The sequence below is a fragment of the Rhinolophus sinicus genome, linkage group LG01 (genome assembly GCF_036562045.2).
Source record: "Rhinolophus sinicus isolate RSC01 linkage group LG01, ASM3656204v1, whole genome shotgun sequence".
NCBI lineage: Eukaryota > Metazoa > Chordata > Mammalia > Chiroptera > Rhinolophidae > Rhinolophus > Rhinolophus sinicus.
The window spans coordinates 34,236,210-34,380,388 of NC_133751.1; the positions used below are offsets into that span (position 1 = coordinate 34,236,210).

Genomic DNA, 144,179 nt, shown 5'->3' on the forward strand with positions numbered 1-144,179 from the left:
GGAGAGAATAAGGGAAAAAGCAGTTTCTTTTCACAACCTCTGTGTTAAACACAGCTGTGCAGTCTTAATTCCCCTTCCAGGAAGGACTTGTTGCCTGCTGCCTGTGAAAAGTGCAGTCAGCCTACAGTCTGCAGGACCAAATCCCTCAGGGTCTGCCTCACCTGTGGAGAACTGACTAGCCTGAGGTGAAGCCATGTCTGGTGACTGAAAAAGGCACGAGTATAAAGGCCCAACACTTTTGACCCAATCTAGGACAACTTGGTGGGTCCTAATTTTCTCTCAGCTCCCTGCCAGGTTGCCTGGGGTTTGTCCTGTTTGCATCCATGTCAGACTCTTTTAATGCCTGATCCTATTTCTTCCCCCACCCCTACTTCCTTTCACACGTGCTTATTTTTAATAAACAGCTTGTAGTTCATACTTCATCCTTATATGTGTGTGGGGACAGAGCCCCAGAGAGCAGTTTCCAGGCTCTCAGCCTCGCGTGATGGGGTGCTGACTTGGGTAGTAGATGGCCATTGGCTGTGGCTAGTTGGCCGTCAGCTATAGCCAGTTAGACAATTGGCCCCTGATATAGCTGCCGCGCCTGTGCTAGTTGGGGAGTTGAGGGGAGTCGAGGAAGTCAAAGAGAGAGTCTGTTGGTTGGCAGAAAGCAGACAGCAGGTCGCACATCATGTGAATCCAGCCTCCAGTGAGACTATAGTGGTATGACTCCCCTACCTATGGCTCCTTGGGTGTTCCTTTTTGGCCTAGCCATATCCTGCGTTCTTATGTGGGGAGCGGGACCAGATGCCCCGCAGACCGCACCACACAACAATGTGTTTCCAGAGAACGCAAACTGCAAAATCACCATTCAGTGCCAATAGGAGTGAGCGCATTATGGTGCAAAATGGATTAGTATTAGAGACAGAGTTGCTTCTCCATATTTCTAAAACACTTGTCATGTGGGGTGTCGTGTGGGGGACCCTGCTCACTGCATCATTTGTCGTGCAGGGTGCCAGGCGGGGTCTCTGGTCCCGCTCCCCACATAACACAGGATATGGTGAGGCCAAAAAGGAACACCCACGGAGCCATAGGTAGGGGAGTCATACCACTACATTCTCTCTGGCGGCACTATACTCTCACTGGAGGCTAGACCCACAGTTCGCAAACTGCTATCCACGCTTGCCAGCCCAGCCACCATCTTCTTGCTAGCCCCCATTTTTCTGCTAGCCTAGCCACAGCAGTTATATTAGTGGCCAATGGCTCACTGGTTACAGCTGACGGCCAACTAGCCACAGTTGATGGCCATTTACTACCTGAGCCAGCACCTGTCTATGTGAGGCCGAGAGCCTGGAAACTGCTTTCTGGGGCTCTGTCCCCACATGGGGTCCCTGGTCCCGTTCTCCACTTAACGCAGGATATGGTGAGGCCAAAAAGGAACACCCACAGAGTCATAGATAGGGGAAACATACCTCTATATTCTCGCTGGCGGCTGGGTTGGAGACACAAGAATTAGGAGCACACGATCTGCAATCTGCCGTCAGCTTCTCTACCAACCGACCCCACTTGCTAACTGCTATGCGCCCTTGCTATCTTAGCCACGGCAGTTATATCAGTGGCTAATGGCTAACTGGTAACAGCTGATGGCCAACCAGTTACAGCTGATGGCCATCTAGTACCCGGGCCGCCACCTTTTTATGTGAGGCCGAAAACCTGGAAACTGCTCTCTGGGACTCCTTCCGCACAATACTTTTTTTAAGGGACTTAAGTTTCATGAAACCCCTGTTTCTTCACAGGTTCAGGTGATGATCGAATGAGATAAATATAAACTGTAAGATGTGGTATAATCTTGACCAATATGAATACTCTAATTTACACAGTGGGAGGAGTGGGACAGTGTTTACTTTCCAATATTTCAAGTCATATTTTGCATTATGTTCTATGTTGGGTTGTTCGAAATAGTTGATTTATTGGGAGAAAAATCTATCTAGTCACAAGCAATTTAGCAATTGGGAAGCTAAAAACCATAGTGAGTAAGAAAATTATAGGCAGTCAGGAAAATTGGCCGTGGTGGAGGGGAATTAAGGCAGTGGAGGGGAAGTAAGGCGGAGACCATAACAAAGCTAAAGGAAGTAACTTTAATGACTGAATAATAGATTCAGGATGCTGGACTTTCAAGAATAAGCCAGAGTAATTGGCTCAGGTGTAGGGGGATGGGGAAAAAAGGGCTTCCGGCTTGTAACAAAGCCAATCAGCTTGCGACGCCGCCAAGACTAACTGCCCAGGTACAGGTAAGGGAACCAGTCGACTTCCTGAGCCCACCAAGACTGGATGCCCAGGTATGGAAGACCAATCAGCTTTGAGTCAGAGCTATTATAGTTGCCAATACAGCACAGCCCACGGGGCATTTTGCTCAATCCCCTTTCTCCACAGGTCTCCGCTGAGAGCTGTTTTTCGCTTGTGCTTTTACGCTTTTGCGATAAAAACTGCTCCTACTTAAACCTCGCTTGCCTCTCTGGATTCTCCATTTCCATTCTTCGGTAGTGGCGGGATCCCATTCCGAAGAAAATACATCAGGGGACGTAAGGTAAGGTAAGCTAAGCACTTCACGGCTTCCGCTGCCGCTTCTGCTACCACTTGCCTGGCCAGGTTTTCTCTTATTTTAGGGCTCTCTCTCAAAAAATTGGGCCTCTGTCAGCCATTTAAATGAGGTTAGCGCAGCTGCCGACCTACAAGCCTGGGAGGACAGGTGTTCCGGAAATGGAGGCTGTTGATCCCCCGTCGGCATTGGAATATCAGTGGCCTGCCCCCCCGGCTTCTCTATTACGAAGGATGACTGGAAGGATGACAGTAGGGGCAAAGGAGTCAGCAGTTAGGCTCCCTCCCCGGCCATCCAGCAGCACTGACTCAACCACCCACCGGTTACATAAGAGGGAGTGTTGCGCAGGCACCATCCATCCTGAAGATGTAACTGTTTATACACTTATACAAGCACCTTGGCTGTGCACCACTATTGTCTCTGTACTGTACAAAAGGTCTTGCCGTTTTATGAGGCTGGCTGCTGACTGCTGACTGCCGGGAGAACTGCTGGTTGTACCCTGACGAGGCTGGCTATGTCCACCTACGAGTCTGGCTGTGTCCAGAAAGCTTGTGAATAAAAAGTATGCCGACTCTGCCTTCAGCTCCATGAATCTTCTTCCAGCTCCCAGAATCGAGGACACCTTATCCCGGGGCCACAACCCACTCGGACACAACAATGACATCCTTGGCACACATCTGGCGGTGGCTTCCACAGAGGTAATTGCAGGGCCCTGGCCGTTGCAACTCTGCAGCGGGTCCCAAAGGCCTCGGTGGTTGCGCCAGTCCAACCACCCATAGTGGGTGCTTTGGACTGACTCTTCCAACATTATCACACTTTCCCTAGCTTTCCCTATCCTCAACACCTGTGAGGCATGGGTCCGGGGTCTTTCCCATTTGACCTCCTCACCCACCCGGCATCTTGATCTCTGCAACACCTAAGGTAAGAAAATGGACCTTTGGGCCGGCCTGGTGGCTCAGGCAGTTAGAGCTCCATGCTCCTAACTCTGAACGCTGCCGGTTGGATTCCCACATGGGCCAGTGGGCTCTCAACCACAAGGTTGCCAGTTCGATTCCTCAACTCCTGCAAGCGATGATGGGTTCCCCCACCTGCAACTAAGATTGAACAGGGCACCTTGAGCTGAGCTGCCACTGAGCTGCCCCTGAGCTTCCGGATGGTTGGAGCGTATCCTCTCAACCACAAGGTTGCAGGTTTGACTCCCGCAAGGGATGGTGGGCTGCGCCCCCTGCAACTAGCAGTGGCAACTGGACCTGGAGCTGAGCTGCACCCTCCACAACTAAGACTGAAAGGACAACAACTTGAAGCTGAACGGCACCCTCCACAACTAAGATTGAAAGGACAACAACTTGACTTGGAAAAAAGTCCTGGAAGTACACACTGTTCCCCAATAAAGTCCTGTTCCCCTTCCCCAATAAAATCTTTAAGAAAAAGAAAATGGACCTTTGTTTTTATAGAACTTCCTTAGTCACCACAGATCACCTGTATAGGCACCTGACAGAATTCCTTATAAAATCTTACTGGATCTCCTCATTGTTCTCAAACGCCGATGGCGCTGTTCTGAGTTCCTCATTCACCACTTCTGTTGTTTTATTCCCTGACCCACTGCTGCTGTTACACTAGCTCTTGCCTAGCAACCCACATACATCTGGGCCTCCATCCCTGGGGAGCCTGAATATTTCGCTGCTTTTCTCTCACACCTCTGTTTTTGCAGGGTCATCAGAACCACATCCCTTATCCCTGATTCCCTGTACCTTACAGAACTCCTTCTTTGAGGCCTTCTGGGGTATTTACAATCTTCCTTAGCCCCCATCAGGGCTGGGACTCTTTAAAATCTGTATCCCTCAGGCAGGTTCCCTCCCTCCAGGTTTTAGCCATGTACTCCCTCATCTACACTCTTTTCAAACGGAGTTGCTTCCATATAGCCCGCACCATCAATTTCCGGGAGGCTCAGAGTAGGGCCCTTTATCCCTCCACTGTAGGATGGCTCATTGTTTGCGACATGTTATACAGGTTCCCTATCACAGGGGTAGGCAGCAGCAGGCAGGCACTCGGGGTCCGGTCCAGATTGCCCAGGTAAGCATGACTAATCCTGGCCATCCGGACCCTTCAGTCTAACTCTTGGTCATGCAGCAAGTTTGATCACAGGGGAGGTCTAAGGTATGCCTTAGACAGAATAGTGGGAGAAAAGAGCTACAAAGGGATGCCTTTTCTTCTTCTCCCTCACAGAATGGGCAATCAGCCCTCAACCGCCTACCCCACCTCCAAATGCATTCTGAAGCATTGGGATAAGTTTGACCCCCAGACCCTGAAGAAATGGTGCATGATATTCTTTTGTTCAGAAGCATGGCCCCAGTACAATTTAGAAGTTGGGGAAACCTGGCCTCCTGAGGGAAGTATCAACTACAATACTATTATACAATTAGATCTGTTCTGCAGGTGGGAAGTCAAATGGTCTGAGATACCCTATGTTCAGGTTTTGCTTGCTTTAAGAGAGAACCCTGACCTTTGTAAGACCTGTAAAGTAGACCCAGCCCTATTAGCCGTAATTTCTTGCCCAACTCCTAAGGATAATCTTCTGTCTAAAGAACAGGTGCCACCTGAGGAGACAACTCCTGAGAGGGATCCCCCCTAAGGAAATTACCCCCAATGATAATACACCAATGTCGGAAACTAAACCCTCTATCCCAGTCGCCCGACTCCCTTTCTCTCTTGCCTCCCATATCTGGGACTTTCTGGCAAAAGGACGCACAACTATAGGCCCAACTTGCTCCCCCTGCAGGAAATGCCAGGGGAATTCGGCCCAGTCAGAGTCCAGGTTCCTTTCTCCCTACAAGATCTAAAACAAATAAAAGGAGACCTAGAAAAATTTTCAGATGACCTGGACAAATACATAGAGGCCTTCCAAAACCTAACTAAGGTCTTTGAACTTTCATGGAAGGACACCATATTAATCTTTAACCAGATGCTTACCAGTTCTGAGAGACAAGTGGCCCTACAAGCCACTGAGTGATTCGGGAATGGTCCATTTTTAGTATACCACGATGAAAAGACAAGACAAGACCCTATCAGGAAAGCCTTCCCCACAGGGAAACATGCAGTGCCTACCAATGACCCCCAATGGGACCCCGATATGGCCATGGAAAACTGGCAGAGGAAACACTTTCTGGCGTATGTCTTGGTGGGATTGCAGAAGACGCGGGCTAAGCCCCTCAGTTATTCCAAACTCTCTACCATCAGTCAGCAGTCAGACGAAAACCCCTCTGCTTTTCAAGAGAGACTTAGGGAAGCTCTAATCAAACACACCTCCATCAGACCAGACACTCTAGAAGGAGACATAATCCTTAGAGACAAATCTGTAACCCAAGCTACCCCAGACATTCACAAGAAACTACAGAAGTTAGCTATAGGGCCTGAAGACACCATAGAAAAATTGCGTAAAATAGCCAATACCGTGTTCTATAATTGAGATCAAGAGGAGACCCAGGACAAAGAAAGAAAGAGTAGAAGGAAAACAGAGATGCTGTGGCAGCTCTTCAGGCCACCGTCCCATGACAGACTCAGGAGAATTCTAATTGTTATCAATGTGGACGGTCCAGGCACTAGAAAAAGGCCGTCCTCAGAGGTTGGGGGCAGCCCTGGACATGACCCCTCTGTGAAGGAGACCACTGGAAATCAGAATGTCCTTGGAGGTCTCAACCTATGAGAATAGTCGTGTACAGCTTGGCCCCCACATGAGACTGAAACAGTCCGGGGTTTTTAACCATGGCTCCCACGCCCCAGTTGCCCATAGGGACCCCCGAACCTTGGGTACTCTTAGAAATAGAGGGAAAGCTTGTTGACTTTCTTCACGATATGGGAGCCACCTTCTCCATTTTCCTCTCCAACCCAGGGACCCTCAAACAACTATGTAACTACTCGCAGACTAACTGGAAGACCAGTCACCAAATACTTCTCACAACCTATGGGATGTTTGTGGGGTGACTTACTGTTCTCACACCCTTTCTTTATCATGCCAGAAAGTCCCACTCCTCTGCTGGGATGAGACCTCATGACAAAACTAGGAACAGTAGTCCTTCTGGCCCCTGGACAAATTCCCAACTGCCTCCCAGTAATAGAGACAGACATTGACCCTGAGCTCTGGGCCAAGTCTGGAAGAGTCGGCCATGCCCTAATGGCTACTCCAATCCCTGTTTACCTCAAGAACCCCCATACGCTCTTGTCTGCAAGAGACAATACCCTTTAAAACCTGAGACTCGACGAAGATTAATTTCAATTATCAATAACCTTAAAAAGACGGGGCTCCTTAGGACATGTAACAGCCCTTGTAACACCCCCATTCTGAGTCCAAAAACCTAACGGAGAATATCTATTGGTACAGGACCTCTGGGCCATTAATGAGACAGTTTTCCCCCTTCACCCTATAGTCCCAAATCCGTACACCCTCTTAGCCCAGATACCTAAAGAAACCAAATGGTTTACTGTCTTAGACTTAAAAGATGCCTTCTTCTACATTCCCCTACAGCCTGATTCACAATATCTTTTTGCCTTTGAGGACCCCGAAAGCCAAACCTTGCAGCTCACTTGGACAGTCTTTCCCCAGGGGTTTAGAGATAGTCCACATTTATTTGGACAGGCTCTCTCAAAGGACTTGTCTGAATTCTCTTCTGACCAATGTATTCTGTTACAATATGTAGATGATCTCTTGTTGTGCGCTCCCTCCGAGAGCCTTACAAGCCATGGAACGACTGCCTTCCTAAATTGCTTAGCTACCCAGGGTTACAAAATGTCTATGTCCAAAGCCCAGATATACCAAAATACAGTCAAATATATAGACCTAGCTCTTTGAGAGGGATGGAAGGCCCTAGGGCCAGATAGGGTCCAGCCTATTTTTACATACCACCTCCCCAGGGCTCTCAGACAACTTAGAGGATTTCTAGACATCACAGGATATTGCCGTCTATGGATTCCCAGTTATGGGGAGATAGCCAGGCCTTTATACCAAATTATTCAAGATAACTGGAAGCTGGGACACACCTGGTGCTCTGAAACCCAGAGGGCTTTTAACCTTTTAAAGCAGGCTTTACTAACTGCCCTGGCTTTGAACCTTCCGATTGGGGGGCACTACATCTTATGTCACAGAGAGGAACGGAATGGCGCTGGGAGTCCTAACCCAACAAAAAGGACCTTCCCAACAACTGCTAGGATATCTGAGCAAAGAGTTAGATCTCGTAGCTTGTGGGTGGCCTGCCTGCCTCCAGACAGTTACAGCGACTGCCCTCCTAGTGCCAGAAGCCCTCACGCTCTCCCTGGGACAAGACCTCACTGTGTATACCCCACACGATATATCTGGATTACTAAATACTGAAAATAGTCACTGGCTCACAGACATTTGCCTCTTAAAATATCAGGCTCTACAGTTAGAAGGACCTATAACACAGTTCAGGACGTGCTCTACCCTGATCCCTGCCACCTTCCTACCTGAGGAGGGCATAGAACCCATGTGTGATTTTCAACAAGTATTAGCTCAGACCTATGTGACCAGAAAAGACCTACAAGATATACCCCTAGACAACCCAGAATGGACGCTTTTTACTGATGGGAGCTCTTTTATAGAAAACGGGGCCCACAAAGCTGGCGATGCTATTGTCACCCTATGTAAGACCATAGAAAGTAAGCCCTGCCCCTTGGGACCAGCGCTCAGCTAGCTGAACTTACTACCCTCACCCGAGCCTTAGAGTTAAGCAAAGATAAAAAAGCTAACATATACTGACTTCAAATATGCCTTTTTAATTTTACATGCACATGGGATCATCTGGAAAGAAAGAGATCTCTTAACAGTCACTGGGTTTCCCATTAAATGTCACCAGGAGATTAACCGGTTACTCCAATTGGTACTCCTCCCCCGAGAAATAGCAATCATACATTGCAAGAGACATCAAAAGGAAAGTGATGAGGTTTCTGAGGGAAACTGTCTCACAGATCAAATGGCCAAAGAGGCTACCAGACAATCTGGTGGTAGCTCCCCTAGTTTGGGATGGCTCAGTAACATAAGTCTGGCCTCAATACACACTGGAGGAGCAACAATGGGCCAAAGTAAGGGGCTATACATACCTGCCTACAGGGTGGCAACAAAGTGAGGACAGCCGCCTACATCTCCCAACAGCAAATCAATAGAAGGTCCTCAAAACTCCAGGCCTTTCATTTAGGACAAGATAAAACCATACAAATGGCTCAGCGGTTGTTCACAGAGACATTCACAAAACTTAAAAACATCCTCACTTCTTGTGAAGTCTGCAATAGAAACAATCCCTTAATACATACATCCTCGGGCACCCATAGGATACAAAGACAGGGTAGATAACTCAGGGGAAGATTGGCAACTGGATTTCCCACATGTGCCCAAAGCTAAGGGATATAAAAATAATTTAGTCTGGGTGGACACATTCACACATCGGGTTGAGGTCTTTCTCTGTAGGACTGAAGCTCTAATCACAGATTATACCTAGGTTTGCCCTCCCCTGGTCCCTCCAGAGTGACAATGGGCCCTTCTTCAAGTCCACAGTCACGGAGGAGGTTTCTAAGGCCCTGAGAATAGATTACCACCTCCACTGTGCTTGGCAGTCCCAATCCTCTGGCAAGGTAAAAAAGACCAATGACATTATCGAAAGACATAGTATTTGAAAGCTATCCCAAGAGACTGGCCAAAGCTGGACTGCCTTATTTCCAATAGCCCTCCTTTGCATTTGAAACACGCCTAGCAAAAGGGGCCTAAGCCCTTTTGAAATACTATTTGGCCCTTTGAACAAATGACCTGCTAGTAGACCATGAAGCTATAGAATTAACCCAACGTTACTTCCTTAGCCCAATTCCAACAAGCTATCCAGCAAATAGTGGGATCACAAGCCAGAGGAAAAAACAGCCCTTTATTCTCCCCAGGGGGGTGAGGTTCTTATTAAATCTCTTCCCAGACTATCTCCTAGTCTGGATCCTGTCTGGAAAGGCCCCTACGTGGTAATCTTCTCCACTCCCACTGCAATGAAAGTACCAGAATTCAACTCCTGGATCCACCACTCCCAAGTCAAACCTTAGACACCCCCAGATCAGAGCCCTAAATACTCTGGCCATCCCCAGGGAGACCTAAAACTGATTCCATGTTGCTCAGATAAGTGTTCAGATGTTGGGACTTAACCCCAAGGAGACAATAATCAAAGGTTACATTTTTCTCTTACTGGCCTTCCTCCTTTTTCTAGCTGCCTCCCTCTTTTGTGGGGCTCTAGATCCCACTCCCCTCTTCTGCTTTCAAGGTCTCTCATGGGCAGGATTAAGTTTAAAGCTATTCTGTACTGTGTTCATGGGACTCACCCTGTTAGTCCTACACATTTCCCCTGAGATTTAAGATGGCTACATGATGCATCTTGGCGGCTCTTCTGGGCGACACATATACTCTCCAGACAGGGAATTTTAGAATGGCAATTGCCTTTAACCTAACTGACTGCCAGATCTGGGGGAAGGAGTCTGTAGATCGTTATCCCTGCCTCTGCTCTCACCTGGTTACAGGCTAATTATACTGATACTCCCTCAATCTCTTCCACTCACCCCTTCCCCGATGAGTATGTTGAGAAGCTGTTCCTAGCCACCTGGAGGGAAGACATGGCGGGTAAAAAAAACCAGACTCCCTGTTCCAATGAAACCCAGACTGTTGCCTGGCTAGATAGGTTAGGCCTTAACACCTCTGCCACCTTCCCACTTTGCTTTGAAAACACCCCCAGACAATATGCCTGGAATTATTCCTTGGACAACTTCCCCCCTCCCAATGTAAGTTCACATGTAAGGTCACCCCAACTTCTAGAAAACGAAATTGGAATTCCTTAAGACACCACACCCTAAGAACATACAAAGATTGCACTACATATCACATGTTCCTTAGAACACCCTACCATCCTCCCTAGGGAGGGTGTCCTTTTAAATGATCTCAAACCAATCCTGTTCAGCACGATGGTCCCATATAGTCTGCAATACCTCTCAGCTCAATCTAGCCTCAGGACTTCTCCTTTCCACACACCAGTTCTCCCTTAAAATTTACCCTTCCCAGACTCTCCAAAAGAGCCAAGGCAGATTGGGATATAATCTGACAAAATTTAACCGGGACATACTTCTTTCGGTCAGCCAGACACAAGACCCTCTACACCTATGGGTTTAATTTTAATTTAATACCTGAAGAGGGTCTTTTTTTCTTCTGTGGTACTAAGACCAATGTTACTTTAGCCCATGGCTGGACAGGCCGCTGTAGCCTTGCTTTCATAGCTCCAATGACAGACTATGTTCCCAGCACCAACAATGTGCCACATGTTTTAAAACAATCATGCCCTAGGGTGTGAAAGGCTGCAGTGGCACTGGTTTTAATCCTGCTCCTGACCGGAGTTTTGGGAGCATCTGGTGCAGCCTTAGGTGGAACTTCTGTTTCTCTATCTGTCCAACTAGCAAAGGCATTAAAAGAAACCACCGCCTGAATGGGACAGCTTGCCCAACAAGTAGACTCACTAGCAGGGGTAGCTCTTCAAAAGAGACGGACACTAGATTTGTTAATGTCCTATGCAGGAGGGACCTGTGTATATCTTAAAGAGAAATGCTGTTTTTACATAAATCATACTGGGTCCATAGTTACCCATTTAGACACTGCTGATGACCTAATAATGTCCATCAAAAATGTTTCAGGCTGGTGGACGCCCCTTAAAGCCAGACTCCTACAATGGCTGTGGCCCCTTGTAGCCCCACTACTGATCCTTCTCCTACTCTCATTTGGGCCCTGCATCCTCAACCTACTCACTCAGTTTATTTCTTCTCACCTAGAAGCCATTAAGTTACAAATGGTACTCAAAGGCCTGCCTATCTGCTGTAGGCCGTTAGACCGCCCTCTGGCGGACTAGCCCACTGCTGGTTCATACTTCATCCCTCCTCAATAGGAAACAGCTAGAGAGCTGTCTTTGTCCCTTTCTCTAAGGGCAGTTAGAGTTACGTCTTCAAAGGGGGGATTGAGATAGAAAATCATAGTCACTCAGGAAAATGGCCACAGTGGAGGGGAATTAAGGCAAAGACAATAACAAAGCCAGAAGAAGTAACTTTAATGGCTGAATAATAGATTCAGAATGCTGGACTCGCAAGAATAAGCCAGAGTAATTGGCTCAGAGGTCCATGGGGAAGAAAGGGCATCCAGCTTGTAACAAAGCCCAGCTAAAAAGCCTGCCAAAAGCCCAGGTGTAGAGGGTTAGGGCATCCGCTTATAACAAAGCCAATCAGTTTACGAAGCCCACCAAGATTGACTGCCTACTTCTAGAAGACCAATCAGCTTTGACTCAGAGCTTTTATAGTTCTCAGCAGAGCCTAGCCCACAGGACGTTTCATGCGAATCCCAACTCTCCACAGATCTCCGCTGAGAGCTGTTTTTTTCCTGTGCGTTTTGTCTTACTCTTTTGCAATAAAAACTGCTTCAGTTTAAACCTCACTTACCTCTCCAGATTCTCCGTTTCCATTCTTCAGTAGTGGCGGAATCCCATTCCCGGGAAAATAGATCAGGATCCTAATTCAGCAGCTCTGGAAATATTCAGCATTTCTATGAGATTATTGGTTAAAACAGAAAAAAAAAAAAAAAAGGCTGAAGTCAGCATTAGTCCTCAATGGAAAACTCTTTATATTGTTAACACCTTTGATAGGTGTTAGGAAAACCTTTGATAGGTGCTAGGAAAAATAATGAGAGATTAGCTAGAGTCACAAGAGTCTGGTATTACAAGGCACTATTTGAAATGTGAGATCCATTGACATTGAAAGCTATGAGAGCATGTTGACATTTCCCTTTCGAAACCACCTTTCCCTAGCCTATCTATTCTTTCTTTACTGTTTGAAGTTGGTGGCAGGGATTGGGTTTGAAAGTTTGCTCAGGCTTGTATTGAAATCTGAACAGATTTTTAGGTTTCCATCCATTAGTAAAATATGCCCTAAAGTACTTGCCATATTTGAGCTTTCTTTGTGCTTTATAATTCTCTCAACTCATAATAATAAGGCCTACAGAGGTAACTCGAGTCAACTTTATTCTATAAATATGATTAAATGGATTTAGATTAAAATAATAAATTAATTAAAAATAATGTTTTCCTAAAACTAAAAATAGTTGAGAAATAACCATATAAGTAAAAATAAAAAGCTGATAAAAATATATTTTCAACATGTGATGTGACACAATTACAAAGGTGATAAAGCACCACACTTTGATACTTTTCCCAGAAATGTTAAATATATTAACACTATATTACAGTTAAGATTTATTAACTCATTCATTTATTTATTTAATCCCTGCTATGTCATGTATCATTAGATAAACCAGATAAAAATGTCTACTATTTTAGTGCTGACAGTTGTGTAGATGAGACAAACAATAAAAATAACAATAATTAAAAGTTCTCACTGCACACAATAAATGTGTAACTATGGATGCTGATGGATGTTAACTAGAATTATTGATGTGATCATTTTGCAATATATATAAATATCAAACCATTATGTTGTGTGCCCGAAACTAATATAAAATGTCAATTATATAACTCAATTAAAAAATTAAAAATAATTAAATTATATAATTTGTTAAAAGTCACTAGTGTTATGGAAAAATAGAATAGAATAAGTAATGATGGATGTCAGAGAGCAGTTTGCAATTTCAACCAGGGTATTCAGGAGTTGTATTGGCCGTCACTACATTACATACCACCCCAAAACAGTGTTTTAAAACAATACCTTAACTTGTTATTTCCAAGTTTTCATTTGTTTCCTCAGCAATTTCTCTGTTGGTTTTGGCTGGGCATATTTATACAGTTGTATGCGCAGAGTGGGGTAGCTGGGCTGGAAGGTCCAACATGGCTTTTTACAACACTGGCAGTAGGTGTGTCCTACTGCCAGTCCACAGGGAAGGGTTTGGTCTCATCCATGTGGCTCCTCATCCTCTCATAGGCAAGACTGGCTTTCATATAGTGAAGCCTAAGAGCAGAATCCCAAACGAGCAAGAAAAGAAACTGTACGTGGCTTAGCCATGGAAATCACTAAATATCATTTACGTAGTATTTTATTAGTCTAAGTCAGCAAGACCAGTCCATTACAGGAGTGGGAAAATAAACTCCATCTCCTGATGAGCAAAGTAGGAAAATCATGCTGCAAACGGACATGCATAGTTAGCCATATCAATTACCATGTTTTACAATTTAGTCTGGCCTGGTCTGCCCCATATCCACAATATTTCCATTTCCTTCACATGCAAAATAAAACTGTCATCTCCAACTCCCCATAAATCTCACTTACCTATGGCATCAGGCTCAAAGTTTAATGTTTTGTAGTTTGCAGCTGATCTAGATACTGATGGGGCTTACTAGACACACTCCTTCAGCTGCATCTCCTTGTGACACATCTCTCTTCCTCCTGTGTTGAAAAAATAGAACATAAAGGGCTAAGGATGGAGGCCAGGATGTCTCTTAGGAGACCAGCAAATGATGAGGATCTGACCAGGGTGGTAGGAATGGAAGTGGGTATAAAAGAGCTCACATTTTGAAGTCCATTGAAGATATAGGGGCAGTAGATTTTCTGACGGGCAATAGGTGATAAAGAGAGGATTCAAGAAGGACTCCAACACTTTTGGTCTAAACAACTAGAGGAATGGAGTTCCTATAACCTGAGAAGGTATCATGTTTCCCCAAAAATAAGACCTACCCTGAAAATAAGCCCAGTTAAGATCTCAGCCAGATGGACGCATTTAGTATGTTATGACGATTTTCCAGAAGAAGATGATATGGGCTGTAATTGATTAAATGTAGATTGTTGTACATTAAAAAATAAGACATCCCTTGAAAATAAGCCCTAATGGAGCAAGAATTAATATAAGACCAGTCTTGTTTTTGGGAAAACATGGTAAAGACTACATGTAGAGCAGGTTTGTGGTCTAGCAGGAATCCCACCTGGATGTGCAATGTTAGATCTTCATGATAAATTCAAGTGGAGATGTCTGTTAAAGAATTGAGTATAAAGTCTGGAGCTGTGAGAAGTTCTATTAAAAATTTGGAAATTATCATCCTCTACATAATATTATCTTAAGTATTTTGGCTGTTATTACCAAAAGAGTGAGTGTCATTAGAAAACAGAAATAAAGACTGAGCAAGGGCGTACTCACATGTTAAAGAGGTAGAAAAAGAAGACAACACAAGAGACTGAGAAATGGACACCAATAATTTGGAAGAAAGTTTTATATGTGTAGTCTAAGAAACTAAGAAAAGAAAATTACAAACAGGAAGTCATCTGTGTCAAATGTTGTATATACATGAAGTATGACAAACAAATTAAAAAAAAACACCATAAAATTGACTATTGGATTTAGCAACCTGGAAACCATCATTTCAAATTTGGGCATTAACACATATTTGTTGTTCCTATTCAGTGTGATAAATATTTTTATACATTATATTTCAAATAGTTCTCATAGCAGCCCTATTACACTTAAGAAAAGCTAAGTAAATTATAATTATATTGAAGCATTGTTCCTACTTCCACTCCATTAAATTAAAATATATTTCCATAGCAGCAAGAAAATTGGATTGAAAATAAATACACCTGGCTTTTGTTTCTAGTCCAGCTACCAAATCAGAATATATAGATTTTTGATTATATATGTTTTATATTATGTAACGTATACATATATGTATATGTATATATATATATATGCATATGTGTATATATATATATATATATATATAATTATGATTATATAATATATAAATCAATTTGTTCTCTCAGGGCCTCAGTTTTCTAAAGCATTTTTAAAAGATACAGGCGGAGCTATCTACTAATATTCATTTCAACCACCTTTCTTAATGAATACAGTTCCTGAATCTAGGTGGAAACATGGTCACCTAGCTTTAAAGTCCATTTCACGTACTACATACAGGTAGATGTGTCCATGTGACTGATGTAAGGCCAATAGGATTTGAGCAAAAGTGGCATGTGTTACATCAGAGTCATGAACTTAAAAAAAATATGTTTCCCCTCTGGATTTCTGCTTTTCTGCTGGCTAATATGCAGATGTGACATAAGTTTCTACTAGAAGCAGGACCCAGAAAGAGAAGTCATCTTAGGTGTGGGAGAAGGAAAAACAAAGGGGAACAAAATAAAACAAGAAAGAAATACTTACTTTTGGTTTATTATTATGAAAGAAAAAGACAATTCTATCATATTGAATTCAATAAATTTAAATTGTGTTGTTGTTATTGCTGTTGTAATAGCCATGTAGATTATATCTTTTTTTTTAAATAAAAATGGTATGAATACTGTCCCAGATCTCTGAAACAGACTATGATCTTCTGTGACATCTGAATTTTTATAAAAATTGAAATAACTTGTCAACTTACAGTTAATAACATAATGAGCATATGGTAGGAAAGCATAAATCTTGGAAAGACAGTGAAGCTACCTTTCTTAATAAGTGAAGATTTAATGTTACGTCCAGAAAAAGTTGTTCACCTATAGAACAAGAAAACGCATGAGTCATCTCTATAAAATGCATAACTAAAAGGATATAAATTAAAAGCCTAAATTTTTTTCATTAGAATTGTCATTTAATAAAACTACATTTAATATTAGCCTGTATTACCAGTAATGTAACTTAAAATACATTCATTTTCATTTCAAGCAGTACTAAGATTGAAGATACACTCTAGTATTAAAAAAAATAAAGTGCTAAAATTGTAGCAGTGAAAGCACATGAATGGGTTTTCCAAATGACTTACTACTCTATATGAGTTAAATAGGGAAACAGACTTAACAGTTAACTTCCATAAGTTTATCACATGTCTAAGATACTTTGTGAAAATTAAGTTTATTCCTACTTGGAATACTTTCTAAATTTTTTTTAAATTACTTTAATTTTCAATAACAGCTAAACTGTCTCTTGTTGGCTGAACCCAAACTTTCTAAACAGAAGGTAAAATTTAGGAGGTATTTAGTCTTCCCAATTTTTTGTTCACTCTAGGTTAAAACTAGTGCCAATATTTGACTAAAAGACATTTTAAGGTACCTAAATAAATGGAAATACATTCCATATTTATTGATCAGAAGATTTAATATAGCTAAAATGACAATATTTTCCAAATTGATCCCTACATTCAACATAATTCCTATTAAAACCACAATGGTTTCTTTGAATAAATTGGTAAAGTGATCCTAATATGCTCTTATGGAAATTCAAAGAACCCAGAAGAGTCAAAACAACCTTGCAAAAGAAGGACAAAGTTGGAGGACTCACCTTTCCAAATTTCAAAACTTAAAATAAAACTGCTGTACTCAAGAGAGTCTGACACTGGCAGAATGATAGACATATAGATCAATGGAATAGAATTTAAAGTTCAGGATAAACCCTAACAGTTAGGGTCAATTGATTTTTGACGAGGATGCCAAAACAATTCAGTTGAAGAAGAACAATCTTTCAACAAATTGGGCTGGAACTACTGGATATCAACATATAAAAAATAAAGTAAAAAAGTTAAATGGATGAAATATCTAGATGTAAGAGCTAAAAACTATAAACACTTTAATGAAAATATAGACAACTTTGTGAATTTAAATTAGGCAATGATTTCTTAGGTATGACATCAAAAGCACAAGCAACAAAAGACAAAATAGATAAAATGAACATCATCAAAATTAAAAACCATTGTTCTTCAAAAAATACCATCAAAAAAGTGAAAATACAGCCACAGAATGGAAAATTGTTTTTTTTCAAATTTTATATCTGATAAAGAACTTGAATCCAGAATATTTACAAAGTCATTAAATCTCAATAATAAGAAGACACATGACTCAACTAAAAGTGGGCAATAGATCTGAATAAGTAGTTGTGCAAAGAAGATATAAAAACGGTCGATAAGCAGATGAAAAGGTGTATGATATCATAAGCCATCAATGAAATATAAAACAAAACTATAAGATAACACTTTTTATTCACTGAGATGGCTTTAATTAAAAGTACAGATTATAAAAAGTATTTGTTAATACAAGGATGTGGTCAGTTGGAACTCTCATATACTGCTGATGGGAATGTCAAATGCTGCAGCCCCTTTGGAAAACAGTCTGGCAGACTCTCAAATGGTTAAACATATACCCTCTTCTATGTATATACTCAAGACAAATAAAAATATATCCACACAAAAATATACACAGATGTTCATGCAGCATTATTCCTATTACTAGCCAAAAAGTGAAAATAACCTAAATACCCATTCAACTGATGAATGGATAAATCAGGTAAATTCATGAAACAGAATATTACATAGCTATCATAAAAAACAAATGATGTACTGGTTCATGCTACAGTGTGAATAAATCCTTGAAATATTATGTGAAACAAATCAATCACAAATCACCACATAATGTGTGTCCATTGTATGAAATGTCTATAATAGTCAAATCTATAGTAACAGCAAACAAATTAGTGGTTGCCTAGGGCTGGGGTGGTGCTGGGACAGGGGAGTAATGACTAAGGGAAGAGGGATCTTTTTTTAGAAAATGAACAAAATAATAAAAATATTTTAAAATTGTGATGATGGTTGCACATTTTTGTCAATGTATAAAAAACTTTGGATTGTGTATTTTAAACAGGTAAATTGCATGATACGTGAATTACACTTCAATAAAATTTGAACAACAATGAGGACTTTTACTTGGAATGTATAAAAGCTGAACTCAGAGTAGAAGGAAGGTTGTCAGGGGCAGGGGCTGTGTGGGGGAAATGAGGAGATGATAGTCAAAGGGCATGAACCTCCAATTGTAAGATGAATAAGTTCTGGGGATATAATACATAGCATGGTGACTATAGTTAATAATACTGTATTATATACTTGAGACTTGCTAAGAGAGTAGATCTTAAATGCTCTCAACACCACCACCGTCGTAACAAGATGGCAATTTTGTGAGATAATGGATCTGTTAACTAACCTTATTGTGGTAATTATTTGGCAATATATACATGTATCAAATCATCACATTGCACACCTTCAATGTACACAATGTTTTATGTCAATTATATCTCAATAAAGATGAGAAAAAAGTGTGGCATACAGATATATGCTCAAATTTCAGAGTTTTACTGCTGTAAGCTATTATAATGTGAACAAGAGACTCTTTTAATATGCTAGGCTATCCTATATCTATATCTATTATCTATCTATCCATCGATCTATCTATCTATCTATCTATCTATCTATCTATCTATCTATCTATCTATACCTATATCTATGTATGTATATAGCCATAGTTTCATGCTGGTACCTAATTTTATTTTTTTATACATGGACTTTCAGAAAATTTATTATAAAACATGTTATAGCAAAGGCAAATAAATTTTAAAATACTTTGACAAAAAAAAAAATCCTAAGGTTTTGAGATTTGGGATTTAGGACAGAAATGTACAATGAATATTTTGATACATGACAATAAATGTGAGTTATTTTTGTTATTGTTATTATCACCTGCTTCTTGAAAATGAACTATTGAAAGATTATGTTTAACTGAGCAAGAAATAAATCAAGTTAAGATTTTGAGGTTGAGAAATATCTGGTTATACATGTCAATTATGTGTATATCTTCATAAAAATACTATTTTAAAAAGATTGTTAAAATCATTAAAACTTGGAATTCAATCTAAACAATTACTTACTGTCAATGGAATACAAAACTAAATTTGAGAATAAAAATCCATTATTCTAAAAAGAAAATGCAGTATTCCCAGTAATGAAGAATTAACAAGAAAAACACGGAAAAGGCAACTAAAATGTTGACAACTAATAATTGGAAGAATTTTTACATATCTGCATGATTTAAAGAAGAATCATATTTCAAAATCATTTATTGAGGTAAAACTTAAATACATAAAATGCTCTCATTTCAATAATATATTTCCATGGTTTTAACACATTTATGCATCCATGTAGCCGTCAACACCTTCAAGATACGGACTTTTCCCATCATCCTGAATGTTTCCCTTTGCCTCATTCTCCCATACCCAGAACTTAGGAAACAATTAACATGTTTCATTAATTCAGATTAAATGTGTTTTAAAAAGAGCTTCATAAATGTAATAATTCAGTCATGGAATGGAATGAAATAATTAAATCTTGGTGTGTGAGTTCTTTCACTGAGATTGAGCTGCATCCATATTATTAGTTTCATTTAGTAGTTCATTAATTTTATTGCAATAGTATTTCATCACTACATCACTATTTACTATTTCACCTATTGCTAGACATGTGGGTTGTGTCCAGTTTTAATCTATTTTATATAAACCTGTTTTAAACAATCACACACATTTCTTTGTATAGAAATATGTTTTCATTTGCCTTGGACAAATACCTAGAAAATTTTCAGCATTTAGACTACTAATATAAAACCAATGGAATCTATTTATTATGCAGAAACATTTCATGTGGTAGAAATGGAATCCTAACATGGGATGCATAAGTAGAAAATACCACTCTAGTTTTAGGTAATTACTCATTGCCAGCAAGTATGTGTGTAGCTGACCCCAAAAATCTGTGACAATAGAGACATAAAAGTCAAGTCTAGTTGAATCTTGTTAAAGAGATGAATTTTTTATAAAGACAAGTACTGTCATTTTTAAAAGAAATGTGATTATATTCTTATTTCAAGAAATCTTTTAATGGTTCCTGTGGGTATGGCAAAGAAATTTCTCAATTAATATTCTGACCATGATAATAAGATCAAAGTTCTGAATACAGGCACAAAATATGTGAATCTTGTGGCTAAATCTTTGACACAAGCACTAAAATTGACACTGTGTTTTAGTTATATCTAACTTTAATGCACAATATGAATAGATGGTTTTTTTGTTTGTTTTTGTTTTTTAAATACCCTGCATCTGCTGATACAGTTGGTAATACTTATCATGGAATTAAATAACACAAATCTGTTTTGTTTTGTTTGTTTTTTTGTTTTTTTACACATAACCTCACATTTACCTAGGCTTAACATGCTTTCAATGTATCTCCAACCTTTTGTACTTCAACAAAGTGAGTGAGCAAACAATTCAACAAATTTAACTGATGTATTTTATTTTTCTGTTACCTGTATGGCCAGATAACAGTAAAGTAGTGGCTGCAATCACATAGTGAGCAATGTGAGGTTCAATATAACCTGAAAACTAATTTCATTTAAAAAAAATTCTAAATATATACAACACTTAACATTCAACAACAAAAAATTGCACACAACCCAATTAAAAACTGAGCTGAAGACTTTAACAAATATCTCACCAAAGAAGATATACAGATGGCAAATGAGTATATGAAAAGATGTTCCATATACCATCTGAGAAATGCAAATTAAAACATCAGTGGGATACCACTGTACACCTATAAGAATGTCCAAAATTCAGAACACTGATGACACTAAATGATGGTGAGGACATGGAAAAACAGGAATACTCATTCATTGCTGGTGGGAATGCAAAATGGTACAGCTATAGTGGAAGACAGTTTGGCAGTTTTTTAAAAAACTAAATATATTCTTCACATACAATCCAGCAATTATACTACTTGGCATTTACCCAAAGAAGTTGGAAAGATGTGCACACAGCTGTTTAGAGTAGCTTTATTCACAATTGGCAAAACTTGGAAGCAACCAAGAGGCCCTTCAGTAGATGAATGGAAGATAAAACAATATACCAAGACAACGTAGTTATCATTCAGTGCTAAAAAGGAATCAACTATTGAGTCATGGAAAGACATAGAGGAACTTCAATGTGTATTACTAGGTAAAAGAAGACAATCTGAAAAGGCTACATACTGTGTGTTTCCAAGTATATGACATTCTGAAATAAGCAAAACTATGGAACAATAAGATCAGTGGTCGCCAGGTATTAGAGGGGAGGGGAAAAAAAGAGTATGTGAAGAACAGGAAAAAGTTTATGGCAGTGAAACAACTCTATAATTCCATAGTAGTCAATATCATTATTATAAATTTGTCAAAACCCATAGAATATACAACACCGAAATTGAACCCTAATGTAAACTATGGACTTTGGATGATAAAGCTGTGTCAATGTAGGTTTATGAATTACAACAAATGTACCACTCTAATGGGGGACCTAGGAGTGGCTATATGCACGTGTGGGGGCAGGAATATATGGGAAATCCCTGTACTTTCCTTTTGATTTTTTTTTGTAAACTTAAAACTCCTCTAGGAAATAAAGCATATTTTTAAAAGTCTTCAAATGAAAAGTTTTATTTTTAAAGAGTCACTCTGTAAGCTGTATTACAACAAGATAATATGATGTAAATCATTTTTCTCATAGAGCTGTATAAGTTAGTTATGGCAGAGAAAGTCCCTTATTAGATATTCATTTATTTCATGTATTACAATTGAAAAAAATCTAACACTAGTGCAGTTACAAAATGTAGTTTCAGTAAATTCCCGAGTTTAGGTAATAAGCCATTCAGATAAAGTAAGTGCCAACTTGAATTAGTTGTTATGAGAATTCTGTCTACTCATGGGTCAAAATGCCTTATTAGTTTTTCTTACAGTCTGTCAATGCAATGTCTGAGTTTATGGGGAAATGTGAATTTTGTTAAAACAGCCTCATAAGATATTATGTAAACTTTGTCATAATCAGTCCAAAAGATCATGATAAGATAAACAAATTAGCAGCTGACAAATCTTAAACTCAACACTTTCTCCTGGTTAGATTTGTAAAATCTCCCCAGTAGGCTATTATTGCCAATTTCCATGGCATCTATTTCTTCTATTTTTATTCATATATTCATTGCCCATTAATTTAAAATAGAAGAACCTAGTTTGTATAACATATAGCCCCAAAATAAAGGAAAATATACAAATACTTTAGAATATAAAGTAACCTAATACCAACATTAGTTCTACAAAGTTATTACTTAAAGATCAGCTGAAAAAATAAGGATAACATAAAGAGGTACATTAATAAGTTAAGAAAATAAACTGAGAACAAATTAAGAATTATTGTAAACATTAATAAAATAAGTGAAATATTAGAGAATGAGAATTGAATCACCACCATGGACAAAAAGTGTTGATATTATATTGCATAAAGAAAGAAAACAAAGTATTTAGGAAGTCAATAGTAGATAAGGAGAACAAGGACTTTCCAAAATAGGGACAACAAATATTCCTGTCATTGAAATCAGTAAATTGAGTAAAATACATTTTTAAAAAAAATTATCCAAATAGTTTGAAAAGGCCTATATGTTCCAGGTAAAATGGATATAGAGTAATTTACACTAAGGCTCTTAACCTTTTTTTAATTTTAATAATAAAGGAATTATTTTTTAGCCATCCAGCAATAAGAAAAACAAACAACCTACAATTAGCTAAAACAAAAAAAGAATTCACATCAACATTAAACAACATTAAAAATTGAAACAAAATTTGCAACATTGACAAAATTATCAGGATAGTAAAGTTGAACTGAGCATATCCCACACACCGATTCTTTTGTTCATTTTTAAAGGCAGGGTGCATACATTATAAAGCATTAGAAATAAGGATAAAAGCAGAAGAATTCTTTTTAAATATTAATCAATTATGAAATCACATACACAAAACAAAATCTACGGTCACAATTTTCCTATAACTAACGTAGTATTAGACTCCATTTCAGCTCCAACCTTTTCCTCAATTTAGTCCCTCACTTCTAGAATCCAGTGAGGATTCATCTGAATTTTCATAGACCAAAATTGTGAAAGCATTAAGTGAAAGCAAGTCACCTTTACTGAAATTTGTCACAAGGAGTAAAAGGAACGCTTATATTCTGGAAAGAGCATGAGGAAAATGCAGACACCTCAGCTGCAATATCTATGCTGTGAAAAAAATAAAATGGAGAGAGTGGAGCAGGAAAAAGCAGGGTGCAGCAATTTTAAAACAAGAGTGAAAAATCATAATAAAATTGAACTTATAAAACTTGGAATTTAACCAGTACTCTTTTGTTGTTGTGGTTGTCATTTTCTATCATGTGACTTAGTTTTGGCCGAAGAATTCTTCAATTTTAGCCCACTTGGCAATTTTATGGATTCATATGACTAAAAGTTTATGTTTTCCCTTTGTTCAGATGCTTCATTTTAGTTGAGGAAGATACTTAGAAAAGCAGGTGATTGATTTACACCACAAAGTTAATTTTGACTAGCAATTATATGTAACTATTTCAAGTAACATGAATAACTATATATATATATATATATATATATATATATATATATATATATATATATGATATAAAGTTACATATGTACATATATATTCAAAGAAAAGTGTGATCCGTTGAGTTGTTTGCTTTCAGAAATGTTTTCTACAGGAAGCAAATCATAAATGGATAAAGCAATACAGATTGTGTTCACTGCCATTAATAAAATATAAACAAAAAACATGAAAAGGTCAGCGTAATCACATTTGACTTAAGAACCAAACAAGAAGTAGTAATGGGAGGACTTTTTCACTAGACCTGAAATAAAAGGTAGTATTTCATATAAGTGGTAATTTGGGGAAAGAAGAGGATCAGAAAAGATAAATACTAAAAAGCAAAAACTACATTGTGAAAGGAGAGAAAGCCAGGAATTTATGAATAAATTAAAAATATTACATCATATGATTGAACATTTGGAAAAAAATCAAACATCAGATAGTACATTAAAAAAAAAAAACTGGAGTGAATTGTAAGACTAAAAATCTAAGTGTGATAGAAAATAGAAAGATACGTGTAATTTTATAGGAATAAAGGCCACTGTATAATGCAGCTTCTTAAAGGAGAGAAAAAGGACATTTTATGAGAGCTGGCAGAGGTGAATTTTTTAAAAATTATCTCTTGGGAAATTTATGACTATAATTTATGACTGTTAATGCTAGTTTAACTAGTGATGCTGAAGAGTTTTTTATTTAAAAGCAATAGGATTAATTTTTAGAATTAAAGTGGTGGTGATGCAGGGAGTCTTTTACTAATTGGAGTATATAAGAGAAACTTTAAACCTCAGACTAAACCTTGTTTTCTTTATTTGGGGTTAAAATTAATTCAGGAGTTAATTTGGAAAAATATGTGTAAGATTTAGTATTCAAATGTTGTACAAGGCATGAAATAAATATATGCTGGTTGCTGTTAATTTAATTAAACCCACTTAATGATAAGTATCAGGTATGCTGCAGTGGGGTGCCTTAACTACTGGAGATACCAGCAGGTGCCTCAACTGGAAAATTATATGATTTAAGAGTTAAGGACCTTTTCAATTACTCATTAACATTCTTCATTGTGCTGATAACTCATCTCACTTAACACTATAATAAGCACTTATTTTTCCATGAATGTACTATTTCTAGGCTTATATATATTAAAAGTTATTTATTAAAAACCCATGATCGAGGCTTGTTAGATTCCTATGGTGAAGGTCATTTTCTTTTCTAACTTGTAGACATGCTTTCTTCTGACTATTTTATGACTAGGAAAAATGAAAATGGCAGGACAATCTCAACAAGTAAATATAAGGCTCTTTCAATATATGTTATTTTGTGTCCATAATTTTGATTATACTCCAAATGCTGTAGTCAACTGCAATGAAAATTTAGATTCATGTTTGATACGGTCATCCAATAAAATATGAGTTGTATCGTTATACTTTAGTTTGAAGATTCACACAAAACATTTTATTATTTTTTTCACATTTGATTTCACTTTATTTTAATTGTTGTGAATTAAGTAATAGATGTACATACTAAAAAAGTAACCAGACAGTACAAAAGAGTATGTGGTAAAAAGATATTCTTCATGTTAGATCTGCTTCCCAAGCTCATTATTCCTAGCTACCAGTTTCTCTTCTGTTGTTTGATTATAAGATGTAGAATCATGTAGAAGCATACCAAACATACTCTTCTATCTTTTTTCCCCTTCAGTACATCATGGAAATTTGTCCATATCAGTACTTAAAGATCTGTCTCATTTTTCAAAGAGTAAATAGTATTGCATTGTATGGATGAATCATAATTTATGTAACCAGTTTTCTGGAGAAAAAAAAAGATTTTTGCAACTGAACAAATTGAGAATGTAATTCAACATTTTCAGTATAAGTTCCATGTAATACGCATGATCCTATTGAGAATTTCCTCAGGTGCTTTTTATAAATGCACATTTCAAACTACTTCTATTTTCTGTAAGGTAAATCTAATTCTTCCATTGACAACTATAGATCCTATCCTTACCTACCTGAGTAGTTCAGTTAAAATCACTGAGCCATAGCAGGATCCAGATAAATTATCTCTAGTCTGGTGACTCTCAAAAATGCATTTTGTGGCATTTAGGGAAATCTGAATTAAACCAAAAACATGTATTCTAATGTCTTTCCTCTATGATGTTTCTCTTTTAAATCAAACCCAGAAAATAAATGAGTATTTTTTCAGTCCTCTTAAAACTGGTATACGACTAGTACCATTCTAAACGCACAGGAAAAAAATGTTAATTTATTTAATGTAATGCTTTGCATTCATAAACCATTGTTTATGTTTTATCTTTCCTTTCTTTCAAGTCATCTCTGTCCTTCAAGCTCCCTGTATCATTTTACCTAACACTATGAGTACTGCCATTCACATTGTAAGTATTGTAGGAGAGATAATAAATGTTAAGATTTCTTTTTCTAGGGTTATCTTCTGAGTATGAACAATTTCCATAAAAATAATATAAAAAAGGAATCTGAGAAGAGAGAGAGCAAATCATCCAAATTTACTTAATATTATCTCTAATTTCCCAATCCCACTGGACCAATATTTTAAATCTATGTTTTACTAATGAAAAATAAAAAATGAGTTTTAGAGAAAGCATTTTCTGCAAGGCCACACTAGGTAGGCACCAAAATAAAGATTCAAAATTCAGATGTGTCTCTGATATTCATAAAGATCTTTCAGTCCTCCTGTAAAGATGGAAGAGCAATCACAGTGTGACATAGCTAAACTCAAAGTAGCAAAAATTGTTATAGCCACCGTTTATACTTCAGTTTTCTTTCACAAACTTAAAAATTTGAATTTTATTTTACCACCAAAATAATAAATCATGAAATACTTCTCTTTTCTGGAATGCAACTGTTGTCAAATTCAACAGATAATAATGTGTTGCAATGAAACATAAGAGAATAATTTGATAGAATTCATATAAAAATAACTCCTGCTTTTTGACGAAGCTCCTATTGCTTATCCACCATCATTATGGTGCATTCTCTGGAGTGCACTATTGTTTATGTATTATCTTTCCTTTCTTTCAAGTCATCTCTGTCCTTCAAGCTTCCTGTATCATTTTATCTAACAAAATACATTTAAATTCATCAAAATATGCCTCTTTACATTTATGAAATAGGGTTTAATGTCTGAAAAATTGTTCTCTCCATAATTCCAATTTGAGATTACAAATGAAAGCCAGGAATGTAATATATGCCTAAATTCTTGGTATCATAATTTTTAATTTTCCCAGTAAGATTTATTGTCTTCTACCCTGCCTTATCTAGGCCATCTCTAAATTTTGGATTCTATAAGACTTTTTACCCAACTGGAGAGTTCAGGACAATTTAGTACACAATTTACGCTTCCTTTTCTCCATAGAAATTGTCAAAGCAATCAGGTCACACCGAGCAGCTTGACTTTGAGCTAACAAATCTGCTTTACCTTTTATTTTTAAACATAATGTATTTTGCATAGATTAAATGTTTTTACATGTCATTTCAATTTTGCTTCATTAAAATGTCTACCTAAGAAATGAAAAATTCAGAGATTTGCTATATATGCTACATGGACTTATACAAAGGGATGTGAATTTATGAATTGCCTGTAATTATTGAAAATAGGCATATTTTGTGCTTCAATACTGAAGATAATCCAGGGTTTCAAACTCTTCAGTAAAAGTTTTAAAATTCAATATAAATCATTTCTTTTAAAATTAAATCACTAATGAAAGAGAGCAGATGGATATTTGCATATAATTTTAATAAAAATGCATTTCAAATTCCTATGACAATATATTCAATATAAAAATAAAAAGACAAGGGAAAAATGTGCATAATTTATCATAATAAATTGTGTATAAAATTACTATTAAATACACAAAGTTCCAATAGCTTCTATCTGGCTTGCAGACGCTTACAATCAGCATGACATAGATGAAGCTAATGTGAATTCATATAATTTTTAAAATGAGCCAGGATAACATTTAAATTGGTAAGTTTATAGTCACTGTTTAAATTTTCAAACTATACAAATAGACAAATATATGCAAAGCCTAACTAAATATTGTTCATATCTTAAAGTTTATATGATTAGGTGATAACAGGAAAAAACACAGAAATCATCATGAAATTAGAAAGTAAGATGAATGTAAAATATCTTGTAGCTGTAGAGTATTTAAAAAACACAACTAAACAAACAAGCAAAGAAATGAATAGTGAAACCCTTAACTCTTATACGAAGAGGATCTCGAATGTGACACATCAAAAAATTTATGGGTAAAGTGATATTTGTTAGAAACTAACAGATACAGTCAAAGAAACTAAGAAAGGAAAATTTATTACCTGAAATCCTTACTAATATTGACAAGGGAGACAAAGATATTAATATTAATGGGAAAATAATAGTCACTTCTATAAATGGTGATGGAGAAATTGGATAACCGCATGTGGAAAAATGAAATTGGACCCCTGTCTTACATCATGCAAAAACATTTACTCGAAATAAAGACTTAAATGTAAGACCTGAAACCCAGAAAACACTAGAAGAAAACATAGGAAAAAGCTTCTTGGCATTGGTCTTGACAATGATTTTTTTAGATATGAGCAGCACAAACAACAAAGGCAAATATATACAAGTAGATTGCATAAAACTTAAAAGTTTCTGCATAGCAAAAGAAACAATCAGCAAAATAAAAAGGCAATCTATGGAATAGGAGGAAAGTTGCAAACCATGTATCTAATTAGGAGTTAATATCCAAAATGTATGAAGAAATCATATAACTCAATAGCAAAAATACAAATAATCCAATTTTACATAATGGGCAGATGAGCTTAATAGACCTTCTTCCAAAGAAGGCATACAAATGACCCACATGTAAATGAAAAGGTACTCAACATCACTAATTATCATGGAAATGTAAATCAAACTACAGTATGGGGAATAGAGTCAATAACGTTATAAAAACTATGTATAGTGTCCAATAGGCACTAAATTTATCACGGGGATAAAATCATAAGTCACATAAATGCCTAACCACTATGCTGTACGCCTGAAACATAAAGTAATACTGAATGCCAACTATAATTTTAAAAAAACTATGTAGTCATGGCATGTATAGTACAGCGTGGGGAACATAGTGGTACTGTAATAGCTATGCATGGTATTAGATGGGTAGTAGACTTGTTTAGGTTATCACCTTGTGAGTTGTGTAAATGTCTAATTACTATGTTGTTTTGTGTACCTGAAACTAATAATAAAAAAATAATAACTGTATGAGTGCATGAACATTATCTAAAAAAGAAAAAAGAAATAACTACAATGAAATGTCACCTCATACCTACTAGAATGGCCGTCATGAAAATAAATATTGGTGAGGATGGGGAGAAAAGGAAACCCTTATGCACTGTTGGTGGGAATGTAATTGGTACACTTACTATAGAAAACAATATGGAGTTTCCTTAAAAAAATTAAAAATAGAACTACCATAGGATTCAGCAATCCCACTTTTGGGTATACGATATCCAAAGGAAATTAAGACAAGATCTCAAAGAAATATCTGCACACACAGATTCTTTGCAGTATTATTCACACTAGCCAAATATACAAAGAACTTAAGTGCCTGGATAAAGAAGATAAGATATATATAAATATTCAATAGAAAGGAGGAAACCCTTCCATTCATGACAATATGAAGCAACGTTGAGAGTATTATGCTAAGTCAAATAAGTCAGACAGAGAAGGAAAAATATTATACTCGTATGATATTACTTATATATGGAATTTAAAGATGCTCAATTCATAGAGACAGAATAGAATGTGGTTTACCAGAAGCTGGCAGTGTGAGGGAAATGGGTAGATGTTGTTCAAAGAGTACAAACTTCTAGTTAGAAGATGAATAAGTTCTGGGAATCTAATGAACAGCATTGTGAGTACAGTTAATAATATCGTATTAAAACTTGAAAATTGCTAAGAGAGTAGTCCTTAAATGTTCTCACAACAAAAAATAAATGCTAAGTATGGAACTGAGGGAGGTGTTAGCTAACACTAGAGTTGTAATCATATCACAACATATAAATTTATCAAATCAACACATTATGCACCTTAAACTTACACAATGTTATACGTCAAGTATCTCTCAACAAAGCTGGGGGGGGAGAAAGAAGAGATATTATTATAAAAGAATTAAGATTATTCAAACTTAAGAACACAGAAGCAGTAAAATAAAAACTTCAATTCACTTAATAGTAAAAACAAAAATAAATGTCAGGTTAACTTCAGAGTAATAATTTGCAATTCTTTTTTGCCCTCAGAACAGTGAAATGGCCATTATTATTATCTATTAATTAAAGGAATTGTACTATCATTATCTGAAACTGCTTAGTCAAGTCTTGTGTTTCTTAAGTAAACAGTGTATTTTTGACAACTTTATCTATTCCTTCTCCAGTAATATTCTGCTCAGATTTCTACCCTAAGATGAGTTCTTGTCATGTTTATATCAGTATTTCCTAGAAAAATCACACATAACATCCAGGTTCTCATAATTATGTGCAAAGACCTCATTATTCTTTGTAATAACTTTTTGACAGTTAATTTCTCCATTATAATTTTTGTTTATCAATTTGTTCTTTCTCTACTTTTTTTCTTAATTTAGTAGTTTGATTTATTTTACAGTTCTTATGAAGATCCAGTTCTTATATCTCCAGTAGGCCTACATCTTTTTTCTATTTCCAAATACATTGATTTAAACATTTTTTTTTTTAAATAACAACAACAAAAATAATAGTCAAAATTTAGTGGGAGCTTACTATCAGTCCAACACTGTTCTAACTTTTACTGTACTAGGTAGGTATTCTTATTATGTCAGTTTCATGGTAAATATAGGTAAGCTTAGGAAATTTATGAAAAATATGTTGCTTCACATGGTTATAGCACAGTAAAAGTAGCGTTTGAACCCCTTTAACTTCCAAAAGTTGAAAAGCTTTAGATTCAAAGCCCACCTACTCTACACCATTATATTTTCTAAGCTCTTCAAGACACTTTTATCTGACTACTGAATAATCACCCTAAAGTTAACTAAATACAATCGTTGAGGCAGATAAACAAGTCAGCAGTCAATTTGCTGTTGTTTAGTTTCAGATATCTTCACTAATAAGACCTGATTAGATATGTACTATTTTATTTAATAATTCAGCCACCTATCTGCCAAAGCCAAGCAGCAAACAAATGTAGAGTTGATTTCCCACAGACTTATTCTCTAAGGGATTATTCTGCTAATTTATTATCTTAGAACTCCAACCACACTTGCCAGAAAGAAAAATTATGATCTTCATTATATAGATGTGGGCTTTGAAGATCATAAATGTTATGACTTTCTTAAAACTGAATTTAAGACTCCCAACTGAGTCAAGTGCTTATTCCACTTGAGTATGATATTTCCCCAGAGCTGGTCAGAAAATGAAAAAAGAGAAAGTTTAGCAATATAGAAACTGTCAATATTTTCTTATATTTTCAACCAAACTTTTTATAGGAAAAAAACAAAAAATGCATATGACAAGAAAAAGGCCCCCTTATTAAAAAAATGAATAAAATTATTTTGGGGGCTTAAAATTCCACCCTAATTTATGTTATTTATTTATTAAGTATATATAATATCAATCTAGATCTAAAAGTCAGAACTGTTTTTAAAAAGGTATATAGTGAAGTTCCATCCCCAATTCATTTTACTTTGTTTTTATTCCTCCATCCTTTATGCCACATTCCCACTCACCCCTTGTAGATAACCATTTTCATTTGTTTCTAGTATAAATTTCCTTTTTCAGTGGAGTACATATATTCTTGATTCTCCTTCATTCTTCATGAAAGGTAGTGTACAGAAAATAATCTTTTGCACTTTGCTTTTGTCACTTAGCAACATATACTCTTAAAATCATGGTACATCAGTTGGTGTGTCTTTCTCGTTCTTATTGCTATTGGATGAATAACACAGTCTAGGCAACCATTTTCCATTATATGGAAATATAAGTTGTTTCCAATTTTTGCAATGACAAACAATACACTTATCTATAGGTGTTTTCATTGTGTTGAGGAGGTTTACCTTTGGGTAAATTCCTAAAAGTGAGATTGCTACATTAATTGGGAGTTTTGTTAAGTATTTCAAATTCCCTTCCAAATGAGTTTTACCAGTGTGCATTCCTGCCACTAATGAATGAGAGTGCCTGTTTGCCCACCGATGCACTGAAAGAATGTATTTGCTATATTTTTAATTTTCATATAGCTGACATTTCACTTATCTAATAGATGAGAAATGGTATCCCAATAGTTCTAGGGTTTTGTGATTTGTATCTCTTTGTTGAGGTTCCCCATCTATTAATGTATGCTGGACACTTTTTTCTTTAGAGATTTTAAACATATTAACCAGTTATTTTACATTCAGCGTATGAGATAGTTTCAACAAGAGGGTGATCTGAGTCTGGTTCTGTTTATTTCTTTGTTTCCTTATTGCTTGTTGCTATCGTTTTGCCTCATTTTTGTTTGAAAACTGTGCATCCTATGCTGAACAGTAAAGACTGAGGTATTTGATGGGAGTTAAGTTAATCTAGTCAAGAGCTGAGCTGGATTTTACATTTTGTTCTTGCTATGCTTATTCTTGGTGAACAACTGACTCCAAATTCTCCCACCAGTATTTTGTGTCTAAATAAGGGTTGGGTTGCTGGAGTGGTGGTGTTGTGTTTTTTTTGTTGTTTGTTTGTTTGTTTGTTTGTGTTATATACGTATTCCTGTTTCACCGTCAAATTGAGACTTTTCTTATTAGCCAAAGCCTCAGAGGGAGCCTCTCTCCAAACTCTTTGCCCATTCTTAGTGGCAGATTGCTGTTCATTGGTACTGTAGACTTGCTAATATGGTGTGGGGAGAGTAGTAAGGTAGAGAGACTTTTCTTGTTCTTTTATTTTAGCATTATAGGTAGGTACTATGTCTCTTAGTCTCAAGGCTGGGGATTCCATAGTGACCCTGGCCCCTTCAGAGACCAGAGAGAATTTCCAATGATCTGCGTTCTGGACATTTTCCTGTCCCTTTTCAGCAATAGAAAGTTTGTACTCATTTGTTTCTTTGTTTTCATTTTGTTTTGTTTTCCATTTCCTTCACCTAGCTGCTTCGGAGAAAAGGTGGTGCTTTATGACTTTCCCAGCTCCACCCAAACCGCTGGTTTATACTGGGGGAGGGGGCAAGGGGTGTTTTTCCATTCTCCTGCCCTGCCCCCAAGTTTTTTAGTGTGCATTTCATTGAGGGAAAATCCGTGAAGAGGATCCTAAGAATGCACGTAAACTATCCTTGTGTCTGTTCATTTCCAGGGCTTTATGCAATCCCAGCTGCCCATTCTGTCCTTAGCAATTTAAGCAATTTACTGAAAATTTTAACTAAACTTCTTACCCCTTCACATATAATCTTCAACCTGGGCTCTGACCCAGGTTAATCAGTGTTTTGTATTCCTTCTCTCCTTGGAGTACCTTTCTTTAGATTTTTGTTTAGTTGGTGATCCTGCAATCTCAGCTTTCACTCCTGTGAGTTTAAGGCAAATTATGATTTTGTAGATTATATGGCTGTTTCCTATCATTGGGTTGGGATTGATGCATTTAAGAAGGCAGAAAGCCTAAGTAATAAAATTTGAACTTCTCTTTCTATGTTTAGCCGTGATATATGTGTATATATGTATATGTATATACTGTGTTTCCCCAAAAATAAGACCAGGTCTTATATTAATTATTGCTCCAAAAGACACATTAGGGCTTATGCTCAGGGGATGTCATCCTGAAAAATCATGCTAGAGTCTACTTTCTGGTTAGGTCTTATTTTCAGGGAAACACGATATATTGCATTTTAGTACTGAATTTTGTTTCCTATTTCCTTAATTTTACCTATTTTAATAGTGAATTAAGTCTATTGACATTTATTGATATAACTGATGTGTTTGGTCTCAATTTTGTTAAAATATTTTATAATTATATTTTTCATGCGAAGTATATTGGTTTACCTGTTTTGTTTTCTCTTTCAACTAAGGTATGTTTATAGTTTTTCTTTTTCTTTTTTCCCCAGGTGATTTCCTTTTGATTTATACAGTTTAAAATATAGTAAACTTGTTTTCTTATTTAAATTCTACTTTTCAGCCTGTCCATCTTTAAAGGAATCCTATAACTTATAACTTATTATTTCCAAATTTAAAACAGTTGTTTATTACTGGAATTTGGGAAAGAAAATCAGAATTCCCAGGAATTTCCAAATCACTAATTATTCTTTATTTTTATATCATTTTATGTACATTTCTAATAAATAAAAATATTAAATTCAGCTTTTGCACAGAACTGAGTACTAACAAAATATCAGACACTGATAAATGCCAGAAAATGTACTGGCTACTATTTCAATAATATCACATTGGATATCCTAGCCAGATTCACAGTACTATACAGAATTGCATTTCACAATTACCTCAAAGACAATTTTGCATCCAGAAGGCATTATTATTGAAATAACATTAATAGGTTTTGTATAAAGTATACCCTATTTGCACATTTATTAATATTCCCCTTATTTGCAAGAATGACTTACCATTAACAGCAGAGTCACTTAAAAATTGCAAATGTTACAAGCAATTTCTTGGTTGTAACTGGTTACTATTATTAAAATTTTTTATATGTAAAATGCAGGTTCTTAATTTCTACTTTCTAAATTCATGCTTCCTTGCTGAATCACAATAAACATAATTTTATAGTACATTTTGGAAACATGTTAGAGAAAAAGAAACAACAGCAGCTTAATGATAGAAAATAAATAAAATGGTCATGACAAAACATGTCCTGTTTACAAGCACTTTTGAACACTGCTAATCCTTAATGTCCAGGAATCTACAGTTAAGGAGTTAAAATCAAGTTGTCTGATATCTTTTTTTTTTAAATAGAGTAGGTTATATTACTCTATTATTATTATGATAGAATTTTATAACATAATTTATCCCTCAGCCTAACTCTTACACCTTATACAAAAGTCAACTCAATGTGGAATGTTTGCATATAAACATATAAAGCATTTAGAAGTAAAAATAGGAGAAAAATCTTTGAGATCTAGGGTTTGGTAAACAATTCTTAGACATGACATCAAAAAAGGAATAAATTTGACTTCATTCAAATTAAAAATCTTTGCTCTGCTGTTAAGAAAATAGAAATATGGGCTACAGGCTGGGAGGAAATACTTACAAACCGTATTACTGACTTAGTTATTTATACCCAGAAAATATCACAGAAGAAATACTTTAGCAAATATAGATGGCAAACATACATATAAAAAGATATTCTGCATCACTAGCCATAAGAGAAACACATGGTAAGACCACAATGAGATCTCACCACCCATCTATTAAAATGGATAAAGTAAATACATAATGATAACATAGATGCTGGCAAGGATACAGAAAAATTGATCTCTCATACATAGCTGTGGAAAAATAAAACACACACTCTGAAAAACAGTTTTGCAGTTTCTTGTAAGATTAAATATGTAACCATCATGTAACCTAGTCATCACACTCCTGGGCATTACACCACAGAAATGAAAATGTACATCTTCTGGTTACTATATTACAAAATAATTTATTTTTTTTATAAGGGAAAACCTTTTTATTTTCAAACAGATCTTTTGCAAAACTTAATAACCAGATTATAGGTGTTTCTATTTGGTTGTTCACATCCTATTTGTGAATGTGTTATATTTTTCAAAGGTGTTGACTAAACCTGAGACAAAGGAAAAGGATACTAGTAGAAAAATCGTTTTTAAAAAAGCTGGTCAAGTAATTTAAAATATTGTATAAATGATAAAAGCAGAATATACTCATCTAAACATCTAGTACGTTAAATTGTGGTGGAAATTTTACTGAACACATATGTAGATTAGAGAGGTTAAAATGTCTGTATAATGCAACTTTAAGTATTGTATACTGACTAATTCATGGCAAGAATTATAGGGATAAGAAACTAAGACACGAACAAACAAAAAAATCTCATTACCTAGTCAGATTTTAATATGTTTACAAAACTCTGTTGGGTAACATGGGTCTCGGCTGTAGGGAGAGACACAAGAAGTGGAAAAGGTTGTTATTATTTGGCAGCTTTCTGGTTAATTGTGCAAACAGAAGTAGTACCACAACAAAACAACAATACAAAGAGGAAACAAGTTGATGGGGAACATAATTAAATGTTAATCTTTTAGTACCATTTTATAAATTGCATTACTGACCCTGGCTGCTTGTCAAGAATTGGTGTAATAATAGAACTATGACCTGGGTTCATGCTTTACAACATCATAATTACAGAGAGCTCATTGCAGAGATAAAAACCGTCCTGGTACTTTGTCGATATGGTACAGAAAGAGGGAGAGAATCCGAAAAGAAGGATGAGATTGGAGAATATTACCATCACTAATGCTGGAAGATAAATTCAACTAAGGTGAGAACTATGTCTTATTTATCTTTACGAAAATTAAAATATGATAGGAGAGATATATATTTAGATATATCATTATTTCCAAAGTACAATGTAAAGTTTAAATAAAATGGGATTTCCAAAAGAATGATATTCATTCCAACAGCAGAAAAGGCTTCACTTTTGAACTAACGGTTGAAAAATGAACAAAGACTAAATGACTGAATACTTTTCTCAAGATAGCAGATAAATCACAAGGTAAATCATGCCATGGCTCATTTGGAGACTAGCCAACAATCCTGTGTAGGACATTGTCATGAGAAACAAAGCTGGAAGGAAGGTTAGGTTGCATAGTGGATATCAGATAGTAGAGGGCCGTATGTAGTACAGATTTTGAAATAAAAGTGATATGAGTATTTTAGAAAAATTTAAAAAATGGTGTTAGAATAAAAGATTGATTGGAAGGAAAGATACTGAAATCAAGGAGACAAGAGGAGGTTATACCAGCAGGCCAGTTTGTAGGAAAGAAGAGCAATTAGGAGAGCAGGGAAAATGTATAGGAGAGATATAGAACCCTGTTTTACATGTGAGTAACAATTTTACATATGAGAGGACTAGGCTAAATATATGACTATATACTTTGGAATTAGCAGCGGTAGCTATAAGCCAGATTAACTCTGAAAGAATATAGAAATCACATATAAGGAATAAGTTTATACTACTAAATAGAGCAGGATGAACACAGGAAGGGGATAGGAAAGGATTTGCTAGGAAGGAGGAACAGGGAGAGGATCATCATAAAAAGAGTCAATAAAAATTTGCTAAGCTTACTTGGCTTTGTTTGTTGTACCTTTTCACTTGGAATACCAGTGAATGCTGTATTATCCCTGCCCCCAAGGAGCAAAGGCTTTCATAATGAAAATTACATTAAAATTATAATAAACATAATACATGTTAAAATAGAAAAATCAATAATGTTTCCATGAATTAAAAAAGCTGTTAATGAGACAGGTTGGTTAGCATGTTGCTAGGTAGACAGGGAGGTCCTTGGTGGAAAAAAGCAACCACATCCTGAAACTCCAGGTTCTGGAAGGTCTCCTTCACTCCAGGACAGAGATATGAGAATATGCCTTGAGGTTAATAAATTATCTCAAATCCCTTTTGGCCAGACAAAGGAGCAGATCTAGTAGATAGGAAAAGGTTATTTCCTTAATCCCCTCAGGATGGGGAAACAGGGCAAACCTAATAGATGAATTCCATTAGAAGTCTCCAGTCCCCTTCCCCAAGCAGGCAAGGGAAACTATAAAAGTAAAAAAACTTTTGCTTCAGTCACGGGGATTCCCAGTTTCAGGTACCCTCTCCCACTCAGGAGCTGCAACCTCTTCTCCTGCTTTTAATAAAACTATCTTCCTTTACAACTACTTGCCTCTCCCTGGTCCATGCGTCCATTCTTTGGCTTCATGAGACATGATCCCAGCCTACACCCAGAAATTGCCGGCAAATCCTACATCTTTTGGGGGCTCATCTGGGATTGAAGGAGAGATAAATATTATTTGTGCCTTTCAACTTGCCCACCCGATGGGCCTTCATCATTTTTGTCTCCTTTTCCTATCACACAAACAGTAGGCCTCCATCAGCCATTTAAATGCGAAAAACACAGCTGCTACTCTCAAGACTCTGAGGGCAGGTCTTGCAGAGGGCTCTGGTTGATCCCCTCTGGCACTGAGCCAGAGACGAGTCGGCCACAGTCCAATTGCCTTTTCTCTTGCTTTCTCCCTAGGGTGGAGTAAAGCGCAAAAACAGCATGTGGTTGAGGTGAATTGGCAGCAATTGCAGGACTCTGACTGTTGCTACTCTGCGATGTGTCCCAAAGGCTCCCTGGGTCTTTCCCCAGCCCTACTGTCCATAAAAGGATGCTGTTCGGAGGCTTCCCTCCCCTTCTTTGCTATTCTCTTGTATCCTTCTGCTGCCTTTTTCCTTTCCACGAGGAGACTGAATACTGCTGCGTGACCAGGACTGGGGGCCTTTGCGGACAACTGAGGGATCCTGTCTGTAGCTACTCTATGGTGGGTCCCAAATGTCCCTCTGGTCCCTTCCCAGCTCGACTGCCCATGAAGGTACCAGCAGAATAACTCCTTTGTCTCTGCTGTTCTTTTATCCTGTCACCGTCACTCTTCAGCTTTTGAGATGCTGGTATGGGTTCTCTTCCCTGTGAGACCTCCTTAACACTCCCTGTGAGACCTCCTCAACACTGAAGACATCTTAAGGTAAGAACATGGACCTCTGCCTCCATAGGACATCTCTTGTCACTCAGGATAAGATTTACTGGCATTTAGCATTCCCTCTCATATCGTCCTCTTGGGATATCCTCCAAGCTTTAAAGAGCAGATGGAAGTGTCCTGGTCTCCACCCCAAATCTCTCTGTTGTTTTTGTGATTTCTCCACCTGTTATCGATTCCTCAAGAATTATCTGGCAGCTCAGACTCATCAGGAGCTCCACCCATGGAGTCCCGAATACCTCACCACTTTCCTCTTACACCTCTCCTTTTGTCAGCCATCTGACAAAATTCCCAGGGAAGGGCAATATATTCCAGACTCACTTTACCTTAAGGAGGATGCTTTATCTTAAGCCTTTTAGGGCTTCCATTTCCTCTGTTTGCCACCTCTTACCTATTGGGAATCAAAATCTCCCCCTCGCCTGTCTGCCCAGACTGCACACCTTCTTTACAAGCCTTGAGTGTATGCTCCCTCTTTAAACATCTTTATTTAGAAGGCCACTATTATATTAATTGTGCCATCAATTTTTGTGATGCCCAGAGTTGGGGCCTACACCACTCTACCTTAAAGCACCTCATTATCGGCCACAGCCTTTATTGGCCTGTGGGCCAGTGCCAAACATTCAGGTGGGGACACACAAACACACACATGGATTTGGGTAGGTGCCCACCAGAGGCACAGGCTGGGCTGCCCAGATAAGTGCGGATAATCCTAGTACACTGTGTCTCCCTGCTCACCTCAGAACTGGTCGTGCGGTGTCCATGGCCCACGTTTTCTGGGGGACACCCTAGAACAAGTTGTGGGAGATGAATTGCAAAGGGATGTCTTCCTGTTCTTCCTCCCTTCCAGATGGGCAATCAGCCCTCACGAGCCTTCACCCAACTGTATTACATCTTGAAATATTGGGACAAATTTGACTCTCAGACTTTGAAGAAGCAGTGCCTGGTTTTCTTTTGTTCCGAGGTTTGGCCTAAATACATGTTGGAGGATGGGGAGACTTGGCCTTCTGAGGGAAGTATTAATTACAATACTATCATGCAGCTAGACCTGTTTTGCAGACAGGAGGGAAAATGGTCAGAAGTTCCATATGTTCAGCCTTTTTTTGCCCTGAGGGACAACTGAGATCTCTGTAAAAATATAGAGTTGACCTGCTCTTTTGGACATGATCTCTTGCCTCCCTCCTCCTAAGAAGACCCCTTCTAAGGAGACCCGTCCTGAAAGGACTCCTCCAAAGGAATCTCCAATGGGATCCTTCTCTCCAGAGGAGGTCCCTTCAACAAACACCCAGTCAAGGGATTGTCCCAAAACTTTATATCCTGCTCTTTCTCTGGAGCCAGTTCCTGCCTCAGCTCCTTCTAATTGTCCTCCATATCCAGGACCTCCTGTATAGAAGTGCCCCCAGCATGGAGTAAATCTCCTTCCCTTACAAGAGAAAACAGAAGGAGAATTGGGGCCTGCCAGGGATCAAGTCCCTTTTTCCTTACAAGATCTTGGACAAGTAAAGGGAGATCTAGGGAAGTTTTCAGATGACCCTGACAAATACATAGAAGCTTTCCAAAATTTAACCCAGTTCTTTGAGATTTCCTGGAGAGATATTACATTAATTTTAAATCAGACTCACCAGTTCTGAAAGACAAGCAGTCTTGTAAGCTGCCGAAAAGTTTGGAGATGATCAGTTCCTAGCATATCATTGAGAGCAGACAGGACAGGACCCCACTCAAGAGCCTTTGCCTACTGGGAAACAAGCAGTACCCACTGAGATCCACAATGAGATCCTGATACAGCCATGGGGCACTGGCAGAGAAGATACTTTCTGAAATGCATTTTAGAGGGACTAAGGAGAACAAGGGCCAAACCCATTAATTATTCAAAACTATCTACCATTAGCCAGAATTTGGAAGAAAATCCCTCAGCCTTTTTAGAAAGGCTCAAGGAGGCTTTAATTAAACATACTTCTATAAGTTATAAATTTGTCTTTTAAAAGAATTTCCCCTGCTCGGGTATCTATAGGGCCAGATACCCCCGCAGGGGAAATTCTTTTAAAAGACAAATTTATATCTTAGGCTGCCTCCAGATATCCACAGGAAATTACAAAATTTGGCTATTGGTCCTGAAAGCACCTTGGACCAGTTACTCAAGGTGACCAACACCATCTTTTACAATCAGGGCTAAGAGGAAGCCAAGAACAAGGAAAGGAAAATTAGAAAAAAGACAGAAGTACTAGTGGCTGCCCAGAGAAAGGGAAGGTCTGACTGCCATCCATGTGGAGAGTCCAGTCACTGGTGAAGAGAATGCCCACGGCAACCAGGGCCGACTCGGAGACCTCCGCGGCCCTGTCCCATCTGTGAAGGAGATCACTGGAAGTCAGACTGTCCCCAGAGTCTTCCACCCCCAAGGCCAGCCTCTTCCAGTCAGACTCCCACATGGGACTGAAGAGGCCCAGGGCTTCTACCAGTGACTCCCTCATTCCATCTAACCATTGGGACCCCGGAGCCTCGGGTCACCCTAGAAGTGGAAGGAAAACCTATTGATTTCCTTCTAGATACAGGAGCCACATTCTCTGTCCTCCTCTCCAACCCAGTACCCTCTCCATTCGACATGTTAAAGTCCGTGGAATCATGGCCAAGAAAATTACTAAATATTTTTCCCAGCCCTTAGGCTGCATACAGGGCAAACTAACGTTCTCCCACTCATTCTTGATCATGCCAGAAAGTTCTACTCCTTTATTAGGAAGAGACATTATGACCGTGATGGGAACTATTGTTCTTCTAGCCCCTGGAAGTATTACTAGCTGCCTCCCAGTGGTAGAAACCAACATCAATTTTGATGTCTGGGCCTCACAGTGGGTAATTGGTCGTGCCTTAATGACCGCTCCAGTCCACATTCATCTTAAGGACCCCACTTTATTTCCTTGCCAGAAACAATACCCTCGAAAATCTGAGGCACAGAAAGAACTAATCCCTATCATTAACAGTCTCAGAGGACAAGTGCTCCTTAGAGAATGCAGCAGCCCTTGCAACACCCCCATCTTAGGGGTTCCAAAACAAAATGGAGAATGGAGATTAGTTCAAGAACTCTAAGGGTTACAAAGTTTCCAAAGCCAAGGCCTAAATGTGTCAGACTTTTGTCAAATACCTTGGGCTAATTATCTCTGAAGGAACCAGGACCCTAGGGGAGGACAGAATTTGTCCCATCTCCACATATCTCCTACCTAAGACCCTGAAACAATTAAGGGGCTTACTAGGCATTACTGGCTACTGCGCCTATGGATCCAGGATGTGGAGAAATGGCCTGCCCTCTTTACCAACAAATTAAAGGTACTCAAACTGCAAACAATCGTCTGCTATTTTGGAACTCAGAGGCAGAACAAGCTTTTAGCCTTTTAAAACATGCACTGTTAAGTACCTCAGCCTCAAGACTTCCTACAGGAAAATCCTCCCACTTATATATAACAGAAAGAAAGGGAGGGTATTGTTTCTGCTAAAGGGCTTTAGGAGTCCTAACGCAACCCAGAGGTCCCTCACAGCAACCCAGAGGTCCCTCACAGCAACTATTTAAGTAAAAAACTAGGCCTGTAGCACGCGGCTGGCCGGCTTGCCTCTGGGCCATAGCTATGGCTGACCTCCTAAGTTCCTGAAGCTACCAAGCCTACAATGGGACAAGACTTAACCATCACATTCAAGGACTTTTAAATACTGACAATAGTCACTGGCTCACAGATAGCTGCCTCTTGAGGTATCAAGCTCTTTTACTAGAAGGTCCTGTAACTCAAATATGGACCTGTTCTTCTATTAATCCAGCCCATCCCTCCTTGAGGTGGGAGAAAAGCTGATACATAACTGCCAGCAAATTTTACTACAAAACTATGCTGCTAGTCCAGACTTATAAGACACATCTCTAGACAATCCAGATTGGACCCTTTTTACTGATGGGAGCTCTTTTGTAGAAAATGGCACACGAAAATGGATATTCTGTTGTTAGTTTACATAATATTTTAGAACATGAAAGCCTTCCTTCTAGAGCCAGTGCACAATTGGCTGAGCTAATAGTTTACTCGAGCACTAGAGCTAAAGGAAAAAGAGCCCAAATATATATATATATACTGATTCAAAATATGCCTTTTTAGTGTTATATGCCCATAGTAGCATGTAGCACTAACTGCCAATGGGTCTCCTATCAAATATCACCAGGATATCAACCGACTCCTACAGTCAAGTACTCTTTCCTAAAGAAATAGCAGTTATACACTGCAAAGGACACCAAAAAGGAAGTAATGAGATTTCTGAAGGTAACCAATTAGCAGACTAAACAGCCAAAAATGCTGCCAAACTGAGTCTTAACCCTACACTAACGCCTCTAATTTGAGATGGGTCCATAACCTACATTAAACCCCAATATACTCAAAAGGAACAAGAATGGGCTAAGACAAGGGGATACACTACCCAACCCATGGGTTGGTTACAAGGGGAGGATGGTTGTTTACACCTCCCAGCTGCCAATCAATGGAAAATTCTACAAACTCTTCACCAAACCTTCCACTTAGGAAGGGACAAAACTTTACAAATGGCTCAAAAATTATTCAAAAGACTATACAACATATTCTTACATCCTGTGAAGTCTGCCATAAAAATAACCCTCTAACACATCCTCAGATACCCACAGGGGTGCAAAGACAAGGCAAATACCCAGGAGAGGATTGGCAATTAGACTTCACCCGTATGCCCAAAGCTAAAGGATACTGGTATCTCCTACTGTGGGTGGACACCTTCACCCACTGGGTTGAAGCCTTTCCTTGGAGAACAGAAAGGCAATTGAAGCAGTTAAGGCCCTAATTATGGAAATCATACCTAGATTTGGTCTCTGCAAGTCTCTTCAAAGAGACAATGGGCCTTCTTTCAGATCTTCAGTCACCGAGGGTATATCCAAAACACTAGGAATAGACTATCACCTCCATTGTGCTTGGAGGCCACAATCCTCAGGCAAGGTAGAAAACACCAATGGCATTATCAAAAGACATCTTAGAAAATTATCACAAGAAACTAGCCAAAATTGGACAGCTTTAGTCCCCATAGCCCTCCTCCCTATTCAAAATACTCCAACTAAGTGTGGCCTAAGCCCTTTTGAAGTGTTGTACGGTAGGTGTTTCTTAACCAATGATCTCCTAATTGATCATGAGACTATAGAACTAACCCAACATATAACTTCTTTAGCACAGTTCCAGCAAGCCGTCCAACAATTATCAGAAACTCGACTTTGAGCTGATCAAAACCCCTATTTAACCCAGGAGATGAAGTTCTTATAAAACCTGTTCCTTCTCTACCTCCAACACTAGACCCAGTGTGAAAAGGACCCTGCACCGTGATTCTTTCTACTCCCACAGCAGTAAAAGGCCCAGAATTTGACTCCTGGATTCACCACTCTCGAGTGAAACCCTATACAAGTACACCCACATAAGCAGAAGAAAGAGACAAAGATCTTCAGTATTCCAGTCAACCTCTCGAGGACCTAAAACTTCTTCCACGCCGTACAGATAAGTACTCAGATGATACAGTCTAGTTTCAAAAAGATCATATTAGGTGGCTTCTTTCTCCTTACTGCTGCTTTCATTCTCCTCTTTGCTGTATCTCTCACATGTATTGTCTTATATTCAGCCCCTTCTTCCTGTCATTACTTGCCTTGGGCAGGGCTGAGCCTAGGCATATTTTATGTTATTTTCGCATGCTATATTTTAATTAGTCTTTTGAAACTTTCTGGCATGTAAGACACCATTAACAATTACTACACAATGTTTTATCAAGTTTTACTCTTTATAATAATGTTTCACACATGGGGCTCCAGAGGACCTCATACCATTCCAAAGAAAAGAAAACATATGAATTTACTTAGCCAAACATGTAATGAATGTGTCAGACTTGCCTTAAAGGAGGAAATTATGTTGAACAAACCTTTACCTCCTGTCTAGTTGGAGTCTAGTACCTGCTATGATCATAGCTTTAAATGTGATTAGCCACATTGCTTGGTCAATGGCAAAGTTCCTGAATGCCACTTCACAGGTGATACATGCCATGGGCCAAGAGTTAGGATGAGTCAGAGAAACAGTCCTTGAAAATCGAGCTGCCATAGACTACCTCCTCCTCCAAGATAATCAAGGATGTGAAAATTGTAAAGGATTATGCTGCTTCAATCTTTCTGATAATTCTCATTTAATAGAAGATAAGGTATAACAAATCCATAACATAGTTTCCAACATTAAACAACAGGCAGGATTCTTTGACTTAGATTTATCCTTCCATACTTCCTGCCTTCCTAGCTTAACAGGACTTAAAGAAGACTTTCTCACATTTCTGTTATTCTTATTCTTGCTGTTGCCTATGGTGCATCTCTCCTTGTGGACCACTCGCTAGCTTGCTACAATGGCCTCCAAAGCAACAAAACCCTCATCTGGATCTGCTCATCTACTGGCGACCCTTAGATAAACCTCTGGACAAGCCCAACTGCTGGTCTCTTTCTATGTCCCTCCTCAGTCTGAAGTAGCCAGAGCGGCCATCGCCCTATCCCCTAACTGCAGTTAGGGTTACATCTTCAGAGGGGGGATTGAGACAGGTTAGTTAGCATGTTGCTAGGTAGACAGGGTGGTCCCTGGTGGAATAAACAAAAAAGAAGCCACATCCTGAAACTCCATGTTCTGGAATGTCTCTTTCACTCCAGGACAGAGATATGAGAATATGCCTTGAGGTTAATAAATAATCTCAAATCCCTTTTGGCTGGACAAAGAAGCAGATCTCGTAGATAGGAATAGATTATTTCATTAATCCCTTCAGCATGGGCAAACAGGACAAACCTGATAGATGAATTCCATTAGAAAACTCCAGCCCCCTTCCCCAAGCAGGCAAGGGAAAGTATAAAAGTAAACACTTTTTGCCTTAGCTAATGGGCTTCCCAGTTTCAGGTACCCCCCCACCCCCGCTTAGGAGCTGCAAGCACTTCTCCTGCTTTTAATAAAACTGTCTTCCTTTACAACTCTTTGACTCTCCGTGGTCCATGTGTCCATTCTTCGGCTTCATGAGACACTATCCCGGCCTATACCCATAAATTGCCGGCAAATCCTACATTATTAATACCTGTGCTGAGAGTTGGGAAGTTAAAAAATGTTAGAAGGGAGTTGATATTTAAATAAATCTGCATGAAACATTTCAAGTTTTATTATACTTAGACTTTACAGTCATTAAACCATAATTTACATAAATCTAATTAAATAAATTTCTGGAGCTCCAGATAATGCAATGACAACACATACATTTGTTTGTGAAAAATAATAGTTTGGCTTATATTCTATATTAATTGAAAATAATTAGAAGAGAGCAAACTATATATATTCTAGAAGCAATTATATTTTGGGAATTTATAGACCAAATTCTGCCTCAGCTTATTTATACACACTCATTAAAGCATTGGTGTATTAACTGAGGCATGTAGATGAACTTGAATGAAAACTAATGAACCAAACAAGAGCCACAGGCCCAAATGAGATAAAATATTTTTTGCTTCGGTCTTACTGACAAGCAAAAGCAAATCGCTTAATGCCTTGGAAATCCCTCTCTATCCAAAAATCAATTTGTCATAGATTCTGAAAGCATATTTTTATGCAATCAAACTAAAATGATTAAGTTCATTTCAAAAAATAATTTCTTGACTCTCACATGCAGTGTGGTATTCAACTTCAAATGCATGGAAAATAGGTATCTGAGATACTTCAATACAAAAAGCCACTTTTATGAATTCCATTGAGCAAATAAAATTATTTTTCTTCTCATTAAATCTCCACATTGTAATTTTAATTTCTTTGACTTATCACAAAAAATTACAGGTATCTGAGAAATAGCCTTAAACAAAATGTGCAGTTGTGCTGTACTCAGCGCTCAGAAAGTAGGCTTTGATCCTACTTTAGGTACCAGAAATGCATAAAAATGATGACACATCATCCACTGAATTCTAGGAAATATAAAGTGACATGGAATAAAGAAAGAATGAACTAACTCACTTCTAAGCCCTGGTTTAACCCCCACCCTCATACATCTTTTAATAGGAATGGCGAAAGGGTAAAAAGAAGAGGTTCAACTATAACATGTGGAGACTGTTCAAGCCCATGATTGTCATGATCTGTGTTTTCCCCATTCTGAAGCAGTGACACGAGTGAGAGAAATAAAAGTAATTCTAAGGAACCAAAGTCTTCAGCCATGAAAACCGTAGAATACAGCTTAAGAGTTTCACGAACAATCACATATATTTGGCCAAGAAATTGAAATAACCGAAGTGTCCTTCGATAGATGATTGGATAAAGAAGAAAGAAGTGGTACATATGTACAATGGAATATTACTTGGCCTTCAGAAAAGATGAAATACTGACATTTGCAGCAACATGGATGGATCTTGAGATTATCATGCTAAGTGAAATAAGTCAAACAGAAAATGTTGAGAACTATATGACTTCATTCATATGTAGGATATAAAACTAAAAGCAACAAACAAACAAAAACTCATAGACACAGACAATAGTTTAGTGGTTACCAGAGGGTAAGGTGGTCTGGCGGTGGTAGAATAGCATAAAGGGGGTCAAATATATGCTGATGGAAGGAGAATTGACTTTGAGTGGTGAACACACAATGCAATATATTGATGACATATTATAGAATTGTACACTTGAATCTTAATATAATTTTTAACGAATTTCACACCAATAAATTTAATAAAAAATTTACAAAAATAATTTACAAAAATTTTAATTCGTTATGAGACTGGAACATTTTATATTATTTTATAATATAAAATGGATTCATTCATCTATAAATATAAATATCTCCTTAGAACAGCTAACTTTTCTCAATGCTTTAATGAGTAACCATAAAATTTATTTAGCAGAATAAAATATTTATATTTTAAAGCCACCACATAGACATTCAAAACATGTACAATTGAATATTAACAGAATAGCATTTGGATAATTTCCCCAAGCTTTTTTTTTCTGTCGAAAGACGTAAGATATTAATTGTAATGTGCATGATGAGAATGCAAGTACATTTATACATAAAGATCACAGTTTATGGCACTTAACAGTAAATAGTTGTATACTATTTAAAATAGAACAACTATATTATTCAAATTATAACATATTTAAAGTTTTCAAAAATTTTCCAAGTACTATGCAAATTACTTTCATAAGCTAGAACTATTCACAAATAAGTACAATGTTTTCAAGCACTGTTTTATTTTTTTTGACATATTGTTGTTTGAAACAGTATTTTACTGAGGTTTCTATTTTACTGAGGAGCAGAAAAAAGTAGAATCTGGTGTTATAATTGAACCAAACTCATGACATAACTATAACTTTTCTGACTTAAATTATTTTAGCTTTAACACTTTCTTTCTAAAGGGTTTTGGTAATAATGACCAGCCAACTAACTTCTAAAATCAAATCTGGAGAAGTACCTGAGAAGCTCAGAAGTACCTGAGTAACTCTGCCCCTCTCCAGGCTTTTATTTACAGGGACCCATAAGCATGTTTCTCATTGTAGGAATCTATTTTTTTCTTTATTGTAATATTTTGGGATAGAAAATACATGCAAGGAAAAGTTTTGTATCATCATAGCCATGGAATAACATTGGGATTTGCAGTTGAAATAAATTTAAATTTAGGTGCAGTTATGGAGTGCAGTGCTATTGATTTTTTAATGGTTTTCTTAAAAAAAAAAAAAAAAAACATGTATTTTTATACATACAGACTAAGACGTAATATTCAAAAAATATAGAAAGGTATTATTCTTTGAGGCTGATTTAAGAATGTCCATTCTTTTTCTGTCAAAATATCTGTATTGAGATTTGGTAAAATGACCTATAGAATGTTGATACTTGCAGTGAAAATTCATCACGCATGCAATAAATGCCACAAATTGTCTTACAGGCAGACTCCGCAAAAAATCAGTTATTAAATAAACATAGTAATTTAGCTATCTGTTAAGTCTTAGCAGAAGCTATTTATAATTTAGAGTCACTGTCCCTTTGTGGATACAGTGAATACGTTTATATTAATGTTGTACATGTTTTTTCTATTAAACGAACTATTGCAGGCTCAGAGTTTAAAATATTTTATGATGATTTGAACTTTTGTGATCAAATGTCATTATATCTAACAAAGTAACATATTACTATTATCTGATATTTACAGTATTTCTTAAGAATCCACGTGTGACAGTATAACCTAAAATAAAATTAAGAAGTAATTAATTAACACTTAATTTAAGCATTACTAATATGTATAAAGCACAGAGGCATTTTTCCCCCAAATACAAAACTTCATTGAAATAGAGGCAGTGATCACAAAGGCAGTGATAGAAGAAAACATGCTATACAGAAAGGTTAACAAATTTCAGCTTTAAATTTGAATTATGATTGCATGTTTATTTTCAGATCATAAGGGATTTTTAATGTCAATTTATTATTTCTTTTGAATTCTGGATGTTGGAGATTTTACTTAGGTAATTTTCTTTAGATGTTATTGTTGCAAAAAGATAGGACATAAAAAGTTATATATTTCTTAAGACAGTACAAAGCACAGAAAATGTTGAAAGTCTATCCAGTTTTAATAGAATTTTTGCAAGTGATCACTTTTTTTGAGAATAGCTTTTTACTGAATTAGTCTAAAATATACTTTTGAAAAACATAAGGATTTTTTTCCAACATGAGAAAGAAGCTTAACAAAAACTGTGAAAAGAAGTTAAATATTGAGTTGTCTTAGATACAAGAAACACTAAAAAAAAAAAAGAACTTTACAAGTATAATCACAGCGTTTTATAATAAATTACTTTAACTCAGGGTCCAAATGGAATTAACCTTTTTAAAAGTAATTTACTAATAGATTTATTCATAACAAAACTTATTTTGTAAAATTTAATGTGATACAAACTAAAGAAAAATTCAAAAAAATGTCAGCAATATTTTGTCAAATATAGAGTGATAGCATATTTGGAGACCATAGACTTTAAATAATTGAGAATCATCAAGAGCAGAGATGCAATTGCCTTGAAATTGTTAAATTGAAATTAAGGGACAAAAGCAAGATGCAAGAAAATCAAATTGTTATATTTTATCATGTCTTTGTTTTTATTTCATTGATATATTAAATAGTATTTGAAATAAAATAGAAATGATTCTGAAACATCATGAATCTGTTGTCTTTGCTGATTATTAAATTCTCCTGATACAGGCTTCACAGAATATGAAATGAAACACTAACAATTTATTTGAACCCTGCATTTTTGTGTTGACACAATAATATTTCATTAAACAAAACTATTATCTTCTGCTGCCATTTCCCTGACTCTCAAGTTTATCTTAATTCATTTTAGATTTTGAAATGAAAGGAATGCAAATAAAAAGATGTTGAAATATGGTGCATTCCTATTTGCTTTCAGTCCTTTCTTTATAAAGCTTTCCTTTGCAAGCTCAGGCTGGAGATTTGTCATTCCTCTGAACTCCTACAGCACCCTGTGCCTTCTTGTATTATTCATTCAGTAATTTTTTATTTGCCTTCTGATGTTTTAATAATAAAATCATATTAGTTACAACAATTGTTTCATGTGAATTCACCTGGGTCTTCACAATAATCCGTGGAGTTTAGAAAACATAGGTATTGTTATCCACACTGTGAGGATGAGAAAAATAGAAGTTCAAAGGTCAATTGGCTATTTAAGTGGCTGAGGCAAGCCTAAAACTCAGACCTGTTTTTCATTTTTTCATTGTGCTACAAAATATTGTAATATTATTTAGTTCTTAAATTCATGTTGAACTTTGGAGTCCTCAACGAAAATTTTTAAGATCCACCACCTTCTTAATTTTTAACTACTTCTTAAATTCTCTTATTGTGATTAATTACCACAAAAGTTGTTAAATCAGACTTTAGAACTGCCATTCCTCTTATATAGATGCAGAAACTGGTGCTTAGAGAGATTACATGACTGGCCCAAAGTTATAGTGCCAAGGTCACAGAGTCAATACTAAAACAGGTTTTCTTGTTGTTTTCCTGGACTCTATATTGCCCTTTGTTAGGGAATGAATACAGTGAACAATACATTTCTCCTTACATTTTACAGAATATACACATAATAAATACCCTATAAGCTACGAGTAATTTTATGTTAATGTCAATATACTTTTTACTTACTTTATGTGACCTACAAATACATATACTATATATACAGAAAAAAAAAAATAACAGACCCTTGCTATTTCACAAAGATTTATTTTTATTTTAGTAACAATAAATAAGTAAATAGTGGCACTTAGATGTGAGTCAATTGTAAGAGAGAAAGAACACCCAGAAAGTACATGTAGCACACCAAGAAAAATTTACTGAATTTAATTAAATTGAACTGAATTGTTGAATTTAAAGCGCAGGTTACCAAAGCTTATGGGAGTAATGCTGCAAAATCAAGATGTTTTTTCAGACAGAAAATAAGGAGGTAAATTTTATTCATGTCAGATGTCAAAATGCAGAAAAGAAAATCATTATGGGTCAATTGATAACAATTTATTGACTGAAAATTTACATCAGATGTTAAGATATTATTCTCAGCAGATGTTTCTGTAAGCCTTAGTACATATACTAAGAAATTAATCCTAGAGAATTTTATAAATATCTGTAGAGTGCATACTATATGCTGAGTATTTTTATCATGTTATCCTCAGATCACTCTGTAAGAGAGATATTAATACCATTTGTGAATGATAAACATTAAGTCTCTCCAACTGAGCCTGTCCAACAGGGGGAGCACTGACTAAATAAAGCTGTGTGATTTTAAATTTTAATTAACTAAGTTAGGGACATTTAAAATTTCAGCTATTTATCATCAAATTAGCCACATTTCAAGTGTGCAATAGCCACATGTGCTATTGCCATATTGGACACCACAGATATAATATATTCCATTTATTACAGAAATATTTATTGTGCAGCACTGATACAGATCTTATTTAAAACTTCAAGTTTTAGGGATCCAAGAATGCACATTTCTGCTAATTTATTGGTCTGCATACTCACATGAAATGACCCAATTAAACATTTCTTTTAGGAAAGTGTTTCCTCCATATTCTCTGGTGTGGGGAAGGAAGGGTCATCTCAGGGATATGAGCATTAAAATTTTTGTCAAACATAAACCTATAACAGGCATGGACACCTCAGGCTATCATAGTAGGAAGTCCCAGTAATTGATATGCAATCTAATAACTCCCCTTCCACTAATGGTACGATCATTAAGCAACTAGCTTCCAACAGACAGAGCTCAGTCATCAGGATCATTCTGGTCTGCATAACAGTTATGTAAACTATAATATTATCATCTAGATTGAAAAAAAAAAGACACTTGCAAGGCTGAGAAGTCTGTGGTACACTGACTTCTGCATATAGAAATCTATGGTATCTGCTAATTCTGATATATGAAGAACCCACAGTCCGATAGCCAGTCGTTACCTACTTTCTTTCTGCTCATCATAAAATACAGCTTGTAGATGACTTCATGTACCTATAATTATTCTCCCAATCAGATTTCTTATTCAAACAAAAGGTTAGAGAGAAACAATATTTATACAGATGTAAAGGAAACAAACTAATTACCTAGTCTCTCTTCTAAAACTATTAATAGATAATCACAATCTTCAACATATGAAGAATGCCAGTCACTTGAAATAGAAAAACAAAAACAAACAAACAAAAAGCAAGATGAACTAAAAGAAAATATGACAGCAGAGATATTGGAAGTAGAATAAAAAATAACTTTAAAAAAATATATAATTAGAGATAGTCCAGAAAATATGATATCTACAAAATAAGAAAGGAAGTGTTAAAAAGGGAACCACAGAACAAATAAAGAGCTTTAAGAGGCTAAATATATTTGTGTATTTATTGTATATTATTATAGAAATAAAAATAATAAAATAATTATAAAATAAAGCAGAAGTAACTTCAGAACATAGGATTGTAATATGGAAATTATAGAAGAAATACAAGAAATAGAGAATTCTTAGTGTATCAACATATCAATAAGATCTTCAGAAAGATTAGAAGAAAAGGTAGAATAAAATAAATTACTACTGACATAAGAAACAAATATAAGGAATTTCTATAAGAATTTTTTTGAGCTGAAACTAATAACATGGGAAGCAAGATCTCAAATGCTTCAGAGAACGAGTTTCTCAGTTTCTTTTATACATTTGAAATTTAGGAGGGAACAGAAGGCAAACTACATAAAGGTGGAAGAAAGCAAGGTGGGATTGGATTACAGGATAGTTAACAAGATTATGTGCATTCTTGAGGGTGGCTATGCTTATTTCAAAGGTGTGTTAGCCTAAATGCACAAAAGCAATGTGAAGGGCTTGCTTAAGGCAATGATAAAATTTTTAGTAAAAGGTTATATACCTGGGCCATAACTACCCACCATGACCTGTGAGGTTAGGAATTTATGATCAGATCATCCTATGAGGCTAATTTCCATTGTTGATTGGACAAAATAACCTTTTAGATAGTCTGCCAAAAAAAGGTTTATTTGGGAAAAGACGGAGGAAAAAAAAAAAAACAATACCACCACAGCCATGTGGAAACACACACCTCTGGCTGGCCGCCCACGTGCCAGAGAGAGCTCTGCCAAGATGACCCCTATATATAGTCTCCCGGCAGGAAGTTAGAACCATGAAGTTTAGCAGGAAGTCATGACTAGAAAGTAACAGGAAACCCATCTCCATCCATACACCTTCCAGCTCCTGGGTCAGATTCCTTCAAGTGTTAGTTTGTTTTTAACACCATAGAACCCCTTTTGCATCCACATTACTAAAAGAACATGTAACAAATTTTCCAGAGGTAAACATGGAGAGCAGTGTTCATTTTGAACGATCCCTTTGAGTGATGTTAATAGTAAGGAAAAAAAGAGAGAGAGAGATTCATAATTAGTCATGTCCTTCTGAAAGTTCATAATTTCAAGGATAAAAAATGGATTTCATCAAAAATAAAGAAATAAAATAAGATGAGCAAAGAAAAATATCTCACCAAAGACACCTTTAAGAAAATGAACAGGTAAATTGAAGACTGGGAGATATTTGAAATGCATATTAAGTCAAAGGAATCATATCCAGAAAATATTAATAAAAATAAAACAAAACAAATCTACAAGTCCATAATTACAATCCTATAAAAATGAATAAATAACTCATTAAGACAATTAATTCTCAAAAGAGATTACACAGATGGAAAATGAGCACAGTACTCTCTTTTGAAATTCTTCCTCATTAACATAAAATGCCCTCCCCAGCTTTTTTTTTTTTTTTTTTTTTCCTTTCTTTTACTTTTACTGTTATCTTCACAGGGTGTGGAGTGTGTGGCTTGCATTAAGCTCTGGCATCTTTCCTTGCAAGAATCATTTCAGGTTATGTTTGTATTGCTCATGGTGGTGGTGTTTCTTGTTTTGTTTTGTTTTGTTTGCCTTTTCCATATATCATCCTTACTAATCTGATTCCTAATTTATCCTCCATGTCCTTTCCTATCACTACCAATATAAATACAAAACAAAAACAGCTCAAGTAAATGTTATAGAAAATAATAAAACTCCCATGGTGAGTGCGGAAATTAAACAATATAAGGATCAAGAAAAAACTCTTAGCAGATACATTAAGGATTAACGAGGGAATACTGTATTCTGGCAATTTTGCCCAGTCATATGAATTAAATAAAAACATTTTTTTCCAAGTGGTGTGATTTACATCAGCAACGTTTACTTGCTCCAGGAGCAGCCATAGTCGGTTAATTTTATCTAGCTAAGTTATCAATCAGAGTAATAGGTAGAGATATAGTAATAGGAATCAGAGGTGTTTTGCAAGGAAGTGGATTTTAAGATAGATAATTAATATCAGAAAACATTACGATTGAAAAATAAATAAATAAATCAGAACTATAAGTCAAGAATTTAGGGGAAAAATATAAAGCATGGAAAGAAAAATAAGTAAAGATAACTTTAAGAATTCAATAATGAACCAACTATACTACATCACATAAGTCAAATTTAGAGCAAGGACTTTGAAAATAATTTTAAAAGAAATTTGGCATACATCTAAAATATTTGACAAAGAGAAAAACAGAGAAAACACACAAAAATAGCACTAGGTATACAAAAAAAACACACACACACAAAAAAAAAAAAACACAAAAAAAAACCCTACAAATAAATGAGAAGACATGAAAATGTTACAAGGTAGTTCCATATATAATTTTAGCACACTAAATTATAAACTTTTATCAAAAGAGAAAATATGGCTCAAAAATTAAAAAGCTGATCAGGCTAAGAAGCATAAAAGAAATTGAAGAGTCAGTTTATTACTGACAAAACCTTCATGCAATAATTTCCCAGAAAATTCTATAAAATATTATATAATAAAATTATATAAAAATTGGAATACTTCCAAATTAATTTTATGAAGTTAACTTAATTCTACTATTAAGATCATAGAAAAAAAGCACAAATAAAAACCTTAGCAATGGTCAACAGTTATTTACAAATGTACATGCAAAGACTAAATAAAATATTAGCAAATAAAATACAGCAATATGTCAAAGCATTAACATATAGTGAGTAAATAGAAGTTAACTCAGCAGTGCAAACTTGAACAGAGCTTTTACAGTAGGACGGGCTCTGCTTAATTTATATATATATATAAATTAAACAATGCTATGATGTACTATCTTAAAACTCTAAAACATAAAAAACCAAATTATCAGCTTCATAGATGATGCAAAATACAAGGCACACTTCACCACCAAGTCCCAATTTAGTAAAAGAAGTTTTAGCAATCTAAGAATAGAATGGCACTTGCCTGATTTGATCAAAGGCATCTATTAAAAATAACATTATACATCATCCTTAATAGGGAGACCCTAGTCAGTTGTATTAAAGAATCCCAATTGCTGGCATCACTAGAAATTTATTAAAGAACATTTTATCCAATAAGCAGTACTAAAGTCTTGGGCTGTGAATTAGAAATCAGTAGTTTCTTCTCATTCACACTTAAATAATTTTCACATTTTAATGACTAAATGTAATATTACCCTAAATTTTACACACATCTGTGTAATTTATATGGATCAATAAAAATAAGAGCAGAACAAAAGGTCTTGATTTGATACTCACAGTGAAAGCCAGTCTACAAACATATCTCAGCTGTGAATATTTTTGTCCTCTGTGACTTGCCATGCATTATAGTGGATTTGAATTGCATTGAAATAAACTCCTTCTAACGCTGCTACCATGCCTCAGCAATCAACGTCTACCCCTTACCAGTCTCTGAACACACTAAACTTATTCTCCACAGTTTAAGAACTGAATCACAAAACTAAAGAATTATAATACATTTTCTTATATGTGGAATTATTTTACTTTGTAATGTTCCACTTCAAACTAGAGTCATTCATTCATAAACATTTACAGAGCTTTTACAGTAGGACGGGCTCTGCTTAATTGTTATTGATGCAAAGTTTACAGAGCCTCAAAATAAATTTAATGGTGAAATAATTAAAATAAACAGATAAAATGTAACAGTGAAATAAATGATATGTAAGAAATATGAACATAATGCTATGGATGAACTTGAGAAAATGAAAATACATCCTTTCTATACTTTACAGTAATAATTGGCACACTAGCGAGTATAGTTATTTTAGCTCAGCAACTACCAATTACTTTTACACACTCACTGGTTATTTACATAGATATGCGATATTAAATATTTAGATCAGAGTTTTTCTACTATTGATGGATATTTTGGTTATTACTAATAGTCAATAAAATGAATGACAAGTATACATCTTTCTTCCTACAACTTTTATCGTCTGCCTTATTTCCTAGTATTAAATTATAAAATTGCATTAATCAGTTAAACAGTATAAACATTTTTATGACTCTTAGTATCATTACAGCAGGTACATAAAACACAAAATTTGTTCCATTCTCAGGATAGTACTTGGCATATCGTAAATATATAATGAATGTATAATTAATTTATTAAAGAGTGAATGTTATCTTAATTCATTTCTACAGAGACAAGCTAATGAATACTGCATGTTAATATTAATATTATTTCTTTGTTTGTTTGTTTGTTTCTTTTTACTGCAAACAACCCAAGTTCCAAGAGAATGGTCAGATAAATAGATTAAATTGTCAAATTGTTTCCAAAATATGTCAAATAGACACTCACCAGCAATGACTACCAGTTCCCACACTTTACTTCTTTATCACCATTTGATTGTCAGAATTTTTAATTTTGCTTATTCTGATGTATAATTAATGTATATGATTGAAAATGATATTAACCATTTTCATAAACATAATAACTTCTGCTTCCATTCTTCAAAAAATGATTACTAGTGAATTTAATATAGAAAGGTTACCCCTCCCCCCTTTTTTAATAAGAGATTGCTTAAAAAATTCTTCCTACTCTGTGGTTTTCTTCTTGCTTTATATTGCTCAGCACAATATAGTTAGACTTAAAATCTTTGCCTACTGTTTCAGTATGGAATGATACTTCATTGTGGTTTTAACTTGCATTTCCACGCATACTAATGGTATCTGTCACTTTTATCTGTTTCTTTTGGGTGATTTGTCTTTTTCTGCATTAATCTATAGAATTCTATTGGGGGAATTATTAGTGTTGCAAATTTTTAGTTTCTCTCCATTTAACTTACAGAGTCTATATGAAAATAATTTTAATATCACTGAATCCATTAATCTCTTTATTAAATTATTGGAGTGACAATGGTTAGTAAAATTACATTGGTTTCAAGTATACAATTCTGTAATACATCACCTACATATCAGATTGTGTGTAAACCACCCAGAGTCAGTCCTCCTTCCATCACCATATACTTGACCCTCTTTACCCTCTTCTACCACTCACCCTCCCCTCTTACACTCTGGTAACCACTAAACTGTTATCTGTGTCTATGAGTTTTTGTTTCTTTATTTATTGTCTTGTTCCTTTGTTGCTTTCAGTTTTATATACCACATATCAGTGAAGTCATAGATTAAAACAATAATAAGAATGCCTTGAGAAACTGAAAATATATGTCAGAATGAAATATATAACAAACATAGAACAAAATGCAGAAGAAGCAAATGGTGTAGTTATTGCATTGCTCAGAAGTAAAACAAGTTTAAATCCATTTAGACTGGAATAAGTCAAAGATATGACATGCAATCTGTCATGTGTACACCACAAAAAAAAAAAAGAAGACATGTCATTAATAGTTTAGTAGTGAAAAAAATGGAATGATAACTATAGTCATTTAAATAACAATAATAATTAATCTATATACACCATTATTAGAATAAAAAATTAATCTAAAGTAAATAAATGAGTAAAACCAGACATCAAACCATATGGAAATCTTCCACCAGTACAGAAAAGCAACAAATTTCAGTCACATATCTGAAAAGATTAATACAGCTGTTAAATCTCTAATAAGACTAATCAAGAAAATACGAGAAAAACCACAAACATATATGACAATAGATCTTTCAGATATTAGAGATATTGATAGGATATTATAAAAAACTTTATGACTATAAATTTGACAATTTAAATAAAATTATTAAATGCTAAGAAAAATATATTTTGCCAGAAATAGATATATAAATATAGTCAACTGATCTTTGACAATGGAACAAAGTTAACACAATCGAAAAAAGATGGGAGGCGGCTGGATGGCTTAGTTGGTTACAGTGAGAGCTCTGAACAGGGTTGCCAGGTCGATTCCCACATGGGCCAGTGAACTGTGCCCTCCATGGTTGGATTAAAGGCAACAAGCTGCCGCTAAACTGCCAGAGGGGTGGTTGGATGGCTCAGTTGATTAGAGCGCGAGCTCTCAACAACAAGGTTGCTGGTCCAATTCCTGCATGGGATGGTGGGCTGTGCCCCCTGCAACTAAGATTGAATACAGAGACTGGACTTGTAGCTGAGTTGTGCCATCCACAACTAGATTGAAGGACAATGACTTGGAGCTGATGGGCCCTGGAGAAACACACTGTTCCCCGATATTTTCTTCCTCCCCCCAAAAAATATTAAAAAAATAAAAAAAGAGATAAATGAGATGGTTTGTTCCACAAATAGTGGTGGAAAACCTGGGTATTCACATGCAAAAAAAAAAAAAAAAAGTGACTATAGATATAGACCTCAAACAATTTACAAAAAGTTACCTAAGATGTATCTTAGATACAAATGTAAAATACAAAACTGTAAAACTCAGAAGAAAATCTAGATGACCTCACATATGGAAATGATTTTTGAGATAAAACACCAAATGTACCATCCATTAAAGAAATAATTGATGAACTGAACTTCATTAAAAACTTCTGTGAAAATTACAGTGAAGCAAATGAAAAGACAAACCATGGACTGGGAGAAAATACTTGAAAAAAAACAACACAACACATCTGATAAAAACTATTATTTACGAGTACAATACACAAAGAATTCTTAAAACTCAATAATAAGAAAACAAATAACTCAATTTAAAAGTGGGCATAAAACCTGAATAGACACCTCATCAAAAAGATATACAGATGGCAAATGATGATGTAAAAAAAATGTTCTTCATCATATGGCACTAGAAAAATGCAAATTAAAACAGCAATATGATACCACTACACATTTATTAGAATGGCCAAAATCTGCACAGTGATAATGCCAAATACTGACAAGGATATGGAACAACAGGAACTCTTATTCATTTCTGATAGGAATGCAAAATGGTACAGCCACTTTGGAAATACATTTTGTGATTGCTGACAAAATTAAACATACTCTTCCCATACAATCCAGCACTCACATTCCTTGGTATTTATCAAGTGAGTTGAAAAATTGTGTCCACACAGACACCTGCGCATGGATATATAGAGCAGCTTTAATCATAGTTGCCAAAACTTGGAAGCAGCCAAGATGTTCTTCAGTAGATGAATGGATAGTAAAACTGTGCTGCATCCAGACAATGAAATATTATTCAGCAATGACAATAAATGAACTATGAAGCCATGAAAAGACATAGGAGAATTTAAAAATGTGTATTACTAAGTTAAAATACCTAGTCTGGAAAGGCTACATACTGTAGAGTTGCAACTATCTGACATTCTGGGAGAGGCAAAACTATGGAGGCAGTAAAATGATCAGTGATTCCTAGCTCTGAGGTAGGAGAGATGAATGAGAAGAGCACAGAGGACTGTTAGGGCAGGGGAGCTACTCTGAATGTTACTATAATGCTGGGTATACTTTTCCAAATCCATAAAATATACACACCAAATATGAACTCTTATGTAATTTATGGACTGTTGGTGATAATGATTTGTTTATGTAAGTTCATCAATTGTAACAAATGCACAACTCTGTTGCAAACTATTGATAGTGGAAGGTTCTGTATGTGTGTGGGGTCAGAAAGTATATGGGAACTCTCTGTACTTTCTGCTTTATTTTGCTGTGATCCTAAAACTGCTCCAAAAAAAAAAAATTAAGTCATTTTAAAAGAATACATTTTAATATAATTGGCATACAAATAGAAAATCTCAAGGTGAATACTTCCTCTCACCACTGTTTTTCAACATTGTATTAGAAGTCCTAGCCAGAGCAATCAGGCAAGAGAAAGAAACAAAAAGGCATACAAACTGGAAATGAAGAAGTTAAATTGTCACTTTTTGCAGATTAAATGAATCTTTATATAGAAAACCCTAAAGTCTCCACCAAAAGAAACTATTAGAAACAATAAACAAATACAGTAAAGTCACAGGATACAAAATCAATATACAAAAATTCATTGCTTTCCTATGTACTAACAATAAAATTTCAGAAAAATAAAAAACAAAACAAACAACAACAACAACAAAAAACAATTCCTTTTGCAATTGCAACAAAAATAATAAAACACCTAGGAAAAACTTAACAAAGGATATGAAGGACCTATACAGTGAAAACTATAAGACATTGTTAAATAAATTGAAAAATACATAAAAAAATGGAAAGATGTTAAATGCTCATGGATTGGAAGAACAAACATAGTTAAAATGGCCATATTACCTAAATCAATACACATCAAAATCCAAATGGCATTTAAAGAAATAGAACAACAACGACAAAAAAAAAATCATAAGATATATATGGAATCACAAAAGACCCTGAACAGCCAAAGCAATCCTAAAACAAGAGTAACAACAAAAACAACAAGTCTGGAGGTATCACACTCCCTGATTTCACATTATACTACAAAGCCACAATAATCAAAACACGAAAGTATTGGCTGAAAACAGGCACACAGTCCAATTGAGAACCCAGAAACATACCCACAGATATGTAGGCAGATAATTTTTGATAAAGGAGCCAAAACGCATGCAATGTAGTAAAGATAGCCTCTTCAAAAAATGGTGCTAGGAAAATTGGAAAGCTACATGCGAAAGATTAAGGTAGACTGTTATCTGTCACCATATACCAAAATTGATCAAAGACCTAAACAAAGGATCTGAAACAACAAATTGCATAGGAGGAAAGATAGGTACTAAACTTATGGACCTTGGTTTCAGAGCGGATTTTATGAATTTGATCTCAAAGGCAAGGAAGTATACGCAAAAATAAATGAATGGGACTATATCAAGCTAAAAAGTTAATGCATAGAAAAAGAAACCATCAACAACGACAAATGGGAGAAGATATTTGCAAATAATACCTCCTACCGTGTTTCCCCAAAAATAAGCCCTAACCAGACAATCAGCTCTAATGCATCTTTTGGAGCAAAATTTAATACAAGACCCGGTATTTATATTATATTATATTATATTATATTATATTATATTATATTATACCCAGTCTTATAGTAAAATAAGACCGGGTCTTATATTAATTTTGGCTCCAAAAGACGCATTAGAGCTGATTGTCCAGCGAGGTCTTATTTTCGGGAAAACACAGTATGAGGGGATAACATCAAAATATGTAAATAACTCATACAACTCAACAAGAAAAAAAATCCAATTAAAAAATGGACAGAGTTTTTGTTTCTTCATTTGTTTGTCTTGTTCCTTTGTTGTTTTCAGTTGTATATACCACATATCAGTGAAATCATATGGTTCTCAACTTTTTCTCTCTGACTTATTTCACTTAGCATGATAATCTCAAGATCCATTCATGTTGTCGCAAATGGCACTATTTCATCTTTTCTTATGACAAAATAGTATACCAATGTAACTTTACTAGCAATTGTCACCCAAATAAACTTTAATATAAAAGAAAAAAATGGGCAAAGAACCTGAACAGACACTTCTCCCAAGAAGACATAAAAACAGCCAACAGATATATGAAAATATGCTCAACTTTACTAGCTATTAGGGAAATGCAAGTCAAAACCATAGTGAGATACCACGTCACGCCTGTTAGAATGGCTATAATCAACAAGACTAGTAATAACAATTGTTGGAGACGTGGAGAAAAAGGAACCCTCATACACTATTGATTAGAATGTAAATCTGTACAGTCACTATGGGAAAGAGAATGGAGGTTTCTTAAAAAATTAAGAATAGAATTATAAAAAAAGACATGTCAAATTAAGAATAGAATTAAAAAAGAACTCAGCAATCCCTCCTCTGGGTATCTACCCAAAAAATCTGAAAATGTTATCCATAAAGATATTTATACCTCTATGTTCATTGCAGCACTATTCATGGTGGCCCAAACATGGAAACCATCAAGTGCCCTTTGATAGATGATATGTTAAAGATATGGTGCAGATATACAGTGGAATATTAATAATACTTGCCCTAAGAAAAGGTGAAATACTGCCATTTGCAACAACATGGATAGATCTTTAGGTTATCATGCTAAGCAAAATAGGTCACACAGAAAAAGTCAAGAACCATATAACGTCACTCATATGTGGGATATAAAACTGAAAGCAACAAACGAATAAGACAAACAAAGAAACAAAAACTCATAGACACAGACAACAATTTACTGGTTTACCAGACAGTAAGGGGGTCAAATATATGGTGATGGAAGGAGAACTTACTCTGGTTAGTGAACACACAATGCTATATATACCGAGTGCCAAAAAAAGTATACATATTTTAAGAGATGTAATCTATATATCACTTTTTGAAGTTGAGTTGAATTACAGTAGCAAGTGTAGTATGATGTTCACTCAAAAGATGGCATTAACCAAATGAATGCTGGCATCACCATGTGACAGACAAAACAATCAAAGAAAATGGCAGAAGCACGGTTGTCATTCGAGGAGGACAAGAACATTTTAAAGGTATATTTGAAATTCTAGAAAGCTGTGGAAGTACAACAAAAAAGGAGGCATGAGTATGCAGCAGAACCTCCGACACATGTAATAAGTGCGTGCATTCATGATAAGTTTGAGACGCATGGTGCTCTATGTGTTTTGCACAAGGGAAGAGCCGGGCGGCCTCGCTCAGCAACAAGTCCTGCTTCTTCAACTATGGTGTTGAAACAGTTTACACAACTTGTATTATAATTTTAATACAGTTTTTTCCTTTCTTAAAACATGTATACTTTTTTTGGCAACCTCTATAGATGATGTATTATAGGATTGTACACTTTAATTCTATATACTTTTTAGTAACCAATGTCACCCCAATAAATTTTATAAAAATTTTTTAAAAACTGTACTTCCCCAAGGAGGGTAAAACTTCCATTTACTTTTAACTGGCATCATCTGTATTTGCTACCAACACAAAGTCCCTGAGTTTTATTCAGGGGCTTTTAGAGTGTTATATTGAGCTTGATTTCTAATCTTGATCTCACTTGAGTGAATGCTAACAACAAAACTTTTTCTGAAGAAATTTTTCTACACCCAGAATAGAGACTGAGACGGGCAAATATGTATATCTAACATTTCTTTTGTTCACGCAAGTTGCATTCTGGCATATCTTCTATTTTATCCCTGATATTTTTTGGCTCTAGGCAGAGGTTATCAATTTGATCTCCTTTAGTGAAGAAGAACCAGGCATTGTCTTCTATTCATCACGGAAAATCTACTAAAATTTAAGCTAGTGGAATAAACCACCACTTTTCAGTATAATCCCTCAGAGCAAACAATGGTGTAGCAGCAATTTCCACTCCGGATTTATAGTTTTGTCTTATTTTAGCTCTAAGGATTTATACTCTATTTGTTCCAGATCAACTGTACATTTAAAAACAGTTTTTAGACTGAAAGTGTTAAGTGGTCTGTCCAGAGGGTTTTCTGGTCATCGATTTGTTCATATTGAGAAAAGAATCCACATTTTCCGTAATCATGGAAAAAAGCAAATCCACCCTTAGCTATCTCCTCTTCTATATGCTTTCTCATAAAATTCATTTGTCAAGTACATATTTCCTATTTCAAACCCAACATTTAAAAATCCCATTGCGTAGTCATATGTATTTTATAGGTCTATATATTTTACAGGATTTAAAAAATTAGCATGTTATAGACAAAATTCTTTATTTTCCTCCCAATAAACTGACCTACCACAAGTTTTACATAATGATAAATAGCATCTCTGATCCCTCTGTTGTTCAGATCAAAAGTTTAGAAATCACCCTTTATACTTTAGTTTACTTCACACCTCACATATAACCCATCAGCAAGTTTCATACACTCTTGCCTTCAAAATAAATTCAGATTCCTACCAATTTAACCTATGTATACTGTGAGCAATTGTCCATCCAGTATAATACTAAGATCTCACTCTCTGCTTCACTAACTTTAGGAGTAGGAGCAGGGTTAATAGGTACCATTGAGGCATGTCAACGTATGCAGAGGTTTAAAAACAACAACAACAACAACAACAACAACAACAAAACTAAAATCAGCTATCAATTTAGACCTAAAGAAGAGAGAGTGTTTATAAATCTTAATGGAAGAGAGCTGGAGCTTTAGGAGAGGGCTGCTGGAAAAGAGTTGCGGTTTTTGTTAGAGAAACATAATCCCAGGGAACCTATGGCATGAGAGAGAGCAAACAAGAAAAATAAATACTCCAGCGCTACTCTATACCAATTTACTACTTTCCTGAAGGTATTTCCTAGGAACCAAAGTATTTCCTTAGGAACCATAACAGAACTAAAAAGGCAAGGGAACCCATTTTAAATAGCCTCTTCAGGCACAGAAAAGGGTGGAAACTGGATCTGCAAAGGCAACAAAGTATAAGCAGCCAATATATCTAATTTTATATTATAACCTTACATGATTCACAGGATAAATAGTCATTTCATTCAACAGTCATGTACTGAATACCAACAAAATCTCTGGCATTCTTCTGCAGATTGGTGATGTAGTGGTGAACAAGACAGATAAAACCACTGAACAAATTAACAAATATAGAAGTAATATATTAGGTAATATTTAGTGATTTTAAGAGAAGTGTTGAAATTCAAGATGGTAGTTGAATAAAATTTGGCAAGGAACTCAAACCTTGAAAACTGGAGAAAGAAATGTTCTAGGCAGAAGAAATAACAGAACTAAATACACCTGAGGTTTTGTACAATTGTGTAAATACTATTTTTGATAATATATTGACTATTTTATTGACATTAGTTCATCAAATATTCTCATTAGTAAAAGACTATTATACCTAATTAATAAAAGTTATAAATGATGCTCAGGATAGTGTTTATCATATAATAAGAGCTCAATAAATATTTGAGAGTTCTGTGTTATTATTATTATTTTCATTATTGCTACTATTTTTATATTTCAGGGTCAAGTCTATTTTCATTGACACACAATTTTTTCTTTAAAAAATCTAGACAGGAAGGAAAGGAGGAGAGCAATAGCATTAATTACTTCAGATTAAATCTGCACATGTGGCTAGAGGAATATTATAAAAATATTTTCCTTAGGATTAAATTGAGTAGCTTTCCAAAAGGTAAGCCAGTTTACATATATTTAATGAAAATATGGTGACAATTATTCACTAGTAGCTGATAGCAAACACAAACAATTTTAAATAATTTAATTAATTCCAGATATTATCAAGCATTCAGTTAACTGGTGACATTTTAAACTATACCAATATACTTTGACTACAAAGTTAAAAATTATCATTGCTACTAAAAAATTACTTATTTATATCATCACACTACAAACAATCCTGTGGTCACTATTGAAACATGTATCACTGAAAAGCAATCTACATTCTCTTGAACCCTCCATATTTCTTTTCTTTTCTCTTAATACACTGGCATCGTTTTTTTATTATTTTCTATTATTGTCAAATTGCACTGTATTTGCTCACAGTGTTTTTTCTCAATTATGCAAATTAACTCTATCAATGGTTATAGATTATAGACTAAATTCTTACTATACATGAATATGAATTATATGCCGTTTCTTACTTCAATTAGTTTATGATCTGAAAATTACTAAATTTTTGATTGCCAATTGATCAGTCCTCCCATTCTATTAATATTTTTGCAACTTTTCACATTTTGGAAAGATCACTTTGAATTGATAAGAAATGGATATGGTGAAATAACATGAACAACAACAATAGCTACTAAAGTCAATTTTCTCTTTCACTGCCCACTAAGTGCTTCACAGTTCTTCCCTCTCAATTTAATCCTTACGATAATTTATGAAATAGATACTTTTAATCCTATTTTACTGATAAAAATACTGAGGACCTGAAATAGTAAATGCCTTGACTTAATCATAGTGCTAAGAAGTAGAAGAGTTTAGATTTGTATCTGTGATCCATCTACAACCAGAGCCCAAGCACTTATACTGAAGTACACTAAGTAGAAATATCTTCTTAACTATTAAGATCAGAAATTCTGGCACATGCACAAATTCTTCTAAGAGTTCTATGAGCGTTTTATCTTTGTTTTGATTTCTGAAGTATTAATTTCTTAAGTGTACTTTAGTGGTGTGATGAATGCCATCTGCAAGATTAATTATAGAGAGAAGTCCCCAAAGTAATACTCCATAATTTTCCCCTAATAAAATTTTTAAAAATGCATATTTCTGTCTTTGGTTAATGTTTAATTCCAAACATCTATAGAGTTAACTTTTTAATACTTGTACTTTTATGTTTTTTGGTTTTGTTTTTGTTAATAACTTAAAGTATAAAGTGGTATTTCTCAAGCCTGGAAAAGATGATAAAACTTTTTAAATTAATCACATGCATAGATTATATTTAAAATATTCTTTCATTGATCTTTATGACTTTTTCCCAACTAAATAATAAATTTTATGTATACTGACTTTGTAGTTAAACTTCTTATTTACAGAGAGAAATTTATAAACAGTATTTATTTGTTAATGATTTCTGAGCTTGCTCAAATTGTATAAATTAATTTTATATTTAAGTATATTTTCAAGTGTTTTTCAACTATTTCTAATTATTTGGAAGGGATGAAAATATGCCTTTAAACAATAACAAGAAGTTGCTACTTATTTTGAGAGTCCATTAAGTTAAAGAACTGTATCTTCTGGAGTATACAGAAGAAAGAAAACGAAGAGAAAAAAAGAGCATCAGTTAAGAGACAAATCTAAAACATCGCTTTGTTCTTGATGATTACCAAAGAGAATATTTTACTAACTATGAGATTATGCTAGTTCTCCTTGAAGAGAAATATTAATGGGTCAGAAATGGCAAGCATGACTTCGTGGGAAATGAAGAGATTTCCCTTGTAATTACTTCTCAACTTTTGATTATTCTGTGTTTATTATAAAGCAAAAAAACTCTTTCTGTATTTTTTATGAGAATAACTGTTTAAAATTTCATTCAGCCAATCAGATTTTGATTGTATTTTTCTGTCTAGTTTTACTAATCCTGTGGAATAAAATTGATTCCAACAAGAAACTTCACTGATTACTCAGAGATTGGCTAATAGTCTTTATCACCTACTCTCTGTCTCGGATACAATTCTAGCTATCCAGTTCAAGGAAGATTATAATCAGAATGCATCCTATATTGTTTGGGAACTAATTGCATAGTTGCAGGTGTAGCTTGGTCACAGTAGGGTCTAAAGTAAACCAAGCTATTCAGAAGTTCAAGCTAAAAAGTATGGGTATATTTGGATACTTAAGTGAGTGGCATTTCCACTACCCATAAAGCTAATGTAATAGTCAAGAAAAACTACTAGTGGCTACAAAACACTGTAATTGCAGAACTAAAGGATACTGTTAGGCCCATACTAGAAGATGCACATTTCCCATTGTTATTAGCTATCACTGGCTTGGACAATCATGACCATAGGCAGTTTTCTATATTACCCAGTTCTCACAATCCTCTCATTAACCCCACTCCTGCACAAACATTACATCTAACTCTCTCTCAGTACCTATTGTCTATATCCATTTAGACATTTCCTAGCTATTTCTGATAAACTGCTAGTCCGGAAATAGGGATAATAGGAGATGATATTTCAAACTGGCATGGTAATACTCAAAATCAAACTTACATAAACTGCAGTAGAGCCAGAAAGAATGCTAGTTAGAGTATATACTCCCATAATAATTTTTATATACTACCGTGCATCAGTTCAGAGGTTCAAAGAAAAACAGGTTGTGGTAATAGAAGAGACTACCTAAAGAGCCTTTTAACAATAAAACAATGTTTGAGGATCTGTGCACCTTGATCTGCCAGACAGAATAATTATGAAAAAAATATTTGCCCAACATTAGTTGACAGGTATCAGGGATGAAAACAATCCCTTGTGATGCAAAAGTATGTCTTGTTTACCTTTAGGCTGACTGTACCTCAGGTCCTCAAATAACATTCAGTTCGGCGTCATCTCATTATAACATTGATGAGAAAACAAAAAATTGATTCCCAGCCAAGATCACTGTCTGTGTGGATTTTGTATGCTCTCCCTATGTCTGCGTGAGTTTTCTCCAGGCACTCCAGTTTCCTCCTACATCCGAAAGGTGTGCATGTCAGGTGAATTAGTGTGTCTGAACTGTCCCAGTCTGAGTTTGTGTGAATGTGGGTGTGAGTGCATCCTCTAGCAAAAGGGTGTCCTGTCCAGGCTCAAAATGGGGAAGGGAAGAGAGGCTGTAGGTGCAGGAAATTTCTAACTTAACTGGAGCCCTTGTATGGTGGAATAATATTTGGGACTGGCAGATGTTTGGTACTTTTGTGGGATTTTCAGAAAAGGTCAATATGGATATGTCACTGGCTTTTTTCATAAAACAGGTAATGTTTTCTTCCGGTAGCAGCTGATGCCTTCTTCTTCCTCAATTTGGGTAGGGAACAGCAGGGACACCCTGTCTGAGCTCCCAACAGGATCATCTGCAGCAACTTATTGAGACTACAAGATGTACTTTCAAGGTACTTTCTACAGCAAACATGCTGGAACTGATTATAATTGGAAACTCAGCTTGGCCTTTCAGAGGTCTTGTTTCCTTTAGGTATGGATCATTCTCTGGAGCTGATGGGCTTTCTCACAGCATAGAAGCTGTGTTTGAAGAACAGGTTAACCAAAAGACAGGAAGTACATGTTACCTGTCCCTTAGGTCTGGTTCTGGCAACCCACACACAATCATTTTCATTATATTCTGTTAATCAAATGAATCACAGAGCCTTCTCAGATAGAAGGAAAGGGAAGATAAGCCCTCTCTTGCAATGTGACAAGTTTCAAAGAAATGAAATGATCTCTAGTCCTTCCTAATTGAGGTTTATTTCTTTTCAACATGTGTGATATCCAGATGGAAGCAATTCAAGGTCGTTAAGGCAAATCTACAATCATCAGTGACCAAGATTACTTCAATTTTCTTGCTCCCTCATCCCCAGCACGTGGTTTCCTTCTTGTGGTCTAAGAAGCCCAGCAGGAGGAAAACAAAATAAAGAAGTAATTTGTTACTTCATTACAGTTACAGAAGCTTCTAATGGGACTCCCACTTATATGCATATAGCCAATCCTAACTGCAAGGAAAACTGGAAAATGTTATTCTAGTATTTCATTCCATAAAGACCTTTATTTAGTTAAAAACTAGGGTTTCTACTATTTAAGAAAACAGGAAGAATGGATATTAGGAGAAAAATAGTAGTATTTGATAAAAAATACATATTTGCATCTTTCCTGAGAAAAGAATCATATTTTATAAGATATCCTTTGTATTGGTTGGAATTTATTTGCAGACAGATTTAATTTAGATACTTAAAGCACAAACAGATTTAGTTCAAAGTATTAGCTGGCTAATGTGTGTTCTTGATACATAGTGAGACATGTAATCAATCAGAAGAGAAATAGCCAGGAGAAATGTCCAATCACCTTCTAAGACTGTTCCAGTAGAAATAGCACTTAACACCCTCACAGCTACAGACACTAGAATCTCTTCAAAGCTGCTGCAGAGAAAATCCAATGACTACAGGACTCTACTTGCCAGAAGAGCCATTCAGCCTCATTCATTCTTCATACCATCTTTCTCAATTTTGAGAAGTGATAATGCTTAAAGTTCTCTATATAACCCAGTTGAAAGTTTCCTGGGAAGTGCAGTTTTGAGTTTCAGCCTGGGAAAGAAAGGATTCACAATGAAAAAGGATACCAAAATGGGCAGACTAAGTTCAGTATAGTTGTGTGTACAAGCAATATCTCTTTTTATAAGGTATTTATGACCCACTAAAATGAAAATAAATCACACTATATTATTTCTTTGAAGACATAAAAGTATAGCAGATTCACCAAAAAATCAACAGGTTGAAAGAAAACATAATCTTTGTCTTTCACGCATGGGAAATAATGTCCCTTGAATCAAAACAAACTATAAGTATTGATTTTAAAATTGATTATCTTCAATCATCTTCCTCCCAGAAAAGGATAGAATAAGTTTAAATGTCATTAGCTCTAATGACAAAGCTAAACACGTAAAAACAAAATTATGCTTATTTTAATCTGTAAGGAACTGTCATTAATTTCTCTTTGTTTCTTTGTCTCTTTTCTTTTGTTTGGTTTAGATTCATTAAAGTATTTAAGGAAATTCCTCTTGTTGTTCATAGCATAGCTGGCAAAGAAACTCTTTCCTTTTCCTCATCCCTTAACAACAAGTATAATAATCTTATTTCTTTTCTGACAATAGCTAGGAGAAAATATCTATGATAAAATACATACAAAATAAAATAGCATCATGCATTTGACCATAACAAGAAAAGGAGAAAAGAACTAGTCCTAAAAGTATGTGATCTTGGGAAAATACATAGCTTCACTGACTTTCTTAATCACCCTACACTGTGTTAATTTCCTGAGGCTGAGGTAAGAAACTACCACAAACTGTGTGGGTCAAAACAACAGAAATGTATTCTTGCACAGTTCTAGAGACTACAAGTCCAAAATCGTGTTGTCATCAGGGCCATGCTCCCGATGAGACTCTGGGTAGTGTCCTTCCTTTCCTCTTCCTAAGTACTGTTGGTGGCCATTGAACTTTAGCATTCTTTGGCTTGCGACTGCGTAAGTCTAATCTCTGACAGTCATCACTTGGCATTCTCCGTATGTATCTCTATTCTTTCTTTATAAGGACACCAGTCATATTAAATTAGGACTTCCCTAATGATCTCAATCAATGATTTGATTACATCTGTAAAAACCCTATTTCCATGTAAAGTCACATTCTGACATACTGATGGTGAGGACTTCAATGTGCTCATCGGAGGGGCACAATCAACCCATCTATAGCAAAAGATATTTGCGTCCCTGAAAAGATTTGATAAAGTGATACATATGTTGTTTGTTTTTTTAATGTCTCTTACTCTTTGTTTAATTTTTTTCAGTTAATTCTGGGTGATAGAATGGATCACCTATAAAATATCCCTATTATTGGTGATCAAAGGGAAAGTGAACACTACAAAACTCAGGAAATCCATGTTCTAGCTCCAGCTTCATCATACAAAAAAATGTCTAATGGGATAATGTGAATATATCTATTGTGAGGAAAAAGAAGATAATGTATTGTACAGTAATTAACAATTTATGTTTCCTTTATGGAAACTACTATTTCCCTAAAAGATCATTAGATCATTAGAAGACCGATGGCAAGGATTACTTGTTTGTTTCATACATCAGAAAAGGAAACTGAGATAGTAAGACACATAAGAGATAAACATACTTTAACAAGACAATGACTCTCCCAAGAACCTGAGGTCTTTGTGCAGGCAGTAATAAGTCTGAATTTAAAAGTCACACATTTAAAAAAGGGGAAAAAGAGAGTATCAAATCTTTAGACAAGGATTTGACCAACAAAGTAAAGAAGTATATGGATAAGATTTAAAATTAGAAGTCACATATAAAATTCTGATAAACGTTGTGGCTGAGAGTTGCACCATAATTAAGACAATAGTATTATTTCAGAGAAAAGGTATTTTTTAATAAAACAGGCAAAGTATAACCTGGGCTACTGCATACATTAGAATGGCTAAAATCCAAAACACTGACAATTCTAGATGCAGGAGATGATTTGGAACTACAGGAATTCTCATTTGTTGCTGGTGGAAATGTTAATGATACAGCCACTTTGGAAGACAGTTTGGCAGTTTCTTACAAAGCTTACCATATGCTTACATAAGCTTACCATATGATCCAACAATCATGCTCCTAAATATATAGCAGAATGAGGTGAAAACTTATGTCCGTAAAAACACTGTCATATGAATGTTTATGGCAGTTTTGTTCATAATCACCAGTTAATCTTGAAGGAAACAAGATTAACTTAACTAGGAATAAATGAATGAATGAATAAATAAACTGTGATACATCCATACAATGAAATATTATTCTACAATAAAAAGAAATAAGGTGCCAAGCCAAAAAATAAACAAATAAACAAAGCAAACAAACAAAACCCCACAAAGGAACCTTAAATGCATATTGGTAAGTGAAAGAAGCCAGTCTGGAAAGTCTACAAATTATATGACATTCTGGAAAAGACAGAAATATATAAATGGTAAACAATCAATGGTTGCCAAGGGTTCAGAGGGATTGTAGGGGAAGGATGGATAGGTAAAGCATATAGTATTTTTAGGGCAGTGAAACTATTTTGTATGTTATTGTGATGATGGATACATTTGTCAAAACCCATGGAACTGTACAAAATAAAAAATAAACTCTAACGTAACCTATGGACTTTAGTTAATCACGATATTGGTTCATCAGTTGTAACAAATGTACCACACTAATGAAAGATGTTAATACTAGGGGAGACTGTGATTAGGGAAGGAACTGATATATAAGAACTTTGTGTACTTTCTGTACAACTTTCCTATAAACCTGAAACCACTCCAAGAAGTTAGTCTATTAAAAAAACATACGTGCATGGAAACAACCCATATTCCCCCAGTTTGTATATTAGCATGAGAAGATTAGAAAGTAATGAACTCATCAAAAGTCATTTTAACGTATTATTTATCCCACAGGAGTATGTGGGATAGGAGTGAAGATGAGACGCTACGTATCTATCCTTAGAAAAGAAAATGTCTTCTAACAGCCCTGCTAAGATTTATAAATGGACATCCCCTCTTTGGTAATGTGGACCTATTAGCATGCACTATTTTCTTCGGAGGAACATATATAAACAACATATATCAACAGCGTTACTTGAACACAACCACACTGGGATAAAATAAAGTAAATTATAGGTAAAGCATTTTATTTCAGTGGAATTTGAAGTCCTAATTCCATAACATGGCTACTTCCCTCACTCTAGATTCCCTAGACAGTCCTGGGTAAAGTAATCTCACTAGAGGGCTGAGTTTGAAGGCTAGTAAAAATGAGCACTCTGACATACAAATCTTATATAGGTTACAGTTTTATTTTAAAAGAATATAGTTTCAACAACATCTACCAAAAATATTTGTGAAACATTTACTGGGGATGTTCAATGGGGGTTTTTGAACACAGTTTCTCAGTTCTATTTGGTCCTCACAGAAGACCTTAAATATAGTGATGGTAAAGGTCATCTGTCAGTGCTGGCTGCTGTCTTTTCAGATTGCAGAAAGAATGTAGTGGATCGTATCATACCTGTTTAATTTCCATTTACATCACCCTGACACTTTAGTATAATTGTTTTACTAAGTTATACAATCTGCCTTTGACAAGCCCTGTGTCTAGACCTAACATCTGGATTCCTGCTTTTTTGAGATCATTGTTACAGCCACTACACACATGACCACTATTAAGCTACCCATGATCTCAGCCTTGGATCACTACTGCAATCTCTCTCCTGAGTGACTGGGCTCAGATGGAAAATATATCACACAGCCAAGTTTATTGGTGACATTTCATATGATCTGCAAGCTGCACTAAACTCTCATAAGCACACTCAGTCCTCTCTCCATGCTCAATAATATCTCTTCCAAAGCTCCACCATACCAAGCCCAACTGAAGAAGATGTGAAATCACCAACTCTTACAAATTTTGCCTAAAAAAGACAATTTCTCTCTGGATTATTCACACGTCTCATACACATGTGAATAAGACAAATAGATTTAGTCAGGGCAGTTTGCTTCAGTCTATCTCCTCAGCTTTGCAAATGGCAGTGGGAGCCCAGGCATTTGTGCAGCACTATGACCTCAAGAGCGTTTTTGACTGATAACATCTTTGGCCATGTAAAATCAGCCATGATCCTCAGGCATAGTATGTGTCTCTCATGAACTCACCCTCTATCCTCTCTGCTTTCCCATGGGTTCTATCATTTTAGCTAGTGTTATTTATTTTGTTGTTGTTGTAGTACTATGTTTGTGTTAATAAGAAACAAAATTCTCTAAGTATAGACTACTTGGAAATTCACTACGGTATAGATAATATCAAATCTTCAAAAATTCAACAACCTAAGAGACACATAGTTTTAATATTATGGGGCATATTTTAGCTAATGTTTCTATTTATATCATTTTCTTTTTCTTTTTAAGTTTCTAATCCTTCTATAGGTTACCTAAACCACTTTTGATTAAGAAAACTGTAGAAAGTTAGTAACTGCCACAAGCAAACGCCAGGCGGTGGCACGTGTCAATTTTCCACAGAGTCCTGCTTTGCGGGGTGTCTGCACTGCTCTGGGTCTCTGCTCACACTTGCTGGAATCAATCGCAGCAGATTTTAGCCCACAGGTCATTTTTCCCCATATTTCTTTGTAAACTCTTCAGCATTCTTACAGAATTTTTACGGTCCTTAGAATATTCTTCAGTTAGGTCAGCCCGGAGGGGGTGCTCGGGCTGGGGGTCGTTCACCAGTGCTATGAGGGACTGGATCACTTGGTCGGTTTTGGTCGCTGGCTTCCAGTTTTCAGCACTAATTACTGGCAGACAGACCTGCCCCTTCTCATCAATGTTGGGGTGATAGAACTTTGTTTTAAATGTGATGTTCGGTGGTTTGAATGGGTACTCTGCTGGAAAGTTGATTTCGATTCTGAAGTCCCCTTATCATATGGAGGGTTATCAGGAGCAATAAGCCCTTGCCAAGTTAATAAATTAGCTTCATCAACCTGGATGTTATGAAAGTTTTTCATTCCACATTTGCGGATTTCTTCATGCTCCTTCATCAGCCTCCTGTTGGCCACCATCTTGGATCTGGTGCTGCTGCTTTATATATTATTTTCTTGTTCAGAGAATTTATAAGAATTTTACAGTATCACTCTTTTTTCCAAAAGCATGAATTTCAATCCCTACAATTTCTTTAATTATATGACCATAACACAATTTATAACATAAAGCTATCTCCTAATATTGGGTATTTTTCCTCAACTTTTTCTCAGTATCATTTCCTTAGAATAAGGAAGCTCTAAATTCAAAGTGTCATCTTGTTAAGATAGCTTAAATAATTATATTAAATTCTAATTCAGAATATTCTAAGTATGTTTTGGTTTCTGGCTTTTTGAGCCATTTGCAGATATAGCATAGCTGATATATTTTTAAATTTACTCTGTGAAAATCATGTAGAAGAATAAAAAATTTTCAGTCTTTGCAGTGGACTCAAATTTAACGTCCTTAATCATATTGTCAGTGATTTATAAAAAACAACAGCAAACAAACAAACAAAACCTTGAGATTTTCAGAGCCACCATTCTATGGTATTTTAAAAGTAAAGAAGTAAAGAAATCAGGTAGCGTTCCTGCAGTCTGAAAACCTTTTTTTCTCCATGTATCATGAGAACATATATACATACCCATCTCTGTTTTTATCTCTATCACTATCTCTATCTTTACTATTTTTTAATGGAAGAAAATACTCATTTTATCTATTTTAAATTGTTGGATGATAAACGTTATAAAATGTACTTCAATTTAAGAAATCAGTCATAGCATTTTCCACCCTAAATTTCAGCAATAATTTTAAAAAGGTCCATTACTCTTGTCATTAGAAAAAGCTCCCCTCCCTTTCAGTCATGTGGCAGCATTTATCTAGTACCTAGGAAAATGTTCTGGCTCATCTATCACACTAATCTTGTTATAATGTAATAATGACTTAACTGTCTCTGCACATGAGTGTAACAACATTTTTGGAAGCAAATGAATATGTCTTTTTGAATTTATATCCCTAAACTTGATAACATATCATTTAGTAATAATCCCCTCTGGGCACAAAGTAAGTTTTTAAGCCCTGTGAGCCTTATAGAGTCTTTAGAACTAAGTAATTAAACATTTCATGGAGGTTATTACAGAGTTTAAGTAGTGAATTCACATATCCACTGACTGGATTTATAATAGTTGCAATAGTACACTGAATACAGAACTCAGATTTGTTGTGCTATTAGTTGGTTCTTGCTTCAAAACTGAGTAAAGAGGTCAGCGAAAGGAAAGGTTAGTACAAAGTTTAGATTACCTTATTGTCTAGTAGAAGTCTAGTTAACATACTTACATTTGGGTAAAAATTGTATAAAACTGTGGAGGCATTACAATTATCACCAACTTTTTGGCTTTTGACTTTCTAAGGTTGTTTTAGGGTGGTATACCTAGACAGTCACATCAACATTGTAATAACATAAAAGCAACATTTCAACTGTCCTGCCATCATAAATGTGCTTTTATATATAAAAAGTAAGCATTGTTTCAACTTGCATTTACTACTCCATTTTATCTGATATATGAGAAGGAATATTCTAGAAATGTTTTCGTATATACTGGAATGCCCTACACATTTAGCTGTGAACCATTTTATATCCACTGCTACTCTTAGAAAATGCAAGGACTGTTGAAGAGAATTTGGTCATATTTTCTGGTTTATAGTAGAAAGAATAAATGATGACTAGTAGTCTTTTATCATAGTAAGAACAAAATTAAAAGGGATTATATAAACATTGTCTGGAGGCTTAACAAGAAAAAGTGTAAGGAAATTAACCAATGCAGTATTTTGTTTTTCTTTGGATCTTTCTCACACAAAAAAAGAAGTAAACTAACCACTGCCCTAAGAAGGTAATTGTATTGAGATCCTTTCTAACCTCCATGTTATTCTTAATCTCCCCACTCTCTCTCCTCTCCCACAATCACACACCTATTTGGCATAACAGATTCTCCCTCTGCTGGATAAATCTACTGAAATAAATGAAGGATAGGAATACTATGGTCATAGCCTATGCTAAATAAAATCATGAAAATTTACAAATATAAAACCTATCAAAGACTTTCCAAGTACTAGACTTCAGGAGGAGAATTTGGGTTGTAAGATCCAGAGGGACCATGAGTTTAAGAGACAGAGAACACTTGTGGGGCATTCTTTGTCAATTTAGTGAACATCCTTGAGTGAACACCTACAAGGTCATATCAGTAAGATTCTAGTGATCTTAAATTGTGTGGGGAGACAGTTTGAGTTAATTAAAATGGAAGCACAACACATGCTTCTGCAGTCACTGAAACACAGCTTCATTTCCTTATATTTTATCAGCAGAAAAATGGACCGAAGAATTGATTTAAATGTTTTTTGAGACCTTTGTTTGCTCATTAAGAAGTAAAGGCTCAAGTGGTAAGTGGTAGGACGACAGCGCTACCACCACCTTCACCACTAATTTTCTTGGACACGTGTTTAGTGTTGCAAGACAGAATTTACAAATACATTCATAAAGAACCCTAGTTTGGAAACAATAGCCACCCTGGGTAGAAGGGTAAGATCATATCATGTGAAAAAAGATACTTCACTAAAGTTATTCTAAAGCAAAATTCAGTACTTTTCTATAACTCTGCATGTAACTTAAATTTACTTATTTATTTATGTATTTATTTTTTATTTATTTAAAAATATATTAAATTCTCCCTTGTGACCCTTTAACAAAATTCCTAACACTGAGATCTTCAATGAGAAAATACAATCTAGAGTGAAAAGAATGGATAAAATAGTGAGAAGTATCTTTGGAAACATTTTAAAATGATACAATATCTGTTGTGAATTTATTTTTTTTCTGACAATTCTTTATTTCCTAAGGAAATATGGAATTTTCATGATGAGTCTAAAGCTCATCCATAATTCTTATTTATTTTAATTAGAAACACAAAGAGTGAATTTAATTTAAATTTCAGATTTTGACTCAAGCTTTATTGCTGCTTTCAATAAATGATATAAAATAAATATTTAGAGTGATATGACCTTCACTTCTCTTAGATTGCAAGCATGTTACACACCAGAACAGCCAAAAAAGGATTGACTATTCCTTAAATAGTTGTTATTTGGGAATAGATTAAGTAGTAAGATTTACAGAGATATTTCAGGAAAGATGTCTGTCTTCATAGTAATATAGGTACTTCATAAATCCATGCAGACTATTGGCCCAGCATTGAAGAGGTAAGCAGGTCCAAATTATGTCACTTCTCAGCATGTTAGAGTTTTAGAGAGTTTTCCAGTGCAATCTGATTAGAGAAGTGTAATCGATAGGCACATAGGCACATAGGCACATATCCACCTTGTCTGACCTAGGCTTCCTGTGGCATCCCTTCTTGGAAGAAAGTCTTAGGAGCTTGGGAAGAGATTGAAACTCCTACTGATTTCTTAGTTGAATATTACAGAATTGGAAAAATTACAGCAGACAACTATTTAGATTGATATTTCCTTTTAATCACAAAAATTGCTTGCACCAGGAATGGTTAGGGATTCTAAACATTGTCAGGGGTCCTTATTCAAGATGAAATTTACAATTCTTAGCACATTATTTAAAGACCTTCATGAGAAGTTATTGGTTCAATTCGCTAAACTCATCTTTAGCTAGAAACTATGAGGTATGTGTATTGTCTGCAGAAGCTCTGAACACAAGACAATCCAGTGTGCACGTCCCTTAGAAGGTCATGTTTTTGTTTCTGTGCCTTTTTTCATCTTCCTAGAAAGCATTTCCTAGTTTCTACATCTGGCTTACTTCTAGTCATATTTTGAAATTCTTCTCAGGTATCATCATCTCTGAAATACTGTTATTTTCCACGTGACACTAGTTAGATGCTCTTCCAATGCATTCCCATCACAGCACCATATGTTTTCCTCTATATTAATAATTGCATCCAGTGGTAGTTGATAATGCAGAACTAATGTAGGCATAGAGAATACATATTTGGAAGAGCATAATTTTTAGGGTCAGGCTGACCTGGATTCCACTTTATTCCTAAGTAACTATGCTCTGTTGAGCAAGTTAATGAATCATATTTAGCTTTGTTTTTCTTTTCTGTAAAATAAGGACTAAAAGTTCCTCAATAAAAGGAAGTTTTGACAATAATTTATTTATTATTTTACAAATATAATTTCATATATATAATTGCTAGATAGATAAATATAGACAGAAGAAAGAGAAAAAGGGAGAGGAAGAGAAAGAGAAACAGAAACAGAAAGAAGGAAAACGAGATGGAGGGATGATTTTAGGCTCTGGGAACAAAAATTGGTTTGATTTAAAGAAGGTGAGATTTTACCACCTAGCCATGAAAAACAGTGAGGCAAGGAAATTTTATTCTAAGATTAGAAATTTATGATTCAAGAAGTAAAGAGAATGGTTGAGACAATAATACAAGGTATTTTGAATAAATTATTGGAGTAATGAACAAGGATCATGGATGAGTAAATTGTTCTTTTCAAAGAGATTTATAAAGTTACCATCATTACTTCAGATGATGGTAAATTCAGAGTCATCAGAGAGGTTAACTTAGGTGGAACGAAAGTAGTTTCCTAGTTATGTAAACTTACATACTTCAGGGAATATAACATAATATATATTATATATATCTACTAAATATATACTATAGTAAATATATATAATATATATTATATATAGTAGATCTATCTATCTATCATCTATCTATCTATCTATCTATCTATCTATCTATCTATCATCTATCTATCTATCTATCTATCTATCTATCTATAGCTATTTAACATGCATGTCTTAAAAATATATATTCCGTAGTTAAAATTTCCATAGTCAATATTGAGTGCATATTATGCTATCATATAAATAAGTGTATAAGCATATCATAATTTAGTCTATCCCTTTGCTAATGTTTAGCTAATTTCTAAGTCTCACTATCATAAATCACACTATTGTTTTGTACATACATGTACACACACATATACACATGTACACAGACACATATATGTACACACATATATATTATTTATGCATATATATATATATATATAATCACTGTTTATATCATTATTTATAATATTTTGCCTACATTGTACCTGATTTCTTCGGGATGAAATTCCTAGAAATATAATTTTTAAAGTATGACCATATTAATTCATGAGCAAATTGTCAAATGTTTTTACAGTTAGGATTAAGTAGATACAATGCAATCCCACTGGTAGGATGAGAATAACTCCAGGCTTTACAGCTTTTGCATCAATGATTCATATTAGTTTTGGTTAACTTGTGGTAACTTAACATGTATCCATTGCTTTCTTAAAAATTTGTATGTGTTATTTTTATATAAAAGTTATAACATTTAAGTGTAAGTTTACTTTGAATGTCATAAGCTTTTTTGGTCCATTTTATGGTTACTTTCCGTGGGCTAATTCTTCAGGAATTCCATTGTTTCTTATTTTGAATCTTTTCCGTATTTACTTCATAACTAATACCATTTTGAATGTCTATCTATTCAAATACAGCAACTCGGATCAGTCCACTACACTATTGATTAAATATTCTTCAGCATCAACTCATGCCTCTCTCCCTCTAAAGCAGTTATTAGTTTATTGGTTTGGGTTTTATTTCATTCATTCACTTAATCATTTATTCATTCATCCATGCATTTATTCACCTTTCAAAATCAAAACATTTGAGAAGATATATATTATTGGAATAAATGTGCCCCACCAAAATTCAACAAATCAAAAGCTCTGACCTTAATGGTGACAATATGTGCACCTTGAAGCAGGTAGGTAATATTAAATGTAATCATATGGGGAAGCCTTAATCCAGTAGGACTAGTGTCTTTACAAGAAGAAGAAAACACACCGAAGATCTACATATGTCTCTGCACACAAGCAAATGGGAAAAGCCATGTGAGTACACAGTGAGAAGACAGCCACTTGCAACCCAAGGAGAGAAGTTTCACCAGAAGCCAACCCTGCTGTCACCGTGATTTGGACTCCAGCCTCCAAAACTGTAAGAAAATAAATATCTGATATTTAAACCACCCAGTCTGTAGTATTTTGTTATGGCATCCCAAGCATTCTCTCATTCAGATATTAATCACCTGTAATCTAATTAGTCTCCTTGTCTCAGCCACTTACCCCAGGGGCAAAAACGTATTTTATTGATTGCAACTATATTGACCTTTTCAAAATAAAATTGTGCCTATGTTTCTCCTCTCCTTAAACAATGTACCAAGAGTCCACACAGTATAGAGGATAAGCTGCAAATACTTAGCAAGCTGTGGAAAATATTTTAATGTACTACCAAACTGAGACTTCAGGCTGACTGCGTTCCCTTTGACTTCTATTCCTTCCCTCATATATAGCAGGTAGTGTCATTGCTATCAGTCAGTTTGGACCATCCTATATTTCATTGGTGTATTTGCCTAGAATTTCTGGCCATGACCATAGTATTCTAGGTGCAGCTGGAGCCGAGAGCCAAAAAGCTCAACACTGGGTTGGCAAACAAAATGGCAAGCAGAGTATAGTCTCCTGGACATAACTATGATATCAAGAGGCTTTACTGCAAAGCCTCTTGATATAGTTTGAATGAATAAAAACTATGAATGAAAGTTTGAATGCAATAATAGAACTCAATGGTACCCTTCAATGTTAACCATCAGTTTCCATTAAAGTCTTAGCACATTTCACAAGAAAAATAAATAAATAAGAAAGCTGCCTACTATCTGTGGCTCATTATAATGAATAATTTCTTCTCTTCTTGGGCACAGAATCAGGCCTCATTTTCCCATCTCACTTCTACACAGGTGTAGCCACTTATCTGAGTTCTATCTGGGTGATAGATGGTTTTAATGCCCCTGGTGAATCAAGCCTCTCATCGGCACTCTTTTGCAATGTGACATTGTTATTCTTTCAATCATGAGGTGATTGACTAATAAAGATTCATCCAGTTTACACTGAAGCATAGATTAAGAGGGTTCAGCCCTCTGAGTTTATTTATTGTTTATTTATCAGAGGACCAGCCCTCTGAATTTGGGCTGATCTTGTGACTTGTTTTGACCAATAGAATATGGAAGAAGTAATGTCATGTGACCTGTGAGGTAGGTTTTAAGGATTTTACACAACCTCTGTTTTCATCGTCTTGAAATACCACTCTGGGAAGTCCATGTTTTGAAGAAACCTGGATTAAAAGACCACCTAGAGATAGAGGTCCAGCTGACCCGCTGAGGCCAGCTCCCAACTGATACATCAGCTAAAGGTAGCTGATGAGGTAAGCCAAAATAAGAAGAAGAGCTGCTCAATCAACCCATAGAATTGTGAGAAAAATAAATAAATTGTTGTTTCAAACATGAAGTTTGTGGTGATTTTTAAAATAGAAATAGATAACAGATACAGAAAGTAATATTAACAAAAGTGATTATAACACTTCTAGGCCTGATACATATAACCATCCTATAGGCATTACTCCATGTTCATTTCCTTTTCTCAGCACCCAGAATGGAGATGATTCCTAACAAAACTTTAACAGCCATTTATTGAAGATAGCAAAGCCCCTCTCAGCCTGATTCCTGAGTGATTAGACTTTGACTTATTCTCCTGGCAAGTGCAGATACTTGAACAAGAAATAAATTTCAAGTGTATTTTGGTCATTATACATTTTGAGTACTATTTATTACAGAAGTTAACCTATATTAATTAAAATACCAACAATAATATTATTAATACAATCTTTGGACTTTGTTCAGTTAATGTCTTGTTTCAGATGGATTTTATTTATGAACACAGACTTTTTGGTGAAAAAATAATTTTGCCTTTAGTACATATATTTGAAATATGAATTCATTTTTTTATATTGAAAACATACTGGAAAATAGAAGAAAAATTCAGGGGACTGAAATATTGATGTGTAATTTCAACACTAGAATTTTGGTATATTTCTTGCCTTGCATATGTACATTTTAATCTAAATTTATACAATTTTTTCTCACCTAATATTATATTATAAACAATTCCCATGTGTATTCATAACTACCCTTCATAAACCAGTTTCATCATAATCCATCTAGTGGACATAGTATAACTTATTTCGATGCATTTTTATTGATAAGGTGTTTCAAATAGTCAGTGTTATAACTCTAAACTTAGCATTATTGTAAGTATAACTTTTTTATTTTTCATATCATTTCCTATATGCCATTCTCATTTACTTCAATTCAATAATTTATGACTGGTGTTGTTACTTAAATTACTTAATTTTATTATTGTTATTAATATTGTAAAGTTATTAAGTATATTAAGTTATGTGCTTTATTTCCATTATGTTCATTTAGAATATAATAGCATTAATGTGACATTGGATTCTTCTTCACCAAATCCTGCAATCTTGCCTCAATTTTCATGTTAATCACTAAGGATGTAGTATATGAGATCTCAATGTGTATTAGTACTCCCAAGTATGTTTGTGCTGTGTTTTTTCTCATGGTTCACCACTTTTTTCTTGTGTCTTCCTTTTCCTGCATCATTAATTATAGTCACTTTCTAAGAACCAAGAGCCAAGAATGTTTTTAGTCCACAGAACCATCTTCCCTCTACTGTGTCCGCAACACTCAAAAACCAACTTAATGTAACACAAGCAAAAGATACCACATCTACCACCCTAACATTGACTTTCCACATTCTCTTCTGTTGTCTAAACATCTCCACCTAAACATTTCCACTTAAATAACTTGCTGACACCTGAAGTGTAAAATTTTTAAAAAATACATAAATTATTTTCTCTGCCAGCACATACCTTTCCCAAACTTTCTATTACTTTTAAGATGGGCTTCTCAACACTCTTCTAATTTCTCAAGCTTACACAGAATTTTCTCTTGCTATTCAGACTTCTGTATTTTTTCTTAAGGAGCCATCTCACAGTGTCCTTAAAATTATATGTGTTCAATATTAAACAAGCTATCTTTTCCTTTATAGCTGCTTCACTGTTCTAATTTTTCCTTCTCAGTGAATGTAGTATCAATCACTCAGTCATTCAACCAGAATACTTGGAGTTATTCACAGCTTTTTTTCTCATGCTACAGTACCCTTTAATCTGTCACCGAGTCCTTTGATTGCTCTATTTGGTTTTGTTCTACTTTTCTTGTTTGTCAGAAATTTTAATTGAGGTTTTATATATATATACATATACATATATATATATACATATATATATATATATATATATATATATATATATATATATATATGAGAGAGAGAGAGAGAGAGAGAGAGAAGAGTACACAAAATTTAAATAAACAGTGACAAATTCTTGCCAACTAAATAAAAACATGTATGAAAGTAGCACCCATTTTAAGAAGCAGAATATTGCTAGCACCTGAGGAACCTCTGCTATGGCCCCTATCAGTCACTAAACCCCATCAAAGTTTAACCATTATACTAATTTCAAACATCATAGATTGGTTTCTTCTGTTTCAGAACTTATATAAATCAAATAATATATGCCCTTTATGTATGGCTTTTTTCACTAAACAATAAATATGTCTGGGTCATCCATATTGACTGTAGTCACAGTTCTTTCATTCTCATTGCCATATAACATTCTATTCAATATACACATATGCTACAAATTATATTTATGCATAGTGGATGATAGACCTTGGGTTTGTGCCATTTTGGGGAGTTATTTTGATTAGCATTGCTATGTATGTTTCTGTACATGATTTATGTAGTCATATAATGGATATATACTTGGGGTAGAATTGCAGGTTATGGATATGAATACATTAAGCCTTATTAGACACTGACAAATAATTTACAAAACTGTTGATACCAACTTACATTCCTACTAGTGAATAAGAGTTTCAGTTATTCTATATTTCTATCAATGCATATAGGTTTGCTTTGTAAAAAATGTTTGCCATTTTGTGGGTCTCAGATTATGGATTTAATTTAAATTTTCTAATGATTTTTGAAGCTAAGCAACTTTTATGTTTATTAACCATTTGAATATTCTGTTAATGATGAATCAATATTTCTATGGAGTTGTCTTTCTCATATTTATTAGTAGAATATTATATATTCAGGATATGAGTCATTTATTAATATATGTACCACAAATTTCTTCTTTCACATCATGACTTATTTTACACTCTCTTAATGGTGTGTGTTTTATATAATCCAATTTATGTTTTTATTTCCTTTATGGTTAGTGCCTTCAGTGTTCAGTTTAAGAAATCTCTGCCTACCCTATAATCATTAAAATAAACTTTTTTATTTTTATATACTTATTATTTTTACTTTTCATATTATCTCAGAATTATCTGAAGTAGTTCTTATTCATTGTGCAACCTAGGGGTCAAGAGTCTTTTTTTTTTTTTAACACATTGACATAAAATTGAGCCTACACTATATATTCAGAAGATCATCTCTTCCCTATTGTTTATATTTTTAGTAAACCACATGAATTTATGTGTGTTGATCTGTTTTGAGTTCTCTATCCTGTTCCACTGGTCAATTTATATTTCCTTATCTTGATAACACATCATCTTAAGTGCCATATATTTATAATAGGTCTTGATAAATAACTAATTGTGAAAGTTCTAGAGCTTTGTCATTCTGCAAGATCAGCTTGTTTATTATTGATCTTGTGTATCTCCATAAAAATGTAAATAAACTTTTCAATTTCTTAGAAAACCTTGCTGATATTTTGTTTGGGATTGTATTGAATCTATAGAATAATTTAGGGAGATCAATGTATTATCTTGCAGGTTCCAATCCGTACACTTTTTATAATTCTTTGTGTATTTAATTTTGATTCCTTTTGTTTTTGTTGTTTGCAGCATGAAGCTCATATACTTTATAGGTAGGCTTATTCATAAGCATTTGATACTTTTTGATGATACTGAGCATGGTATGTTTTTAAAGTTTATTTTTTCATTTACTCAGTGCTAATACAAAGAAATGTAGCCAATTTTAGCATATATACCTTGTGTTGAGCAACTTTATTAAATTCATACACTCCATATTCTCAATTTTAGGAGAAAATTTTACACTTAATCATTAAGTATGATAACTCACGTAAATTTTCTGTTGTTCAAAATGAACAGATTGAAGCTGTTCTCTTCCTACTTTGCTAAAAGCTATTATTATGAATATTTGTTGAATTTTATCCAAATTTCTGTTGTTCAAAATGAACAGATTGAAGGCATTCTCTTCTTAGTTTGCTGAAAGCTATTATTATGAGTATTTGTTGAATTTCATCCAATGCTTTTTTCCATAATTTAATTTTAGAATGTTAAACCATCGTTTGGTTTCTGGAATACACACCATTTATTCATAATATATTATCATTTTCCATATACCATGGGATTAGATTCACTATTATTTTACACATTAATTGCTTTGGGTGTATAATTATCCTTTAATGTAACGCTGTTGTATTAAGTCTTCATGAAAGTTTATATTGTGTTTTATTTTTCTCTGCAAGATACTTTTCTCTGTATAGATAGGTGTTATATTTCTCTTAACTATTCCAATAAAGTCACTCTTGTAATCAGTCAGTTCTCATTTTGTTTTTGTTTTCACTTTTTGTCAAAAAGTTTTTAAGAGCATATCAATTGCTTCATCAAATTTACGCAGGGCAGTTTTATTTTCTTTTTTTTGTCAAAAAGTTTTTAAGAGCATATCAATTGCTTCATCAAATTTACGCAGGGCAGTTTTATTTCCTATTTCTTCTTATCTGTTTTATAAATTATCTCAAGGTATTTGTTCATTTCTTCCATATTTTCAAAAATTTTGGCACAAAGGTGGTCATAACATTCTTTTGTGTTTTTATCTCTTGTAAAATATGTAGCAGTATCTACTTTGTTTTTTTTGAAATTGGTAATTTAATGTTCCCTGGCCTGCTTATTTTTCAGTCTTGCTACCTGTTTGCCAATTTAATAAACCTGAAGAAACCATTTGTGGGTGTTTAGACTTTCTCTAAATATTTTTTTCTATATTAACATTTTCTGCTTTCATATTTGTAATTTAATTTTTCTCTTATTGTTAGTTTTAATTTGCTAACTTTTTTCTACCAACCTATGATAGAAAATTAGGCTATTGATGTTTTAGACTTTATTTTTTTCTAATATTTTTGTTTAATATTAGAATTTTCTTCTCTGACTGAACATTATAACTTATTGCTGCTTCTCTAAATTTGGGTATATGTCCTTTTTACAATATAGTTTAAAACGTTTTTCTATTTTTTCTGAACCTATAGTTTAGTTGGAAAAGTAAAGTTTAATTTATTGGCAGTTGCTAGTTTTCTAGTTATCAGCAGTAAAATTTGGTCTTAGTTCAAAAACAGCTCATTTATTGATAACATGTTCTTTTAAAATAAACAAAAAGTATCTAAATTATTATTTAAAAAAATGTAAACACTATGTGTTTTTTTTCTTCTGAAGTTATTTTAGTTTGAAAATATTTTGTGGGTACAATCAGAGCAGTATGACCAGATACAACCACCAGTTCTTTTTTAAGATTATATATTGAGGTAAAATACACATAAGATCAAAACCATTTTAAAGTGAACAATTCAGTGGCATTTAGTAAATCCAGTGTTGTGCAACCATGTCTCTGTTTAGTTACACAATATTACCGTCACTCACAGAGCAAAATCTCTTATCCAGTAGTTTCTCCCACGTCCCCTTCTTCCCAGATCTTGGTCATCAACAATCAGTGTTCTGTCTCTATAGATTTATGTATTTGGGATATTTAACACAAATGGAATAATACAATTTTCAATTTTTTGTGCCTGGCTTCCATCACTTAGCATAATGTTTTGAAGGTTCATCCACATTGTGGCATGTGTGGAGTGCTTTCTATTAAAAACAATTAAAGAAGACCATTTAAGTGCTACAAACCTTTTCGTACCCTTCACAAAGTGGATAGTCTCCTTTTGGAGACCTGCAGAATGGGGCATAAGGCAAAAATATTTTATTGGATAGTAGGTAAAGGATAAGGAAGAGACAAATAGAAAATACGTGATTGGCTGAAGTAATTTAGTCAATCTTGTTTGGAGAAAGCCTGGGTTGACTTAGGGTTTGGGGTTTGTCTGATTTATATACTGCCTTTCTGGTCATGCAGAGCATTTATAGGGACAGGAAAGCCATCTAAGCTTCAGTTTGGTGACAGCACCCTGAGCTGTAGGGGCTCTACCTTAGGCTTAGAAATTTATTTCAACATTTCCAACACCAAAAATCAATATTCCAATTCTCTGACACCAACAGCGTGTCCAACAATATAATTTAATTCTGACACTGTCTGCATGACTTTAGCATCAGATCCCACAGGTTAAGGACTCAGTCCCTAAAGACTACACCCATATCAGGGATCAGCTGTAAATCATGAGCCTGTCACACTTCTAACCAACCAGCCTGTCACACTTCTAACCAACATCAGGAATTCCCACAACCCCTTCTTCAAGTTGATAATTTGCCAAGAGAGCTCACAGATCTCAGAAACCACTTTACTTATGTTTACTAGTTTAGTATAAAGGTTACAACTCAGAAACAGCCAAATGAAAAACATTCATAGGGCAAGGTATAAGGGGAGGGGGTGTGAATACAGCTTCCATGCCCTCCCTATCAGGGTGAAATATCCTCCCCGTACCTCAAGGTATTCATCAACCCAGAAGCTTTCCAAATCTTTTTATTGAAATACAGCTTTTTACTTAAGGCAGCTTAACCTCCATCCTTACTTCCCTTCTCTTTGGGTGGATAGAGGAGACTGAAAGTTCCCACCCTCTAATCACTTAATCTTTGGTGACTAGCCCCATTCTGAGGCTATCTAGGGGCTCCACTGTAAGTCATTAGGATCAACCCACTTGTGATTAAAAAGGAATCCTTATGAACAACAAAAGACACTCCCATTAGTCAGGACATTGCAAGCATTTTAGCTTTATGTCAGGAACCTGGGACAAAGACCAAGTATTTCTTACTGTACAACAGTATGTATCAGAATGTGATATATAGATAATGTATTATAGAAATGTACACTTGAAACAACATATATATATATATATATATATATATATATATATATATACAACTTTGCTAAGTATTGTCACCTAATAGTTTAATAAATTTAACTATTTTAAATTTAATAAAATAAATTTAATTAAAAATTTAAAAAATATTGCTCCATATAAATGAATAATATTCCTTTTAAGGCAGAAAAATATTACACTATACATACCACACAATGTGTGTATATAACACAATGTGTTTATCCATATATCTTTTGATGGACATCAGGCTGTTTTGGTCTTTTGCCTATTGTAAATAGTTCTACTATAAATATCCCTATACATGTACTGTTTGAGTACCCTTTCAATTCTTTTGAAAATAATACCTAGGCCAGGAACTGCAATATCATGTGTTGATTCTGTTTAACTTTTTGAGGAAGAACCAAATTGTTTTCTACAGCTACTAAGCATTTTTGTTACCATAGCAGAAAGAATATGTCTGTGGGGAGAGAGGGGAGGAAGAGAAGGAGGAGGGAAAGGAAAACAAAAGAGGGAGGAGATGAGATCATCCTTAAGGAAAAGTACATCTACCAAACCAGTCAGAGCTTGATTTCCGTGGCCCAAAGCAGATCCAGGACACCATCTTGCCTGTGAAAGTGAACTTTAGCTAATTACAATGGATTATAATATTATTAGCATTGTGGTTAGGTAAAATCTCCAACCCCTGTGCCACCATGACAGTTCCAATGGAGCCAAATAAGGACAAAAATCCCTCCTCCCAATGGGAAAGAATAGTCAGGGAGAACCACCTAGCAATGCCTATAACGCCACCCATAGTCTTGTATATTTTGTACCTTCATTTTTAGTGAAATATATTCCCAAGTCTCATTGTTCTCTGGAGCAGCTACTCTTCTCTGGACCTACCTGCTTTCACCTTTTTGAGAGTTTACCACCCTTTTAATAAATCTGCTGCTTGGTTGGCTTATTTGGTGCATCTTTGAATTCTTTCCTGTGGCATACACCAAGAACCTGTTTTTGCGGCAATAATTTTACATTCCCTTTTGCAATGTATGAGTGTTCCAATTTCTCTACATCCTCACCAACACTTGTATTTTCTTTATATATATATATACATTTTTTTTTCTGTCTTGCTGTTTATTGCTTTAGTTAGTCCTGAAAATGATTTCCTTCATCTCTCCCCCTGCAAAAACAAACAAAAACAAAAAACTTTGTAGCTTAAAACAATTATATTTCATGATTCTGTGGATTGCTACCACAATGTCTTTTATGGTTTCAGCTGGACTCACTAGTGTCACTGCACATAACAGGAGACATTTTTGTGCTGCAGCTGTGTTCTAGCAGCTTTTGAGAGCTGATGGTTGTGGGAATTCTGTGAACCAGGTGGCATCACACTGATGGCTTGAAATTGACCATGGTGATTATCTTTATATAGAAAGTGCCAAATACTACAGATAAGGCTTTCTCTTTCCCCTAGAGTTGGTTGTTAAACATTTACCAGCATATTACCCACTGGAGAATTGGCTGATTGGAAGGTTTAGCATAGTTTCACTCAATGTTAGATAATTGGGGCTATCGGCTGAAGTACCCTGGTTTAGGATTACATGACCTCTCATGCTCCACAGGCTAATCTGATTTTCATATCTGGGAGTTTCAGTGCAACAATCCAAGAGAACAGAAGCAGAGTCAGATTCTGTCTTAAGAAGTCACTTAACGTCACTTCCATCACATTCCGTTGATTACTTAGGTAGCCTCGTTAAGCTCAGTTTCCCTTACCTATAAATTTAATGCAGCCTACTAATAGCTTTTACAATCAGAATTAAGTTATAAAATCCATATTAAATACTTATGAAAGTAACTAGTATATTAAAAATTGTGGTCACACAACAGCCTAGACGTCTCCCCCCCTTGTCTTTCCCTAGGAAAGGAAGGATTTGTGGAACTGTGCCTCTCTGGGATTGAGTTTGTTACACCTTGTGTCTCTCCGCCTGGTCTTTAGATGAAGGGTTTGCAGTCAAAGACGGGTAAGATTTCTCACGGGAGAAACAACCTAAGCCAGACAGGACCCCGTTGAGACCCCGGATGAGCTGTATGAAGATTGATGGGAAGAGGCTTTGTCATTCCTTCCCCCTGCTTGAGAAAAGCTGCTGCTAACTCTTGCCTCTCCCTCTCACCTAATTGTGAGAGAGGATCATTAGAGCGATAAGATCAAGATCTTTCTGCTCAGCTCAAGGCATTGTTTTACCTCCAGATACTTTCCCCACCCCAGGGAGGTACATACCACACCTTAGTTATCATGGGACTGGATGCCTCGCTGTTTTGGGACAAATAATTGGATTTTGAGATCATTCTTTCTATGTGGTGTAAGAGTTTCACAGACCATGCCTTAAATCCTTAAATCATGTGACTTCTTTGTCTAAAATCAATAAATACCGAGAGTCGGCCCGATCAGGGCCCCAGTCTCTGATACTGTGGGTCCCCTGGTCCTCTGTAATTTAACTGTATTGAATCTCTGTCTCTTTATTATAGCTTAAACCAAAGCCGCCCCTTCTCGCCTCCCTACAGCCTTTGTTGCGCAGGACGTGACAAAAAATACTCAATACATGTCAGTTATTAGTATTACTATACGTTTTATTCCCTTAAACTTTTTTATATCAGTCATCTCTTTATCCTCACTGCCACTACCTTATTGAAAGTGGTATTTATTTGCCAGATTACCATATTTAGACTATAAATCTCTAGGAACTTAACACTGCTGTTTTCTTTTTATACTGTTATCATGAACATTTAGCATTGAGTCTACAATAGGGTAATGATCTAATAAATGCTTGTTAAATTCATCTTTCTTCTAATAGCAAATAGAGTACTTAACCTGATAAGTATTAAATTTTGAACTGAAATAAATGCATTCATGTGCTGCTTATCAACTTCTCTGTCAATGACAGACTGCATATATAACAACGATCCAGTAAGATTATAATGGAGTTGAAAAATTCTTATCACCTAGTAGCATTGTATCCATCATAACATCATAGCACAGTGCATTACAGATGTGTTTGTAGTGATGTTGGTGTAAACAAACATACTGAGCTGACAGTCATATAAAAACATAGGACATACAATTTTATGCAGTATATAATACTTGATAATGATAATAATGATCTATGTTTCCAGTTAATGTATTTACTATACTATACTTTTTATCATTATTTTAGAGTATACTCTTTGTACGTATATAAAAAAAATCTTTGCTATGAAACCATATGTCCTGATATGCCTGCAGCAGCCTCTCATGGTTACCACATCTTCTGATTGCATCATTTTTCTTGTGCTTAATTTAAATTTTTGTTGATTTGTTCATCATGGCCCCTAAGTGCACAAAATCTACTGCAAATGATGTCCGTAAGAGGTCACATTCAGTGATTGACATAGAACCAAAATTAAAAATGATTAAGAACTACAAAGGTGAAAAATCAGTAAGTCACAACTCAGCCTCCTTAAAATGTTTGAAAACATAGACCCCAACACGGAAAGGTTTTCATTAATAGAAAAGAATGTACCTAGTACATTATCTATTTTCAAGAAAATCTATGATAAAAAAAAAAAAAATCAAGGAAACCACCATACACATATTTCTGAAAAGAGTGACACCTTCTCTAAAAAGAGCCTCAGGCAGGTCCTTCAGGCAGTGTTCCAGAAGAAGGCATTGTTACCAAGGGAGATGACAGCTCCATGCATCTGATTGCCTCTGGAGACCTTCCAGTGGGATAAGATGAAAAGTGGGATAGGTGGAAAACAGTAATACTGACTATCCTGACCCTGTGTAGGCCTAGGCTAATGTGTATGTTTGTGACTAAGATTTAACAGAAAATGCTTTAAAAAGTAAACAATCAAAAAAAACCAAAAAAAAAAACCACAGAAAAAAAGCTTCTAAAATAAGAATATAAAGAAAATATTTTTGTATAGCTATACAATGCGTGTTCTTTTTTTTTAGTATTGGGGTGACAATTGTTAGTAAAATTACATAGATTTCAGGTGTACAATTCTGTATTACATCATCTATAAATCCCATTGTGTGTTCACCACCCAGAGTCAGTTCTCTTTCCATCACCATATGTTTGATCCCCCTTACCCTCATCTCCTACCCCCCACCCACAATGCGTGTTTTAAGCTAAGTGTTATTCAAAGAGTTGAAAAGTTAAGCAAATTTAAAAGTCTATAAAGTAATAGAGTTACAGTAAGCCAAGGTTAATTTATTATTGGGAAATAAAACTATTTTTATAATTTTAGTGTATTCTAAGTGTACAGTGTTTATAAAGTCTACAGTAGTGTCCAGTATATAGTAGGCTTTCACATCCACTCACCACTTGTTCACTGACTCACCCAGAGCAACTTCTAGTCCTGCAAGCTCCATTCATGCTAAGTGCCTTACACAGGTGTTCTGCTTATTTATCTTTATAACATATTTTTACTGTAACTTTTCTATGTTTAGACATGTTTAGATGCATACATACTTACCGTTGTATTGCAGTTGCCTACAGTATTCAGTACAGTAACATGCTGTATAGGCTTGTAGCCTGGGAGCAATAGGCTACACCATATAGCCTAGGCGTGTAGTGGGCTGTACCACCTAGGTTTGTGTCAGTGTACTCTACCATGTTCACCATGGAAGAAATTGCCTAATGACACATTTCTCAGAACATATCCTGGTCATTAAGTGGCTCGCAACTATAACCACATTATGAAATAAATTAAATATCTTGAGTGATAAATCTACAGTATCAATAACTTAAGAAATTATAGCTAGTGTACAAGGGTCAAAATGTGAGACACACTCCTGCATTGGAGTTGAGTAACAGACTCTGGAGATAGGTTGTCAGTAATCAAATCCCAGCTCAACAGTTGTTGCTGTCTTTGGTAAAGTTCTTAGCCTTTCTTTTTTCTTTTTTTTTAACTAAAATGTATCGGGGTGACAATTGTTAGCAAAATTAAATAAGTCCGTAGTGTACCATTCTGTAACACATCATCTATATATCACATTGTGTGTTCATCATCCAGAGTCAGTTCTCCTACTATCACCATATATTTGACCCCCTTTTCTTAGCCTTTCTGTGTTTTAGTTTCCTCCTCTGCAAAAATATAACAAAATCTCTTATTTTGGGCATTATTATAAGCCTGTAGTAGTATCTGTAAATAATAGAAGACAAATTGGCACATATATGTTCCATTTAAATTTCCTCCACTACTATTGTTAATATATTTTCTGATACTTTGTCTTTAGAACTATGTTTATCCTTAAACAATAAATATTACATATTTAAGTCAACTTATGGTTTCAAAGCATGGCCATGCTTTGGGAAAGATTAGTGTTGTAATGTAATTGTTGTAATTTTTTTTCTTTTTAGAAATATGAAAAGCTATTTAAACTTTCCATAATACATTTTAATGACATTTTCACTTTAAATATAAAATAGATACCTGTACCTATCATGTAATTTTCATCTTTATTATTACCCAGAAAATATTAACATATATGTTTTTGCCTTGTGTAAACATGAAAGGAAGACAGATGAAGTCATCTTACTTCCTGACCCTTTTTATTTGTTGAGTGTTCTTTTAAGAACTTTTATTACATTATAGTCATCCCATAACTTCATATCACTACTTTTATTTAATCCTGCTATTTCAACTATGTACCACTTACCTTTTCTGCTTTACTCATTTTAATCTCTTGGTGCTTTTTCTATGTTTTCTGTTATTTTTTCAGACCTGTCCATCACCACATTAACTTAATATTGAACAAGATAGCTCCTGTTATTCACTGCTATTAAAATATTTTTAAAATATTTTACCACCTATGTTGTATCAAAACAATTTTTAGTAATTCCCCCAAGCTCCATTTTTGTTTCAGACTGCCTACTAGCCTGATATCTTTTTATCTTCTTTCCTTGCCCTTTCATCTAATCTTACATCCATTATTTTGCCTGTATGTTGGAGCCATCTTTCCTTGACTTTTATAGACACTATTTGAAATTTACTTCTTTTTCTTTGACTTTTATAGATACTATTTGGGATTTACTTCTGTTTCCTATAGTATATATTGTTTAGACATGATATTTCTCACATCTTGCATATAAGTTTTTCTTTCTCCATGCAACAAATAATTTCTTAGTACTTTTGATTGTTTGTTTGTTATTTAATTTAGTTTCTATACTCTTTACCTTCTGAATGAGAATCACCTTTGGGTCTGATATTTCACTCAGAAAGAAGAGAATTGTTTGTTTTGTTGTTTTTAGAAGTCCCTCATTTTGAACTGGTTATACAGATCATCTTTAGAAACGACTATAGAACATATTGACAATTTGATCTCTGAGCTTGTTATTTGTTTATTGGCTCTTGCTCTCAAGCTTCTGCAATATCCCTTCCATTGCAGGGAGTTGGAAGCTTGCAAACTTGATTTCCATTAGTCCTTTGCCACCTTGATTATTTAGGCTTTGCCAAAGGAGAACAATAAGAGAGACTGGAAAGTGGGAGTAAGGAAAAAACTCTTTTGGATCTGCATGTGGTGCCTCTCAACGGGGCAGCAGGAGATTGGAACATGTCAGGTGGTTTTGTTTTTCCTGACTGGTCACTGATCATGCTCGCTGGAATAATGAGAATAGTCCATCTATTCCATAGTCCATGTAATAATCTTTACCACCATAATGATCAAGCAAAACAGCCATGTTTTCCCCCCTCATATGTTTGCCGTTAGTTTCATCCAATTTACGTAGTTTTGTTTGTTTGTTTGTTTGTTTTGTTGTTTTGTTGCTGTTGTTTTGTTGTTGGTTTTTTTTGACATGGAATAGAAGTAGACCATTATTCACTGGCAGTGAAGTTCTAGCTTTCAGATGAAAATTAGGTTAATGTGGTTTCAATCCCTGGAAACCTCTGTCTGAGTATTTCTTTTACAAATATTGAATAAGTCCAAGTCTAATTGGGAAATAGAAACCACTTTAGTGATATCAAGCCCACAAGAATATGATGCAAAGAACTGGAAGAACATTGGAAAGATCAGAGAGCTGAAGGGGGGAAGGCTGCAGAAAGAAAGTGCATGTGAAGAAGAAGTGGTAAACAGCTGTCTGAGGGTTTTATAGTCACATGAGGGGCCGACAAGTTCACATGTGCCTCAGTCTCCTGAGGGTGTCGCCTCTGCCACCTTCTGCTGTTGATGCTTCATGGGAACTCAGGTGCTCTCTCTCCCACTGATACTGTTGAGGCTACTACTGCCACTGCTGAAGCTACTGTTCTAGTCACCTTGTGGGCAACACAAGAAACAGAGAAAATGGTTTTTTCCTTCCTTTTGCCAGGGCTCCCATGAAGAGAGCTGCTTCCTGGGACACTGACATGAAAGTCTGTCCTTGGGAATTTACAAGAACATTTGCAGGCTTTCAATTCCCTAGAAATACAGAGGAAAGCACTGACTTGCAGGGTAGGATCTGAGAGAAAACAATCAATTAATGAAAAAATATCTGGCATAGGAGAGTTCATATGACCTACCATCAGGGGCAATCCAGGTAGGAGAAATACATATTTGCATAGATCATTCTATTTGGGACAAGATACTGAATGGAACAAAGTGTTACTGTGTCTCTTCCGGAGGAGGAAGAAACACAATTCTTAAGATCATTTTATCTACATAAATAATCATTATGACAACAAAGAGCTTAAGAACTGCTAACTGAAAACGGTTTCTCTTGGGTTATTACTACTTCTACCAAAAGCTGCCCATGTTAAGTATAATGTGACAGTCATCTGAGTTGTAAAGTCCAATTCTGATACTTAAACATCTCCTGCATCAGACAGGGATCTTAACAACTACTCCCTGCAAGGCCGCAGGTACCAGACATCAGGCTTTCTGCTGGAGTTCCGGGGCCATGGCACTACCCCTGCCATGGCATCTGCTGACCAGTGACAGCAAATTAGTTCTTGGGGATCGCACAGCCTGACCTCACCTCAGCCATTTCCCTGTCAAGAACATATTTTGGTTTATTAGGGGGAAAAGATGTGCTCTTTTTTCAAAAGAGATTTTGACACCAGGCTTGTGGGTTCTTTCATTATAATCCAGCTGTGCTATCTATATGTAGTAGAAAGCTTAGAATTCTGAATCAAGATGGCACTTTTGTCTAGCTTTCAATTCTAATTAACAGTTTTCTCTGTTTTACATTTCCTGTGCCCTTCATGTAGAAAGAAGGTACATTCATTCCCTATTGCTCCTGTAACAAATTACTACAAATTTAGTTGTTTAAATGAAAACAAATGTATTATTTTACAATTCTGTAAATCAGAAGTTCAATATGAATATCACTCGCTAAAACCAAGGGGTTGGCAGAGCTGTGTTCCTTTCTAGAAGCTTTAGAGGAGAATCTGTTTCTTTGCCATTTCCAGCTACTCTAGTCTCTCCTCATTTCCTGGCTCATGACCTTTTTCCTTCATCCTCAAAGACAGCAACTGCAGGTTGACTCATTTTTACATCACAGTACCCTGACCCTTCATCCATCTTCTCTCTCTCTCTCTCTCTCTCTCTCTCTCTCTCTCTCGCTCTCTCTCCCCACAGATGGGAAAGATTCTCTGTTTTTAACAACACATCTAATTATATTGAACTCACTGTATTAGTTCAGAATAACTTCCCCTCAAAGTCCAGGTTGTCAACCACATTTGCAAAGTCCCTTGGGCCACGGAAAGTAATATATTCACAGATCCCAGGGAGTGAACATCTTTAGGGAGCCATTATTCTGCCTACCACAAAAGGGTATAAGTTCTTGCTTCCTACTATGCTATGTCACTCCCGTCCTTCCTTGCTTCCTTTCTTTCTGTCTCTTATACTTGTTTTTCCGCTTGCAACTTTCGATTAGACTGTGAAGAATTTGACTGCAAAACTTTGTCTTAATTTTGTATGTCTCCAAGTACCTATTACAATGTCTTGTTAGGTGGGTATAATGGAAATAGCAATCATTAATTCATTTTATTTTATTTATTTATTTATTTATTTATTTATTTATTTATTTATTTATTCATTCATTTATTTATTTATTTTTGTGCTTACTCTGAGCTGGTAATTGTGCAATGTGGTAAAAATAGAGGCATAAGCAAGGGAAAGGCCACCTAAGCACAACATGACTTCTCGTATTTTCTTCATCAGAAAAAAAATTCATCGCCCAATCTCTGTGGTTCAGTGTTTTCGTATAGAATGAAGAGGCCAAAACATAAGAAAGTAAGTCATAAACTAAAATATTCTATATTGATCAAAGCAAAATGTTCTGTCATTAGTGACAGCACTAAATGGTACTTGAATTGTTACATTTTCTCTAAGACTCAAGAAACTGCCATTCCATCTGTAATGGACAAATGTTTTAAGTTTATACTGAAATACTGAAATGGAAGCATTGCTTTTATTGTAATCTTTTGATTTAGTCTTTAAAGAATAGTTAATAATCTCCTCTATGCTGATGTAATATTTAAGGCAGTGCATTAGCTATGCTCAACTTGTGCTTTGATCAATGCCATCTGGCATTTGTCTATTCAGGGTAATTTAAGGGACAGCTATACACAGAGATGTTTAGTTTATATTTTGTCCAGGCTACTTTGTCTACTTGTAGGTGCTAGGGTCCAATTAATTGTTCCCCAGGAAATGGGGGAAGGGACAAGTTATATTTTTCCATGCATTTTTCTAAGAACATAATGCACACTAATCCCTGTGCTCAATATTGATAAAATAAGTACACACATAACCATGTCTATACTCTGAAGTTGTTTACAGTCTACTGTGAAACACACACATGAATTGATTATTGCTAAACAATATAAAGAATTCTATAAAAACAGTAAGTCTATCCTATAAATAATAGGTTTTCAATAATTTTTCTACTTCCAACACACTGGAAAGTTAGTGCAATTTCCATTCCAGAACGAAAAAGTTGGAAAACATCCACATTTCTTCAACATTGGTCAATGGAACAGAAACAGAAAAAGTGCATGGGAAGGCAGGTATTCCTGTCCCAGCTTGCCAGCCTGAACTCTCTGTTCAGCAGGACTCAGAAGGAAAAGAACAGTAAGAAAAGGAAGTTTGGGCAGGGGAGACATGGAACAAGGATGTGGGGAAAAATAGAAATCCAGCAACCTTTCTCAATTGAATGGCAATTTCAGTTTACAGGTCCTGATGGAAAGGAGTGGATTTTTTTTTTATTTTTATTTTTTTTATATATATATAGATACTGTATTACAGAATTGTACACTTGAAAGCAGTAGATTTTAATTTTAAGAAGTAGTAAATTTTCCTTTGTTCTAGTCAAGTGTTTAAAGTCAGGAAAAAATCTTTACAATACTTTTCCAATTTACTTACAGTTTTATTAATTATATCTGAAAACTATTCATTAATAAATATAAGAAGTTTAAGCTCTGCTTCCCTACTGATAACAACATTGGGTTTTGCCATTGGATACATTTATGCTTTTGTGAAATGCCTCCAAATATAGATTTAGTGGATACTTTGAGAATTTTGCTTGAGCCATATTCAAATTTAACTAGAATTCCTAATATTATGCTATTTTTCTTAAGTACGTAAAATTCTGAATGGAGTGCAGGAAACTCTTAGGTGGGTATGGCAGGTGGGGCTACAGGATAGACATTTGGCCCTAAGTGATCATACCACACTTGGTTTTTACTGTCAAGGTCCATGAATCACCAAACAGAAATATACATGAGATTCTTTTTTTTTAAACTGTCAAGTACAATACTTGAAAATTGCCAGTGCATTTTAATTTCTAAAATGCACTAACAGAAAAGGGTAAAGAGGGTCAAATACACATATATGGTGACAAGGGAGATTCGACTTTGGATGGCAAACACACAATGCAATATACAGATGATGGATTGTACAATTGAAGCCTATGTAATTTTATTAACCAAAGTCACCCCAATGAATTTAATAAAATGTAAAAGTGCAATGGATTAAAGACAGAATGAAAATATACATTCAGCTGATATTTATACAGGGATAAAGTTTGCATGTTTTGACTATTTTGACCAAAGTTGACATTTTGAGCCATTATGAAACATAATTTTGCATATATAATATGCTAGTGACACAAATCCTTTCATTGTAAGAAAATTTTGAGAATTTAAGAATAAATATCTTAATTTTATTTTATACCATATACGTATTATACTTCATTCTTTACTGAGCAGAACACTTATTGTATAGTTTTGTAGAACAGGATTTAAAATTCAGCTTTAAATTATTTGCTGAACAAATTTATACAAATATTTTATCCTCTCTGTTCTTCAATCTGCAATCTGAAAGATAGAAACAAGTATATATTTCATGAGAATATTGTGGTGCTAAAAGTGGTACAAAATGTACAGAATGTTAAATATTGCCTTGTCAAGTGTTTTTTCTGCATCTGTTGATATGATCACATGATTTCTATATTTTATTGTATGTGGTGTATCACATTTATCGATCTGCAATCTGTGTATGTTGAACCATTCTTGTGCCCCTGGAATGAACCCCACTTCGTCATGATATATAATCTTTTTATAGTATAATTGTATTTGATTTGCTAGTGTTTGTTTAGTATTTTTGCATCAGAGATATTAGCCAGTAGTTTTATTTTTCTGTGTTATGCTTACCAGGTTTTGGTATCAGTGTAACGTTGGCCTTATGAAATAAGTTAGGAAGTATTGCCTCTTCTTCAATTTTTTAGAAAAGTTTGAGAAGAACAGGTATTAAATCATCTTTAAATGTTTGGTACAGTGGAATTCACTAGTGGAGCCATCTGGTCCTGGCATTTTGTTTTTGGGAAGGTTTTTGATGATTATTTCAATTCCCTTATTTTAAATTAGTATATTTATATATTCCAGTTTTCAGTCTATGAAGGTTATATATTTCTAAGAATTAGTTCATTTCTTCTAGGCTATTGGATTTAGTGGCATATAGTCTTTCATTCTATTCTTGTATGATACTTTGTAATTCTTTGGTGTGGGTCATAACTTTTCCTGTTTCATTTCTGATTGTGTTTATTTTTGTCTTTTCTCTTTCCTAAGTGAGCTTAACCAGGAGTTCATCAATTTTATTAATCTGTTCAGCTCTTTGTTGCATTTTTTCTATTGTCTTTTTGTTCTCTATTTTATTGAATTTTGCTCCAATTATTATTATTTTTTTTCCGTCAGCTGAATTTGTGCTTTATTTGTTCTTCTTTTTCTAGTTGTTTAAGATGTAATGTTAGGTTGTTTATTTGGAATTTTTCTTGTTTCTTGAGTTAGGCCTTCAATGATATAAACTTCCTTCTTATTACTGTTTTTGGAGCATCCCACAAATTTTGATATGATGCATTTTCATTCTCATTTGTTTCTATGTATCTTTTGATCTGTCCTTTTATTTCTTATTCAACCCAGTCATTCTTTAGTAGTATACTGTTTAATATCTACATATTTGTGCTTTTCCTGCTTTCTTTTTGTGGTTGATCTCCAATTTCAAAGAACTGTGTTCACAGAATATGCTTGGTATGATTTTAATCTTCTTAAATTGGTTGAGGGTAGTTTTGTGTCCCAACATATGGTCTATCTGGAAGATGAGTCTCAGGATTTGCTGAGATCTTTGAAATATTAATAGCTCAAAGGTAGGACATATCCCACCAAAGAACTGCGATCCCAGGACCACTACATCACCATGAAAACTTGTGAGAAATGCCAACCCCCTGGCCCCTTCCAAAACACTAATATAAAAATCTCCCATGGGATGGGCCAGCAATTTGGTTTAACAAACCTTGCAGTTGACTTTGATGCACCAAATTTTGCTGAGCGAAACAATCTGTTTGATTTTTATCCCTTCAGATGTGGATGAATCCACATTTCACAGGCTCTGCAATTTTGGACAAGTTTCTCCCTAAACATCCACAGTGTGAACTCGGACCAAGATCTTGCCCATAGATCTTGGAGCTCAATATAAGAGGACAATTAAAATTGCATATCTAACAGTTATTGGGTGTTTAAATTAGATCATATGAAATAAAATAAATGACAGCACATGGTAAAATTTAAATAGATTCTGAACGACTAAAGTGACACTTCTCTGTATTTTAAAACAACTCATAATGGAAATTTCTAAGGTAGCTACTGTTCAGCATTAACTGATCCCATCTAGTCTCATTTTGAGTTTTGATATTCTGGTTATTATAACTAGCAATGGGAGCAGGCCAATCACCTTCCTCACTTTCAGGGACACCTCAGGGTCTAGAATGTTTTCCAGTAAGATCTTTGTATGTATGTTTAGGGAAAAAGAGAAATAGAGGGAAAGTACAGGAATATGAACAAATTATTTTTTGTTAATATGTGTTACATATTTATATATGCTACTTCTTCTAAATTCCTAAAACCTCCACAATGTAGCTTAACTTTACTGTTGCAAGCTTTATTAGGATTCCTGAATTTTGACAGATATTTCTTTTGCCTTCCCACGCAAGCTGTGATTGACAAGAATGCTGTCATGTTTTCTACATTTGTCTTGAGATAGGCTAAAATACCCATCAACTCTCTTTAAATATATCAATTTTTAAATTAAGTTGTTTAAACTACTTACATCCTCAATGGCTACGTTGAGGATGACACATAAACGCATGTGTTTATAAATATATATCAAGAGTCCACTAAGGAACTCCACAGCACAGATTATGAATATCATTAAATATGCAAAATTACACTGTAACTTAAAACAAAAAGCCAAATATTTAACACAATACATCAAACATCCTTTCACATTTACTATAATTTGGGAGTTATTAAGTTATTGGGGGAGTATAAAGTAATATTGTCTTTATCATTTTTCTAAAAATGAATAAAGAATAGTACTACACATAATAAATAATGGTAGAGAGGGGGGGAAAAAAAGAACAAAATAAGAGACAACTCCCTCAGCATTTGCAGTGGTACTAATGACCCCAGTATCTGTTTTGACAAATCAGAGTAGACAAACTGAGAATAGACAAATTATATACTTGAAAATGCACCAAATCCTCCTTTAGTAAAGAGATAGTTGTGCCAGGGACAAGCTAAGGTCAAAAGTTATAACGATATCATATTTGGTAGAGATATTTTTGTGCTTCATAGCCTTTACTTATAAGTGCACCCTCCTTGGTTTTCAAGCAGAAGTAATCTGACCACGTTACAGTCATGAGAGTTACCTCCCAAGCAGAGATTCTTATAAATCAGCTGTAGAATTTTGAGGAAAGAGTTGAACTTCTGTGGACCTCATCTTCCATGTCTATGAAGTAAAAAAGGATTAGACTAGAGATTATGGAATCCCCTTTGTAACATTATCTTATGATTCAAAATCATATTTGTGTGTTGTGGTAAAGTGTTGACAGCATGAGAGAGCAGATGTTATGATATCAACATGTATGTTCAAATTCTGACTTGTCCCCTTACCAGCTCTTTAAATATGGGCAAATTACTTAACTTCTAGTCACTTTTCTGGAGTTTCCTCATTTGTAAGTAAAAATAATACCACTTTTATAGAAAGTTGTTGGGAGGAATAGAGATTATATAGAGGGTACTTAACACTGGTTGGTACATAAATGGTAGTGGGAGGTGGTAATTTCCTAGGAAGAAAGAAGATAGAAAAAAGATATAAAAGGAGTTTAATAAATTTTATTTGTATCATCATACTGAATGTTAATATGTTTTACCTCTTCACTATCTAACACTGTTTAGTTTATTTTTGTTGGTGGTTTTGCTGGTGTCAATCTTAGTTTTCAGTAACAAGTAAAAGTGGTGATCTAGTTTTCCATTACAAACAAATTAAAAAATGAAGTGTTATGGAACAAAAAGCTCACCAGCCTTTCAGGCTGCCATGATAACAGAATGCCTGGGCCTCAGCCTGGATTTTGTGTAAAGGTTGTAAGTGCCAAGTCACTTATTTCTCATATTGTGCTTCATTCTCCAAAGGACTGTGTCAGGTAAAGAAATTAGAGGAGCTCCTTAAATACTGATTTCAAATTTGAAAGAAAAAGCCCTCCATGTATTGCAGTTTTTAAATGAATATGATTTATTCCATTATTACAAACTATTGTTTGTGTATTAGAGCTTTAGAATAACAGAAAAGTCATTATTATATTAACTATGACATGGAATGCCTGGCTTTAGAGATATGAGTATATTTTCTGAGGTGTATGTACAGGTAATTAGTTCTAACTCAGAGCAATGTTCTCATAAATAGAGAACAAATATTAGCAAATTCATTAATTAGTCATGCTTACACTTCTGTCATTTGGAATAATGTGTTTGTTTGAACTAAGGTCTCCTATTTATTGGAGTCATTAATGACTGTCGGTAAGAGATGGTTCTTAGCATTTCACCAATATTTGAGAAATACACAGGTATTACATTTCTTAGCAGGAGACTTGTCTCGTTGTTTAATTTTATTGAATGAAAGCCAAACCTAGTATAAAACTCCTTATGGCTGTTTCAGTCACTTTCTTTTCACACTGTGCTCCCTCTGTCTTTTTAAAAAGTCTTATAATACTTATTTAATTGCATTATAATACTTGTTACCTATCTGCCTTCCTCAATGATTCTCCTAAGCATCATTATTCATTGTTGAATAAATTTTAAAACTCACATATACACAAATATTTTAATAATATTTTAAAATGAGTTATTTTCACAAATTAAAATATTTTGGCAATTTAGTATGTATATATGCAATCATTGTTTTACATTTATTCATATGGCACATATGTTATTTTACATTATACATCAAACGTGCAAACACGAGGGCTATGATCAGAAATGAGAGTACTGACAATAGCTAATAAAAATCTAAAAATCATTTTAGTTTATATTTTAAGACTGCAAAAATAAAAATATATACTAATTTTCATGATAAGTTATGTATACAACAATGTCTTATATATATATATCATTATGTTATTGATTCCAAATATATTATTTTTAAAGATCCACTACTAACATCATCAACAAAATTAAAGGAAATCACATAAAATAATAAATAGTAATTGAAATACTTTTATTTTTGATATTTTGTGCAACTATTTTTTGAAGCATGATGTAATCCCCCATTTTAGTAACATGGTATCCTAACAATATTCCTAAATTTTCATAATGAACTGCGGCAGCACTTTCCAAAGAGAGTTCCAAAAAATACCAGTCTTTGCAAATGTTCTTTTTTCAAAAATGAGTTCATGATATATAGATGAAAAATAAGTATATGAAAAGATATTCAACACCATATGCTATTAGGGAATTGCAAATTAAAACAATAAGTAGATAGCACTACATATTTGTTAGAATGGATAACACTCTATTGACAATTTCAATTGCTCACATATAAGCAGAGCAACAGGAATTCTCATTTATATTGGTGGGAATGTAAAATAGCACGTCCACTTTAGAAGACCATTTGGAAATTTCATATAAAAATAAATATATTCTTACCATAAAATCCAGCAATCATATCACTAGGCATTTACCCAACTGAATTGGAAATATAGGACTACATAAAAAAACCTACATGTTAATGTTTATAATGGCTTTTTTCATAATTACTAAAAATGAGAAGCAACCCAAGATGTCATTTGACAGGCAAATACAAAACTGAGGTTCATCTACCCAGTGGAACATTATTCACTAATAAAAAGAAATGAACTCTCAAGCTATAAATAGACATGAGTAAATCTTAAATACATGTTGCTATGTGAAAGAAGCTAATTTTTAAAACCTGCATACTGTATGATTCTCATTATATGACATTGAGAAAAATGTAAAACTAGAGATAGTGACCAAATCAGTGATTGTCAGGGGCTCAGGAGGGGAAGGAATGCACAACTGAAAAAAAATGAAGCACAGGAGATTGTTTAAGGCAGTGACACTACTCCGCAGGATACTGTAAATGAACATTAGATATTGTTTGTCAAAACGCACAGAACTTTACAGACCAAAGCATATACCTAAGATATGTACATTTTAAAAAGTCGTGTAGGAAGTCATAGATCCTAGGATGGAATGCAGAATGTGACAAAAAAATCTAAAGGTATTATAAATATGTGAAACAATGTCACCGAAGGGGGTGGGAGGAAAGGATTGGTGACATAAGTAACTTTGGAAATGGGTGGAATCTGTAAGTCTAAAGACAGAAGGACAGTGTATAAGCAATACATGTGTGTAATAGTCAGCACAGGAGTATGGGTTACCAATTCTGATACTGTTCTACATGTATACTGGAATTGAATAATTCAGTAAACAGATGGTGGATTGGAAGCCAGAACCGAGAATCCAATGTATGCAATATTAGTGTATGTACACTTCCTTCCTCTCCGTAAACATGAAACATAAATGTCTTATTTTATTTGGGGTTAGAAACTATCTGAGTAGAGAATTTCTCATCATTTATCAATGGATAGGTCTCAGCTTGTTGGTGATGATGAGGGCAAAACCAGAAATCATATTACACTGTGAAGTGGGTTGTTTGTATTCTTTATGCCCAAGAAAGAAACTATAACAAAATTGGGAGTCATGCATGATGACTCATACCAGGCAAAAACACTGAGGGTTTGAAGGGAGTGAATTAAGTTCCAGTTACAGGATGGTGGTTTTCTGTAAATTCTGGGAGAAAGAACAGTGTGCGCAAGTTAAGAGTAGTTCCCTGACATAACTCAGAACCCCATGACACAGCTAGGGGTTCCCATAAGAGACTGTAGACAACAGTGTTCTCTTTCTTTACCTACTTGTGAGAAGGATGAGCAGCAGTAAGGAGGAGAGGAGAGGAAATAATGGAAAGTAAGGACCCAGTGGTCTGTGGTGTGTGTGGCAGTAAGTAGCGTGCATATGGTGGCATTACTGGTGCTGAAATGAGGTATTGAGCTGAGGTTTGTGGAGCCGCAGCAGGAGGGTGAGGAACAGGCTAAGATGAGCGCTGAGTGGCCCAGGGCAGAATGTGGTGCTACTAGATGCTGAAGAGGAGCAACAAATGGGGACCTGGAGGAGACCAGTGGCCTGAGAGGGAACATCAAACCAGAGAAGTTACCTTCCTTGGCGTACCTAAAAATACCCTAAATGAAGAAAATTGTGAAATTGGGTAACAGGGATGTTGTCTATGCGTGTATATGGATAGTGGGGCTGGGTATCAAGCTGGTAAAATCTAGATCTAAATGTCTATGAACCATTTATAGACATGTGAGGCCTGAGAACATCTGTTTTACAATGAAAAACTGATTTCAATTAAAAATTAAATTATTCCCTAAATTAAAAGATGTCAAATGGCTAAGCATTTGGAATTTTTCTGACTTCTTTATATAGCTCTTATGTCTTTTCCTTTTATGTCAGCATGTCTGTTTAGCAGTATTATCTTCTGTTCCAATTTTTTTTCAATTATAGTTGGCATTCAATATTATTTTATATTAATTTTAGGTGTACAGCATAATGGTTAGACATTTATATAATTTATGCAGTGAACCCCCGATTAGGCTGGTACCCATCTGGCACTTTACGTAATTATTGTAATATTGACTATACCCCCTTTGCTGAACTCTACATCCCTGTGACCATCCTGCAACCACCAACCTGTACATCCCAATTCCTTCTCCTTTTTCACCTGCCCCCCCAAACCCCTCCTATCCCGCAATCATTAATTTGTTCTCTGCATCTATGAGTCTGTCTCTGTCTTGTTTATTTTGTTTGTTTGTTTTGTTCTTTAGATTCCACACACAAGTGAGATCACATGGCATTTGTCTTTCTCTGTCTGACTTATCCAACCCTGTGCAATACCAGGTCCATCGATGTTGTCAAAAATGGCAAGATTTCAGTTTTTCTTAGGGCTGAGTAATATTCCATTGTATATATGTACTGCATCCTCTCATCTAATTATCCACTGATGGGTACCTAGGTCATCTCCACATCTTGGCTATTACAAACAGTGCTGCAGTGAACATAGGGATGCATACCTCCTTTCAAATCAGTGCTTTGGATTTCTTTGGATAAATACCTAGAAGTGGATTGCTGGGTCATAAGGCAGTTCTGTTTTTAATTTTTGAGGAATCACCATACTGTTTTTCATAGTGGCTGCACCAATTTTCAAATCCACCAGTTCACAAGGGCTTTCCCTTCTCCACATACTCATCAACACTTGATGACAGCCATTTTGACAGGTATGATGTGGTAGCTCATTGTGGTTTTCATTTGCATTTCTCTGATAATTAGTGACTTTGAGTATCTTTTCATATGTCTATTGGCCATCTGTATGTCCTCTTTGGAGAAATGTCTATTCAAAGACTTTGCCCATTTTCTAATTGGATTAGTTGCTTTTCGGTGTTGAGTTGTATGAGATCTTTATAAATTTGGGATATTAATCACTTATCAGATGTATTATTGGCAAATATCTTCTCTCATTCAGCAAGTTGTCTTTTCATTTTGTTGATGTTTTCCTTTGCCATGCAAAAACTTTTTAGTTTGATGTATCCCATTTGTTTATTTTTTTCTTTTGTTTCCCTAGCAGATAAAAATATTCTTAAGAGAAATGTCAGAGAGTTTCATGCCTTTGTTTTCTTCTAGGAGTTTTGTGGTTTCGGGTCTTACATTTAAGTCTGTAATCCATTTAGAGTTTATTTTATAAGAAGGTGGTCCAGTTTCTTTTCTTGTTTTTTTGTTTGTTTGTTTGTTTTTTGCATGTATCTATCCAGTTTTCCCCAACACCATTTATTAAACAGACTGTGTTCACCCCATTGCATATTCTTGCCTCCTTAGTCATAGATTAAGTGACCATTTAGGCATGGGTTTATTTCTAGGCTCTCTATTTTGTTCCTTTGATCTATGTGTCTGTTTTTATGCTAGTCCCATGCTTTTTGATTACTTAGCCTTATAATACAGTTTGATATCAGATAGTGTGATACCTACAACTTTGTTCTTCTTTCTCAAGATTGCCATGGCAATTTGGGGTCTTTTATGGTTCCACATGAATTTTAGGATCATTTGTTCTACTTCTGTGAAAAATGCCATTGGTATTTTGATAGGGATATTATTGAATCTATAGATTGACTTGTGTAGTATGGACATTTTAACTATGTTAATTCTTCCTATCCATTTATTTTTATCCATTTATTTGTATCTTCTTCGATTTCTTTCTTCAGTGTCATAATTTTCTGAGTACGGGTTTTTTTACCTCCTTGCATAAATTTATTTTTAGGTATTTTTTGATGCAATGTAAATGGAATTGCTTTCTTAATTTCTCTTTTTGATAGTTTGTTATTGTATAAAAATGTAACCAATTTCTGAGTGTTAATTTTGTATGCTGCCACTTTACCAAATTCATTTATCAGTTCTAATAGTTTCTTGGTGGAATCTTTTGGGTTCCCTATATATAGTATCATGTCATCTGCATATAATAACAAATTTACTTCTTCCTTTCCAATTTTGATGCCTTTTATTTCTGGTTCTTGTCTAATTACTGTGGCTATGTTGAATAAAATTGGTGAAAATGGATATCATTCTCTTGTTTCTGATCTTAAAGAAAACACTTTTAGATTTTTTTCCTGTAGAATATCATTTTAGCTGTGGGTTTGTCATATATTGCTTTTATTATGTTGAGATATGTTTCCTCTGTTTCCATTTATCATAAATGGATGCTGAATTTTCTCAAACACTTGTTCTGCATCTATTGATATGATCATGATTTTTATCTTTAATTTTCTTTATGTGGTATATCATGTTAATCATTTTGGGGATATTGAACCAACCTTGTATCTCAGGAATAAATACCATTTTATCATGGTTTATGACCTTTTTAAAAGTATTGCTGAATTCAGTTGCTAATATTTTATTGAGGATTTTTGCATCTTTGTTTACCAGGGATATTGGCCAATAGTTTTCTCTTTTTTGTGATGTCTTTGTCAGGTTTTGGAAACAGGGTAATTGTGCTCTCATAGAATGAACTTGAGAGCAGAGCTTTCCTTTTACTTGAATTTTTTGGAGTAGTTTGAGAAAAATAGGTGTTAATTATTATTATTATTTTTTTGAATGTTTGGTAAAATTGACCTGTGAAGCCATCTGGTCAAGGGCTTTTGTTTTTTGAGAGTTTTCTGATTACTGATTTGATTTTGTTAGTACTAATTGGTTGATTCAGACTGTGTTTCTTCTTGAGTCAGTGTTTTGGAAGGTTGTATGTTTTTAAAAATTTATTCATTTCTTCCACTTTGTCCAATTTGTTGGCATATAATTGCTCATAATATTTTCTTATAATCCTTTGTATTTCTGTGCTGTCAGTTATTATTTCTCCTCTTTGATTTCTGGTTTTATTTATTTGGGTCCTGTCTCTTTTTTTCTTGATGAGTCTCATTAAAGGTTTATCAATTTTGTTTATATTTTTAAAGAAACAGCTCTTGGTTTCATTGATTTTTGTATTTTTTTTTAAACTTCATTTTGTTTATTTCTTTTCTGATCTTTATTATTTCCTTCCTTCTACTTACTTTGGGCTTTGTGTGGTGTTCTTTTTCTAGTTATTTTAAGAGTGAGGTAAGATTGTTTACTTGAGATTTTTCTTGTTTCTTGAGGTAAGCTTATATTGCTTTGAATTTTCCTCTTGGGACTGCTTTCACATTGTCTTATAGATTTTGGGTTGTTGTGTTTTCATTTTCATTGTCTCAAGGTATCTTTTGATTTCTTCCTTGATCTCATTGTTAACCCATTCATTGCTTAGTAGCATGCTATTCAGCTGCCATATTTTTTTTGTGTATTTCAGTTGTTCTCTTTTAATTGATTTTCAGTTTCTAACCATTGTCATCAGAAAATATACTTGTTATTATTTCAATCTTCTTAAATTTATTGAGACTTGTTTTGTGGCCTAACATGTGTTCTATCTTGGGAAATGTTCCACGTACTCTTGAAAAGAATATACATTGTGCTGTTTTGGGGTGAAATGCTCTAAAAATATCAATCAAATCCATGTGGCCTAGTGTGTCATTTAAGGACGTTGTTTCTTTTTTGGTTTTCTTTCTGGAGATATGCCCATTGGTGTCACTGGGGTGTTAAAGTCCCCCACTGTGACTGTATTACTGTTGACCTCTCTTTTTGTGTCCCGTATGTTCCAAATTTTTAAGTAAGCTTATTAACTAGTAATTATTTTACATCTAATTGTTAATTATCAAACATCATTTATGTATCTAAGGATATTTTCAAATTTTCCAGAGATTAAACTACACCTACTGTTAATACTACAACAGTAGTATTTTCTCACTGGCTTCTGACATTGTGAATACATTGCAAATGATTAAGGTTCTAAAAGTCAAGGACATATTTTTACTGTTAGTTAACTATAAGCCATTAGTGATTATATTTTTAACCAGCTATTTATATTTACATATGTTTAACCAAATAATTACATTTCCAAGAATTTGAAATTTAGTCATGGAATGTGAGCAAGGCTGAAAGGGACGAGATGTATTAAGTTCCTTGCTATACACAGATGAACTTGAGATGGGAAGAACAGAGAACCCAATTTCTTTGGAGATAATATTTTAAAATCATGACTAAGTAGTAAATAATTCTCACATATATCTTGGGGAAAACTTTTCTTGTAATCACCTGTTAAGAAAAAAAGTATTCTGAAATAGTATGTCTTTAAGTATTAGCAGTATGAATTTGCAAAGTGATAACTTACATGGATTGACTTGATAAGCACTATAAAGAAAGCCCCACCTTCTCAAATATCTCACCAATAGCTCACTGTTGCATGAAATTTACTCAGTGGGAAAATGCAATTTTATTATAGAATTAGCAAGAAAAAATTCACACACAAATCTCCTGGGTATAGATAAATTAAATATTCATATTTAACTATTGATTCATTCATATAATGTGTAAAATGGTGGATAACAGATCTTCCCTGTAGTCAATTCAGTCTAGAAGGTGAAATCCATATTTAATGCCCCAAAAATCAGTTCTAAAAGGCAAGAACACTTTTTCTAGGCTCCACTGAATTAACAACCTAGAACTAGACAAGCCATCAAACTTTCCAGTAGTAACATTCTCATGACTGGTTTTTGGTTGTTTCTCCTGCTTTTCTGTCATCAAGAGCTCTAGCAAAGATTTTAATCCAGAACACTTGGTTTAGTAGCTCTGAGGTTACATGAGATAATGCTTGATTGAAGATTACATATATAACTTATGACATAAATCATACATCTTACCTCAAATGCCACAAGAGTAACATTATTTTAGATACTATGAACAAAGTTATAGTGTGAAAAAAATACATTAAAAAGTAGCTTTGTAGCACTGAAATTAACAGTGTATAATGAAGTGAAATAATGTCTGAGATACTTTGTATTTCTGATTCACTTTAACCTTTATCACAAATGGTTTGAAGAAATTGTCATTGCCCTAATATAGAAATGAGGAAACTGAGGTCCAGGTAAGTTTTCATTCACACTCTCTGGCTACTAGAACCAAAATATAATTGTATGTGTATATAATAATGCCTATGCACATCATTTTATATGTAATATATATGTAATATAATGTGTGTAGTGATTTCATGTATATATAATATGTACATCAGATATAGATATAGATTATACATATAGATATAGATATAGACATATACCAAGATACATACATTAGGTAAGGTCCATTACATATATATATATATATATATACTAAAATATGTATAATACACTTTAATATATGATTTAATACACTTTATTCCTTTAGTTGAACAACCTCTATGCACAAAATAGATGGTTTAAGATTTTTGAGTGGAAAGGAATTTAGGTCTCAAGAGGTTTTATGAGTCAGCTACATGTTTCCTGGAAATCATTTAACTGAGTCTTTTAAGACCCCTAAAGAAAATAGAAAAATGTGTTCAAGGAAAACAGCAATTAGATTTTGGAATCAAACTACCTACTCTTTAAGTCAGCAAACCCAGAATTAGAAATTGGGGCAATTCCTTTTCTATATTTCCTACACACTCTAATTCACTCAGGGAAACAGAAGCCTAGTCTATACTTTAACATTAAGGTGAGCACAACTAACAGCTTGTAGATTTTGTGGAAGGTAAGGATTTTGAGGCCTAGTTTGAATAGGGATGAAAAAAATACCGAGACAATGCATAAGGTTAGATTGGAAACCATGAATTTGTATTAACACCAATTATGTAACTTTTCTGTGTCCTTATGGGAATAATGAATAACATAGATTGAGCCAAGACAACTTTTAAGACTGATTGAACTAAGTCAATGAAGTGCTTTTAAAGAAAGCCAAACAGTTTTTCCCTTAAAGTGTCTAGAGGGTTCATAACGATCACAAATTAACAGTACAACCTTAATGCTAATAATTCTCAATTACATTATGTTCAATTTCCTTCAGTTTCAATATACACCAGTGTAATTACCATTACAACTTTGCATGAAATTTAGTATTCTGCAGAGCCCATGGAGTCATGGGATTGAACCAGCAGCCTCCACCTTCTGTGAACTTCGCTCGTATTGTGGAGACCAAGCCAACTATGTGTAGGTTAATCAAGGTTTGTTTCATTTGTAAGAGAACCTCCTTGGCACACAATTGTTTGATTTGCCTAATAATGGCGGCATTCCTTTAAACTGTTCTCCTTTCAGAACCAGCAGTTATGTAAACAGAGTGTTGGGTTAAATCTAAAAATATGAGCCCCATAGTCAACTTTCATTTTTCTGCATGATTGTGAGAATGGTTTAGGATCCTTCACATTTCCAAGCAAAATTCTATTTACAATGTTTGTCCTTGCCAAACTCCAAAAAACAGCCCCTTGAGAGTAAACCAACAGAGCACTGCATTACCCCAATAAAAGCTGTAGGTTTCATCACATGCACCAACAAATCTGCATGGCTAGTTCTGCACTCCTTTCACAGAATTTATTTTACACCTCTTATAACCACACAGCATTTTAAACACTGACATATCAACTCCCTAATAAGATAAAGCAAAGACCAAAGTATTTATCTTATGAGAAACAAGATACACCATCATTTAGTCTTCAAACATTATTGCACTTTAACTTTCATAATTTGACAATGCTTTCATGAAAACAACCTGCAGACAACTAGTTTTAACAGACAAATTAAAGAATACTTTTAAGCAAATATGACTGCCCTAAATTGTTTATTAGGTAAGAATTTACCAACATTACTCATATTAGAGGTAACAAAGGAGCTGGAGAGTATTGCGCCTTCTCCAAGCTGCATAGCGAGAATGACCAATAGTATGGTGGAACTTGTGGCCCTTTCCAAGGCCATTGCTCTTATGACCTGCAGATATCAGCCCCTCATATCTCCCTATGCTTGGGGACTGGTTTGGCAATCCACTGGGTATCAGGATTCCATTTGATAGCTTTATGTAATGGATCAATGAGTATAACCTCAAAGAATTTGTACATGGAATCTTCACCAACCTAGTAAAAATGCAGGACTCTCAGAGCCCCACAGTGACATCCAACTCGCTCCTCGTCAACAGACTGAAGGCTTCGAGCAAACTTTAGCTGGTTAACACTGTGATGGGATAGGCTTGCCATAAGTTGCACCATTAGGAACTGGGCATTTGCTGCCACCACAGCGTACACGAATCCAGTACATGACATAAACTTGCTTGGCCTTGATCACAGACTGTGTGCTTTATTGGGCTGGGGGCCGAGGTGGGGGGTGAAGGAGGGGGCTGTGGAGCACAGAGAGCTGGTGGTATTGCCAGAAGTGTACCCTGAGAAGGAACCGCATTACATCAGACTGCTTCTTCCTCTATAGCTGCTGGATGTACCCAGGAGCCGTGGAGTACATCTTCACTTACCTGACGGTTGTGGCCAGAGGGAAAGGAAGACCCATATATATTTTTAATGAGTGCACGTATACACATCTAGTGACATCAATTTTATAATATAATCACACCTAAAATTACATTCAATAGACCTGAAATAATTTATAATGTGTAAAAGCACTCTTTTATTTGATCTAGAGTGTTTGTGTCATATATTATGTTAACAGCTTTAAATTTTCTAATTAAATCTTATTAACTACTGATCAGCACACAAAATAATAAAGGCAATTTATTTTCTATTGTGTGGGCATTCTAGTGGAAATTTGTTTACATTTTAGAATACTTGGATAGACAATAACATCTCCTTGTGAATTATGATTCTATGCTTTAAATGAGAACGTAATTATAATTATAGAAACTCTTAAAGACTAGCAGTGTAATTTCATTTTAATGAGCTTAGTTTAATGAAATACAGCTATTATCTTCTTAATGCTGGTAAGATTTTGATCATTGTTCTTCCCAATGCAAAAGCATTCACATCTAGAATGTCTACTTCTTTCAATTATTGGAGCAATGGTAAGAGAGACCACACCCAACAACTCTCGTGGAGAATGAGCAACCTTAAGTTTCATTTGACCAACTTTTCAAATTTAGCCTGTATATGGTCTCAAAATCATGCATTTACACAGTTTCAATGAGAGCCTAAACCTCTCTCCCCACCAGCATAAGGTCCTGCCCCAGGTGTCACAGTACATAAAATTTACCATCAGAAATGCATTCCTTTGATAAAAGAAAAATCATCTCTTTTACAAAAGACAGATACTCCTGAAATGTATGCTACATTGTCATCAGCATTTTGACATAAATTAACATATGACTCTGTTCTCTTGACCTGAATCAATATGAAAAGTTGCCTACAGGCCAGACAGGGAAGTGGAAATGGAAAGGAAAGAGAAGATATATATTAGGTAAGATTCTTTAGGATGCATGTGACAAATGTCAAAATAGGAGCAGCCTAAGCAAAAAGTGTAATGAATTATAAAGGCACACCACCAGTAGAAAAGTATACCTAAGCCTTGGCAAGAACTCAAACAAGGAATTGAATGACAAGACCATTTTGCCAACTTCCACCTCTGCTATTTTCTAGTCACTTGCTTTATTATTCTCTCTTTGAAGACCTGTCATATGGTTCACATGGCAGAAGAGTTGCCAGCACAGAGCACCTAGTTTAACACCTTACAAACAGTTTATACAGCTTCAGCCTCCAGAGAAACTGCACTAGTCTGCATGTAACGTAAGACCCAATTCTGTTAGAGGACAGTAATGGTCTTCTCTTCAATGTGGAGTACAACTTTGATCAGCTAGTTGTACATATACTTAGGTGCAGTGCAAAGTCATGTATTCTTCTAGTAGTGAGGATTACAGAATCCCAGAAAATTAAAGCTAGAAGGGTAACGTAAGATTCTCTAACTAAGTCTCAGCATTAAAAAGAAATGAGTTATCAACCCATGATAAGATATGGTGGAATTTCAATGCTTCTTACTAAGTGAAACAAGCCAATCTGAAAAGGCAAACAATTATATGATTCCAACTATATGACATTCTGGAAAAGGCAAATCTATGGAAACAGTAAAAAGATTAGTGATTGCCAGAGGTTTGCACAGGGGAAGGCTGACGAGGTACAGCCCAGAGAATTTTTAAGGGCAATGAAAATACTCTGTGTACTGCTATAATGATAGATACATGTCGTTATACATTTGTGCAAAACTATAGAGTGTACAAGAGTGAATCATAATATAAACTATACACTATTATGATGTGTATATGTAATTATGATGTGTCAATGTTGGTTCATGAATTGTAGCAAATGTAGAACTCTTGTGGGGGAATGTTGATAATATGGAAAGCTACGCATGTGTGGTTTCTGAGGGTATATGGGAATTATGTACCTTCCACTCAAATTTCTGTAAACCTAAAACTGCTCTAAAAAATAAAATATTGAAATATGACAAATAAATAAATAAACAATAAAGTCTATTTTAAAAAGGAAAACAAATTATATTCCCACCAAGAATAATCAGATTGTATATTTGTTTATGTACTTGATAGCACTAACTGCAATCACTATTTCTGTTTTTTACCAAGTAAATGGCAATTTATTTATTCAATTTGTTTTTATTCAACTACAAGCTAGATGGAAAATTCCTTATTACTGGGTCTGGGGTTCCTAAGATCCACCTCAGTTAGGTTCAATGACTTTCCACAAAGAACTCTGGAAAGCTGTTCTACGCATGATTATGGTTTATCACAGCAAAAGCACACAGGTTAAAATCAGCAAAGGTAAAAGGGCAAAGACCAGGAGAGAGCAGGCACACGTTTCCAGTTGTCCTCTCCTATTGGAATTGTAGGGACAGCACTTCATTCTCTTACCAACGATGTGTAACAACACCCACAAAGTATTACCAGACAGGGAAGTTCATCTGAGCCTTGAACTCCACCATTTTTATTAGAGAGTGGCCATGTAGGCATGGAGTATTCACCTTTCTGACTTCATTCTGTCTCCAGCTCCTCCAGAGACCAAACTGACATAGCTTGGCCTCAGGCCCCCTTCATAAATCACATTGTTATCATAAACTATCTGAAGTGGCCCAAGAAACCCCAAATTACCAATATGCTCCTTTCAAGCAGCATATTACAAAGGTTTAGAGATTATCTCCCAGAAGCTGACCAGGGCTTGCCCTTTCTTTGGAATATGCATGTTTCAAATATCCCAGATTTACTTAGTCAACTTTTTATTACACAAGCCAGCCCTTTTGGTCTTTGGCCAGAACAGATGATCAACTCTTAGGTAGTTCAATCTTAATATTGAAACATTTATCTAAAATCTATTGATATCACTCATAACCTAGTATTTTTGTCCAAATTGTCAGCATGAACCAGCAAACTAACACTAAACATAGACAAACACAAAAATAGTTAAGTGACCTCAAGTAGTAAAGGTTATAGATGAGAGGGAATGGAACCTCAAATTTCTAGTCAGAAACCTATGCTCTTTTGCCTGACTAAAAGCTGCCTATATTAATGAGATTTGGACATGTTTATCCTTAAAAAATGGCCCTTCCACTGTCAAGATTCCATAGCTTTGATCTCCCAACACAGAAATGTGCCAGATACACTGCCAAGGCAGCTGTGGGCACTGGTGGCTGTGCAATGGGAAGCTTGTGAAAAGTCAGGCCCAACAGTGCCCTTGCTTTGCCCTGAGTTACCCTGAGGTTACCCTAAACCCTGAGGAAATACCAGCACCCAGATCTATTCAGGTACTCTATAGCAGGCGAATCAGGTGAATGTCTCTCTCCACAGGGGTCCCTAGGCTGGGCAGATTCAAACTCTCCTCCATGCAAGGGGATCCTACCAAGGGGAAAAGATGAGAATATATTCTAGCTTGTACCACACTCTCTAAACCTTGAGTGTTGGCATACAAGGCACTATCTACTTGGAAGAAGGGTCTTCTCTCTCTCATCCCCATAAAGTCACCCTATGGGCTAATGATGGCCCTTAGTGGAGAAGGGTGCCATCTTCGTATCTTCAAGTTGACCAGATGAGAGGAAGACAATCTCCCTCTTCTTCAGAATATCCTTATTGAAAAGACAAGAGGTTGAAGCCAAACTTTGCTTAGATATTAAAAGCAAACTATTGTTAAATTTGTGCTAAAAGCAATAACAGGATTTTAAGATTTCCCCCAGTAAAATTTTCCATTCTGTCATTCTGTGAAATAATACTCCTGAGTTTCTGTTAGTGCTCTAATGCCCATGGATACATTCATCTAATAATGAGTAAAAGAGGTGTCAGGATTCTGAGGAGACGACACACTTAATGCCAGATTAACAAAACTCTTAATGTTAGTTTAGAGCAATCAGCTTATATGACAAAATGTTTGGAATCTATTCCAATAGACATTAATTTCTTGGTGGAGTCCTGTCCATGTGGGTTGAAGTGTCAATGATGTCCAAATGTAGCAACATTTTATCTGTATGTTCCCTTTTTTTAAAAGTTGATAATTATACTGACATTGGAGCACAATTTCTCCAAATATAATACCACTTTATGACCATGTTTTTCTCTGTCCATACACAGTAATTTTGTTTTTTCACTTTAATGGTCTATTTCCACTAGGACCATGCTTTACATTTCATTTTGTTTTCTTCCAGGAAAATCCAACTGTTTCAAAACCCTTATGTTGCAAAGAATATTTTCAAAATCCAGTTATTTTATAGGTATTTTAATTTTGCTAATTTTATAACATATGATTCTGTGGCTTTATCATAGACAGCATAAGTCATTTTCTACATTCTTATATTTTAAATAATTTCAACAACATCATAAATTGTGTTAACTTTAAAACTGAATGTGCCTGTGTTCTCATTTAATAAATATCAAGAAAAAATATTGTATAACTCTCTTACATACTTCCAGTAATTTATAACCCCTATTAAAATATTTGAAGTGATTTACAAGTTAGAGATAATGTCAAATAGAATAATTAGGGTAGGTATACGGAAGAAAATATACTAAAAATGTGCCAAGGACTGTGTTTAATGCTTTCAATTTATTTTCTCCTTCAATTCTCGTAACAATATTGTGCATTGAGCATTAGTCTTCCCATTTTATGAACTATAACTAAGCTGAAGGAGTGTAAGTGATACACTCAGAATCACGGAGCCAGAACATTCTAGAAACAAGGTCCACATATAGGTCCCTCCAGTTCTAATCCCTGCTCCTGGAAACACTGTATTAAAATGCCTCAAAAACCATCTGAAATAGTATTGCAAATCAATTTCCATACAATATAGCAACTGTGCTTTTTTTTAATACAATTTAAAAATTTTAAATACATCTCTATTCCTGACTACAATAAAATGAAAATTAGCATTTCTCAAACATAGTGCATGAACCTTCCCCAACAGAATGATCTGAGTATATAGTATTTAAAACTCAGGTAGTAGAGTTCTTCCCCAGAGGTACTAAATCTATTTCTCTATTTTTGGGTGGGGTTGGCATGGGGAGCGAGAGTGGAATAGCATACGCACTTCTAGAAATGTTTCTCCAGATGACTCTTACAAGTGCCAGATTTTGAAACACAGTTTGTAAATGATAGTCTAACAGAGAGCCTCAAATAGAGGTCATTGTCTTTTGCACAAAATTCAAGACCTGTGTGTTATAAGAACACTTCTAGTTTTGCCAGGCTCTATATATCTATGTTGATATATTCCAATTCCATATCATCAGAATTTATCCGGTTATCAACATTTTGGCTTTGACCTTATGGTGATCTATTTGTTTCTAGCTATTATGAGAGCAATGTCTATTCCTCTTTTTGCTTTCTGAACACTCTCCCTTCCTCCTTTCCCTCTCTTTTCTCATTTTTAATGTTTGTGGAGAAGTAATTCAGCTGAAATTCTTCCATCAGTATATTTATGTTGATTTCAGAAAATGTTCACTGAAAAATTCATTCTCTGAAAAATTTATTCCTTCTCCCTTTTCTTCAAAAATGAGTACCAGTCACAGATGATTCTTTTCTCATTTAGCCACTGACTTGGTCTAAAATGGATTTTATATCACAAACCCATAAGAATTACCATTATTATTGTGACTATCACCTTACTTAAAAAAATTACTAAGTAATCACTAATAAGTCATACTATCATTAACATAATAGTTCATTATTATTACCTTTAGTATTAGTATTAATAACTAAATATCACGAGGAAAAGGAAGAGAATACTTTTAACTGTTTTCAAAGACACACACACACACACACACACACACACACACATTTACAAAGAACTGACATTTTCCATGTTGTTTACAGAATCCAGATCAGATTTCTGTTGCATTCCTGAGTAAACAAAAACAAACAAACAAACAAAAACAACAACAACCAAAAAAACCTACCAAGCACCCAACCTCAGCACTTTCTCTACATGAGAACAAGCCTCATGCCCCACCTGCTATTTTAATACCTGTGGGAGAGGACAATCTAATCAGGTTCAGGCAGCTTTGACTCAGTTATCAAAACTGAGGGCATAACATTAAGTCATAATTCAGCGAAGGTATAACTGTGGGGGGCAGAGATAACACAGGCCATTTACTTTGCTTTGTGATGATCCAACTTGATATGATGATAGAATTTGAATGAAGGAAAATGAAAAGGCAGCCTGTATGTCCTTTCCCCTAGTCTCTCAAATATGAGCCTGTTTAAGTGATCCATTGACAAATGTTAGGTCACCTCAAACTCTGCTTTAATTTTTCAAGTCTTTATACTGAAGTATTTATATTTCTTTGAAACAATGCAATACAATACAACAGAATACAAAACAATAATGTAGATTCTAACTGTATGGAGATAACTCAGTAGTCATTCTGTTTGAGAGTAAGCATGCTCAGAAAATGGCATTGTAAGGTCAATTAAACTTGGTGAGGTTAATGACAATATAATCACAGAATCACACTCACAAATCCCAGAAGGAAAATTTGTTAGTATTTCTAGATCTTTACACTTGATGTCTTTCGTGATACATTCCCCACACATATACTCTGTCCCAAGACCAAGAATACCCTCAGCACTCAAAAAGATACTTTGATTTGTCACTTTGGACTTTTGAATTTGGAACTACATGTCACTAATGAGTGGAAACCTTTCTTCCTAGAGATATCCCTGCCCCCTCCCTAGGAAGAAACATCTGAATGACAAGGGATTTCAGAACAAGAATTCAGAACACTGGAATTCAACACCTTTATTATGGTTTCTTAAATAACACAGAATCTCCACCAGCTATATCTGGGTTGCAGGAACATAATTCTTTGATTTTGTTCTTCTTCCCTGAAACCTTCCTTCCCTTAGCATGGCTACGTCCTCTCTGCATGTCACAATTGCCTCTATCTCTCAAACCCTGTATTGGGATAACTCTGATCATCTTAATTGTGATCTAACAACATTTTCATTTCCTGGGCTCTAGTCTGTTGGATTCCCTTTTCTTCTTAGTGTCTCTTGTCCCTTCAACTACAGTCTTTCTTCTCTGAAACAGATCTCATATCTATTTTATTGCTGAACATAGCTGGTAGCTTTTACAAAGCCTAAAGTTCATGCCAATCAGCAAATGAACTGTAGACTAGCTGGAGTAAAGGCAGAGTACTACAAAATATGAAGGTTTATGATTCATGCAGTTCACTATAAAACTGTCAGATTTAAACCAAACACACACATACACTCATACCTATATATTGAACAAATTAAAGATCTATATTTTTGTAATAATGTTGATCAGAGAGAATTGACTGACTGACAAACTATTAGCATCTTTTAATAATTTAAATAATAGTAAGTGAGATGTTGGTAAAGGAAGAAAAAGAGATCATTTAGGTCATGTATGTCAGTTATTTGCTTGTTGAAAACCACAGCATACCCATGGAAGTCATTTACATTTTAAGAAAAGTGAAAGGGCTATCAGAACTAGGCATCAGTAAATTAAGGAACTTTTTCACAAAAAGTGAAAACAACCTTCATCAGTCTTTGGTATTTCACTTCCAATTTTTATGTGATTAATGGATATTTACTTTGTTTTGTAAATGTCATAATAGATTTCATCTTTTCAGTTGAAAAGTGGAATAACCCTCCAGGCATAGTATCCTTCACCCTAAAATTTATCTTGAATTAAGCTGGACACCAATGCAGCTTGTGGTACAAAAGCAAATTCATAGAACTGATTGGTCTTGGTTTCTAAAGAGCTAGAATCAAAATTTTATCTTCCTACGGGTAAACCACACACTCTCAAGCCAACAAAAAACACACAAACAAAAAACAAACAAAAACACCAACTATTGCAGGTTCTATCTCTTTGCTTGTGAAAAAGGAATAATGGGCATTTATTTTAATTTTATGGGAGGCATGATATCTGTACATAATCAGGGACTCAGTAAGTGGCTTTTTCAACTGGATATATAATCAGTTGAGGCATTCATACAAATCCCTGGCTTAATTTTGATTTTAAGTAGAATATTATAAATATGGTTTTTAAAAATTTTGAATGACCATGCCTATTGTTCTTCATCTGGAATAAGAGTCTAGAGAGATTTGAGAACCACTGTTGATAATATTCGACAATAAATTGTGGGCCATGCTATGGTTCTGTGAGGTGGTTTTGAATTTATAGAGATTATGGAAATTAAACAGTAATGTCTTTGCTTCTTTAAATAATTCCAATGGGATTACATAGATCTGAATATAAAGATAGTATTTCAGTTGTGGCTATTGCAGTCAATACTTTAATTATTACTTGTTTTCTTTTTGTTTGTTGTTGTTTTTCTTCATAAATTAGAGAAACCACAAGTATAGTGTTCAAGAGTACAGATGCTGGAGACAGATGGCTATGTTCAAATCCTGGTCTTGCTGCATATTCACTGTGTGACACTCTACCATTTATTAACATCTCCCTTTCTTATTTATAACTTGGATAATAATAATACATTTCTCAAAAGATTGAGAACATGGTTCAACTTTACTAATATTTATAAAGTGCTCAAAACCATGCCTGTAAAATTAACACAGAAGTATTTGTTATGTAAATTCAATATTATGAAAGCATTTTACAGTTAATGCTTGTTTCAGTTAACGTTTCTTAAAATATCTTTCACATTCTCTTGCATATGTGATCTGAAGTTTGGGAGAATTTTTCTTAAGACTGAAATCTTTAGATAAGTACATTAAGAGTTGGTAAACTCTGTTTTTGTTTTCTAAAATTGTACTTTCACCTTCCTTACTTTTTTGCCTTGCTTCTACATACAGAATTATAGCCTGTATTCTCTGAAAACATGATAGATGTTATTCTAAGTTCTCAGAGCTTCTTTTTTACTGTTAAGAAGTCGGTCAATCTAATTGCTCTTCCTTGAAGAGCTCTATGTCTCTCTCACATATGCATTATCTTTTTCTTTCTTTAGTTCTTTTTGTTTTGTTTTAATATTTTAAGGTTGTAATAACATGTACGTAAATGTGGGTTATGTTTATTTACTCTGCTGGGAATCCATTGAGTTCCCAAGGTCTAGGGATTGATGACTTTCTCCAATCTGGGAAACTGATGGCCATTATCTCTTCTAGTCTTAAATCATTCTAAGTCTTTTTATTTTCTTCTGCTAGAAATTTTGGTAAATCCTCTCCTAACTTCCATATTTTTTAATTTTTCTTAGTTCTGTACTTTATTAAGAATATTTGAATTATTCTTCAGTAATTATTTAACATCCTTTAACAATATTCTTTAATAATTTGAGTATTGTTTATATATATATATATATATATATATATATATATATATATATATATGTATATATTTAAAGAGAGAGAGAGAGATAATGATATCTCAGAATACTATCTTTCTGTTCCACTGTATATAATCTAGTAATTTATCTTTTAATTTTAGTGTCAAATTTTAATTATTATGTTTTTATTCCTAAATTTGCCATTCAATGTTCCTTAAATCTACTTCATTATCATATATAATCTTTTGTTTCTTCATTACATTTTAAGATTTTCTTTTTATTTATTTAAACTTAACTTCTATGTTATGTCTTTAAACTATGTTCTATCTTGTGCCTAATAATGCCAAGTTTGAGTCTGTTTTCTAGTCTTTCTTCTGGCTTTCATTTTTTCCCACTTCAGTGTGATCTGAATTTTTGACTACTGTTTTTTAGACCTTTAAACATGGAAATCATAGAAGATCTATATTAAAGAATTCCTCCAAAAAAGATTTCTGCAGATCACCTAGAGGTAATTTCAACTTTCTTGATTTGCTTCCAAAGTGAATAAAGAAAATTCACCTTATAATAAATTCTCTCAGTCGTTTTCTTAAAACACTATAAGTAGCATGAATTCAGAACAAAAATCTTTAGGTGGGCCAGGTTGTGTTTAACTTATAATGGGTGATATTATTACTTATTCAGCAACCTCTGTCTCACGTCAAATATGTAAACGATGAGGGTCACAGCTTTACACAGGAGCCTTGTACAGTGGTACCTCAGTCTGTTCCAGAAGACCGTTCCAGTTCTGAAACGTTTGAAAACAGCCCACAGCTAGGCCTCAGGATCTTGCACTCAGCAGAAGCCCCATGACATGTTCCACTTGCGAGGCATGTTCAAAAACCGAAGCATTTACTTACGGGTTTACCGTGTTCATAAACCGAAATGTTAGTCAACAGAGACGTTCAAAAACCGAGGTACTACTGTACTATACTTCCCCTTGGGTGGTCTGTAGGCTTTATCACCTGTGCCCTATGGAGCCATTAAAATGAATCTCAAGAACAAAGAGCTTCCAGAATGAGCCAACCATACCAAAACTTGATTTTAGCCCCCTAGGACTCATGTAGGACTTTTGACCTTCGGAACCATAATATAATAAATTTACGTGGTTTTAACCACTAAAACAAACAAACACCAGAAGTGAACCTTCAAGTACAGAAACATGAAGTGAATCTCAGAAAAAGGAAAAAGCTTTCAGGACAGAGGCAGCTTTTGGAGCTCATTTTCCTTATTTTTATTCGTTTACTTAACTTTCCCATCCAATAGGTCTCTGCAGAACTCTACTACCGTATTAGCTCAGCAATGTCGTTTTCTGTTTTACCCAATATTTATTTCTTTTCATTAGCATGATCATTCAGGATACCTATACCACATTGAAAATACATATGTCAACTAATATTTCTTTATAAAGAAAATGTGACTTAAAACTCTTCTTCATCCTCATGATTTCTGGCTGAAAACTCTGTCATAACTTTTAAAATGTAATCCTGAAAGTTAAGAAAATTGTCTAATTCTGGAGTGGCCGTTTAAACTGGAATGGCCAAGGAGGTCTCTGATTAAGAAATAATTTAGTTCTTTATTTTAGTGGAGGTGTGTCTAGGCTTTTCTCCAAGCTCTTTCTGACCATATTTCTACCTCCTAGTCCCCATAAAATAAAAAATAAAAAAAACGTGAAAGTTAATATAAAATTAAAATGTAATAGAAATAATTCAGTGAGGTACAAGTTACTACCATGGACTGAGATAAAAAGGCTAGATGGTGTCAGGATAATTGCAAATAAACAAAACTGATATCTTGGTATTATTTGGGAAGGGAGTTGGTGGTGACCTCAAAAAAAAAAAAAAAAAAAAAGTCTTGTTGTTTGATGTGTAAGAAAAATTCCATCAGTACATGTTAATTCATGGTTGCAAAACAGACAAATTGGGCATTATTCACAGCCCAGAACTCATTCTGTTTTCATTTGCTTCTAGTTGATAAGAGGATATGCCTTGGGCTGCTGTAAGCTGTCTGTTAAGAATTATTTTCAACTTATTTGATAAGATAGAGACTACATGAGATCTATCTCATGCTAAGTTCCATAGTATAAAATGACATCATGAAAAAAACTGACATTTTCCTTTTTTCACCAATATAATGCCTACGATCCATCACTAACATTCAAAACTTACCTCAGGCAAGTAACCCTTTATTTGGTCTCTTTCTAAACCTATATCCCTCATAGAAAAATAAAGTATTACCTATTTTTTTAATCATGTCTTCTCAGACAGTCTAGTTTAATTTTAACTTTTCTGAAGGTAAAGAAAAAAAATTTAAGTGCCTTGTCTATTAACTTATGATGCCTGATATTATACATTGAATACATTTTTTGACCAATAATGTAAATGTGAATCAAATACATATAACATTTTCTTTTTCTCAAAGTCCCAATGTTTATTAGAAAAAAATGACATGAATGTAGATAATTAAAGTTTGACAACATGGAAGGATATTAAGGTTATCATGCTAAGTGAAATAACTCAGACAGAGAAAGTTGAGAACCATCTGATTTCACTCATATATGGGATATAAAAGTGAAAGCAACAAACAAACAAGACAAATAAACAAACAAAAACGCATAGACACAGACAACAGTTTAGGGGTTACCAGAGGGTAAGGGGTGTGGGTGGTAGAAGAATGTAAAGGGAGTCAAATATATGGTGATGGAAGGAGATTTGATTCTGGGTGGTAAACACACAATGCAATATACAGATGTATTATAGAACTGTACACTTTCAACCTATGTAATTTTATTAACCAATGTCACCCCAATTAATTTAATTTAAAAAAAAATTGAAAGTATGTTGCCCAAAAGGCATTGTATTTTTCAACTAAATCCCTAAACATTAACATTCTAATTAGAATTTTAAAATGTTAAACTTCAAAGCTTAGAAAAAAAAATCTATTTTAAAAAGGTATTAATAATTACTTTATGCAATTTATTTTAACAGAGTGCTTTTCAACTAGGTAACAAATGATTTAATGAATCAATTTAAATTGTATTTAACACAAATAGTATAAAGTGTGTCTAAAACAATGTTACTGTTGTTCATGGTGAAAAAGTTAATAATCAGAAGTATTCCTATAATATGTTATAGTATGTGTAGAAAACTATAAGTAGTCCTGGATCCAAGGGTATGGGAGATGGTGTTGACGGTAAGGCTAAAGAGGCAGGTTGTTGATGAAGGGTCATCTGTATATACAATGAGTGAGTGCTAAGATGTTTCAGTGACTTATGTTCACTGAGGGCTGATAACATGTTAGGAATTTTACTAGGATAAATGTGAGAGAGACATAGGCCTAAGAGTTAATAAGAGGAATGACTTAACCAGTTTCAATTTTTAAAAGATTTATATGGGAACCATTTAAAAAATGCTTTACAAGAAATTATAGGGATGAGAGGATAAGACTTATGTTAGATATTGGTAATAGTAAGTGGGCTATTGTAGTCTTTTTATTTAAAGGATAAATTAAGTCAATAGCAGATAGAATTAGATAAGGGTCTTACATTTGAAATGCATTCCAAAAATAGAAGGGATAGTCTTATTGAGTGATTGAAGATGGGTGAAGAACATTGATTTCTTCGAGCTCATAACAGGGATTACCACACAATGGCATATATTCCACTGGTTCTTCAACCTATCAAAAAGGGGGTGATATAAATGCCTCTAAAACATAAGAGGGATACATTTTTGATGGGTTGAGATAAACTTGTAGTTTCTATCATGACTTTTTGTGTTCAGAGAATCCCATTTTTCAAGTAAAATATAATGAATAAAATGGATGATACATGTATTTTATTAGTGTAAGTTCCTTATGTGCATTCTCATTTGCTTAAAAAATCAGGTATTTAAAATTTTTGAGTAAAACAAATATAAATTGGGGATTATGCTTAAGAGTTGTTACATAATATCTGTTGTGATACCAAATTTGTTTTCATATTTTGTTGGTTTTTATAGTATTAAAGAAAAATAATTCACCTAGATCAACAGTTTTATATGATAACAGTATGGTTAAAATCTCACCATATGAAAGTTCAACTAAACAGTGTTGAACATAGGATAATATTTATTCTGAATTCTAAAGAAAAAACACATTTATCTATTAGAAGGATTTAATGTGGTTTTGGTTTTCATGTGTTAAAATTATATATGTAATAAAATTGTTGTATACTTATTTACTGTTTTAAAAAGAGTTAAATACATCTTCAGTGAACTTGATCAAATAGATGTGCAGCTCCTAATGAACCTGTGCAGAATTCAAGGATTCTGTGGAACAAGACTTAAAACATAGCAATCAATCTCTTGATTGTCAAAGATGTGAAAAGGCATTAATTCCTTATATCTCTCTATGTAACCCATAATTATTTGACCAACAATCCCCTGATAAATGGTTCAGCACTGATCAGAACCATAGCAAAACAAGAAAATAAGAATTATTTTGATGGTCCTTGCATTTGGTGCAAAATATCTCACCTATAGTTTCTAATATAACAGTTCATTTTGTAGAAGAAAATAGATAATATTATTTATTTTATAATGCAGCTACTACTTTTTAGAGGCTCAAGGAAGTAGAGAACTATATAATTAATAAAAATGCCACAAATTCCACCTTCTGATAATAGCAGAGCAGCCTATATTTTACTACATGTCATAATAACTCTAATATAGGAAAATGTATCTTTTAAACTGGAGAGTTAACAAAAGCTGACAGAAACTAAAGTGATTCAATCCTTCAAAGATGGAAACATCTGGATGAGATCCAGATGTATACAGTTTTTCCCCTGGGGCTGTATTCCAGCTAGTTGTGAAAGGTGGAACTGAAACAGGCAGCCAAACTTACTGGATTAAGAAGACAAACCTTAGAGTTGAAGCCTCCAGAGAAGTGAAAAATGGGGAAGAGAGTCCTACAAGAAGAGAACCATAGAAGGGACAGCCCACAAACATCAAAAGAATACAATAAAAATAGTACAACCTGGGCTATTTATATATATATATATATATATATATTGATATTTTAATGATTAAAATATTTTTTATTGATAACCCTATTATGGTAGGCAAAATTGTAGGATGGCCCTCCAAATACCACTTTCTGATATACACACACTATATGCTGGATTTCGTTCCTATGATTAGGTTATGGCACATGCACAGTTGAATTAAATCACATGAGTTCTTTAAATCTGAGTCTAGAGGTCAGAGATGAAATCAGAGACTTGGAATATGAAAGGGATTTGATGCAAGACAGGTTCTCTGTTGTTGGCTCTGAAATGGAGCCACATGGCAAAGATGCAGGCATCCTCTAGGAACTGAAAGTAACTGGCTCACAGCCATAAGGCACTGGATTATCACAGCCATGTGAGCTTGGCAAAAAGTCCTACTGATGAAAATAGCAATTGATGAGAACACATCTGGCTGACACATTGATTTTAGCTTTGTGAGGCCCTGAGGTGAAAACTAGCCATACCATGCCCAAACTTCTGACCTACAGAACTGTGAGAATGAATGTTTTATTTTCAGCACTGAGTTTGTTGTAATTTGTTGCACAGCAATAGAAAAATAATACACCCATATTAAATAAAAAATATAAAGATAGAGTTGTCAAAATGTGTGGTCTGTAGTGAAACCACTTTACCATTTTTAATGGTCCACCACTCCAGACTGAGAATCAAGTATAGGAATTATATATGAGGTATGCCCAAATAAGAGGGTGCATGTTTAGATAAAAAATGAAAAACAATATTACTGTAAAGGACACATTGCCATTAATCACTCTCAAAATACTCCCCATCACTTCAAACACACTTATTCCATTGTTTTGCCACTTTCTGAAGCCGTTCTAGAAGTCCTCTTTTGTGAGTGTCTTTAGTTGCGCTATCCTGGTTGCCTTGATGTTTTGAATCATTTTGACTTTGGGAAAGAGACAGAAGTCACATGATGTCAGTGAATAAGGTGGATGAGGACACACCATAAAGTTTTTATTTGACGGAAATTGCTGTGTACCAGAGTGATGTGTGACATGGAGTCTTTCTGTTGTGATCACAAAATACAGTGACTGCTGCTGCCAAGTGCCGTCCAGTGGAAAGGCAGGGATCTTCAATACAAAGTGGGGCGTGGAACCTTAGTGACAATGTATAAGAATTTTCAACTTGTTTGGTGCAGTCAGTTGCATGTGAGCTATGGTAAAGAGAAAGTGTGTTTCAAAGTGTGCTATAAATCATCCTCCATCATGATAATGCTCTGTGTCACACATTGCTTCTGGCATATAGCAATTTCTGTCAAATAAAAACATTACGGTGTGGCCTCATCCACCTTATTCCCCGATCTGGCACACTATGACTTCTGGCTCTTCCCCAAAGTCAAAATTACCATGAAAGGTAAACACTTTGAATCGATTCAGGACATCGAAGCAGCCATGACAGCACAACTAAAGACACTCATGAAAGAGGACTTCCAGAACTTCATCAGAGAGTGTCAAAAATGATAAGTGTGTTCGAAGCCAGGGGAAGTATTTTGAGGGCGATTAATGGCAATGTGTATTTTACTATAATACATATATTTTTAATTTAAACATTTACCATATTTTTTTATCATAACTTTTATATCCAGGTCATAAGCAGAAGTGTAGAATTTACAAAAATCAGTATAAAGTATAGGTTGCTATTATAGCTATTTATTTAAATTTTAGATATTGCAAGAAAGAATAATAGAATCATGATGCAAAGAATTTGGGAAATAGGGGAAAAGCATAGGGCTAATTAATGTTAGCTCCACAGTGGTGTGTCCCAGAATGTGGGTCATGTCCATCAAAGGTATTTTTTCTATCATAATGCTTATATTGTATCCAGAGGATTTATAGGTGTTTTATATAGTTAAGAATTATGATACACACATACATACACAGACATATGTACACACATCTGTACTCAGACAATTAGGAATTCTTTTAATTTTTAATATAATGACTTTTCCATGTTAGTTCATTAGTTTCAAAAGAATTATTTCAATGCCTACATAGTATTTTATTAAATGGATAGATAATATTTTAATTAATATATATTTATATGATGGGGATTTATTTTTTTCTAATCTTTACATTACATTGTTAATAATATTGACATACATCATGATACAGAATATTGTTTTTCCATTTGGGGAAGTTTCTTCAAAATAGATGCCCAAAATGAAACACTACATCAAAATATCTGAACACTAACCTTTCAGAAAGGACTCACCAGTAACAATTTGCATGATCATTTCTACAAGAATAGCAGTGGGCACTAATCTTTTTAGGAAATGAGTAAGTGGTTGAGAAATAATAAATTAACTGACAAATATAGCACTATGGATATTCTAGCTGCTTGAAATGGCAGAGTAGCTTCCCTCAGACTAATAACTTTGCGCATAAAATTTCTAAACTTTAGGAAGGGGTGACAAGGTGGTGAAGTGTTTAAACCACTGGAGAGTCACACAAAAAAAGGCAGAAACTAAAGGAAATTTGTCTTTAAAATAAGGGAACTACAATAGGTGAAATCAATATTTATATAGATTTGTTTCCTTGATAACATTACTTAGGACCATGTGAAAAGCAGGACATCATAAACTGATTAACTAGAAGAGTCAGACTAGAACTGACAGGTGCAACAGCAACTATAAATTAAGGATGCAAATCCAAGGAAGGTGGAAATCATAGACAAAGGAGCACCATGTGCATGCAAACACTCTGTAGATCCCAACACAGAGATGTACGTTTGTTGAGCAGGTCTCCAAGGAGCCCTGAAAGAAAACAAGAGCTGGAAGGCTGAAAGAGCTTAATAGAGACTTCAATAGGTGACCACTATAAGGGAAACAATTTTATACTTTAATTCTTGCCAGTTATATAAAAAGCTAAAAAGATTAATACCATGTCCTATAACAAAAGGATATATCCTAGAGAAATAATAAAAAGAATACTAACCATCCACAAAAATCAAAGTGAATCATTCATACATTAAGTTTCTGTTACAACAAAATTCACCACTTACCAGAGGAAAGTAACACTATTCAGAATTTTATAATGCTAGTACACAATAAAACAATTACTACACATACAAAGAAACTACAAGATATGACATAGTCACAAAAATGAAATCAATAAATAGAAATAGGTTCAGAGATACACAAATGGTGGGTGTGGATATAAGAATTGTAAGATAACTATGAAAATAAATATTTTTAACCATTCACCAAGAAACATCATAGAACTGAAAAAAATCAATTACTAGAATCAAAATTCATTAGGTATAATTGAGACTAGATTGTATATAATAAAAGAACGTATCAGTGAACTTGAATATTAGTCAATAGATATCATCCAAACAAAAGTAAAAAGAGAAAGAAAAAAAAAGAAAGAAAAACAATAAGCAGATCCAAAATAACCTGTGGGACTGTGTCAAGCATATGATGGAGTCCTAGAAGAAACTCAGAGGAAGAAAGGGGCAGACAAAATATAAAAGATAAATTAGTCAGCATTTTTCCAAACTGTGAAAAAATAGTTCACAGATCTATTTTGCAAATAAGATTAAGTACAGTGGAAACCACACATAGGAGAATGGCAAAACAAAAGTGCTAAAACATAAAGACACACTGTTAAAAGTAACCAGAGGTGGAGAGGAAGACATACAATATACAGGAAAACAACCATAAAAAATAGAACTGGAAAATATGGAACATCTTGAAAGCAGATAAAGAAGAAAATAAAAATCTGTAATTCTATATCCAGAGAAAATGCGTTTTCTAAATTGAAGTAAGCACAACGTTATTTTCTGACAAATAAAAATGGGAAATACATGTTGCTCACATTCACAGACACACACACACACACACACACACACACACAAAATGTTAGAAGATGTTTAGGTTGAAGTGAAAAAGATATCTCACAGGGATTCAGCTATTAAGAAAGGAACGATACCATGCAAATACCTAGTCTAAAAAAGCTGATGTGACTATGTTAATATCAGAAAGGTAGAGATCAAGATGAGTTGCATTACCAGAGTTAAAAAAGATCATTTCATAATGATAAAAAGGGTAATTTATCAGTAAGACCTAACAACCCTAAATTATTATATATTTTTTAATTTATAGATTACTGGGATGACAATTATTAGTAAAGTTACATAGATTTCAGGTGTACAATTCTGTAAATCATCAAATACATCATCTATATATCACATTGGATGTTCACCACCCAGAGTCAGTTCTCTTTTCATCACCATATATTTGATCCCCTTTACCTTCATCTACCACCCCCTTCCCCCTTACCCTCTGATAACCACTAAACTAGTGTTTGTGTCTCTGGGTTTTTGCTTCTTCATTTGTTTGTCTTGTTCTTTTGCTGTTTTCAGTTTTATATACCACATTATCAGTGAAATCATATGGTTCTTGACTTTTTCTGTTTGACTTATTTCACTTAACATAATAATCTCAAAATCCGTCCACATTGTCACAAGTGGTACTATTTCATCTTACTACAGCTTCAGAATGTCTGTATATTGCATTGTGTGCTCACCACCCAGAGTCAGTTCTCCTTCCATCACCATATATTTGACCCTGTTTACCTTCTGGTAACCACTAAACTGTTGTCTACCTATGATGTTTTGTTTGTTTGTTTGTTTGTTTGTCTTGCTCATTTGTTGCTTTCAGTTTTATATCTCACATATGAGTGAAATCACATGGTTCTTGATTTGTTTGGTCTGACTTATTCGCTTAACATGATAATCTCAAGATGCAGCCATGTTGTGGCAAATGGTAGTATTTTATCTTTTCTTATGATTGAGTAATATTCCAAAATTTTAAAAGTAAAATAGAACTGTGATAAAACTGAGAAACTCTATTAGAAACTAACAAAAGAAGATGAAATAAGAAAGGAAAGCTAACAGACTGAGAAATGATTCAAAATGGCTGATATGAAGCAAAAGTTACTTTTAGAATCAGAAGACATAGAAAATAAATGGATAAAATCAACAAGTATTAGACAATTTTTTTCTAAATTTGAGAGAAAGGACAAATCTTAAAAAAGACTTATTGAATGATAAGAAAGAGATACAAAGCTAGAAATATCCCATTGTCTTTCAAACTATCAAAAATAAAGAAAAAATACTAAAAATCCTCAGAGAAAAAGTATCACCGCCTATAAAGTTTGTCAGTAATGTTGAATACTAAATGTCCCCAAGGAAGGAGATTAGTTTGTCTCTAAAAATTCATATCCTGTCAGATTCAAATGAGAGAAAGAAATGAAGAATTTATGGTCATTACCATGTTCAGGAAGTTTTGCCCTATACGCTTGTTTTTTAAAAAACGTATTTGAGGATTTACTTTGGTAAAGCAAGGAATAAACCCCAGAGGAAGCTACTGGATCCCAAAGATAGGCTAATTAACTCCACAATACCGAATTTAAAAGAAATAATTCTGAAGGGTATCATTGTACAGCTGGCCTAAAAATTAACTATCCAAAATAGAAATAAAAAGTTGAATTAGTCTAATGAAATGATTCTTCCTTCACAAAGAATAAAGTTAATTAAAAACTCAAGAAAATAAAAAAATGTAAAACTGTAAAAGTCATAAGCCAAATATACAGCACCCTAACATAGCAGGATTTTGAATATTTGAAGAAAAGAGAGTTATTGATAATAAGATTTTGAATATATTCATGTTAGATACATAAGCTTAGATGTACATGTTTTCATATGAGCTCAATCACAAAATACTTCTAAGATTAAAAATATTGATATTTCCAATATATTTTTCAAGTTCTATTTATTGGTATTAAATTTTCAGAGGTAAAATATGGTATGGGGGTGTATGGAAGTTTACATGTCTTAAAACACCCTCCCATTCAAAATACACTGACATATTAGATTAAAAATATCCTGAGCTACGCAATGCTGAACTCAGAAAACAAGGAAGAAACCTACACCAGCAAAAGCATAAGAAGAAATGGCCAATCAGTCATGAGATGAGTTTGAAAATGCAAATGCCATCAGAAAAAATGCAGAAACCTCTTATCTAAATGCAAAAATTTTAACGAAAAAACCTGACAAGAGAATAGACCTTGGTCCTGCACAGAGTAAGGAGATAGACTGAGATTCTGCAAACTGTGGTGGCTCAAAAAGTGATAGTTAGAACTTCAGTAAAAGCACAGGTCAGGTGACATCTACAAATGTATACGGGAAAAAAAGTGTTGTTTGTGACCTGGGATCTAAGTTATAGTAGTCTCCTTTTAGTATCTGCAACCAAAGGACTGGACTCAATTTTCAAATATAGAGCCTCAGTGAGCACTGTATTATATCCATAGTTAAAAACATAAAAGGAAGCAAGTCATGATAACAAAGATGTATCACAATATGGTGACGGATGGAGATTTGACTTTGGGTGGTGAACACACAATACAGATGATGTGCTATAGAATTTTATACTGTAAACCTATATAATTTTATTAACCAGACACCAAATTAATTTAATAGAAATACATTTAAAAAATAAAATAATAAAACCTAACTGAATGGGAAGCCATTAGAAGTTTTGAGATTAGGAGTGATGAGATTTAAAAAAAGATTAAGATTATTCAGTGACTTAGTAAAAGAGATAATGCATAATTAATTAACTCAATTTTGGCATAGAATAAGCACTTCTTAATCAATGACTACTATTATTGTTAATTATATTTAACTGCTTTTGAAGGAGAAATATAAATAATCAACGTATATCTTAATTGTCTTATCCTCACTTGTTATGTCCTCTCTGACAATTCTGCCTATTCCCTCTTCACTTCTACAAATGTATTAGGTCTCAAGTCTGAAAGCAGAGTTGATTTGAAAGTTTTCAGTGGACAATAGGGTGAATTTTGACTGTAAGAAACTACAACATTAGTTAGTCTCCAGAGGGTCTGAGGAAAGAAGAGGTTACCATATTGACCAAGCAGAGAAATTAGTGATTCCAGGGATGAATTGCTCCATTACCTTAAAGACAACATCCATTAAAGCTAGTGTGCCCGTTAAACTCAGATTAATGGCATGCGGCTAGCAGAAAGGAGGGGAGACAAGAAGAAAACTAGGCCTATTGATTTTTTTGCAAGATTGTAAATTGAATAAAATACTAGAGATGAATGGTTCTAAATCGCCCCTGTTTACTTAGGCAGTATCTCTTCACATTCAGTAAAATTTGCTCTGATTATCTTTACCAATGTAAAAATAAATGTCAGGTGCTAGTAATTTTTAGTTTTCTCCTTCATATGTAGTAGAATTTATTTTGTTTAAGGGCAAATCTGATTACTAATGATAGGACCCAATTCCTAAAGCTTCCTACATGATAGTTTATAAACAGGAACTCTGTTCCAAGGAAAAGAAGTATGTTTTTTATTTCCTTGTTTTGTTTTTATTTATTATTCACCCTCTTTGTCTTTTTCTTACCTAAAATTATGCTATATTTAAAGGTGGTTACTACAATATGGAAAGTTTTATTTATTGCTTTTCTTGAAATCTTCTGTTGCCAGATTGGTTTTATGAGTAAGCAATTATATTAAGAACATGTTTTAAAATCAATATAATATAAAATATATCATTCCATTTCCACTTTGACAAAAGAATTATTAGTTAAGACACTGAAATTATCACTATCAATTAAACATATTTAGTGAGAACATGCTGGGCACTAATGTAGCATAAACTCATTGGTCCATATATGAAATTTATTTTGTCTTAAGTTTGCAACTGGAATCCTAGGGACAAGTCCCAATTTTGCTGTGATTTTCATACTGAGCTGTAGGGGTTCCATGAAACATCCCCAGGTATGGCCACACAGAATGAGGAAAAGTGGTGATCTAAGAAGTAAACTTCCATTCCATTGCCTATGCCTGTGCTTAAGACAATACAAATTTCCTTTAATTCGTTTGAAGTATTGGGATTCAGGTAAGACTCTTCATGAACAAATGATACAACAGTATTAAAAAGGACAGAATTTGAGTACTATTGTTATTTACTGTTCACATAGGCTAATTAGGATGATTAACAAGATATGATCCTTGATAGTATACAGATTTAATGAAGCTCTTTGTGTCATAAGAGTATCATAGACATGAAAAATGACCTCATTAATTTTAGCTTTGTCTGGAGCTAGGTCAGATTTTAACTATGTATAGCTTTTAGCCCTTTTCCTCTTTCCTAGACACACACACACACAATTTCATTTAAGAGATCTATAAAATGTAGCAATATGGCTTAACAGTAAAGAAATCTGTTATCTGGCATAACACCATGCCTGGATAATTAGCTCGAGGCTTGGTTAATCAGTGACTCAACATCATCAATAATCTGAATTCTTTACACTCTTCACTAGATTACTATCGTACAAATGAGGATGTCAGACTAACAGTCTCCATGATCGGAAATGGTTATTGCACTTCTAGATACCATAGCATATTGAGAGAAAAAGAGAGCATCTTCTTCCATATTTCTTTTTCAGAGGGAGAGAGACATATTCCAAAGTGATCCTACAGATTTCCCCTCACAGCTCCTTAATCTAAATGGTATCATACAGTCATTCCTGGGGAAAGCATTGGCAAGGGAAATTGAATTGCTTTTATAGTGAAATATATGATCATCTGAAAATGGTAGCTTATTGGAATAAAATTAAGACTCTATTAAAAATAAAGTTACGCTAGAGGAAGTTATCTATAAATATTAGGTAGACAAATACAAATACACAAATACAAAAGTAAAATTTAAGTTATTAGAAACTTCTTCCAGAAAAGTACTATAGTCTGCTAATAGAAAATTAGTATATAAAATCATAGATCTCTAACTTAATACCTAGTCTGACCAAATCCATTTTAAAAAGCCCTTGAATGTATTTCTCCGCACATAAACTTAGAGACATTTCTAATATTAATATTCATTTTAAATATTGCTTACATGTTCTGAAATAAGCAGTCACTTAGAATAATAAATTTTATACACACATAAACACACAAATTAATTCTGGTTTCTAAAGAATTAATATTAATTAATAATAACATTAATATTTGTTCCAAAGACTTCATTCCCCACATGACAATATTCATGCTGCTTCTCCCTCAGTAATATAACATATTTGATACTACACAAAACTTATTGGTGAATAGATTTTAAAAATCAAGAATGTGATATAAATAAACATAAATAAGCATTTTGTTAATTGCTTGGGCTCATATTGCATGGTTTCTTAAAATAAATCCTCCATTGAAATCTTCAGAACCACCTTTATCACTTTTGTACATGTATTGTTGTGAATTGTGAAAACTCTTGCTTCTACCATACTTGTGACCTACCAAGATAACTTGCCAAAGTTTCATAGAAGAAACTGACAGAAGACATAAGAGTCCAAGGACAGAAACAAAGGACTTTGCTTCTTACGGCACAACAAACATCATAAGCTGCAATATATTTTCCTCCAAGTTCTCAGGAACAGAATAGATGGATGCAGATAGATGCCTGTACACTCCATAGATTACATTACAGGAGAGAAATCCTGAGCATAGGAAACACCAAAATTGTATGGTAGGCAGTAACATGCCTGTCCTGCGCTCCAAGGGGAGAGGTTTGTATTTTACTGGACTATAGGCATTCCTGACATTTGCTTTGGAGAGAGATACTCTCTTTGTTTTTCTGAAACTGTAAGCAAACCTGACAATCTTTACGTTCCAAGACCGATCACTATACAAGTATCCTTGGAAAAAATAGTCCAAAACAAATGAAGGCGTATAGAAATATGAGAGACCTGTGGATAATTGTCCAATATTATTTATGTTACATTTGCTGACAAGTGTTCAACAATATCCATTTGAGAAATTGTACCAGTTCAATTTCACGGACCAAGAAACATGTAAATTAAAATAATTGAGATAATTCAGTCAAGTTATGCATATATAAGAATAAAGCTTTAGTTAAAGTTTCAATGGTTTTGAGCCAAAACTTTAGCAGAATTAGTTTTGTTTATTTACTTAGAAATGTAGAGTTTCCCTGCTTTTCTAGTAAAGTTATTATCTTCATAAAGGGTCTTGTGAGCAAGCCAAGATATGCTGGTCTTGCATTCTTGTTGTGACGATAATGTACAATAGAAAATAAGATGCCTGTGCTCATTTATCATTTATGATGACAGATTGAGAGCAGCTGCAAGCATGAAGCTGACAATTCTGCCTAGGATGATGTACAGCCCAAACCAGAATGATGCTAAGATGCATTAACTTTATAATAATATACAGTGACCATTACTGATCTGGTATACAAGATGCTTGTGATTATTTATGGGGAAAAGGGATAGTTCAAAAACAAGTGTATATCGTGTATTGGTGTAGGAAATTAGGACCAGAGATATTATTACACTTATAGCATAGAGATTGCTGGCTATTATAGAATAGTAGACTGCTGTTGGTAAATTTCTTGGAGAAACATAATTGTAATTTCTTATAAGTATATGCAAACATATTTGTTACTTGATAAACAGGTTATGCAAAAATAATAGCAAAAGATCAAAAGTAGGGTATCATATAAGGAGACTTAAAGGCTGTCTTAAAGGCAACTAACATTTTTTTTCTTATTTATTAACTCGCAGATGCTTAGCCCTTATAGAAACAGGACACAGATCATAAAGAGTCATGGCTAACCAAGGCACTAGTAATCCTTAAAGCAGAAAATATAGCAGGAAACTCTCCTGCTTACAGAGTGGGATGAATTCAAATCGCTCCTCTCATCGGTTGCATCTTCTTTTAAACATATTTTTTTATTAAAGTTCATTGGGGTGACAATTGTTAGTAAAGTTACATAGATTTCTGATATATAATTCTGTATTACATCATCTATAAATCTCACTGTGTGTTCACCACCCAGAGTCAGTTATCCTTCCATCACCATATATTTGATCCCCTTTACCGTCATCTCCCACCCTCCACCCCCCACCCCCCTTACCCTCTAGTAACCACTAAACTATTGTCTGTGTCTATGAGTTTTTGTTTCTCATTTGTTTGTCTTGTTCTTTTGTTGTTAAACATATTTTTTAAATTAAAATCATAGACTAACTGACTTTTAGACTTAGAGATAATCTAGTTTAGCTTCTTTATTTTCTTCGTGAGACTCAGAGAATGGAGAGACTAATGGAGAGACTATTGAGTGCTGCTACATGCAAAAGACTGTGCTAGGAAATTCATACACATTATCATATTTAGTCATCCCACCATCCCTGAGAGAAAAACAGTCTTATCACACTCTCATAGGAAGAAATAAAGTGCATATTGTTTCACTACATGTTGATGTCAAAATGAAGCAAGATTAACATCAGAATTAATCACATATTTATGAGTATAAGTGTAACCCTTAAATTGAGATATTTCCATGATGTGAAATAATTTCTGAGAATTGTTGAAATATATATTTTAGTTCAAATATAGCAGACATTTTCTTTCTCATTCATCGTTTGAATCAATCATCCCATATTAATCTGTAATGTTACCTCTCTAGCTATCACCTTCTTTTCTCCTTTCTTCAAAAGCCATAATTCTTGAAAGAGTGATCCCAGGTTACTCTATCAACTTCTTCACAGTCTTTGCTGTTAATTCTTTAACCTAATAAACCCTGACTTCAGCTTCTTTCTCCTACGGCAGTACATTCCTAGTTACTAAACATATGGATGACCATTTATTGAATGCTCTTGATCATATAATCCTTGAAAGTCTATACATAGCCCACCTTCTGTAATGCATATTGTGCTCTATACCTCATAAACTATTTCACCCATATACCCATTACACAGAAACTCGAGCCAACCAAGGAATTACCACCACATCGTCTTTTACCCGGAAGTAACTACAAAGCATTCGCTTGTGCCCATTATAGTTCAGAAACTGGCACATGAGCTAAGTTGATTCAAAGAAATTGAAGGTTAGGTTTTTCAGCGGTAGTTGAGTTATTTTATTTCTCTCTAGTCAATATGAAAAAGGAAAAGTATAGCCTTGATTGCTATTGGCTGTGATTACCCTTAAGATAAAGCTAACAATACATACAGCAGAATGGAAATAATAACAGTTGGTGATTTTATCCGAGTCACTGGAACAAGCAAGCCTCCTTCACTCTTAATTTATTGACATTTATTAAAAGGAAGCCAATCAGTTTTTTGATTGTTTAATACATTTTTGAGGCTGAATTTTCTATTACCTGCAGTCAAAACCAGACCTAATTAATAACTTTTGTGATATATTTACCACTGTTTTTCTTTTTATAACCTCTGGTAGGTAAAAAGCCTTTCACCTGTAATGCCAAGTACAATAAAGTTATCATGTCTTATCTTTTTTTTCTGAACTCATTCTTGTAATTCCTATCTTGACGAATGTTACTATAAGCATGAGATTATTCTTGATGCCCTTCCCTCCCTCATACCCCAAATCCGTTTACTCACCAAATTGTATTATTTCTCCATTTTGACATTCCTTTTATTATGTGACTTCTGTTCCCAAATACAAATTTAATTAAAGTAATACTCTCCCCTTACTTTATATTTATTTTTGACTTCTACTAAACATGTGTGTATATATATATATAATATTTATATAAACTATAAATCAAATACATAAATTATTATGTATTGCTTTGATATATAGATGCACACACTTTGATATATATATGTGTGTATGTATGTGTTATATATAAGTGTGTATATATATATATATATATATATATACACATATATATATACACACAAAAACAAAAACAAAAACAAAAAAAACCCGCCTGATCACACTAGTTTTATCTAGAGAACGGGATTGAGAATTGAAAGATCTTTGAAGTTATACATAATATATTCCTGTAAATTTTTAATATTTTGTTATAAACATCTATTGATTTTATAACATAAAATATAAAACTTTATGTAAAAAAAAATAATCAAACCATTCCAAAAGGGAATGGTCACAATGTACTCAGTGATTAATTTGCCACACCTTATCTGGGTCCCACCAATGTTAACTCAAAAATAAATTAATATTTTCATCAGCATTTTACATTCTTATCTATCATATACTTTAAAATAGAACTTTAGCTAGTTCTGGAATTTTACTTATATGTTCTAAATCCAATGGAAATACACTAAAGAATAAAGAATTGTACTTCTCCCAGATTAAAATAATTCCCAGAAGAGATTTTCAATGGTGGAGAGTAATGCAGAAAGAAAATATAATTTTATATTTACATAAATAACTATTGTGAAAAAAAGCTTCAATACTTCAAATCCTTCACTGACAAAAGTGTGCAATTTAATCCTTTTAAATTAACTTTTTAAAATAATGTAAAAGATTTTCAAATGAAAGTTCATCTTATTTTGTTTTTAATTTTTGTTATCTTTATTAAACATATTGGGGTGACATGAGTTAGTAAAATAGGTTTCAAGTTTACAATTCTATAATACATCATCTATATATTGCATTGTGTGTTCACCACCCAGAATCAGTTCTCCTTCCATCACCATATATTTGACCCCCCTTTAACTTCTTCTACCACCTCAAGAAATTTTCTTCTTCAATTTCTTTTAATAATGTCTTATAGTTTTCAGTGTACAGGTCTTTCACATCATTTGTTAAGTTTATTCCTAGGTAATTTATTTTTTTAGTTATAATTGCAAAAGCGATTGTTTTACTTTTTCATTTCTTTTTTTGAAATTTCATTATTAGTATATAGGCTTGCAATGGACTTTTGTACATTTATTTTGTATCCTGCAACTTTACTGTATTTGTTCATTGTTTCTAACAGTTTTTTTGGTGGAATTTTAGGGTTTTCTATATAAAGAATCGGGTCATCTGGAAAAAGTGACAATTTGACTTCTTCATTCCTAGTTTGGATGCAATTTATCTCTTTCTCTTGCCCGATTGCTCTGGCAAGGACTTTCAATACTCCGTTGAATAACAGTGGTGAGAGGGGGCATCCCTGTCTTCTTCCTGACCATAGAGGAAAAGCTTTCAGTTTCTCACCATTAAGTATGATATTAACTGAGGGTTTGTCATATATGGCTTTTATTATGTGTAGATACTTTCTATTTCCATTTTATTAAGTGTTTTAATCATAAATGGATGTTGTGTCTTGTCAAATGCTTTTTCTGCATCTATTGATGTGATACCATGATTTCTGTATTTTTTTGTTTTGTTTATGTGGTGTATCACCTGGATTGATTTGCATATGTTTAACCATTCTTGGCCCCCTGGGATGAACCACAGTTGATTGTGATGTATAATCTTTTTAATGCATTGTTTTATTTGATTTGCTAGTATTTGTTTAGGATTTTTGCATCTGTATTCATCATATATTAATCTGTAGTTTTCATTTTTTTGTGGTATGCTTACCAGGTTTTGGTATCAGTGTAATAATATTGGCCTCATGAAATGAGTTAGGAAGTATTGTCTCTTCTTCAATTTTTTAGAAGAGTTTGAGAAGGACAAGCATTAAATAATCTTTGAATGATTGGTAGAATTTACTAGAGAAGCCATCTGGTCCTGGACTTTTGCTTTTGAGGAGGTTTTTGATGATTGTTTCAATTTCCTTTGCTTTAATTGGTCTATTTGGATTTTCCAGTTTTTAGTCTAGGAAAGCTATATATTTAAGAACTTGCCAATTTCTTCTAGGTTATTGAATTTTGTGGCACATAGTTCTTCATAGTA

General features: G+C 34.6%; 3 pseudogenes; 1 reads left to right on the plus strand and 2 right to left on the minus strand.

Moving 5' to 3' along the window:
• The first annotated feature begins 7,728 nt into the window (after positions 1 to 7,728).
• LOC141570732 (uncharacterized) lies at positions 7,729 to 40,751 on the plus strand (annotated as a pseudogene).
• Positions 40,752 to 74,795: 34,044 nt separating this feature from the next.
• Positions 74,796 to 75,246, minus strand: LOC109449032 (ubiquitin-conjugating enzyme E2 L3; annotated as a pseudogene).
• Positions 75,247 to 114,473: 39,227 nt separating this feature from the next.
• On the minus strand, positions 114,474 to 115,108 carry LOC141571028 (large ribosomal subunit protein eL15-like; annotated as a pseudogene).
• Between the last annotated feature and the right edge of the window lie 29,071 nt (positions 115,109 to 144,179).